Source organism: Microtus pennsylvanicus, chromosome 5 (genome assembly GCF_037038515.1).
Source record: "Microtus pennsylvanicus isolate mMicPen1 chromosome 5, mMicPen1.hap1, whole genome shotgun sequence".
Lineage (NCBI taxonomy): Eukaryota > Metazoa > Chordata > Mammalia > Rodentia > Cricetidae > Microtus > Microtus pennsylvanicus.
In genome coordinates, this window is record NC_134583.1 from 23,176,017 (window position 1) to 23,305,275 (window position 129,259).

At 43.5% G+C, this 129,259-nt stretch overlaps 1 protein-coding gene across 1 annotated transcript; it reads left to right on the plus strand.

The window, feature by feature from the left end:
• Positions 1–1,964: 1,964 nt before the first annotated feature.
• On the plus strand, positions 1,965–113,725 carry Sgk3 (serum/glucocorticoid regulated kinase family member 3). The gene is made up of 17 exons (XM_075971347.1): positions 1,965–2,054; positions 65,462–65,679; positions 70,984–71,067; positions 76,568–76,640; positions 77,180–77,255; positions 83,009–83,096; positions 86,766–86,815; positions 87,623–87,680; positions 91,929–92,012; positions 92,111–92,242; positions 94,344–94,456; positions 94,550–94,586; positions 97,911–97,997; positions 99,484–99,579; positions 101,958–102,113; positions 104,265–104,354; positions 111,987–113,725. The coding sequence occupies exons 2-17, from the start codon at positions 65,602–65,604 to the stop codon at positions 112,155–112,157; spliced, it is 1,473 nt and encodes a 490-aa protein (XP_075827462.1). The 5' UTR covers positions 1,965–2,054; positions 65,462–65,601; the 3' UTR covers positions 112,158–113,725.
• Positions 113,726–129,259: the final 15,534 nt, after the last annotated feature.

The window sequence follows — 129,259 nt, forward strand, 5'->3', positions numbered from 1 at the left end:
GACAGCTAGCCACCCCTGCCAGTGGGGAGCTCCAAGACCAGCCAAAGAAGAAAAACTGGGGAAGACAGCTTCTGCTGACCTCCAGCCTGAACACATGCGCGCGCGCGCGCGCAGCGCGCGCGCGCGCGCACGCACACACACACACACACACACACACACACACACACACACACACACACACCGGACACAAAGGTGAACTTCAAGTGAAAAATCTTGTTTGTGAATATACTTATCTCTTCTAGTTTTTACAACAAACAAGCTTTTAGATTGCAGCTTTCAGATTACAAAGACCCATACCTAACTTCCTGTTAATCAAATGTAATTCTTCCTCTTTCTTGTCTTAAAAATGTTGGTGGAGGCCGGGTGGTGTTGGTACACACCTTTAATCCCAGCACTCGGGACCAAGGCCGGCAGATCTCTGTGAGCTCGAGGCCAGCCTGGTCTACAAGAGCTAGTTCCTGGACAGGCTCCAAAGCTACAATGAAACCCTGTCTCGAAAAACAAAACAAAAAAACAAAACAAAATGTTGGTGGGAGTGCTCTTGCTCCCCCCCACACACACCTCAGGGAGTGTGCATGTGTGTGGGGAGTGCTCTTGCTCCCCCCACACACACACACACATACACCTCAGGGAGTGTGCATGTGTGTATTAGTTCTGTATAGCGGGGAGACAAATCTATTCTGGAACTATTAAAACGGTTTCCATATGTTTTTTTGGTAACATCAAAATATGGTGATAGGTGTTTATCTTCTGGGTGAGAATGATGTCATTCCCCATGGGGTTTATTGACACAAAACTTCCTTTTGTCCAAGAAAAGTTCTCAGTGTCGTGAATATGGCTTTAATTAACTGATACACTGATCTCTTGTTGGTCTTGCCAGAGGGAAGGTCTGGGCTTAGTTGTGTGGACTGCTTTGTGGAACACATAAATGACCAGGGGCGATCTGCTGTGCTCAGTGTACTGTATTTGCTTGTCCGTTTCCGAATGCCACTGAGAATCACTATTCAGAACATTCTGTGGGACTAGTACGTTTCAGAGTATAAAGGAATTTGGATTTACAACCCATCTTAAGAAGGAAAAGGCCATATTGTACCGTGGACAGAACGAACAATTATTCTTACCTTTACTCATGGGACTAAATCTTTGAGAGTTATTTTGAAATATAAGAAATTTCCCTTTGAATTTGGGGAAGCCACTCATTGATCTCTGTTCCTCTACTTACTTGTTCACAGATTTGCGGCAAGTTTATAGAAATCATATGATTCAAAGTATAGATCAATGCTGTAAAATTGGAAGCACCATCGTTGGGGTCTGCTTTCATGTGGCATCCCTAAATTACAACGGTGGTGTGGGAGGGCACTCTAGTTCAAAATCTTAACTCCACAGCCACTGAATCGTGTAATTCTTAGTTCCCCATTCACGGACTAGGTTTTAAAATGCAGCTTCTGTCGTTAAATGGATAAGCACCAGCAGCCGAATGTATTGGCCAATTTAAAAATAATCCATAGCTCTAAAACGGTGCAGAGAAAGTCAAGCTCTAGGCCAATTTGTGAGCGTTCTCGCCCATCTATAAACACAGGTCAAAAATCTGCTGACGTGGGAAAAGTGAGAAAACTGCCCAAATAACGCTAAAGGAAGCACAATGGCTCTCCACGTCGTTCGGATGCCTCTTTGGCTTCTGCAAGCGTCCGGCTGGTAGCGAGCCGCGGCCCCCAACCCTCGCGCGCTCGCTCGTCCGCTCGCCCTCCCGGGGTGGGCCGAGGTCAGTTTCGTCGCAGCCCTCGCGCACCCGTCCGCTGAGCGCCGGAGCTCGGTGTCTCCTCCTGAACTTTGCACCCCGCGTGACGAGCGCGGCCAGGCGAGCCGCTGCGCCACCCGCGCGGGTCCCGGTCGTCCCCTCGCGCCGCCCGCCCCGCCGCCCCGCGCTCCGCGGGAGGAGCCGCCGTGACGCGGCAGGGAGGAAACGCCGGCGCCCGGCCCGCGCCGCCGGGAAGGAGGAACAGCCAGCGCGCTGGGCTCCGCGCCCGGCCGCCCGGACGCCGCGCAGCCGCCGGGTAGGTGCGGGGCGGGTGCGCGGGGCCGCGCGGCGGGGTCGGGGCCGGGAGTCCGCCGCGGCCGGGCGCGCGGTCTTTGTGTCCCCCGGAGCGAGTTGAGCGGCCGCGGCGTTGAGCTTGAGCGCGTGGGTGGACGCGGGCAACCCGCGCGGCCCCCGAGCTGGGTAGCGGGCGGGGAAGACTGGAGAGCCCACCTGAATGGGGACGTGGGTTACCTGCGCCGACCCGCGTGGGGTGGCTGGGGCCCGGAGGTCGTCGTCGGGGTTAAGTGGCCGTCCTGATCGATCGACAGGACTAGAACGCATCGCCACTCTTGCAAGTTCTCAGTTCTCAGATTGGAACCCTTCGTTGGGGGTAAGGGGGGGGGGGGTGACTCTGTTTTCTACCGGTCTGCTTCTGGTTCTCACGGTTTAAGTACTGGCACGTGCCACCTAAAAGCGCCCTGAGGTTTTCTGTTCTCATCGTCGTTGTTGGTGATGGTTCTTTGCACCAAATGCCGAACATTTGCAGGAAGAGACTATGCCGGGTGCACTTGGGATTCAAGAATAAATGCTGAACACTCAAGTCTCAGCACCTTTTGTCAGGGTGGAAAACTAAACTAAACAAAACCCCGAACCGCCTGTTAGGTATTTTGATTCTTCCCTCCTCACTAAGTTGAGTGTTTACCCAACGGGCCTGGAGAGTGCCTGCTTTATTTACCAAACACAGCTCTTACTATGAACTGGGCTGTTTCCTAAGTGCTTTATAAATATTACCTCAAATTCTTAACTCAAAATATTCAATTATCGAGGTTGTAGCCATGAAGAGGTCGTGCATGCATTAGTTCCCCGAATGTCAAAGAAAGAACTGGAAACGTTAGAGAAGTTTCAGACATATTTTCGGAATATGGGTGTGCCCTCTGCCCCCTAGGCTGCCACTCCTATGAGACAGGTTTTACCCCTCATTCCTGTGGGAAGCTAGCTTGGAGCAATGAGACCTGTTGCTAGCAGGTCTCAGGCCAGATCCCACGGAGCTTCAGAAAGGTGGTCGTGGTCATTCGCTGTCCTCTGACCAATGCTCACAACTCTGGCGTCAGAAGTTCCCTTTCTTGAAACCGCCACTGTGCTGAGCTTGGTTTTGTTTTTAAAAAGGAGCTTTGTTTCAGATCTGTTTGACAATTCATATGACCTTGGCTCAGATGGGCGCATCAGATTAAACCTGAAATGAACTGTGAATGTTTTTGTTTGTACACATTAGCATAAACAGTGTTTGGTAATCTTCGGCAGTGCATTGTGAGTAGAGATGAGTTGGTGGATGTGGCCTTTAATGTTAATAAAGAGGATTCTCACACACACACACACACACACACACCCCACCGCCAGAATTAGTAATCATTTGAAATGAGTATTTTGGGCCTGGTACCGAGATAGCAAGGGCTTAGGTTGGCGAATGAGCAAGGCTGACATAGGGTTTTGGTTTTTTTTTTGTCACTGTGGTGTTAGAGACATAAAATCTTTGTATTGCACTCCCTGTTTCTTGGTTCTTTTCCTTGTAATTTTTCACTTCCTGGGAGGTAACTAAGTGAACTGATAAGGCTGATGTAACAACAGGCCTGTGAAGTGTTGAAACATGGAGACCTCCCCCTCTGGTATGGTAGGTGCCCCGGGCTTTGTCGGTGCTTGTGAATTACCTAACAACTGTTTGCTTTAGGGTTCCTTAGACATCCCCACAGGTCTTCAGAGAGACCTTGTGAGGTCAGGAGCCCTGTTTTAGAAACTCCCTTTTGTACAAGTAAAGACGCTGGAGGCAGGAAATTGTTGATTTGCTTTCAGCACTGTTTGCAGAGCTGATGGGAGGCTGAGCTCAGGCGGTGGAGGTGTAAGAGACGGACAGAACCTGGCACGTGCAGGCCTGTAATAAATACCTGTGGAATGAGTGACTTCAGATCGCTTGCTCTCCCAAAATACCGCTGTAATTGATTTGTGCTGAAGAAATTTCCAGGCCTCACCCAGTGCCTCTCTTACTTCAAACAGTGTCTGACCCAATGACTTTTCTGTAGAAGGGACAAAGATGCCTCTCAGACTCAGGATTTACCATTTCTGGTTTTTGAAAAAGAAATTAGCATAGTGATTAATTTTTTTCTTCTGTCAGTTACCCTACCTTTTTTTTTCCGGCTTTGATGGAGTTTAGGTTGGCCAGATGGGGTTAGTACTTATGCTGACGGCTTCCTTACTCCTGTCTCTAAGCTGCTCGGATGTTTGATTGAGTTCAAATACAGTGATAAAAGGCATCTCTCTCTCGTTTTCCTCCCAAAATGGATGACATGTAGAGTGTTTTTTAAAAATCTAATTATTTTAGTGTCTTCTAAAAAAGCAAAACAAACAAAAAAAAAACCCCAAAATCTTCATTTATTTATATCCCTTAAGCATGGCCCTCTGCATCCTCAAGTATGTGGTCCAGATGGAAAATATGGCCGTTACCTGGTAGAGGACCTAAGAAGGGCTATCGGATGAGGTGATCCCACTGGGACGTTAGGTAGAGAGAAAACCTTAATGGAGCCGAGATGAATCAGTCGCCTGTCAACCCTCTGTGTGGGGGTGAAGTGCAGTGCTTCTCAAACCTGCCTTGTTGTAGAAGCCACCATTACTTTTTTCAGGCTTCACGTGTTCTCTCTTTTAAAACTTCATGTAAATTACGGACCAAACTGCTGATTCATGAAAGTCGAGTTATGTAACGTGTTATTCCTGACAGAAGCGGCTCCCACATTCTTTCAAGTGAAGCAGTCTCTGCCTTTCTGTACCTGTTCCTTTCCTGATAGTGGAAGCTGGGTCTTGACTGACTGTCCCCAGCCATTTCCTGGAGAAAAGTGATAAACCTAAGAACTGCAGAGCAGCCCCATCGTTTAGTTGACAGCGGCAGACTTTGACTTAACACCGGCTTTCACCTCATTGCTCTTGCTGAGAACATGTAGTATCGTATGTCGAAAAGGCCCCCCCAAGGGGCTACCTGTGTGAGGCCACGGCTGAGGGCTTCGGAGAGAATTAGGGCAGTGTATAGCAACCCTCGCCATTGTTCGGTTTCTCCAGTTCATCCGTTTCCCAAGGGCCTTGTAGATGTGCCCAAGTTTACCTCTGTGGAGCCACAATTCTAGTTAAAACCAAACTGTATACAGCTCAGTTGGTAGAGTGAGTGCCTGGTATGGGGGAGGCCCTGGATAGGATCTCCTTTGGCATCAATCAAACAAACAAAGCCAACAATAAAAGCCTAGCAGGGCATGATGTACCATCCCTGTAAAGACAGGGGCATTTGAATCCCCAGTTTGAGGGCAGGCTGGAATACACAGCTAGACCCTGTCTCAGAACCAAACAAAATAAACCCCATGCTGCTTTCTTGTGGGGTTTATGGGAGAGTTTAAGAGGCCACAATATGAAGGCGGTTGTTGCACAGCGAGGGACTGATCTTTTGTAAGGTTGGAGGTAGGCATATGAGTGAAAGAGGAAATGTTGATGAGATTCCATGCGAGATTCCTGTGTAATACAGTGACATCTTACAGCAGGTAGGTAATTCTTCCTCTCTTGCATGTTCTCTCTCCCTCCCTCCCTCCCTCCCTCCCTCCCTCCCTCCCTCTCCCTCTCCCTCTCTCCCTCTCCCTCTCCCCCCCCTCTCGGTTTTTTAGAAACAGGATATTTCTCTGTGAAACAGCCCTGCTGTCCTGGAACTCACTCTGTAAACCAGGCTAGCCTTGAACTCACAGTGCTAGTATTAAAGGCACGAGCCACCACTGCCTGGCTAGGTAGTTCTTTCTTTAGGCCACAAAGTGAGGGGCTTTGCAGATAATTTAAAAAGTAGAAAAATGATTTAATGGCTTGAAACATAATAGGAAGGGTGATTCTGGGTGGAATAAGGGCCTGGATTTTGTCCCTTTGCAAGGGTTTCCTTTTCGAGATGTCGTTATTTGCACTGTGAGTTTGCTCTGTGATTTTAACAAAAGAGCTCTGCTTACATAGCATGAACTAGTCAGTATGAGTCAGGGTAACTCTCCACATATGCATATGTATTGCATGTATGTTTGTATGTGTGTGGGTATATGTATGTATGTGTATACATGTCGTTCCAAGCATGTGTACGTGCGCACGAGGCTAGATGTCAACCTCAGGTGTTATTCCTCCAGAGATGTCATCTTGTTTTTGAGACAAGGTCTCTCACTGTGAACTTGCCATCAGGTGGGTCAGCTGGCCAGTGAGCCTCGTGGAATCCACCTGTCCCTAGGGCTGAAACTACAAATGCACGTCACCATTCCCTGCTTTTAACGTGGATTCTGGTCATCAAACTCAGGTTCTCAGGCTTGCATGGCAAGTACTCTACCAATGGAGCTATCTCCGAGCCGCCGCCCCCCTCCAGTTTTCTGGTATATTTGCCAAGTGAGTTGATAACAAGCGTTCTGTTCTCTAATTAAAATGTATTTTATAACACTCATCTATAAAACATGGGATTCTGGGGTTGGAGAGATTGGCAGGTAAGAGGACTTGCTTTACGGTCCTGAGGCTGAATCCACCCACGTACAAATGTGGATCAGTGCTGATCTCTGTAACTCCAGCTTTGGGGAGTGGAGACAGATCCAGAGACTGGATCAGCTAGCTTAGCCAAAAAGGATGGCTTCCAAGTCAGTCAGGGACTGGCTCAAGCAATAAGGCAGAAGTGATAGAGTAAAAGAGCCTGGCTCTGGCCTCTACGTGAACGTGCACAGGCACAAACTCTCACAGACTCACACACGCGCAGCACACACACACACTTGCATTCACCATTGGGACTGGTTTGGCCAATCTCTAGACTCTGGGATGTTACTTCCCCCAGTTCAGTGGCATGCTGTTAGGACTGGAGTAGTTTGCTTGTTTGAATTGAAAATGGGAAAGACACTTATTGCTGTCATTATTTGCTTTTTACTTTTTAATTGTTTCTGAACTGGAAGGTCTCACTATGTTGCTCAGTGGGGCCCCCAACTCCCGGCCACAAGTGATAATCCTGCCTAGGCCTCTTGAGTAGCTGAGGCTTCAGGCACATGCCACCATGTCTGCCGTTATTCTGGTTTTTAAATAAAAATAGATTAAAGTTAGGCCAGTTCATGCTTGTGATCCCAGTGTTTGGAAGTCAGAAGAAGCCGGGGAATTTTGAGAGTTCCAAGCTAGCTTGGGCTATTCGGGCATCTAAAACAGAGGCTGGTTAATTTTAAATTTCTGAGTTTCCAGTTCACCATTCACACGTGTAATGCAGCACGGGTGCATGAATAGTACACTCATATATGAGATATTAGATAAATGGCCAGCTTGGGGACCTTGGGAGATGCATATAAGCATGTGCCATTGGGTGTGGCCATTAGGCAGTCTTGTATATGCAACCGTATTTGGAGATTTTATAGTTATAGCATCCCTCTCATGTTTAGAGCACACTGTGTTACAGCTAACACCCAGGTCTTCTCACTTTTATGGTCTTTTCATTCCTCTTCCACGATGCTGCCTGAGCCTTGGGTGTTGAAGTTACATTGTAGATGTACCAACTGGGCCTGCGCTTCCCATGCTGCCTGAGCCTTGGGTGTTGAAGTTACATTGTAGATGTACCAACTGGGCCTGCGCTTTCCGTGCTCAACTGTTCTCTGACCTGTGTAGTAACCTCCATAGCTCCCATGGTGAAGGGTGAGAGGGCCTTTACCTGTGTAATAACCTCCATAGCTCCCATGGTGAAGGGTGAGAGGGCCTTTACCTGTGTAATAACCTCCATAGCTCCCATGGTGAAGGGTGAGAGGGCCTTTACCTGTATAATAACCTCCATAGCTCCCATGGTGAAGGGTGAGAGGGCCTTTACCTGTGTAGTAACCTCCATAGCTCCCATGGTGAAGGGTGAGAGGGCCTTTACCTGTGGTGTAAGTATTTAGACAACCTACCGTGATCTCTGCCACCGCAGGTGGGTGGCGACGTTTCCGGTATTTGGCACGAATTCTCATCTATCGAGTGATCCATAAACCCAGTTAGCCTGCTGCTGGTTACCTTCAATATAAGCTACTACTGCACCACTGGGGATCTCTAGCTCAGCAGGTCGTCAGCAGGTCATTGGCGTAGTTTGTAGGATGCTCAGCCGGATCAGATGGCTTTTCTCCCTTGGCAGCTTTCATTGCGCCTTCTGATACTAAGAGCTAGTCCTCGGCAAGGTGGCTGCCAGCTTGCTTCCTCCAAGTCCTGTGTCTGAGGTTTGTGGTGTCTTCCATAACTGAGACTTACCTTTCAGTTCTGGGAAACAACCAAGGATAATGGCAACAGCCTATTTGGTTTCAGAGTCTCTTGGATTTCCCTCCCCGCCACCACCAGTTTGAAGGGAAGTTTCCTCTCGTGGCACTGGAGTTGGATTCTTGTTGTTTGTTTGTTTGTTTGAATTGTGTGTATATGTGTGGTGTGCGCACAGCAGTCCTGGTGCCTTCGGAGGCTAGAAGCATCAGTTTCCTCGGAGCTGGAGTTACTCACAGCTGTGGGCCATCGGGGTGAGCGCTCAGTCAAAGCAGGTTCTTTGCAAGAGCTATGCACATGGTCTCAAGCACTAAGCCATCTCTTCTGTGCGGGCACTAGAGTGTTTGTTAGATAATAGATAGCTCTTTGGGGAAGGGGAATTGTCAGCTGGTGTTGTGTAACTCCATTTAAACTACGCGCACGCATGCACGCACAAACACACACATGCACGCACGCACGAACACCCAGTCAGGCCGTTGCCTTTTCCCCCTCCAGAGCACCTGTGTCCTACTAACCCCTCTCCAGAGCTACTTCTCTTTTTGACCCCATGTTCTCTTTCTGCTTGGCCTCTAAAAGAGAAAGAAGAGAAACGCAGCATTTTTCTCCCTGGCTCCGAGTCGCTTCTTTCTGTACAACGTTTTCCAGTTTCATCCACTTACCTGCCTATTTCGCTTGATATTTTACAGTTGAACAGAACTCCATTGTGCGAATGCACTACATTTTCATTATCCATTCACTGCTTGGAAGATGTGGAGGTCGTTCCCGTTTCCTAGCTGTTGTGAATGGAGCAGGAAGGAACATGGCTCAGCAAGTGTCGCTAGAGTAGGATATAGAGTCCCTTAAGAGAGTTTTTTAGGGGCAGTCGGTGGGGCAGAACATAGTGGGGAGTTTGATTTCCTTTGATATTTATCTTCTCCCCACCCCTGCTTCTTTATTCCATACCAGATTCTCTGAGCCTCCTCTTTTCAATCCTTTTTCCATATCCAAACTCTCAGAGGATTGAGAACTCACCATATGGTGAGAATGACTGATCACCGTGCAAACATCAGGTCTTCACCGAAGGCTGTGTTCTTTAGAACAGGTCTGTTTTTTAAAAGCAGACCCTCAGCTCAGTGGTAGAGCGCTTGCTTTGCCTAGCATGGGCGAGGTCCTGGGTCATCCTTAGTGCCGTACCCTCGTACAGATCCCAAGTTTACTGGTTCTCCCAGATCTATAGGGCTGGCTGTCACAGGGAAGCCTAGGCACAAAGCACTGAAGAGAGAAGGGTGACAGTGGTGGGGTGGGGGTGGAGAGTGGGGAAATAGGAGAGCTGATGAGGGGGTGGGGCACAACCTCTCAGCCACTGTCTCCCCTTATCTCATAACTTGTTATAACTTCAATTATGACTTCCAAAAATATACATAAACATCCTAAATCCTAGAAGCCGCAAATGATTTTTTTTAAAAAAAAAAAAATAGGGTCTTTGCAGACATAATCAAGTCAAAGAGTGAGGTCATACTGGAGTTGAGTGAGCCCTCATCCAATATAACAGGGGTCCTTCTAAGAGGAAAGGCTCAGAGGAGATGACGTGAAGACCCATGGGAGCCTGCCATGTGCTAGCCGAGCAAGAGAGTGAGTGGTGTGCGCACAGCCAAACTGATACATCTGTGTTGGTTTCCCAAGACAGCGTTTCTCTGTCCTGGAACTCTGTAGACCATGCTGGCCTCGAACTCACAGAGATCCATCTGCCTCTGCTTCCTGAATGGCCTAGGCTTTTATTTTATATGCATGCACATACATGTTTTCTGAGCTGTTTTTGCTTTGTTTTGACTGGCAGTCTAACTCTGTAGCTCAGGCTGTTCTGAAAACCCCTATAAAACCAAGACTAGTCTTGAATTCAGGATAATCCCCCTGCCTCAGACGCTTGAGTTCTGGGATTACAGGTGTGAGCCGCCATTTCAGGCATTCAGTGCCATTTTAAAAACATTTAAACAGGCTTGCCTTGCGGGTTAGAGTCGTGCTTATGTAGCCAGTGAGCGTCAGAGATTCCGTACACCTTTGAATCAGTTATTCACTGTGTTTCTTGGCCAGCTGCCATACCCCAAACTGGCTAACATTCCTGGAAATTTATACTACTGCTAATAAAGAGAATGAGTGGGAATGTGTGGACGGATTGACAAATCCACCCACAGCAACAGAAAACGCGTGTTCTCTTGTGGGTCATAGGTGTGTGTTGTCAGCACATCTCAAGCACGTGATAATTAAGGAAGAAATGATGGCGTACTTATAGATAATTTACTGTAATCACCAAGAGAAGCAGAAACGATGCATCTGAGCCAAGGAAAAGGTGGTTGCTCAGAGGTTGTTAGCAACGACAGCAGCTGAACTTGAGCTGTTAAAATGCTCTAAGCATAAGTGCATTGAGGTAATTGGTCCGTCCACGCTGCCGTCTGTCAGTAGTGGAATAAGTTACCTTGGTGCTTCTTATTGTTGAAGGAGCTGCGGGCAGGCCTGCTTTTCATCCCACCCGGCTCCCACTTGGCTAGCTTATGCCCCGTAATAACAACACACAAACTGTATTCATATAAACACTGCTTGGCCCATTTCCATTAATGTGTGTAGCACCACGAGGTGCGCTTACCAGGAAGATTCTAGCCTACGTCCATCCTGAGTCGGAGCTTCATCGTGTCTGCCCCAGAGAGGAGGAATGGCGTCTGTCTGAGGTGTTTTACCTCACTTCCTCTTCCTCCCAGCATTCTGTTCTGTTTTCTCCACCCACCTATGTTCTAACCTATCAGGCCAAGCAGTTTCTTTATTAATTAACCAATGACCTTCCTCCATCATCTTATGATCCTATTTTATTCTAGGCCATCTTGGGGCAGGGGATGGTAGCACCTAGTAAAAGCTCATGCACACACCTTTCTCTTTGCATTCTGGCAGCCCCAGTTTTTCCAGAGGCATCTGTGTTGATGTCTCTTCCCTTCCTTTTCATTCTGTCAGTTTGTGTACAGTGATCCATACCTGCCCCTCCACTCCTGCATCTTCCTCTTTGCTCAGGGTCCTCTCTCTGTCTCTGTCTCTCCCTCTCTCTCTCTCTCGTTCCTTTCTCCTCTTCCTAGCCTTTGCATCAAACAGATCTCTCCATCCTCCCTTTTTCCATTCGCTCTTCACTTTAATCTTGAGCAAAGAAGATGCTAATTACAGCGGGACGTTTAAGAGAGGGCCTTTAATAAGGAAAAGGAAAGCTTTTGGTTCGCAGGGAAAGGCAGACATTATGAAGAATGAGTGGTTTCAACTTCGAAGGCCTAGAGATACCTAGTAATTCCTTTCAAAGTATCCACAGAAGTTTCCTACCTCCTCACCACTAAATAAGCTGTTTCTCCTTAAGCACTGACATGAACGAAGACATTTGAAGCTATTTATAAATTTTTCTTTTAATCGTGTTATTGCGATTTTTTTTCCTGTAAAAAATGTTGGGCATATAGATGTCAGGTCAGATAGAGTGTTTGGTTTGGAAAGGTAACTCCACGATATGATACAGTTCCCTTTAGACAATACATCCAAAGTTTAAGTTTTTGGGGAGTCAGAGTCTTACTATGTCTGTCTGTCTGTCCCTCTGTTGATCCACTCATCTATCCATCACCATCTATCCATTCATCGATCCACCTACCCGTCCGTCTGTCCATCCATCCATCCATCCGTCCGTCTTTCCATCCATCCATGCATCTTATTTTTATAGATCTAGAAGTCATTATTTTTTTTTAATAAAGCACCACCTTTATGATCTTGTTTCAAAGGACTAATAGTGTTTGCCAGCACCTTGCCTTCAGTGTCACTGGGAGCAGTATGCTGGACAGAAGTGATGTTAAAGTGGAAACCTTTGTTTTGGCTCCTGGTTCAGAGATTTTTGGACCATCATAGCCGAGAAGGTGTGGAAGGAGCATATGTCGGACCTCTTCAGATACTGGCTGGCCAGGAAGCCGAGAGTGCAGCTAGAGCAGGGGGACAATATAACCTCCAAAGGCATACCCGTCGTGAGCTGCTTCCTCCAGCCAGGCCCTATGTCTTCCAGATGCCACAGACCTCAAGTGGAGGAACTAAGCCTCACGGAAGACACGAGACTTGGGAGTGAGGGACATTTCCTATTCAGACCGGGGCTTTGTTTCTCTGTAGTGTTGTCAAGTGCTGCGACTACAGTTCATCGTGAAGCCTTCCGTTCCGATGCTGCAAATGAGGTCAAATGCGGAGGTAGTGTTAGGGCATTGAAGAAGCATTTAGTTGACATCTGCACTGTTCTGACTGTGTGCTTACTTGTTCCCTAATATAGCTATTAAATACACCAGCATAATTAGTAAAAAAAAAATGTTTTTATCTTTTCCCGTGATATCTGATGTTATTGTCACGTATATGGTTTACCTACTTAAGATTATGTAAGTGTGGTGCCATGGGAAAATGAAAGTCCTTTTATGCTTATTATTTGCATAATTCTTCTTCCCCTTTGCATGGCCTACACTAGGCCACGTGTTTTCTGTCATCAGGATCTTTGTAATTTGATTCCCTATGGTTCTGTATTCCACCTTTCAGAGAGCAAAGAGAAAGGAATTGGTGTTTCTGGGGGCAGAGCAAGATGATTTTATCAGAAAGCCACAATAGAGTTGGAAAGATGAGTCGGTGCTGAAGAGAGCCGGCTGCTGCTGCAGAGGATGTGGGTTTGTTTCCTAGCACCCACATGGTAGCCACAACCATCTGTAACTACAGTTCCAGGGGATCCCTCTTCCAGCCTCTATTAGACACCAGGCATGCAAATGCCTGCACAGACACACATGCAGGCAAAGCAGCCATGCACAACAACTTAAGGTCACAAAACAAAGCAGGGGAAAGATAAATAACCCAATTTTCCAAATGAACAAAGATTTTGAATAGATACTTCTTCAAAGAAAATTTATAACTAGCCAAAGCAGAGCATGAAAAAATGCACAGTTTTGAGTTATTAGGGCCCTGAAAATCAAAACCACAATGCCACTTCCCGTCCACTAAGATAAGAACTTTCGTTAACAAGTGTTTGAGGGTATGTGAAGAAATCCAAACACTTGCGGCCTGCAAGACAGTTTGGCGGGTGAACGGTTTGCCACATGAGCCTGGCATTCTGAGTTCCATCCCTAGATAAAGGACGACAGAGAGGAATGACCCCACGAAATCATTCTCTAACTTTCACCTGCACACCGTGCGGACTGTAGTGTGTGCGTGTGTGCACATGCATACACACACAATAGTAATAATAATAATAATGAAAAATTTAAAAAGAATGCTGAGACATTATACACGGACAAGAAAACCATAAAGTCAAACAGTCTGGAAAACGGTTTGTGAGTTCCTCAAAACAAGTTAAACAAGAGGTGCATATGGTCCAGTCTGCTCTTAGGTGTACATTGGAGGAAAATGAACACATATGGGCACACAGCACTGACTCATAAATATTCACAGCAACATTATTCCTAACAGCCAAAACATGGCAGTCACCCAGGTGCTCCTCAGGAATGACACACTAAGCAAAGCACAGTCAGTGTATCTACACAGCAAAACATTTTTCAGCAGTAAAAATTAGCACCGCATGCTTCAACATGGATGAACCCTGAAAACATTGTGCTGAGTGAAGAAAGCCAGTAACAGAACACTACATATTCTATGGTTTAATTCTTATAACATACTCAGAGCGGGCAAACCTATGGGTGTGGAGAGGAAGAGCTAAGAACAGCGGGTCCAGGTTTCTTCCTGGGGAATGACAGTTCTGGAACTCGGGAGAGATGATGACTGTACAACTTTCCAAATAAGCCACTGGCTGAGGGCTTCTTCCTGTTGTTTTATTTCGGGTTGGGTTAGCACAGGTCCCTTCTGACTTGCTATGTAGCAGGAACTAACAGATTCTCCTTCCTCAGCTACCTGGTTGCTGTGGTTACTGACACAACCAGCCGCAGGGGGCTCTCTGAACTGTGGGTTGAAAGGGAAAGTGAATGGCCTGTGAACTGTATCTAAAGGCAGCCGCTTTCACAGCATGGGTACAGTACAGACCCCCATCCTCTCTACTTACTCTAACGTCTTTCCAAGTTTCTGCAACTCTGCATTTTCTCAGCATCTCCTTCCTCTTTGCTACTGATTGTGTGCCTTCATAACAGGCTATCTGAATTGAGCCTGTCGTAAAGAATAGAATTGTAACCATTTCTGGAGGCTAAAGTTCAAGTTCAGGTGCCTGTGTCTGACCTGAAAGGCCCCCTTGCTATGTCACCGTGCAGCAGAGAGGGACGAGGATGAGGAGGGTCCGACTCTGTATCTGGACTGCACAGTTAAAGCATCAGTCTACTTCCATACACCATTTTAAAACCGCATTGATCTGATCTGAGAGGACGGGCTCCTTTCAGTCAGCACCTCTCTCTCTAGAAGACCCCATCCCAACACCGATACCTTACGGATTAATTTCCTATCGACAGCTTGGGGAGACATAGTCAGGTCACAGCAGCCACCCTCCTGACCCATAAATGCAAACACATCTTATTAGATAGAGCTATTATGTTAAAGTACAAGAGAGTTTAGGCCTAAAATGTTTACCATTTTTCCTTGTTTGAGTCTCATCTCATATCTGCCAAGCTAATGACCACCCAAAAGGCAAAGTGAGGATTACTATAAGTGATGCTGGTACCCGAGTAGCTTCATAACACAGTGGTGTCTGTTGCTCTTTTCAAGTTTAATGGACACTGGTTACTAACACTCTGTTAGTCTGGCAAAGAGCATTCAAATTTTGGTGGTTCAAGGTTTCAAACAACCAGTTTTTAAATGTAGACTTTTAAGTCCTTTTCTGTTAGACAGGAATTATATTTAATGCATTTTCAGTCAGGGTTCTTGAAGTCTGGCACCAGTTTCTAAACTAAAACGTTAAGAATCTTCCAGAATAATAAAGTAAAAATACAGAGCCCGTTTCCAGACCCACGTAGCTGCCTCATCAGGAGAAGTTATCTGGGTTGTCTGTAGGTTAGTTTTGCCTGTGCTTGCTGAAGGCAAGCCATTGATAGGCACAGGGGAACAAGGAAAGGTGGGGAGACTTGCAGGGATGCTGATATGGGCATCAGCCTTTGAGGCCTTGCTGTGCCCAATGTGTCCATCTATAAATGAGACTATTTGTCCAACCATAGTTGTATCTAGACTCTTCTTTGTGTAGAGTCTTTCTGATTCCCAGCTCAGTCTCTTTCCTTGCTCTATGTTAGTTTTGCTAGTTTGCTAGTTTGTTCTATTTGATTGGTGTGTTTCCGAGTTCTCTGAGTGGTTGGGGTGCAGTTGCTCGTGGCCTCCTCTTTAAGCTCCTTTCAGTCTTCTGAGACTGGCAGTGACATTCCCTTTTCCTGGGTACCCTGATCTTAGTGGGATAGCTCTTCTCCCTCTTTCTTCTCAGTGTAGCTAGAAGACACCACCCACCCACCCACTCCTACCCATCCCTAACCCCACCCTAGCATACTGGACCAACTTTGTTTGTTTGGGTTTTGGAGACAGGGTTTCTCTGTACAGCTCTACAGCTCCGACTGCCCTGAAACTCACTCTGTAAAACAGGTTGTCCTCGAACTCAGAGATCTGCCTGCATCTGCCTTTGCCTTCCGAGTGCTGGGTTAAAGGCATGTGCCACTTCCCAGCTCAGGTCCAACTTTTAACGCTATTGTTTGTGATGTTTTTGCCTTTCTTTCACTGATCTGTGCTCTCATAGCTCATTACTTCCTTCCATTTGTTTACTTTTGATTGAGTTTACTCTTTTTTTTTAATTTCCTTTTTCTTTTCCTTGAGATGGAGGTCTTAGACTGGTCTTGAACTCCTGGGCTCAAATGAACCTCTTGCTTTGGTCTCCTGAGTAGCAGGGACTGTCGGTGACTGATAAGATTCCTGACTCTTTTTTAAGATTTGTTTTTATTCTGTGTGTTTGCACCCATGCCTGTGTGTGCACCACATATGAGCACGGTTCCCGCAGAGGATGTGGGAGTCCCTGAACTGGAGTTACAGATGGTGCTGAGCCGCCATATGGGTGCTGGGCACCGAAGCCAAGTCCTCTGCAAAAGCAGGAAATGCTCTTAACTGCTGAGCCAGCCCTCCATCACCCTTTTTAGTTTCTGAAGCTGCAAAATTAGGCTACTGATTTGAAATCTTATTTTAATATGGGAATTTAGAGCTACATGATTTTCCCTGAATATGTTATTAACTCATTTCCAAAACATAGGATCTTGAACCTAACTGATGTTAGTAAATAGTTAAATTTTCTTTCTCGGTTCATGGTGACATCTATGAGAATTCTATGAAATAGATATCTCCGAATATTCAGTGGTAGCAAAGCTTGTGTGAGATCTGACTGTTAGAGACAACTTATCAGCATTGAGTACAGTAAATTCCTTTCCTCAGTCAAAACTGTCTGGACATTTCAATGTTATGGATAATGCACTTATTAAAAAATTAATTTGACTTTTCCTTGTATGACATAAAACATAGTCTTTATTTTAAAAATTAGCTAGTGTTGGCATTATAAAAAATTAAATATCCACATTTTTGCATGATCTTTCAGTTAATAAGTTCTATCGTATAACAAGACTCATTTAGAAGGCCATTTGGCCTGATGGAGGATGTAGGGTCACGATATAGAGAGGAAAGTCTAGAAGGCGTGTGTGGAATCAATAGCTGGAAACATCATGTTGTTACCTTGGATGAAATAACATTTTAGAAGAAAGTATAGGTACCAAACAGCATCTAGAGAAGAGTCAACCAGGGTTGTGTTGTGGGGGAAAGAACACAGAACATGAAGAAGGAGATAGCTGTGGGAATCTTTATAGGTCTTGGCAAAGAGGCTGTTACTCAAAAATGCAGTCCCAAGCAATCTAAATCTGTTTCCATCTCTGGAAGGAAAATGTCTGAGAGAGAAGCCGGCTGTAGACACACATCCTCTGCACTCGCGTGGTTACTACAGTAACTGAATTACATCTTTCCGTTTAGATCCTATGGCAGTGCCCTTGGCAACGGTGGATGTCTAACAGCGCGGATGCGATTATAGCTTAGGAACTGACCTATGAAAAAAATGATGGCCGTGGAAAAGCTTGGCATAGTGAAGGGTGTGGAGATGGTTCCTATGCACGAAAGCAGACCTGTCTCCTGCTGCACACCGTTTACAGCCTCGCCTGAGGGCTTCAGACAGCCTGCGCCCTAGTATTCCATCTGCCACTGACTTGTTTGACTGTAAATAGCTCAAAAGTTTTCCCCTCTAAAATTCTATGGTTCTATTAAATTCTTACGAAAAAGAACTTGAAAGATAATTCTTCCAATAAAGATGGAAGTTTTTGTTGTTGCCTTCAACTTTTTCAGTTTTAACTGGGCTGTGCTGCATGAATAAGATTCTTGATAGCATTATCTAAAGCCAGGCAGTGATTTATTTGAAAACAAAGGGTTTCTTTGCAGTGTCATTTAGCTTGGCATGGTTATGAATCCAAGAATTATTCTACACGAACCAGAGAACAGTAATGTAGTTGTACTTAAATCCAGAGTTCCACACAGCCATTCACCAGAAATGAACTGAGGGGAATGGTCACTTCCAAATTTGCAAAGTTCTAAGATGCACTGGTGGAACTCGCAGAAGGAATCACAGTAAACAAGAGTTTAAAAGTGTGGTTCAGATCGTACAAAGCCGACAGAGAAACTGCTGCTTTTGCTGTATTTGTTTGGGGTGGGGGAGTGTGTGTGGTATGAAAAATCCAAGGTTGACATAAATTTTAGAATTTTTACCATTTGAAATGTGTGTTATGACCAAAGAATGGATCAACATGTTTGCTAGTCTTTGCTTTTCAGTGGATGACTTCAAATGACATAAGATGGAATCTCATATAGGTAGCATGTTTTACTGAAAAATCACTGAAGTTGTCGGAACAAAACCTTTATTTTCTATGGAAAGAATTCACTTTTAAGTCAGGCGTGGTGGCACATGCATGTAATCCTAGCACTTGGGAGTCCGAGGCAGGAGGATTGCCAGTTTGGAGGGCAGGCTGAGCTTCTTAGTGAGTATGAGCTGCATAGAAAGATCCCATCTGAAAGAGAGAACAAGGCACACTGAACATGTCAGAAGTGTCCTGGGCAGAATGGAGGAGCAGCCGTCAAGTGTGCTGGGTCACAGTCCTGTGTGTGTTATTTAAACAGTCCAGGCTTTTCATTCTGTCATTGTCTGGGCAGATGTTGTCTTCCTCAGACTAGGCACGAGCATTACTGCTGCATTATCACCTTGTCCCCTCCTTTCCTTCTTAAAGTTTTGAAGCAGGGTCACATGTAGCCCAGGCTGGCCTCAACCTCGCTGTGTAGCTGAATGTGACTTTGAACTCCTGACTCTTCCTCCTCCACTTGGGAAGTACTGGGACTGAGGTGCAGCCCCATGTGCAGCTTTAAAGGGAGAGAAATACAGAAAACAGTTTGTAATGCATGAGTCACTAGCTTTATTGCACAAGCACGCGCAGATGTGAAGAACTTACCGGCACACTGCTCTCTTAAAAGGCCGGCTTTTTAATCCTTAATGAAAAAGATGGTATATATTGTTTCCAAGGAAATTGGTTCCAAGACTTGCTTTGCTGTTGTTTTATGGTTTATTTTTTGTTTCATGTGTGCGTGTGTCTGCATGTGAAGAGGGTGTTGGTAACTGGAGTGGCAGGTGGTTGTGAGTCCTCTGATGTGGATGCTGGGAACCAAACTCAGGTTCTTTGAATGAACATTGAGCACCCTTAACGATGGAACCATTTCTCCAGCCCCAGTCCCAAGACTTCTACAGAACCCTGAAGAACGCAAGTCTCGTATATAAAATGGCATGATATTTGCATGGAATCTACAAGCATCTTTCTGTATTTACTTATTTATGACTGAACAGGTCTCATGTATTGTAGACTAGGATCATCTTGAATTTATGGTTCTTATATCTTTACCTTCCAAGTGTTGGGATTTCATGCATACAGTCTTACCTCTCTTAAGGAAATGCCAGGGATTGAACCAAGGGTCTTGTGTGTGCTAGACAAGCGCCCTACAAATTGAGATATATCCGCGGCCTCTAGATTGTTCATTTATAATATCTAATGCATTCACATATGAAATAGTTGTGATCTTATGTTACTTGGGACTCAATGACAAGTATGTAAAGTCTGTGCATGCTCAGTGCAAGCGTTGATTTAGACATCTAAAGAACATCTGCTGAAGAACATCTGCAAGTGTGATATTAAATGATCAAAGCAAGAGGCTACAACAGGGCATGTTCACGCATCGCCTCATTTGGACGGATTCAGCATTCCATTCGGAAGCTCGGGAAAATCAGATAGTGTTTTGGAAGTTCCTCAGGAGTGTGGGGGATTATGCATACGTGCTGGAGGTGAAACCTTGGCTCATGTGATAGGTGTGTGCTTTTCTACTGAGCTACATCTCAGCTCTCTAGTTTCAACTTTGGTATTTTTGTCTATAACCAAAGGATGAATCTTTGGGGGCTTGTGATGTCTCAGTGGGTAAAGGTACTTGCCACCAAGCCAGATACCGTGAGTTCCGTCCCTGAAGCCCACACTGTGAAAGGAAAGAACCAATTCTTAGAGGTTGCGCTCTGCTCTCCACATTCGCTCTCTGTCATGAGTGTGTTCCTACACACATATGCACACATACGCATATGCACACCCCAAAGAAATACAATATAATGCATTTTTAAAAAGAGGAGTGAGTCTTTGGACTGTGACACTTAAGAAATCCTTTATCCAAACATTGGTGTAATCTTATGCAAACCCAAAGTGTATTCTCTTTAAAATGTATCTATCGCTCATGAGATGACACAGGTCGGGAGAGTCTCATCGGCAGGAGGTGCTACACGTAAGCACGGCAGGCTGGCTCATGGTCCACTATCTGTCTCTAGCACCTTTGAGAGATTATGGTTAGCAATAATTAAGAATGGACGTTTACACTTGCCGAGAGTTTAGTTAAGTGATGGCTCACCCTTCTCTCATTAAGTTTATTCACCTATAGAATGGGCACAGTAATGTGTCATGGTATACAGGGTTCCTGAGTGTAAGGGTGATACTATTGGAAAGCGCTTGTCGTGATGCTGTGACATGATAAGTGTTCAGCAAATGTCAATAATATTCTGGAGTTTTCTTTACGTGTATTTACGTGTATTGTGGGTGCCATTTTATATGCAGTTGAAAGCCTTGAGTATTGTTCCTCAGGAACCAGCCATTTTGTGTGTCTGTGTGGGAGATGTATCTTCTGTGTGCCTGCGTGTATGACTGCATATATGTGTGCAAGTCCACGTAGAAGGCAGAGATCAGCCTTGGGCACCGTCCAGGAGGAGCTATCCTTTTCCGTGTTTTGAGGCAAGGTCTCTCACTAGGTCTCCATGATTGGGTGAGGCTGGGTGTCCGGCCAGCCCCAGAGGCCCTGCTTGTTTGCTCCCAATGCTGGAATTGCAAGCATTTGCCACTTTGACCGGTTTTTATGTAAGTAAATAAAAAAAATTTATTACTCGTTGTATTTATTTAGGAAATGTCTTGGAATTCACCGAGTAGGCCGTGCTGGGATCTACCTGTATCCTCAATGCTAGGATTTTAAGTTTTTTAAATTAGGTAAACATCTTACTGAAAATTATCCTCCAACCGCCCCCCCCCAGTGTGTGTGTGTGTGTGTGTGTGTGTGTGTGTGTGTGTGTGTTACTGAAGATCAGACTCAGGGCTTTGCTCATCTTCAGCAACCACTGTACCACTGAGCAACTCCTCAAACTCCTAATATTATTTTTGTAGAGGAGAGTTAACACACGATCTTGCTTATCTGCTTGGCTGGTCTGGTGCTCAGTGTGCACCCAGGCTGGCCTTGAATTTGCAGCAATCCTTCTCCTCCAGTCTTCTGGGTGCTGGGATCACCATCCCCAGCTTCCTAATAATGCCCTTTTGTTCTCTTTGCGATACGGTCTCCTGTCACAGAGCCTGGCCGGTATCCACCAGGTGGCCAAGCATCTCTTTGAGTTCATCCTCTTGTCTCTGGCTCTCAGGACTTGGGATTACAGGCACAGGCCGTCACACCAGGCTACCTAATAATATTCACTGTTCGCTGTATTTCCTGACCTAACTTCTATTAGTTGTTTCAAATGAAGCCATATCACAACCTTTTCTTTTATTATGTCCTGTTAAACTATGGGATAGAATTTGGATTACAGGAAAGGACAGTGGTTTCTTTGAGATGAGTTCCAACCTAGACATAAAGCTGGCAAGACCACGCCCCCTAATGTCAGGTATCCAGGTGTCTGTTGCTGTCTCTTTGGACTGGATTACCTGTGAGCGGGTGACTGAAACTACTCCATGGCTTTACCTGTATCTTGTGCTGATAACTCCCAGATCTGTGCCGTGTACCATGGCTGGTGTTCTTCATCCTTCAGAATGATGCGCCATCTGCCTGCTACTAGACAATTAGTTTCAGATGGTGCAGCCTCTCAGGCCACTTACAGTAAGCATGCATACGACAAGAAACAGTCTGGGAAGACAGCTCAGTTGGCACAGTGTGTGTCCAGCAAGCACAAAACCCTCAGTTTGGTCCCAGATTTGGGGATTGAGGGGCAAGAGATTCACAAGTTCAAGGTTATCCTACATAGCAAGTTTGCTACTACCTGGATAGCCTGGGACTCTGTCTCAAATTAAAACAAAACAAAAAACGAACAAGCAATAACAGGGCCACATTAAACAGGAAGTCTTCAGTATGGGAAGGAGATTTTTGCCAACTACAGAGCGGAGGATTAATTGCCAGGATCTATAAAGAAAATCAGAAATGAAATGCCTAAACCCCAAGCCATCCAGTGTATGAAAGGGCTACTGGATTGAAAGCCCTCAAAAGAAAAATACAAATGACCAATAATATTTGAAAAGCGTGCAGCATCCTTAGCCATAGGAAAATAAAGAGTAAAACTCCTTTTGAGGTCCCATCTTCCTCTGACCAGAATGGCTGCCGTCAAGAGAAAAAACGCAAACGTTGTGTAGGACGTGGGGAAAGAAGAGCCCTGCTCACTGCTGGGGAGAACGGAAACTGAGGGAACCACTGTGGACACTGATGTGGACATTCCTCAGAAAGCTAAAAGTAAAACGTCACACTCTCCAGTGTAACACGCCAGGATTCCATCTGTGCTCCCTCTACTTTGATCCCTTGAAACCCTGGTCTGTCTCCTGCATCTTGGAGTGGCTCCCGGGAAAGAGACTCCTCTACATCCGACTTCAATAGCTCTCTATTAGTTCTTTGTATTGATTTCGGTAACCTACAGTGAGGTTGTGACTGCTGTCATTCCTACATATAAACCCCCAATATCTTCACTATCAAACGTAAGGTTCTTAGCCTAGCATGTCGGGTTCACTGTGATTCTCTCGTTCTGCATATCTGCTAGTCCTAGGCTCATATTCTTAGCGCAACCCATAGTAGTCACTTGTGCATACTCTATGCTAGTGAATGGTTTACTGGTCTGTACAGGCAACAAGAGCCACCTTCCTCAGGACACCTTCCCTAACGGCTTTTCCTCCTTTCGCTGCCTCCTAGAACTGAGACACTTGTCCCTCTCTGATACCTCCACCATAACCACTGGGTATTTCTAGCCTTCTGCACTGGAGCCTTCTGATGTGTTTGCAGTTTTGCACCCCTCCAGAAACACATTCAACTGACTTATCTTGAGAAGTCATGGTTGTCATTGAAATCGTTTATTCAGAGGCACTAGCACAGTGAGAGGATTAAGGAACGATTTGGTTCTGAGACTAGTTAGTTCAGCCCCTTATAATGGATCCGTTCCTGTCTGAGGCATCACATGTTTCCTTTACATGTGTGAATGCTGACACATATGTAACATGCCAGCTCCCAAGGCTTTTTGTTCCTTTAGTTATGAGTCAAGCCAAAATCAATGGGTTTTATTATTGTTGCTGCCTTTATTTTTGTTTGTTTGAGTTGGGCTTTTCTTTTCCACGCAGGGTACTGAGTCTAGGGCTTCATGCATGTCGATCAAACATTCTCCCTCTGAGCTATATCTCCAGTCTCTGAAGTTCTTTGATTATAATAGCACAACACATAGAACATAATAAACCCTCAAAAATACTTCTTAATAAATACAATGCTTCACCCATGCAAAGTGAGCATTTGTGGTTGGTTATCCATATTGGTGTGGTCATCTGTTCACACCTTAAAATGCATGCTAAAAAAAAAGGAGAAAATTTTCCATTCTACCCTGCATTCCAGCGGAGACTAATCTTCTTAAAGCTCTATATTAACTGCATGCCTACCTTTCTTAACTCACAATAGCTCTTTATTTCTTCGAGTTGAAACTCATCACTGTATTTCACCTATTTAAGCTTTTCTGATGAGCCCTTCTACAGAGTCCGTCTGTACTGTTAGATCAGTTTACACCATAGGTAGAGTAAGCAGAGAATATAGATTGGGTCTTGTTTAGAACAGACTTTGACTTTTCAAATATAGGCTAAAGGATCAGGATGTAACCTCTAACTCTGCATTTTGGTGCAGTGAGTGTCAGCTTTCTGTCTGTGTGTGCGCGCGTGCATGCCTGCGTACGCGTGTTCAAACGTGTGTGCACACACTTACACGAGGAGGCCCTGTTTACATTGGGTATCTTCCTGATCGAGCTCCACCTTCTACATTGAGACAGGGTCTCTTGCTCTATCTGGGCCCAGCAGCTGAGCCCAGACCTCACTGTTTCTTCTAGCAGATTGTGCAGCAAGGGCCTTACCCCTGAGCCATCGCTCTAGCCTGATTTTGATCTAATTTTGAGGGCAGAGAAACAGGTGTAATTCAGGGTTAAAAGTATTTGGAAGTGCCCAAGGAGCCCCCAGCAAGAGCATGTATCCTGAACTGTGGGACCAGGGGTGTTTCTCAAGTTCTCTGACATTATTTGCTGTCATTTGTCAGGAAGTAAAATGCGGATCGAAGAACCAGCACGTACAACAGTCTAACGTGGAGGAAGCCTGGGCCCCTAGAAAAGTGAAAGAAGTCTCTCTTTTATTTTTTAAAATGTGTTATAAATTACAAGCCTGTGCTTATGGAGTCCAAAGGTGTTGGCTCCTCTGGAGCTGGGCTATCGGCAGGCGTGAGCAGAGCCAGGTGGGTGCTGGGAATCAGACTTGGGTTCTCAATAGCAGTACAAGCTCATGGCTGTGAAACTACCTGTCCAGCCTGGGTGCCAGTACACAGAAGTGTCTCGGTTACTGTAATTGGTAGCAAAGGGTGTTTCCTCTCCAAGGGCTACACCTTACTTTCACATTGCCCAAATCAACTCATCCTTTTACTTCATGGAATGTTCTGGTAACAAAATCCAAAAGAAGAAAATGAACTTGGGTTGGTTCACCAGGCATTCATTTACTCCTAGCTATATGATATGTTTGACATTTAAAATTTAAATGTATATAATTTATATGCACATAAAATCCACGAGTAAGTGATCATGAGTTGATGTCTGACGTTTGCTGGCAGCCTGCACCGTACTCTCCCTGGGCCTTGTTTCTGATAGAGTGGACTCTTGGTGTATTTGTCTGTCTCCTTCCCCGTCATCTCCCATCCTTGCTCCTGTAAGAACTGGGCCTCTGTGTGCTACCGTTAGCATCGTCCCTTTTGTCTTTCTATTTTTGAGCCTTTACCGTACCCCATTCACCTGCATCGCCCTTCCCCCTGCTCCCTGCCTGTTGAATATGGTTGTTTATTGGAAGCCACATACATGCTTTCTCTGATGTCTCCTGTTGTCTTCATGTGCATTTAACTCTTCCCATTCTCTGCACTAGTGCGTTTTCTTCTTGATAAACTATGACACTCTTTTGCAGTGGTTTTAAAAATACAGATCGCAATCCATTACTGAGTCATGAAATCAGTTTGGGAGTTCTGAGCAGTGTTTCAAAAGGCCTGAATTAAATAGACCAAAGTAGAAAAATATCAAAATTTGCTGTGTACAAAAAATATAATCTTCTTTCATGGTAATTTTATCATAGGGCTATTTCACTGTATAAACTGTGATTCCTTGTGTTACTGTGGGTTTTATCAAAACAACTGAGAAAGAACTGTGGGCTGGGGACCAATGTTACCCAGATCTTCAGACACTGTTTAGGGACAGAGACTCTTCACTGAGCCTGACCACTGCATTCATTCTAACTAAGTGTTGGCTGTCTTTGAACGTGTATAGAAGTCTTTCTAAACACAGTTCTAGATGTGCCCTACCACCCTTCACATAGTCAGGCCGAGAACCGTGAAGTCTTTCCGTTCTGTTTCTCCCTAGGGAAGCTTTCTCTGGGAATATTCATCTTGCAGCTCCTCCTGTTGTCATCCTGGAAATTCTCAGCTTCTTACCCATGCTCCTTTGGCTCATCCTGTTATTCTGGGTCAGACACAGAGCCTGATCGCTTCCTCTGAAAGTATGTATGCCTGGGAAGTAAATTGTTCTGTATGTTCATACGGGAGGTGAAGCCCAGGCTCCATTGATGCTGAGCCAGCGCTCTTCTGCTGAGGTTTACCCGTGGCTTTTTAGCCCTAGCTTATCTGCGCATGCCTGTCCCCATCTCCTCTCTTTACACTGAGTGATAGTCTGTCTAGTTAGAGAATTCTAGTTGGAAATTATTTCCCTCAGATGTCAAAATCATTGATGCATCGTTTTCTGCCCCCCATGGTTGCTGCTTCAGAGATCCTACCATTTTTATGTCTCAGCGTTTACACGGGACAGTTTCTTCCTCTGTGGAAACTTTTTCGATCCCTTTGTACTTTCTATTCTATACTTTTACACTGAAATTTTTCTCTCTTATGATGAAGAGCGTCTCTTTGCTATTATGCTAGAATTCATGTTGTTCTTTTCTTGGAAATTTTTGACAATTTTATGCTTGCCATTTGATTAATTTACTAGAGAAATCGCTTTCTTTCCATAGTCCATGCTAGAAGTTTTGAATTGATTCTGTAATTTTTCTTTACTGTGTTTTCCCCCTGTTGTTCATCTCTTGGTATTTTTTGTTCTGTTTCCCGCAAGACTTCCTCACCTCCACCATATTTTCTGTTTTTTTTTCTTCAATTCCATTATTATTTTCTAAGACTTGTTTTCCTCGGAACTTCTTTATTATTTCATTTGTAAAAGTTTCCTGTTCTTGATTCAGGAATGTATCTTTTAGTTCTATTAAGGACACTTCCCGAGTTTGTGTGTCATCCCTGTCAGGACCGTGCTAATCCTCTTCGTAGGCAAACTTCAGGGCATGCGCTACTGAAGGAAGCCCAGCTCTTTTGGTTTTTAGGAAAGAAACTTTGGAGAACTGAGAAGATAACTCAGTAGTCAAGTGCTTGCTGCTCACGGGGACCTGGGTTCAGACCCCAAGCTCCCAGGTGAAAGGAACTTGTGGTACAGCCTCTGATCCTAGTGCCAGGGAAGGGAACAAGCAAACGCTGGGGCTCGAGGCCAGCAGCCTCGCCTACTCCTTGAGTCCCAGGTCCCAGTGGTAGACCAGGTCTTAGAAAACAAGGTGGTGGCTCCTGAGAAACACCAGAGGTGCGCGCGCACACACACACACACACACACACACACACCCTCTCCCTAGTGCACTTGCACACATAAAATCAAAAAGACTTTGAGTGTCTTCTAGCATTGTTTCTGCAGGGAGGAGACTGGCAAAGGTTGAGCCAGCTGGGGAAACTGCAGTTGTTTGAGTCAGTAAGATTAAGAGGCCTCGTGGTAACTGGAAGTTGATTCGCTGTAGAGGCGTATTGAAGTACAAATGTCCTGAAAAGCCCACGGTGGTAGAGACGTAAGGAGATGGGTGATATGGATCATTTGGGAATTGATTAGGGGAAAACTCATTTGTTCTTGTGCACAGGTAAATGGATTGCTTTTCCATGACACTAACGAACTCAGGAATGTAATCGCAGTTATTTTAAGGTATACCTAAGCTTGTTTACATGCATAGAACTGTATTTTGTGAATGAGGATTTTAAGATAAAAAATAAATTGTTGATTTTACTTTTAGTGTATCTGTTTGAGTGCATGCATGTGCACCACGGGCATTCCTGGCGCCCACAAAGGTTATGGATGGTTGTTAGCCGTGGTTACTAGGAATGGAACCCAAGTCCTCTGAAGACCAGCAAGTGCTCTGTTGCCAAGCCTCCTGCAGCCCCGGATTGTCTCCTATTTTTATTTGTAGTTTGTGTTTCATGTGTTGCTAGTGCTTTTTGGTTCTTCGGCTGGTTTTTCTCAGGGGCCCAGATGATCTGAATGAGAGTCTAAAAGAACGCACTGAAACCTCAGGAAAGGTTTTGTGTTCTGGACGGTACCTCGTCTTTGTCAATTTCATGCTATTGTAACAGAATAATGGAGACTTGTTGATACATAAAGTACAGAGATTATTGGCCGCAGTTCTGGAGTCTCGGGTCTGAGAGTAAGGCACCAGCTGCTTTACTGTCTGCCGAGTGCTGGGTCTCTGCTTCCAGGATGGTGCCTGAACGCTGCAGCCTCTGGGGACAGGGACAGTTTTCTAGCAGGTTAAGCTGTGTACTGAGACTGAGTTTCACGTGTAGCCTTGGCTGTCCTGGAAAACTAGCTGTAGACCAGGCTGGCATCAAACTCACTGGCATCTGCCTGCCTCTGCCACCCTGGTGAAGAAATGAAAGAAAGGCATGTGATACCATGCCCAGCCTTTGATTGACTGATTGATTATGAGACAGGCTCTTTCTGCATAGCCCAGGCTGGTCTGCAGTTTATGATTTCCTGCCTCCATCTCCCAAGTTCTAGAGTTTTAAGGTGTATACCACCAGCATGGCCAACAGTTTTCTTTTTTTCTAGTGCTGTGAGCTGCCATGTGGGTGCTGGGAACAGAACCTGGTTCTATGGAAAGCAGCCAATGAGCTATCTCTCCAGCCTATGACTTTTTGGGGAGTTCATTTCTGGTCATCCCAGATAGATAGGGCAATGACAGACCAAAATCCTCCTGCCCATGTCCAAGTTGGCAAGTCAGTGAGTTCATCCGTGTTCGTCACAGAAGCCCAGACAACCTCAGTGCTGCATCCTGCTGACGAGGCTCTGCTCCCCAGCAGCCGTTTATGCCATAGATGTCCACGGGAGCAGAGAGACCTCTCTGGCTTCCCTCTTCCTTTTTCCTGGAAATGTCATCAGGGCCAGTGTCAAGAAGGTCCTTGAGTGTGACCACAGCTGCTCTGACCCTGGAAGGTCACTCAGCATTGTCCCCTGTCTGGAGAGAAGTTCTGAGAGGAGGAAAGAGTGGCACCATCTTTGTGGTGACATTTCAAAGAAGTCCTCCTTAAACTTCCAGTGGACAAGTCTCTAGTAGAGGGCTCAAAAACAAACAAACCAGCCAGAGGGAAGGTGGGAACACGAGACCAGCATGGATGTGTTCATGAAGACGAAGTCTTTGTAGGGTGCTCGTTGGTATGCCTTAGGGCACAGAAAGAGTCGCACAAAGATGGAAGTTCCAGAAAAGCCAAGGTTTTTTTTTTTCCTTAATCCCTGTTATTTTAGATTTTGACAGGCCAGTGCTGGTGGGTCTCCCACGGCTAAGTCACACACAGGGAGCTATGATATCGGGTAGGGCTCTGTTTGAAGCGCACTGAACGTGGCACTGTGTGCTTTGAGTTCTCTTGAAATTAAGGTGTGATGCCTGTTTTAAAAATAGACTGTTTTCCTAACCCCGTGTATTTGCTTTTCTTTTTGAGCATATGACCATAGCTTTCCATTTCAATAATTTCTATAAAACTTCGCACAGAGGAATTACTTACAAGTAAAAGACTCTGTGTAAACAGCTTCAGTCTTCTGAGTGCACAGTAGAGCCAGAGAAAGGCCGGGCTGGACTCGGGGGAAAGCAGAGCGGCAAGACAGTGTGTTACGGAAGAACGGCACGGTGTGTGGCTGCTTTTGTGTTCTTCTCGTCTATTTTAATGTAAAGCTGAAGCATTCCTTCATGTTTTAACATGTTAGCCACCTAGAAACTTACTTTTAACGTTTATATTTTTTTACTAAAAGTGAATATAGGACAGTCATGATGGCATCTTGTAATCCCAATGTTAGAGAGACTGGGGCAGGATGGGGAGTTCTAGGCCAGTCTAGACTGCATAGGAAGACCCTGTCTCAACAAGAGACAAAGCCAGTGGGAAGTAAGCTTGTAGCGTATCACACAACACACAGACAGGAGACAGGACACAAGTCTCCATGTTGGTCACACAGCACACAAGAGACAGGACACGAGCCTCTGTGTTGGTCACAAAGCACACAGACAGGAGACAAGACACAAGCCTCTGTGTTGGTCAGGTCTGGGCTCCATTCCTGAACTGGGTTTACTTACTAACGACATGAGTTTGAACAAGTTACCTAGCCTTTCTTTTTTTACATCTGACAGAGTGCACGAGGATTTCCTCAGAGAACCTGGGGAAGGCATGACTGCCGCGGGCCTCAGCACTAGTTACGGCTCTCCGTTACATGTGAAATGTCAAACACAGTGCTGTTTTCTTCTGATGTGTTATATTCTGCTGTGTCAAAGCTACCTGTAAAGTCAGGCATGGCGGCTCACACCTGTAATTCCCGCACCTGGGAGACTAAGGCAGGACAGTTGTGAGTTCAAGGCCAGCCAGAGGAAACAGTGGGACTTTGTCTCAGAGAACAATTAAAACAAACAAACACTACCATTAAAAAAGTTACATGATCTAAAACATTATGAGCCTTAGAAAATTAATTTGGAAATAGTTTTGGTAAATCTGAAAACTGCTACCACTAATGGCTGTACTGAGGGATTTCTAAAGAACCGATCCTTGTCTGTTCTGAATTAACAACCTACAAAAACAACAGTGCGTTGCTGGAGGGAAATTCCAAGTTGCTGAAATAATTTGTCTGCTAAGGTACTCGGACTTTGGTGTCACTGAGGGGATTTTATGAATGTGTCAAGCTTTGATGGATTCTTCCTGCTTATGGTAATGGATTGTCGATATATGTGCCTGCTCACACTGGGCAGTGCATTCCCCTGCCGTTACTGCAACAGTGTCTGATCCAGCGGCTTGCTTCCTGCTCACCCTCTGGCAGGAGAGGGACCAAGACCAGCGCAGTGGCACTCGGACTTGCCTTCCCCTCCATCAACACTGACGCTGAGATCGATACGCTCTGACACCAGAAGGAGCGTGCTCATCAATTTTAATTTTGAAATTGCCTGTGTACTGTTGTCATCAGCTTGTCTGGGTTGCTTTGACAAAGACAGCAGACTCATCAATTTGAAACTTGTCATGTCCGTGTTGGCCATCAGGGACTTCTGATTCTCAGTTAAATTATTTCTCGAGCAACTCTGTAGACATCCTAATTGTCCATACAGAAGAAGATGATGGAGATATGAAAGGCGTAAGATACGGGTTCATTCTCTGTTATTCAGAAAGCAATTCTTTTGTACACTTTGGCAGAACACCCTTTGGTTACCAGGTGGCAAAACAGACAAAAGTTGATTTGTTTCATGACTGAACTCTTAGGAGTTTCTTGCATTTGGAACACTGGTATTCTAAACTATAATGGTAAATATTATGTAATTCTATTGCTATATGGATCTTTTTTATTTTTTAAAGTGTGTGTGTGTGTTTGTATGAGAGACAGACAGACAGACAGACAGAGACAGACAGACAGAGAGACAGACAGAGAGAGAGAGAGAGAGAGAGAGAGAGAGAGAGAGAGAGAGAGAGAATGCCATGAGTGTGGGTGCCCAAGAAGCCAGACGAGGATGTTGGATCCCTTGGAAACAGAATTACAGGCTTTCAGCAACCTGCCTTGGGTGCTGGGAACTCCTTTGCTCTGGAAGAGGACTAGGTGCTCTTAAACCTGGAGTCACCTCTCCTGCTTCTTCTGTTGAGACATGTTTATTCCCCACTGACAGATACTTTTCAAGAGAAAAGGCTTAATATATAGTGGGCTTAGATTTGTGTTGCTTAAAATGCATTTTGGTTTTTGTTTTGTTTTTAGATAGAGTTCTTACTATGTGGCCCTGATTGTCCTGAAACACACTTTGTAGGTCAGGCTAGCCATGAACTCACAGACACTCCTGTGTGTTGGGGCAAAAGGGGTATACCACCACACCCAGTTGTTTGGAATTTTTTTCAAGTTCACTTTTAAAAACTCTTATAAATAAAACCACAATGAACATTCACAGTACATGCATACAGTACAAAGAATAATAAGATTCTCATCTACCCACAGTCTGAGATACAGAACTGGTCATGTACCTTTGACCAGTTAATTAAGGTTTCAGTTCAAGCAACTGGCCTAGGCGTCTCATTGTTATGTTTTTCAAGGGATAAGTGTCAGAAACCAGTAGCTTTTGCTAGTCAAAACCCAGTGAGGATGCAACTGTACGTAAAGAAAAGAATAGCAGGTTGGTAAACGTGTCACATCCATGTGCACACTTGTGTACGTGAGCACACACACACGTTGTTAACCTTGCAATTGCTGCTGATTTCTGACACTTTCGTTTTTATACACGAAGATGTTTTGCAAGTAAACCTTGGGTCCATTTCCAATATAACCCCATCCTTTCTGAAAACACTAGTTTATTATACTGGTTTGAATAATGGCTGTGCACGCTATTTCTTCCTTCTTCTGCATCATTTGCCTTCGCCCCTATCTGGGCACACATCCATCTGTCTCTGTGATAACCATACAGTAAGAGATAGGATCCATTCTGACTCTGGAAGAGCTTAGAGTTTGGTGCTGTGTAACCACACAGTTCTCACATAGCTTCCTTTGTTATGTGCTTTTCATATTCAGTCTTAACACAAGAACTGAGGAAACGCTCTGCCATATAAAAACAACACCATTCCTTTACTTTAAAATGCTAAATAGGGGGCTGGAGAGATGGCTCAGAGGTTAAGCATTGCCTGCTCTTCCCAAGGTCCTGAGTTCAATTCCCAGCAACCACATGGTGGCTCACAACTATCTGTAATGAGGTCTGGTGCCCTCTTTATATTCTGTGTGTATGGCCTGCAGGCATACACACAGACAGAATATTGCATACTAAATAAATAAATAAAATGCTAAATAAATTGAAGTACTTTATTTACATGTTGAGTTTAGAGGTTGTTTCTATACATATATTTTCAGAGTTTAAAAGAAAAAGAAAATTTCTTGTTCTGATTTCATGAAGAAAAGAACCTCTTATTGCCTTCAATCCTTTTTTGTTCATGGTCTGGTTTTTGAGACAGGGTCTCACTGTATAGCCCTGCCTGTCCTGGAACTCTCAATGTAGAACAGGCTGTCCTTAAACTCACAGACATGCACCTGCCTCTGCTTCCTTTCTGTGTGCTATTAAAAACACGCTACCACCATACCTGGTTCCTAAATAATTAAAGAAATTTATAATGAGTTATCTTTCCTGAAACTTTTTATTCAGAAATTATTTAGCAGTCATTGATCCCATCATGTGATTACCTTAATGACATCATAAGTCTGTTATGACATTTAGAATTATGCCAGTAATTTATGAGATGATGCACTGAATTTATTTACATGCATATGCTTAATAAAGAGGATATTTGTTTGTTGGCTTCAGACAGGATTTTGTAATCCAGGCTGTCAGCACCTAACTCTGCCTCCCGTGGGTGGCATCTCAGTTGTGCACCGCCAATCCCAGGCCAAATGTGGCTATTTTAAACACTGCTTTACTTTACTCAAAAACATGTATACCACGAGTAATCTTTGGTTATCAAATGTCAGTTATTGTGAGGTTCTAGGAGTACCAAGTGTATAGTAGATTTGGCCATAAGGAGAATACTATGCAGGGTACCAGCAGGGTAGACACTGATGACATCGTCAAAGAGTAAGTAATGGAGATGGGAGAGAAGTCCGCTGGGATGGACTCTCTTCACTGACTAAATCTTGCTGAGGAGACAGTATAGTGACCACCCACCTAAGACTATAGGAAGTTTTCTGGGACTCAGGTCTTTGGATGTTAGAAGCTATTCAGTCCTGAACAAGCCAAGGTAGTTCGGCACGTGTATATGAGACCAGTCTCTGAGGACGTAAGGGAAATAGATAGGCAAAGGTTATCACAGGGCAATGTAGGTGCCCTATTTGCTTTTGATGCTGTGACAAATTACTCTTGGCCAAAATGCAGCTGGGGAGGAAAGAGTTTCTTTTCTCTTATACTTCTGGTCACAATCTATCATTGAGGGAAGAAAGAACCAGAAGTCGAATCAGGCAGCAGAAGCCATGGAGGAATAGTGCCTTGCTCTCTGGTTTTCTTTAGAGCCCAGGCCCACGCGTTTAGGGATGGTGCCGCCCACAGTGGTCTGGGTCCTTCCGCATCCATGATCACAGGTCGGTGTGATTAAGGCAAGTCTTTCATTCGGGTTCCCTCTTCCTGGGTGACTATAAAGTGTTGAGTTGACGTAGGGGAGAAGTAACTTAAGGACCACTGGAGCCTCTGTGTGAAAGGTGGTCGGGGAGAAGGCTTTGGGAGAAGGAGAGGCTTGAAATCAAGCTGTGGACTTGGGGGTGGGCAAGCAGTTCAGGCAGAAATGGGGTAGGGGAGCTGAACTTTTTCAGAAAGCAGAGAGGAAGTAGCTAAGGGGGCCTGCTAAAGCCAGGTGCCGACACCGCAGCTCTGTGGGTCTCTTGCTGGGGGGGGTAGTGGAAGGGGTGTGGGGAGCTGGAGAAGCATGGGGAAATCAGTTTTGGAGGTGATCAAATGATCTCATTAGGTGAAAAAGATCTGAAAACCACGAGGCGATCAACATACAGTGACACTTGCTGGACGCTTCCTTTGGCTTCGTTGCTAGTTATATTATAGATGTAGAATTTAATTATCACAACCATCACAAATATAGGTACCATTATTCTATTCTATTCCCATAAACCTGAAGCACAAATCAGTTTAAACTCACCCAAGAACATGTAGTTCCTGAGAGAGATGAAAGCCGGAATTCCATGGATCCTAGAATCTGTAGCCCCCTTTCTCTTTCCGTCTGTGTTTAATACATTTCCGTGTGACCTTATGTTGTTCTCAGTGTCACCGTTTATAGCATTATTATCCCTAAATGAAAGGACTTTAGCCATGAAGGACTTTATTCAAGCTCACACGGGCAGTCAAGATTATGGTTAGGCAGATGCAAGGCGAGAGAGAACTGGAGAGACAGGGCTTTCCTCCAGAGGCAGCTGTCTCAGCTTGGTGGGAGGGGGAAGAAAGGGGGAGGGAGGGACAAGAGGGCACATAGTTTTCCTCTCTATCTCAAAACAAACATTCTAGCCCTCCATTTGTATTTTGAACACAAATCCACGTTGCCCTCACTTCTGAGGTCCTAGCAAGTCCCAAGGTTATTTACTTCTTTTTATAGCACTGGGAATTGAACTTAGGACCTCACTGTGCTAGGTTTGAGTGCCTGACTACTGAGCTATGTCCTCGGGCCATTTTCCACTTAGAGAAACAGAATGCTCCACACATTTTTGTGTGTCTTTGCACAGGGGCCTGCAAATGCTCTCTCTGGAGTCCCTTTCTAGTATACATGCTGCCGAAGCAAGTGTTGCTTCCACTTTTCCAGACAGCATTTCACTGAATTTTAGCCCAGGCAGGTCTGAACTTTCAGTCCTTCTGACATAGTCAAGATGGCCCAGACAGGAATGTGCTTGCCACCAAAATGAGAGGCCAATCCCAGAGACTCCTCTGGCCTCCGCACAAGTGCACATAACACACAAACAAATCAATGTAATACAAATAGTAATATTTTCTAGAAACCAAAAGTGCTTAAGTTAAAAACATGCTGGGCTGGAGAGATGGCTCAGTGGTTAAGAGCATTGACTGCTCTTCCGGAGGTCCTGAGTTCAATTCCCAACAACCATATGGTGGCTCACAACCACTGGTAATAAGAACTGGTGCCAACTTCTGTCTGCAGCGACACATGCAGGCAGGCCACTGTATACATAATAAATAAATAAATCTTAAATAAAAGTTAAAAACTTGCCGGGCAGTGGTGGCACATGCCTTTAATCCCAGCACTTGGGAGGCAGAGGCAGGCAGATCTCTGTGAGTTCCAGATCAGCCTGGTCTACAGAGCTAGTTCCAGGACAGGCTCCAAAGCCACAGAGAAACCCTGTCTCTAAAAACCAAAAAAAAAAAAAAAAAAAAAAAAGTTAAAAAACATGCTCAGTTGTCTGTTCCAGAATTTTGATATCGTATTACAGAGACACTTGCTCATCCGTGTTCTCTGCTGCTCTGTTCATAACGGGCAGAGTTGGAAACAGCTGAGATGTGTCAGCTGGGGACTGGATGATGAAAACGAGGTACTATGGGATGTGCAGGTAAATGGATGGAACTAGAAGTAGTCATCCTCAGTGAGACCACCCAGATCCACAGACACAAACATTGCCTGGGTTCTCTTTTGTGTGGAAGTTAGCCTTTAGAGATGTGTGTTAGAACAGCCACAGAGATTAAATAGCTAGTTAGAGCCCAGGGAGAGAGGGGCTCCTCCAAGGAAGGAGAAGTAGAATAATGTTATGGGGAAGTTGAAGGGGAAACAATAGAGGGTTAAGTAGGGAAGGGACGGGAGGACAGGGTAGGGGCAGAATATGCCAGGACAACTAACACCCAAGGCCATTTGAAAAAACATCTTTTTTTGTCTTATTGGTCTTTTGCTTCATTATTTAAATTTCCATTTTTGTGGGTCTTTTTTTAGTGTGTGTGTGTGTTGCTAATGTGCTTTTTTTGTTTCAGAGAGAGAAAGAATGAAAGAACATAAAATTGGGGAAAAGCTGAGAGGAATTGAGGGAGGGAAGAACATGATCAAAATATATTGTCTGAAAAAAATCATTTCATTAAAATTGTTGGGATAAGAAATCTACAAAAAGAAAAAAGGTCTCATTGCTTGTTTAATATAAACTATATTTTATGGAAAAACAACTGTTACAAAACTAAAAGAACTTAGTGGCTAGTGTTAACATTACAATCCTTTTAATATCTGTTTGTTAGTTACTTCTGAATCCTGCTGGATTGTGTATTTACAGTACTACAGTGTGTTGTTTTGACTGGGGGAATAAAAGGTGATCATGCCTCCGAAGATGTAGAAATGGGAAAGCAGAGATATTTTAAAGGCCTTTAATAAAACTGTTTTCCCAAGGCTTGGTAAGTGAGAGGCTTTTATTGTGGTTGTTATTGTTTAAATATTTTTTAAGATTTATTTTTATGTGTATGTGTGAGTGCTGGAGGAGGCCAGAAGAGGACGTTAGATCCCCTGGGCATGTGGTTACAGCTGGGCACCAAACTTAGATCCTCTGGAAAAGCAGCAAGTGCCCTTAACCACGGAGCCATCTCTTCAGCCCCGTTTTTTGACTTTTTTTGAGATGGAATTTTGTTATGTGGCTCCAACTTACTATATAGATAAGCTAGTTTTGAACTTCCTGCTTCTATTTCCAAATGCTAGGATTACAGATGCCTACCTAATTTAAATGGTATTTTCTTAAAATTAGAAACAACAGCCAGGCAGTGGTGGTGCATGCCTTTAATCCCAGCACTCAGGAGGCAGAGGCAGGTGGATCTCTGAGTTTGAGGCCAGCCTGGTCTACAGAATGAGTCCCACAACAACCAAATCTACACACAAAAAAAACCTGTTTAAAAACAAAACAAAAAAACAAACAGAAAAAGCAGCAATATAAATCATTAGTCTGTGTGAATACTCTCTTACTCAGTCACAGTAGATCACTGGCCACTGTGTGAATTTTGTAGTAGGACCATTAGCAGGTGAAGCCAACCTGGGTGACTGAAGACAACTGACACTTCTCCTCTCACAGTGACTTTGCCATATTCTGCTTTAGTTGTGCTGTTGCTGTGAAGAGACACCATGGCCAAGGCAGCTTAGGAAAGACTGCTTCACTGGGAGCCTCCTTACAGTTTTAGAGTTAGTCCATGAATCTCCTGGTGGGAAGTACGGCAGGCACGCGGGCAGGCATGTTGCTGTGGCTTCATCCTGATCCACAGGCAGGAGGTAGGAAGAGAGTGAACCCATCCCCAGTGACATGCCTCTGTTGACTGAGGTTTCTGTCCTGCCTGGTTCCCGCAGTAGTTAAGTCCCAAAGAAATACACAGAGGTCTACATTAATTATAAAACTGATTAGCCTAGTGTCTCAGGCTTCTTATTAACTCTTATAACTTATACCAGTCCATAATTCTTGTCTGTGTTAGCCATGTGGCTTGGTACCTTTTTTGGCAAGGCAGTCACATCTTGCTTCCTCTGCATCTGGGTCACGACTGCAGACTGAAATTTCCCTCTTCCCAGAATTCTCATTTCCCCGCCTCTACTACTTGCCTGGTTGCCCAGCCTATACTTCCCGCCTGTCCACTGGTCAATCAGCATTTTATTAAAAACAATACAAGTGACAGGATAAAAGACCATTGTCCCACAGCACACCTTCTCCGACAACACCACACCTCCTAATTCTTCCCAAACATAGTGGCCCCATTTCCACTAACTGGGGACCACACATTCAAGCATGAGACTCGGAGGCCTTTCTCATTCAAGTCAGCAACATGTGTGCACAGATCTTGAGGTTCAATCTTGAGGTCACTTGCAGAGCTCAGAGGTTGACATTGAGATACTGTTTCCTCAATTGCTCCCTCTGCCCTCTCCATTTTTTGAGAAAGGGTCTCTTGGTGAATCTGGAGCTCACTGCTACAGCTAGGCTGCCTGCCAGCCAGCCAGCTTCTTCAGTCTTCCCCAGCTCTGGTGTTATGGCTGCCATGTGACTGTGACATGGGTTCTGAGGACCTGGACTCATGCTTGCACAGAGAGCATTTTACTCCGGGTCCATCTCCTTGTCCCTGTCCTCTTACACTTCCGCAGGCTGAGGAAGTCTGAACTCAAGGTACAAGCTAGCTCTCTCCAACAACTGGGGGATGGTCCATTCACTTTTTCCAGTGTCTGGTGTTTGTCGGTCTCTGTATTCACAAGGCCTTTCCTCTGTGTTCCTCTGCTTCTCCTTTGCTATCCCTTGTAAGGACACTTGTCACTAGACTTAGAGCTCACTTAGATAATCTGGGGCAGTCTTATCTGCAGATCCCTTTGAGGGCCACCATTCCAACCTATTAACTCATTTGTATTTTGAGTGGATTTTGATGCCTGTGTGGTATTATAATTCCATACATTAGTCGTTTGAAAAGTATTAGCTCATTGAATTATGCAGATCTTTCTAATGCTTATATATTTCACTGAATAATATTTTAAAATCCAGTGAGTTACTATCACTGAGTGTATCAATAAACATCTCTTGGTGGGGTTTGGGGAGCAGATAGGACTGTGGTGGCAGAAACAGATTTTCAAAAACACCATGTTTTGCACGAAGGCGTGAGGGTTATCTGTCATTGCTAACACATTATTTTCCTTGATGTGACAGCCTTTATCTGTTCATTGTCCAGAAACTATTTGCTAAATACTAGTCAGCAGATGCCATCAGCTGCCAGTCATCCTTCCAGGGACATGCAGGGTTTTATGCTGGGGTAGTTAGTTCACCTCACCCACAGTCCTGTGAGGGTTTTTAGCAGAAGTATTTTATGTGTATGCCCTATTTTGTCATACAGAATATTAAGATCAAGTTAAAAAAATTAATAATTAACATTGCTTTGTCAGCAAATTTCTGTTCCTCCCTCCCTCCCTCCCTCCCTCCCTCCCTCCCTCCCTCCCTCCCTCCCTCCCTCCCTTTCTTCCTTTTTAAAGATGGTAGTACTAAGGATTGAAATCAGGGCCTCATATTCATCAGGTAGGCACTTAGCCCCTGAGCTTTAGGACTAATACTTACCTTTAAAAAAGTTTGTTTCATTTTTAATGGCGTGTGTGTGTGTGTGTGTGTGTGTCTGTGTGTGTCTATGTGTGTCCGAGTTCGAGAGCCCACTCTGACTTGCTTGCTTGCTTGTGAGTATGTGCACGTGAGTTCATGTGTCCCTGGAGGCCACATGAAAGTATCAGCTCCCCTAGAGCTGGATGTGAAGGTCGTGGCAAGTCACCTGACCTGAGGATCTGAGTGCTGGGAACTGAACTGGGACGGTAGTGCTCTGAACTACAGTGCTCTCCTATCTTATCGTTCCTCTGGGCACAATGTTTTATACAAAATACTTTTGACTGCAGGAAACTTCAAACATACAGAAGGTAGTCTGAAGTATGTAATTGATCTCTGTAAACTTACTGCAGTTTTAACAGTGATCTAAATATAGCTGCTTCTGCTAAGTATCCTTCCCACTCCCTGCTCCTTACACACTTCATTTTGAAACTAATCTGGACATTAGTGTTGTTTTTCACCCATACTTAAACATCATCTCTATATTCTACACTCTTAAAGAAATAGCACCACATGTAGAAAATCTTTTTTTTTTTCAAGATAGGGTTTCTCTGTAGCTTTGGAGCCTGTCCTGGAACTAGCTCTTATAGACCAGGCTAGCCTCAAACTCACAGAGATCTGTGTGCCTCTGCTTCCCAAGTGCTGCGATTAAAGGCGTGTTCCACCACCACCTGGCCCCAAAATAATTTATTCTCAATGTCACTGGATAGATATCCAGTCATGTTCAAGTTTCTCAAACTGCCTCATATTTTATGAGTGTTTTTAGTTTGATCAGTAGCCAAATAAAACCAGATAATACAAACAACCACTCTTTTTTTTAAAGTCTTTGACTCAATTCACTGCCTTTCTGTTCTCCTTACAGTTTGCATAATGAACAAGGTCATTCGACCGAATTTCCCGACATTTCTGCTCATATCCCTATGTCATTTACCTTTGCTTGTGACCCTGTTTCCTATAAAACGGAAGACAAATCTAGAGATGTAATGAGATTTAGGTTCAAATATTTTGGAAAGAGTATTTATACTGATGCTTTATCCAATTAGAAAGCAAACCATTGGTGATTACTATGTACACACAATAATTTATATACTAATTGAATGGAAAGGGTTTTATTTTTGTCCTTTTTGGGTGCCTGTGATTGGGCCCAGGGCCTCGCATATGCTAAGTAATGCTTTACAATTGAGTCCTACCCAACCTGTCTCTCTCCTTCATTCACTAATTCTATTAGTTCCCAGTATATCTTCTATATATTAAAACAGTAAATTTATATGTTTATTTTAGTTTTGCACCTATCTGTATTTTATCTATGTGTGATTGCATCTGTTGTGTGTCATATGTGTGCAGGAGAAGCCAGAAGAGGGCGCTAGATCTCCTAGAACTGGAGTTCCAGGTGGTCGTGAGCCCTTGGACGAGGGTGCTGGGACTGAACTCAGATCCCTCTCTCTCTCCAGCTCCTGTAAGTACCTGAAGCAGAAAATTACTTGCTGCCAAGCCTAACAACCTGAGTTGGATCCCTAGGGCACACATGACAGAAGGAGAGAACCAAATCTTCAAAGCTGTCCTCTGATCACCACATGTATGTCACTCTTGGAACCATGTACACACAGATACACATGAAATAAACATAATGTAAAGAATATACAATTATAATAGATGAGGCTTGAACTCTGCCTCTGTATACCCTTCCTCCTCAATGTAGAAAGGCCAGCATTTTGATAAACCTTCTTGTCATTTGGTGTGGGAGGTCCTTCAGTATATGTGTTGCTTTTATTGATTAATGACTAAAGAAGCTGTTTTGGTCTGTGATAGGGCAGAGTAGAGCTAGGTAGGGAAGCTAAACTGAATGCTGGGAGAAAGAAGGCAGAGTCAGGGAGAAGCCTTGTAGCCATCGCCAGAGACAGATGTGCTGGGATCTTGCTGGTAAGCCACAGCCACGTGGCGATATACAGATTAATAAATATGGGTTAGTTTAGGATATAAGAATGAGCTAGAAATACACTTAAGCTACTGGCCAAACAGTATTGCAAATAATATGGTTTCTGTGTGATTATTTTGACTCCGGGAAGCCTGGAATGAACAAGCAGCCTCTGCCTACAGTCATTTTATGATTTCTTTATTTAATAACCTTTGTTTTCTATTCTAGACATAATAGAGGGTAGGTCCAAATGTTGTTGGATACTGCTTGTCTGTAGGAGGAGGCTGCTTGTTCTTTCTGCTGCCCAGACCATGAACTAATCACTCAGAAACTATATTATTTAAATTAACACTTGGCCAATCACTTGAGCATATTGCTAGCTAGCTCTTATATCATTTCTATTAATCTGTGTGCTGGAACTAGCTCTTATAGCTCTTATAGACCAGGCTAGCCTCAAACTCACAGAGATCCGTGTGCCTCTGCTTCCCAAGTGCTGCGATTAAAGGCGTGCGCCACCACCACCTGGCCCGTGACTGTGGCTTACCAGCAATGTTCCAGCTGGCAGCTTGCGTCTTTCCCCTCTGGCGGCTCCATGGCGACTCACTGACTCCATGTCTTTCTCCCAGCATTCAGTTTAGTTTCCCCTGCCTAGCTCTATTCTGCCATATCACAGGCCAAAGCAACTTCTTTATTCTTTAACTAATAAAAGCAACACATAGAAGGACTTCCCACACTAATATATGATGATACCAGCACTTGGGAGGCTGACGTAAGAGTATCAAGAGTTCAAGTCCAGCCTGGAACAGATACTCAGGCCCTGTCTCAAAACACATTGTAAAACAGGAGTTATGGTTAAAAACAGTTGGCCCTTCTTTCCTTTTGTCTTCCCTTTATGCAAATGGCTCTGGGTGTTGTATCATCTTCTGTTATATCATTGTATCATTAAATTATATCTTCCTGTGATTCAAATTTGGGAGGAATAGAGAAACATTACAGGGGAAGAAAGTTTGGATTGCTATTTTTAAAATTAGGTAAGATGTACAATCTTGGAAATTAAATTCACATAAATGAATGTTAGTTCTGAGCCCAAGAGCTCAACTAGAAAACAAATAAATTTTATGTATTCATGCCATAGTCTTTTGAATTATAAAAAATATGTGGAAAATAATTTTTCTTGTTGGCATTCAGATGCTAACTAATAAACATTGGGTGGCTGTGCCTGTAGTCTGTCTCCATTAATAAAGTCTAAGAATACAGCATTTTAAAAGGAAGATGAATTAAAATCTACTGGCCATATCATATGAGTCATTTTAGACAAATTTAAACCCAAGGGGTCTGCCCTAAATTCCCATGTCATATAAAATTACCCAGCATATCATGAATACGGCACATTTCTGCGTATGAGATTAATAGAACAGAACTGATTTGTGTGGGCGAGAGCACAGATTCAGCTGAATGTCAAATTTAAAGATTTGTGTTTCCTCCCAAGAGCATATCTAGTTTATCAAACTTTATTTTCCCTGAATCACTAGTAAATGGAGCTGGAATATAATTGTAGTATCTCAGTTCTGTTCATAGAATTCAGGCTCTTTACTGTAACAGTAAAATTTACGTAAATCAGCATACATTTAAAGGAGTGTACATGTATTGTTTATCTAGAAATTTCTGGAATAATAGGAAGTCACATCGAGAAAATTATATTTTCAGACTTCTTTCTTTACAACGTTTTCTGGGTCTTTTCACTGAGCTACTATTACAAACAGATTAAAAGGTTAGGATCTGGAACCAGCGCCTGGATTTGGATCCCAGCGCCTGGATTTGGATCCCAGCCACAATAGATGACCTTTGGACAAGGAACTTGATTTTCTGGGCTCCTTTGCCCGTAGAATGGGACTGGTCATTGAACTTGGCTCACACGGTTATTGCGAGGATCAAATGCATCAACATCTACAGAGTGCTTGGCCGGCCTGCACAGAAGTCCTATATGAAGGTTTGCCATCATTTGTAGGCAGAGACCCACAATAATCTCACAGAAACTGTATTAATTAAAACATCGCTGCTTGGCCAATCACTTAGGCGCATTGCCAGCTAACTCTTAGATCTTAAATTAACCCATTTCTATTAATCTGTGTATCACCACCAGGTTGTGGCCTGCTGACAAGGTTCTGGCAGGCTCCTGTGGATGTCTTTGGTGGCTACATGGCTTCTCCCTGACTCTGCCTTCTTTCCTCCTCTGTCTCCTTGAAATTCCCGCCTTACTCTATTCTGCCCTGCCCTAGGCCAAAGCAGCTTTATTCATTAACCAATAAAATCAACACATGTACAGAAGGACTTCCCACCCCAATTATTATGATGACAGTTATTCAGCAATTACTGCTAAGGATACAAATAGTTACACTATCATGTAGAAATATTTAATATCTATTTCATCAGGAAATTGTGATGTGGCTTAAGCATGCTGGAGTCAGATGTTTTCCCAGGAAAACACATTCAAATGAGTGCGAAGATTGATATAGAAAAGTCATTTTATATTAATCTATATTCTCCAACAAGTATCTAGTTCCATGCTGTGCTATGCCCTGAGGGAATGGTGGGATGAAGCCCATACAGCTGTTGATGGCAGCTGTCTAAGAGATGGCAAATCATCGCAGATCACTAAGGGGGAAGGCAAGAAATGTAGTTAAAATATTGATAGGAGTAAGGAAACTCCCTGAAGGTGCTTGTACTTGAATTATAGCTTGAAAACTGAGCAAGCTGCTCATCCACAGAGAAATGAGAACTGTATTGTGCATAATGGAAAGCTATGTTTTCTTGGAGACTGCTGTTCATGCAAGAGTTAACCGCATGGTAAAAATAAAGAAGACAGAGGAGACTGGTGTGAGAGATTCCTTTCTCAGCCCTCAGTGGGATGCTGTTAAGGTCTTTGTTTCTTTCCTTTTTTGGTGATGAAGTCTTACAGTGTTGCCCATGCTATGATCCCTGGGGTCATGGAATCCTCTCACCTTTTAACATCCCATATGGCTGGATGATAGGTACACAACCTTGCCCTCGGCTAACGTGTGTGTAATTTTTTTAAAAACAATTTTTAGATTATTTTATTTCATGTATATAAGTGTTTTGTCTGCATGTGTGTCTGTGCACCGTGTGTGTGTGTGTGTGTGTGTGTGTGTGTGTGTGTGTGTGTGTGTGAGCGCGCACGTGTGCGCTACCTATGGAGGTCAGAAGGAGGCATTATATACCCTGGAACCAGAGTTACAGATGGTTGTAAGCCACCATGTGGGCATTGGAAATCAAATCTGTGTCCTCTGCAGTTACAAGTACTCTTAACTGCTGAGCTATATCCCACCCCTTCTGTCTGTCTGTCTGTCTGTCTGTCTATCTATCTATCTATCTATCATCTATCTATCTATCTATCATCTATCTATCATCTATCTATCTATCTATCTATCATCTATTTATCTATCTATCTCTACCTGTCTTCCACCTAATCTCTCTCTCTCTCTCTCTCTCTCTCTCTCTCTCTCTCTCTCTCTCTCTCTCTCTCCCTCTCCATCATTTTGAGACAAGTTCTCATTCTAGGGCCAAGGCAGAACTAGACTGTATGATCTTTCTGCATCAACCTCCTGAGTGCCAGGATTACAGCTGTGTGTTCCACACCTGGCAAGTTTTGCCCCCACACATACTTTTTTTTTTTATTTATTATGTATACAATATTCTGTCTGCGTGTATGCCTGCAGGCCAGAAGAGGGCACTAAGCCTCATTACAGATGGTTGTGAGCCACCATGTGGTTGCTGGGAATTGAACTCAGGACCTTTGGAGAGCAGGCAATGCTCTTAACCACTGAGCCATCTCTCCAGCCCCCACACATACTTTTTTAAAGCAAGGCAAAATTTATATAACATAAAATTAACCATTCTAGTATAATTCAATGACATTTATTGTGTTCCTATATGTTATAGTGTCACTATTTTCAAAACATTTTCTGTATGTGGGTTATTTCTTTGGACTGCCAGCTCTCAAACAAATGACAGAGACATATTGTTAATTATGAAAGCTCAGCCTATAAATTAGGCTGTCCCACCAGCTCTCATAACTTAAACTGACCAATTTCTATTCATCTGATGTTGCCAGGCGACTCACTTGTGGCTTTTATTTTTCTTCCTGCATGTCTGTTCCTTCTGAGTCTGCTGGCGACTCCTTTCTCCTTCCCAGTGTCCTCTGTGCCTGGAAATCCAGCCTAGATATTGCCCGTTCAGCTTTCCATTAAACCAATCAGAGTGACACATCTTCACAGTGTACAAAGGATTATTCCACAACATTCCCTCCTTTTCGTCTAAATATAAAGGAAAAGTTTTAACACAGTCAACATAATAAGGACAGTTTTCAGGTAAAAAAATTACATGTACAATATCCAGTCTGTTTGTATTAGATGAATTCAGAGAAAGTACTGTATTACTACCTATCCTATTTTGGCAAGTCAAATGTTTTGTACCTACTTTACTTTTTATCATAGCTTGTATTAACAACCCAAAAATATCTTTTTAGACCTTAAAATATTTTCGTAGGGAGCTGGAGAAATGGCTCAGAGGTTAAGAGCACTGGCTGCTCTTCCAGAGATTCTGAGTTCGATTCCCAGCAACCACATGATGGCTCACAACCATGTGTAATGAGATCTGGTGCCCTCTTCTGGCCTGCAGACAGAATACTATATACATAATAAATAAATCTTTAAAGAATATTTTCTTAGATAAACAACTTAAGCTCTTATGTCTCGACTTTCTACGCTTTACATCTTTTTATGAGTTATGAGTTTTATTAGTTTTTTTAATTTGATAACAAGGAAAACGGTAACTATAACTATCTCATCTTCATCTTCAGCAGAGACCTGAGAAGGATAAAACATTACAGAGTAAACAGGAAGTGCAGAGCAAACAACTTCCAAAGCTCTTTCGGAGATTGGATAACCTTGCCTAATATTCCTGCCAGTTTTGTGATTTCATTTTTCTTTAGAGCTGAGTAATATTTGATTTTACATATGTACCAAATTTTCCTTAATCCATTCTTCTGCTGATGGATAACTGGGTGGGTTCCATCCCTTGCTATAGTAAACAGTAGCAATAAACCTAGAGGAGCAAATACCTCTGTGGTAGAGTATGGGATTCTCTGTGCATATGGTAGCGACAAAAGAGCTGGGTCATAGGACAGTTACATTTTTAAGTGTTTGAACATCCTTCAAAACTTATAGATATGTGTTTCCAAAAGTTTGGGGCTCATTTTCTTTGTCTGAAGGGATTTCTTTCAACTTTTCTGTGTGAGTCTGTTGGCTAGGAATTCTTTCAGCTTTTATGTGTCTGTATTCATGGAATTTGTAAGATTTGAGTTGGGCTGTCACCAGATGTGGGGAATGTCAGCCACCGTTGCTGCAGATGACCCCTTCCCTTTGTCATCTTTTTGCCAAGGGTCTAATCAGAGGTATCCAGGCTGCTTATTAATGGTACCCAACTCTTTAATTACTTTTTCTTACATTTTAATTCCTTTTCATCCATGTGGTTTATTTTAGGAAGTGTCTCCTGTGTAAGTATGTGCTAATCCAAGTCACTGCTATTTTGTACTGTTTGAATTCTAAAAGTTAGATTCAGAAATTTGTTCCTTATTTCTACTGAAAATTTTTATCTCTATTACCCTTATAAACTGGCTTAATGTCTTATTCCATTATTTATAACATCTGTGCCAGTGTGGCTCTGTCTCAGTGACTGGCTTTCCTCATCATCGTGGGTTATAGTTTTGTTTCTTTTGCCTTAAAATACTAGATGCCAGATACTCAGTATTGGCCATTGAATGTCAGATATTGTAAATTTTGTTTTATTGGGTGCTAGCTATTTCTATCTCTGTATAATTATGCTTGAATTTTTACTGGGATATGGAGTTAAACGATGGAAAGCAGCTTATTCCTTCAGACCATAGTACGATTTTTAAATTTTTTCTTGAAATAATTTATGTGCACTGGTGTGAAAGTGTCAGATCAGGAACTGGAGCCACAGACAGTTGTGAGCTCTGCCATGTGGGTGCTGGGAATTGAGCCTGGATCCTCTGGAAGAACAGCCAGTGCTCCTAACTAACCCCTTATGCATCTCTACAATCCCTATGATTTGTTTTTTAAAAATGAGAACGACGCAGCATGTAGATGAGGGCTAACTCCACCCTAGAACTAAGACAAGATTGTTGTGAGTGCTCTGCCCCACTGAGTTGGGAGGTTTCTAGTTGCACTGATTAGAACAGCCACTGCTCCTGGCTGTCTGGGTGACCAGTATGTCTGTGATACTTTCGGTTGATGTGTTCAGTCCAGGCCCCCAGTCTCCCCACACGCATGTCACCAGTACTGGGAAGTTCTCCAGGACCTCTGGGGTTCTCTATGCTCACTGGCTCTTATGTTTTGTCATGTGAGCTCCATACATTCTCCCTAATTTGTGTTTCTATTTCCTCAACTCAAGGAGTGTGCTGGAACGTCCCTGCTGGCCTGTGAGGTCTCAGAGCACAGTCAAGTTGGAATAAACCCTGCTTGTTTTTCTTCTCTGAAGGATTGTGTGCCTTCATTGCCTGATAATAGCATCTTGGAAGCTATTAGTTTATATATATTATCTGGTCCTTTTCTTGTTGGTGCATGCAGTAGGGGCAACCTGCTAGCCTGTATACTCATGCTCAGGACAGGTGACTGCTGTTGGGTTTGCCTGTTTAATAAATACTTCCTCTTTTTTAATAATTCATTTATTCTATGTACATTAGTATTTTGCCCACATGTATCTCTGTGTGAAGGTGTCAGATCTTGGAGTTATAGACAGTTGTTAGCTGTCATGTGGGTGCTAGGAATTGAACCCAGGTCCTCTGGAAGAGCAGTCAGCTCTTAACCAATGAGCCATCTCTCCAGCCCCAATAAATAAATATGTCTTAAATCTCCAGAACATTCTAACAGTTTGCTATTAATAGTGATTATATATTATTTGGGCCAGGCTCCAGGGGCTAGAGGATTTGTTATAAAGTGCACGTGGCAATTTCAGAGCACAGGGACCACTGGTAGGTTGCAAACAAACCAGTTTTCAGTCTTGCTTGGTAGTTGGTTCCACTTCTGTTGTCACCAGGGTAAGAGTGCAGTTAAGGAAATAACACTGACAGCCATAATAGCCCACAGTGCTCCCTAAAGGGGAACCAGGAACTGAAGGCTCATCCTGGGAATGGTGAAAACCTTCCTGGTCCAACCCTGAGACGTGTTATGTTATTTTGATCTTAGCCTTGAGAATTTCGTTTGAAATTGAAAGGGGAAGCCGTCACTATCTTACTTGCATGAGGCAATAAAGAGAATCAGAAGTTGAGTTACAGCAAGGGAAAACGAGTTTAAAGAATGTTGGCAATAATCCTAGGCTGACCCATGCTTTTTAAGCAGTTGTGATGGGTATGCCACTTGTTTGAGTCATGGAGAGAAAGAGTGGAAAAAGTATTTTTCTTTTCCCTTTCCTTTTACCAGGTGGCGCAAACCTTTAATCCCAGCACTTGGTAAGCAGAGACAGGCGGCTCTCTGTGAGTTGTAGGCCAGACTGGTCTTACAGAGTGAGTCTCAGGACAGCCAGGGGTATGTACAGAGACCCTGTCTCAAAACAAACAAATAAAAGAAAACCCAAACTATCTTCCTTTTTTGAGCTCTGGCCTTTGAAACCAAGGCCTTGCATATTATCACTATTATCACTGATTATATATATATATATATATATATATATATATATATATATATATATATATATCTCAGGAGCTAAGGATATATGATATATAATAAGAATTTATATTATATCCTTAGCTCCTGCTTTAGGTATGTTAATTGGCTCTTAATATATATATATCCTTAGCTCCTGCTCTTTATTTTTTATCATCTCCATGGATCTCAAGGATTTAGTCTTCAAAACAAGTCTGATTTGATAACTTCTTATTTTCCCTATTTTATATGAATCAAGCACATAATACTGCCACTTTTAATTTTAGTGTGATATGACTTAGTGTTTCAGTATCATGCTATTTTAATAATGAAAACTTTATTATTTTAATAAAGAAACTTGTTGCTGGTAACTTGAAAAGCCAAACTGTAGCTGAATACCGAATTTTACTTAGGCTTCTTGAGATACTGAGAATCAAAATTTCTACCTGCATTTTTGGGGGTCTGGGGCCATTTATTAAGTAACCTACACTTTAGTTTTGGAGATAAACGTTGAGTAAGAGAGAACCATAGAAGGCAGCGCGGAGAAGAGTGCTGAGCACTGTAGCTGTTATCATCCTAGGTCTGCGAGCTGTGTAACTGTGTCAGGACCAAGAAGAGGATCATGTGGGCTAAGAGGCAGAGGTAGCACAAGCTACATGTTGTGGGTATCGTCAAGGAGCCAGTCATCAGCGACTGATAGATATACAAGAGGAAAGCTGGGGATTTGCCAGAAAGTAGATTAGGGTCAGAGTGAAGATCTTGAGTTCTCTGAATTTGGACTTCTTACAAAAATGGCAGTGAAAATGGGGGAAGGTCACAAAAGAGACCCCAGACAAGGAAAGTTGGGGATCTTAGGACCCCTGTGAAGAAGACAGGACAACGATTTGATCTTGGACAAGAGTATCACCGTTACTGTCACACACAGGAAATTCGGGAAAGAGCCTGAATGGAGTGAGTGATGCCGTACACAGATCCCAGAAGCTGTTTGCTTTTGTTCTGATTTTAAGCCTCGATTATTTTATGGACACTGATTGGCCATTCCGTCTATTCCTTCTTGTACAGTTGGGTCTAGTAGGAGGAACTCTGGAAGGGCATTTAAATCTAGGAGGCAACCTTCATTTTACTGACATGCAAATTGGGGGTTTTTTGTGACTTCCTTGTAGGCCACTGGCCTCTTGGCATTCATTTCTGAAGTCCTTACGGTAGAGGTTTTTGTGTGCCAGTTTCTACTTTTTTGGTACAGTGAGCCCCATTTTCCCCTGCTTTTATTCAGCTGCTAAATCAATCAAATGAGTTGATTCGTGTCATTTTCAAACTTAGATAGATGCTTTCGTAGTTAAGACAATTCAAGGACTCTTGCTTTCTTTTACTCCATAGACCTAATCACAAACCAAGAAGTAACACATCATGAACATTCATTTTGTCAAGAAAGGAAAAGAAAATTAGGGGAGGGAGCATTTGGGCTGTAGTTCAGTGGCAGGATGCTTGTTTTGCCTGCATGAGCCCCTAGGTTCAGTCCCCAGTACTGTTAAATAAATGCAACTTACAGATCTTAATTGGCTTTTACTTTGCTAACTTAGACTTGAGCCACCCTGACTCCATAAAAGAGCCCAGCAGAACGGACAGCTTTTATAGCCAGAACAGGGCTGAAAAGGGGGAATCCTAGAAAAGGGGATTAGTTATTTGTGAAGTTGCTTTCCCAATATGGTGGAGACAGGGAAAGCAAAGATAGAAAAGTAACTCATGGGTTAAGAGCAGATTACTTAAGGTTAATTTTTGTAACAATTAAAGGGTTTTTAAACGATGGATTATTGGCCAATTCAGAAAATTTCTGCATTTTTTTGTTTTCCAGTCTGAGAAGGTGCAATAATTTTAGTGCCGTGGGACTTCAGAGAGTACATTTTGATTTTTAGGCCAAACTGTTGGTGCCTAGTACAGGAGCGGAGTCTGAGACAGGTCTCTGGCAGGTCTCATTTAACTATGCCAGACTTGGCTTCGGTGCGACAGGTCTGCCCTCTTAAATGTGCCCGAGAGAGGGGGAACAGTTATAATTTAAGATGGGGGTGGTGAGTCTTACCTTTGGTCAGTACCCATAATTCCTTCCTTCCTTCCTCACTCCTTTCCTTTACCCCAATCCCCTTGCTTTCCAGGATCTCAAGTAGCCCAGAGTGCCCTTGAACTGGCTAGTAGCAGAGGGTGACCTCGACTATGATCCCTTTGCCTCCACCTCCGTCCGTCCGTCCATCCATCCACCCACCCACCCACCCATCCGTCCACCCACCCACCCACCCGTCCGTCCACTCACCCGTCCATCCATCCATCCATCCATCCATCCATCCATCCATCCACCCGTCCGTCCGTCCTTCCATCCACCCATCCATCCACCCGTCTGTACGTCCACTCACCCAACCGTCCGTCTGTCCATCCGTCATTCCATCCATCCACCCACCCACCCGTCCGTCCACTCACCCGTCCACCCATCCATCCATCCACCCGTCCGTCCGTCCTTCCATCCACCCATCCATGCACCCGTCTGTCCGTCCACTCACTCAACCGTCCGTCTGTCCATCCGTCATTCCATCCATCCACCCACCCACCCGTCCGTCCACCCACCCACCCGTCCGTCTACCCACCCACCCACCCGTCCGTCCACTCACCCGTCCACCCATCCATCCATCCACCCGTCCGCCCGTCCTTCCATCCACCCATCCATCCACCCGTCTGTCCGTCCACTCACCCAACCGTCCGTCTGTCCATCCGTCATTCCATCCATCCACCCATCCATGCACCCATCGGTCCACAGGGGCACATGTAGTCTAGTTTGGCCTAGAACTAACTGTGTAGCCAAGCCCGCCTCAGCCTCTTAAGTGCTGGTTGCGAACTGAGTGCGACATCGTGCCCCCCTTATAATTTTTAAAAGGAAGTAAGAGGGCCCGAGATGGAGGTTAGTAACGGAATTATTCTTTGCTCCTCTGAATACACTTCCCAATGCAAAAACTCTTTGCACGTGGAACACTGAATTCGCCTGTGACTCCTACCTTGACTGGGTAACCCGAGTGAGCCTTGTGGTTCCTCTGAGATCTCACCTTAGCTGGACCCTGAAGACAGTTTAGCCTTTTCCACCCCACCCCTCTTCACTTTAAGCCTGTAGGACTTTTCTTCTCTTCCCTTTCTGCTTCATTGCCCAGGTTCAACCCCCACTCGGTGGTGGGGGGAGGGGAGGAAGCGTCAGGCTTTATTTACTCGGGACCTCTCGGGTTGCGGTCTGCGGAAACCTTTGTCAGGCGCCAGGTGACTGGCGGGGGCGGGACGCGGATGTGGGCGGGGCGCCCGGCGCCCCGGGGACGAGTGCCGAGGCCGGCCGGGCTGGCGTGGCTGGCTGTGTCGCTTCCAGCTCGCCACGCGCACGCACGGGCTGGGTTCCCTAGGTAAGCGCGGTGGGAGCCGGGTGGGCCGGGTCCCGCAGGTGTGTCCCCGCTGCCCCCTCCTCCCCAGGGACTGACGTGCGGGAGTGGGGCGGGGCGGGCCCAGTGGGCGGGCCCTCGCGGGACAGGACGCAGACTGCTCACCGGTGCTGCGGGAGAGCTGCGGCTCTGGCCACCGCACTTCCTCCGGAGGGAGGAGGCTCGAGTGGTTCCACACGCGCGCCCTTCCCAAGCCCCCAGAAACCTTAGGTAGTGTACAGTTTTTATGGTCCTTAAAATACACGGCTGGTGCTTGGTCCAGGACTTTGATTAGGGGCTGCCCGCGGGAACGGAAAGCTGCGATTAGTGGGGGGCTCTTAGAGGACGCCAGGGTTCCGGTAGGGAGCAGGACGCGGAGATTGGCGCGCAGGCTTCTAAGTTGGAATACCTGAGCTCCGGTGTACTTATTAACCAACAAAACTTGAGCGGTTTGCTCAGCTTCTGTGCGCCGTGGTTTTCAGGTATGTAAAATGATGTGCTGGAGCTTGGAATCTTTCGGAATTGTTGTGAAGATTGGGTTAATACTAGTGCCTGGCAACGAGCGCTGGTTATTTTCGCTCTTTGCATTCTGATGAGCATAAACCTCTAAGGTTGTCATTTCTGGGAATCGACGCCTCTCCTCAGAGCTGTTGTCTGATTGTTTGGGAGATCCCTTTGAGGCAGTGTTTATGAACTGAGGAGAATTTAAGGTTCTTTTCTCAAGTACGAAAGGTAGTCTGTTCTTCACTTTCTTTCAAATCAGTTCCTCACTAAACCTTACAAACACTTCTCTTTTTCTTCTGTGTGGTGCTTGGGATGGAACCTCCCCCCACCCCCAGCATATGATTGCCGGTGAACTAAATTACACTTCTGTACTCATAAACCTTAGTTTTGAGGACTATTCTAAAGGGAGGATGGAAGAAGATAGATAACTTTTAGGGTGAGTGTAACCTCCTCTTGAAAGTCGAGGTAGATTTGTTGGAAAGCATTTCTCATGACTTGATTCAAAACTTGTGCTGTTTGGGGCAAATGCCTACTTTGTACCATACTACTGCAAGAGTGCATAAACCAGAGCACCCAAAATAGGTAAGCAGGCGTCATCCGAACAATAGTTTGGCAGGGAGAAACAGGATCGAAAGAGATGTGGAAGCCGGATGTGGTTACAAGTGCGGGCTTGTAACCTTTGCCCTCCGCAGCCAGAGACAGGAGGATAGCTGAAAGTTCCAGGCAAGCCTGGGCTTCATAGTTCAAGGCTAGACCTTGTCTCAAAAGAAAAGAAAAAGAAAAAAAGACCCAGAACCAGTAAATGGCAGAGCTTAGATCTCAGCTCTGCTGATCAACAAGTTATGAAACCAAAGGAAGATGTTACCGTTTTTATTTTAGACAGTTTTATGGTGCTGTGGGTTTCTTCTCTCAGCAGTGTCTTGCTTGGTAGCTTAACTGCATGATTCATAGTCATTCTTCAGCAGCTTTGATTTAAATCACAAGTCTGGAAGTTGCTGCATCAATTATTGCTTTGAGAGCAAGATGATTGTCTTAAACTTTGCACAAACATGTTCTAACAGGGCTTTGCTTTTGTTTTTTCAAAAGGCAGCCGGTTTCTCTGTGTGCAGAAGGTAAAACCAACATAAATGAACTGACTTCGTTGTCAGCTTGTTATCACTGTGTTTGTTACTGGTGAAGTTTCCTGGATTGGGTAGGGTCCAGTCAGGAAGGGACACACGGAATGCTAGCCCTGAAATAGGAATGCAGAGCTTATGTGGCAATGTAGCTGCTCACTTCAACAGCCTCTCATAGGAAAATCATTCTGAGTTACTGGTGCATTAGTTGCTGACTCCCGGCTCCTTGCACAGCTCGCTTCCTTACCTCCAGGTATTTGTTCAGATGTTTTCTTCTTATTTAGAATTGCACGCCACCCCGCACTTCCCAGAACATATACTTACCGGTTTATGTAATTACTCCTCTGCTGTCTGCCTGGAGAGGTTCCAAGTGGCTAAGGGTGCTTCCACGTGCGTTCCCTGCTGTATCCCGAGTGCCTGGAAACGGTACTTGGCACGAGAAGATACTGGCTGTGCAGATTTGAGCAGATACTTCCAGCACAACTAATAATCACATCAGCTAATGTACCGACACTTTGCTTTGCCGGCCCCTCCTCGTCGCCCTGGAATAAAACTTTGAGGCCATGTTTAATTCCCTCATACCTTGCACTAGACAGGCAAACAGCTAAGTTTCTCGCCGTTTTTTTTTCCCATACAAGCCACTCCCTTTGTTGCTAAGCCCTCTTCCTTCTGTCCCCTCTGATACACCTACAGCCCTGTAGTTCTCCTTTCCGAAGCTTTCACTTCTGCAGAGTGAGAAGCCAAGTGGGCATTCATCTTCCTCCCGCTTGGTGATCTCAAATATACATTTTCAGCCTCTGTCCTACAGATAGATAAAAACAGTGATTCCCAACGTAGGCTTTGAAATATGAAGTAAGATTCCAGTGGCAGGACTTTGTAAAATCCCAAGATGAGTATTGATTGCTTCGTGATGGTTGTTTTTGTTAATGACTTGGTTGCTTTCCTCAGTTCAGAAAAACTGGCCTGGTTGTGCTGCAGGTCTTGACTGCCCTTTCTGGGTAGAGTGCCCCGCCCCCATCCAGCTCACCCCACAGCACCCCCCCCCCCCCCCCCCCCGATACTGGATGGGTTTAGTTGGAGTTGGGTTACTCTTTCTCAGAGCTCTGGTGGTAGTTTCCCCAGAAATTGATCAATCTTCTTTGACTTATGATTCTTTTGGTGTTTTTCTTTTAATCTGTTGCTGCATCTAAACAGGACATGAACTATGCACGCAGAATTTCCATGTTTTCTTTTTCCATTTTTTCAGTTACCTTTAAAGGAAACGTGAGGCCCGCGTCTCTGCTTTTTAAGTAAGTGTGAACTCAAGTTCTAATAGAGCTCCAGACCATTAAAGGTGGAGTCTCGCCGCTTGTTTCGAGAGTATGGTCTTGGAGGGCGGGGGAATTGAGTAGGATGTTAAAACAGAGATGGAAACACTGAGTGTAGGTTTCTAAGGGAGTGGGTGTCGGTAGAACAGGGTACTTTGATGCATAACAGGCAGGCCGATACTTTTAAAAATATTTAATGTTAACCTCACTCAGGAAGTTGTCCGGACAAGGCAGACTGCACAGGGCACTGTCTGCAGCTTTGGATTTCTTGTGGAGTATTATTCCTAAAGTGTATTTTGTTTTTATATCTCTGGGCACACACAGTCCCATTTCTCTGCTTTGTTTTCTGAGCTGGGTGGAATGGAACATTCTCTTCTTCTGTTTGGCTCTTACTTCACAAACTGTAATTTCTCTGTGTGTCTGTGTGTCTCCTCCCCACCCAAGTAGTCGAGGGTGGCCTTGAAGTCTCAGCCCTCCTGCCCCAGCCTCTTTGAAAGCTGGGATTACAGGCACACTGTGCCTGGCTTTGTTGTTTTTAAACTTAAAATGTGTTCATGCCTCTTTCTTAGTTTGTTTTCCTGTATGCGTGGAGAAGGTACATCCCAGAGTTTTTACGTCCTTGGAGGAATGTGGTCGCTATGAGTTGGTTGTCGATGCTTATAGTTTTTACTTGATATCAGCATTTGGTTTAACAAAGTCCACACGATTGTACAGTAAAAAACTATCTGTGAGCCGGGTGGTGGCGGCACACGCCTTTAATCCCTGCGCTCAGCCGCAGAGGCAGGCAGAGCTCTGAGTTCAAGGCCAGCCTGGGCTACAAGAGCTAGTCCCTGGACAGGCTCTAAAACTAAGCACTCTAAAACCCTGTCTCAAAAAACAAACAAACAAACAAAAAATGTGTCTGTGCACATATTCTAATTGCATCGTTTTTATTTTATTTGTGGTACTTTCAAAAATAAACTTGATTCTTGAATTTATTTGAGACCAGCATGAATAAGACCCTGGCTTTTTTCTTTTTTTTAACTTCAGATATTTTTACAATTCAGTTTTTTTCTCTTTTTCTGTTGCATCCCAAACTGAGCTGGATTTTTTGGGGATATGCCTTAGCCTAAATTCGTTCTTGAGTTTGAATACGTAGGCAAACATAGGCATGAATTTATTTCGCCATTCCTGAATGAAGCATGCAGTTACTAATGCAGAAAACAGTTACCAGGGAAACTACATGTAAAGGTCTTAGTTTTAGACATTTTACATTTAGACATTTAGTTTCAGTTAAAATTTTATGTATTGCTTTTGCTAGTGGTATAGTCAGTAGGTCAGGACTTGAGTCGTGTGGTATAGTTTCATTAAGTACTATGATTTAAATATGTAATTGGTTATAGTTAGTGTGCTTTGACGAATATCTTCAAATGTGATTGCCAGTAAAGCTTACTTTCAGGAGAAATTTTGAAAGCAAGTACTTGTTTTGGAGAAATTTTTCCTTTATTCTACTATTCTAATCCCTAAGCGTCTGTGTTTCTCCAACCCCCCTTGTTTCTGAGATGCCTGTACTAAGGGTGTTATGACCAGCAGAGTTGTGTCGCAGACTAACAAGACTTTGCTGTACACACACACAGGAAGCACCACGCTGGTAAATCTGTGTTTGAGGAAGCATTTTATTAAGACAACACAGCCTGGAGGTGTGTGTAGTGGAGGGAGAACTGGAGTAAGAGCAGAGTGCTGACTCAGAAGGCTGACTAAGCACTTAGGAGGTGCTGGTTGCTAGAAGATCTTGCCAGCCCTCTCAGCCAGAACTTCTGAGCCTATCTCAGATTTAGCCCTGAGCTGTTGTGGGAGGAGCCGGGTGGGGGCAGGTTAGAACGGAAGCTGAGATAGCAGGTTGAAGTCTCAAGGAGGTTGTTGAATTTGTGTGTGTGTGTGTGTCCTGCTGTCTGCAATCTTCCTGTCCACACAGTCACAGACCAGCTTTCCTTCAGGCCCGTGATTGCTGTCCCACAGGTGTGCCTTGAAGTTCAGTGTGTGTTCCCGTGGGCCTGCAGAGCACCTGAATAGGAAGGCTTGGAAGAACAGTGCAGCCCAATGTAACTGGGACCCCAAGACACAGTGACCTTGGGAGAGTGAGAGGTACAGGCCCCAGCCCTGCCGTCACTGTTACAGTTCCCCTGGGTTCTGGATCAAGTGCAGGCCGCGCACTATGGGAAACTTTAGAGCCTTCCTTCTCCTGCAGTTCTGAGGCTACCGAGGAATACAAAGGGCCCTCAGTGGCCGCTGTGCCGCCTCACTCCTTCCCCTCCGACCTGTTCGTAATAAAATGGGTCAGGGAGTAGGCAGACTCCTGTGGCTTCCGCTGGAAACTTCTCAAACTGGTAGATGCATACTTTCCATCGTCTTAGTTCCAGCTGTATCACTTTTCATTATCAAAAATCAGGATGAATAAAGGTGCCTCTAAGAAAAATATAACAAATTCAGGGAAAACTGGGACAGCTCAGAGTGCAGAACAGGGAAAAACCGAAGAGGGGTGGAGCGGGCATGAGAGGAAGGATGTGCAAGCAAGGAAAACCGGGAGGGCTGTGACTGATTCATCCTGTGAGGCCGGGAAACAGGGAAGGTTACTATGCATCTTTCATCAGGATCCTGTTTGGTTTTAAAATCTGGACAACCTATTTTACAGATGTGACAAAGACTGGCTTTGTTTCTGTGGAAACATTTCAGATGTGTTTGGAGCCGGAGGCCTCCTCAGGGGCGGAAGTAAATAAGCACAGATTTATGTTTCTAGAGTAAATTTTTCAAGTCTCTCACTCTTCCTGAGTCGTTTTAGCTTCCTAGTCAAAATAAGAGGTAGGGATGCAGATTTCCCATTTGCCCGTAACCATTATACATCCATACCCCCAGCCCCATCATCACCACTGGCTGGTCGGCAGGCTCATCATAATCACCAGAGTGGGTAGCTCCCATTGGCGTTTCTCTGTTGGTGTGCACTGTACGAATATGGACGTGGGATAATGTTGGATTCCCTTGTTTAGTATTATACAGATTCTACTTTATAAATCCTGCACTCCGGTTCTTTCTCTGCTACCCTGCTGCTCCTGTAGCCACTGGCCTTTCTATTGTCCTTAGCTCTGCCTTGACTCGGATTTCAGTTAGATGAGCTCTCAGAGTGGAGCCTTTTAGTCTGTCTCTCTGTGGTGTGTGTTTAAAGTGCCCCTCCCTGTCCAGTGTGACTTCAAAGCTCATTTCTTTTTAGCGCTAAAAAATGTTCCGTTGTCTGTACGTATCACAGTTTATTAATCTAGCATCTTTTGTTCTCTCCCTCTTGTTGACAGCTGCCACCTGTTCCATCCAGAACTCTCTGTCCCCAAGGTGTTAGCTTGTGGCTTCCATCTTGACCCTTTTCTACTCTTTTCAGCTCCTGGGCGGCCATATCCCAAGAGCCTCTACTGATGTCCTTTCTCTTGGCCATGGAGCCAACTGTAGCCTGCCCGGAAGGCATAGGTGCTGGACTGTGGAAGCAACTTGGGTAGGAACCAGTTTTTATTATAGGAATAAAGTTATCTGTGCTTGGCCAGCTTGACTGTGCCACCTGTTTGGGCACTTTCAGCTTCCTGGACTTTCTGAGAAAAGCTGCCGGTTTGTCTTTTACATGAATTCCAGGCATCGTGTGGTCTCAGTGCTGCCAGCCAGGGAACAGGGTAAGGCTTTCATTGTTAGTATTAAATATTTACTTTGTGTGTATATGGTGTCTGTGCACATGTGTGTGCAGCGCCTGTGGCCAGAAGTGGATTCAGATCTGGAACTGTGGTTTGGGCAGTAATGAGTGGCCCAGGATGGGTGCTGGAAACAACTCAGGTCCTGTACGAGAGCACCAAGTACTCTAAACCATGTATTGGTTCTGTTAAGACTCCGGCAGAGTGTCTTCTGAAGTGGCTCAGCTCTCCTGCATCCCCACCAGCAGACAATGGGAGACCTGTTGGTCCTCTCACAGCATTTGGTGGTCATGGTTTCTGGATACTGGCCATTCTAATAACTGTGTATCTTTTCCCTACCTCTTCTCTCTTCTCCTCCCTCTCCTCCCCTCCCCTGTAATGGGCCCGAATGCAGGGCCTGTGTGTACTAGGCAAGCATCCTATCCCAGCTGTATCCCTAAAATTCTTGTTTTAATTTGCATCTTTCTGATGATACATTCTTAAGAGCATCCTTCCAGGTGCTTATTTGCCATCTGTACATTTTGTTTTAAATTATCTTTGTCTGTGTGTGCACTGGGGGAGCAGTTGTGTGCCACATTGTGTATGTGGAGGTCAGAGTACAGTTAGTAGGAGTATGACCATGTGGGTCCCAGAATAGGACTAAAGTGTTATAATTTTAAAAACACCATGAAGAGAAGTCACACCACACAACAGGACTCACATGGGAGGTTTATAGGAAGAGGAGAGGGGGGGGGCAGAGACAGGTTCCTGGAGACAAGAGTTACAGGGTAGGGGAGAAAAACAGAGAAAGGAACAGACAGACACAGAGAGCAAAAGAAAGATGGGAGGTGGGCAAGGCCCACCTTTTAAGAGGGTACACATAGTGAATGTGCACAGGAGGTGCTCTTAGTGGCTGCAGCTGAGGACGCATCCTGTCAGGACCCTGAGGGCAAGCCAGTACAGAATACTAACACCAAGGTCATGAAACTTGGCAGCAAGTCTTGTTGGTCGAGGTGCATCATCTGTAATGAGATTGTATGTTAAGGTCTTTGACCCATTTTTAAATTGTGTTTTTTAAAAGTCCTTTTTAGGCACCTCTTAAATAGCTTTTACGGGTATTTTCTTTCAGTCTGTGGCTTGCCATCTTAATGTCTTCATTTTCACTGGATCCTGGTGTGCTGTAGCTGTAAGCCGTCACCGTCTCAGAGCCCATCGAGGTTAGCTTCTGGGACCTTCTGAGTTTTGCATTATATACCCATGGGTTTCCTTTGGTATCCTCCTGGGTCTTTTAGCTCCTACCTTTGAGTACCATTGTTCCAGTGTTAATCCGTTGCCTTAACAAGACTCTAGGTCTCTGTGGATCTGCTTTGTTGTTTTAGAACGGATGCTGAAGATTCGTGAGTGTGTCTGCCTCCTGATATGGTATAGTTTACTAGGCAGTATTGAACCAGTCATTTAAGATCGCTGAAGAAATAGGCTTTAGAAACTGCTTTAAAAGGCGGTGGGGGTGGGTTTTCCCCAACCCAAACTAGCTTCAGTGACCTTGACCTTCTGATCTTCCTACCTCAGCCACTTGAGGGCTGGAATTACAGGAATGTGCCACCTGCCCTGTTTTCGTGGTGTGGGAATTGAACCCAGGGCTTCATAGATGCTAGGCAAGCAGTCTGCCAGCCAAGCTACATTCCCTAAATCTATGCTCTCTAGAGGTAAAAGTAGGAGAACCTTTGATCTTTATACTTAAAAGAGTTTTGGCTTACCTCAAACAAAAACAGAGAGGTCCAGTTGTTAGCATATAATAGACTAGGAAATGAGGACTGTAGCGAAAAAAGCTTTAAAAGCATAAATGAATGTCCATATATTTAAGCAGTATTAGGATGAACAAAATTTTAACCTAGAATTTGAGCATTTTTCTACTGTAGTTTCACACATATGTACATAATCTTAAATAAAAATTTTAAAATAAATAAATATCCTTTACTGAAAGCATCAAATTGGGAGGAGGTGGCACAGATCTTTAATACCAGCACTCGGGAGGTAGAGGCAGGTGGGATCTTGTGAGTTTGAGGCCGGCCTGGTCTACAGAAGGAGTTCTAGGACAACCAGGGCTACACAGAGAGATCCTATATAGAGCCTTGTCTCCCACCCACCTGTTTCCAAATGCCTGGCATCCTCTTCCCAAATTACCACACAGAGGCTTACATTAATTATAAATGTTTGGCCAATTGCTCAGGTTTATTACTAACTAGCTCTTACATGTAAATTAACCCATTTCTGTTCATCTATGTATTGCTACATGTCTATGACTTTACGGGTCCTCTGGCATCTTGCTTCTTGAACATCTGATTCACATCTCCCTGACTCTGCCCTTCTTCATCCAAGTTCACAGTTTGACTATTCTGCCTGATCTGGTCCTGCCTTGCCATAGGCCAAGCAGCTTTTATTATTGACCAAAGGGAGTAATACATATTCACAGCATACAGAAGATCATCCCACAGCAAACCCCTGTCTTGAAAATCCAAAAAAAGAGGGAGAGAATTAAATTCATAGTGAAATTAATGTTACTTTTTCCTAATTTTACTTCTGACTACTTCCAGGTAAGTTCATGAAAGACAGGCGTGGCAGCATGCTCTTGTGGGCCTCACTACATAGGAGGCTGAGGTAGTAGGATCACGAGAGCCCAGGAATTCAAGGCTTGCCTGGGCAACATAGTAAAGCCCTGCCTCAAAAAAAAAAAAGAACAAAAACCAACAAGTCTTCTCCATTGGTTCCTGTAGGACTCTGTAGGGTGTATGTGCACATCGTGGAGACAGTGTGATTGATGGATGCAGCCTCCCACATCAGAGCATCTGGGTTTGAATCCTAAGGGTTACCAGTGGAATCTGCTTATCCCTGCACACATCCTTGGGCCATCCAGACTTGCCCAGAATCAGTTTGTCTTTGCTATACCAAGTGGAATGCTGCTCTTCATACATAGTGGCTTAATTTGGTAGCTCAAATCGTGTCCCATTCCTGTTCCTGTTGTCAGTCTCTTGGATGTCCACAGAGAAATGTCTGATGTTTTCCCAGGCTGTCTACCAAGCCCAAACCTAAGATCCTAAGGGCCAATAGTTTTTCTCTTCTCTTGATGCTTGTCTGAGACACCTTAAGCCACTCTTGCCTGCTGTGTCATTTCTAGCTCTGTTGAGTGTGACGAGGGCTCGGGGGCTAGGGCAGCTTTCATCATTATAGTACCTCATAGAACAGATATCGCCAAAAACTGGCAGCCCTTCCGGGTTTCTGAGGAAGTGGAAAAAAACAGTACATCCAGACACGGAGTTTGGGTTTTGCTCTTGTGTCCTTCCCTCACTGGAGATAGGACATCCTGCCTCAGAGCAGTGGCACTCTAGGGAATCATCTTCACAGTGGATCCCAGAGCTTCTGGGCCTATGCAGATATCCAGAGTGTTTGCTGTGCCTTGTTCACTTAAGATAATGTCGTCAATGCGGTGGATTAGTGTGGTGGCCCATGGAGTATGCGTGATTATGGTCCCTCTTCTTCTAGAGCGTATTATGACAACGCTGCAAATGTTGCTCTCTGGTATGACCGTGAATGACAGGTACTGCTGTGTCTGGGGATTACGCTAACAGTCATCATCCCAAAGTACCTCCTCTGGGCTTGCATCCGGAATTAGTAGTGCTACCTGGTTAGATCTGAGCGACCCATAGCCATGCTCCAAGATTTGTTTTGGTTCTGGCCCAGGTGCTCAGGCAGTTTAAGTGGGGTCATGATAGGATTAACACTTCTGATGCATCAGCTCTTTGATAGTGATACTGACTTCCGAGCTCACAAGGGATGGTGGGCGGAGTGCTTTTCTCACTTTCTTAGTAAGAATAGAGTGGTCAGTCCTAAGGCCTGTAAGCCAGGAACGAAAGCTGCTGACAAACTCTGGATTCCTGTCAGAGGTTTCTCCAAGGCTCTTTCTCTTGTAGTAGCTTTTTGACAAGGCAAGGATGTATTATCGATGATATGGTTAGTGACTCTTATATATGTTTCTAATAAAATTCTAGGATGAGGGAAATAGACCCAAGATAAATCTATGGTTGCATTGGGCCCACCAAGATTCTAGGCCAGTGCCTCTTACACTGTCTTTAGGAGCCCCACTCTGACTGGTAAAGCACATTTTGGGTCCCCAGATCTTAGTGTCAGTTCAGAGATGGTGTTCAGTAACTTTTAGAAGAGTTTTGTATTACCCTTTCTACAGGCTACAGTAGCTATAGATCCTGAGGTGATAACAGATCACTCTTGGGAAAAGCCTTGAAGGAAGATCAGCAGTCTATCTATGGCTATGTGGCCTTTTTTGTTTTATTATTTAAATTTTTTAATGTACATTGAGGTTTTGCCTACATGTATGTCTATGTGAAGATGCCAGATCCCCTGGAACTGGAAGTAACTGTGAGCTGCTGTGTAGGTGCTGGGACTCGAACCAGGGTCCTTTGGAAGAGCAGTCACTGCTCTTAACCACTAAGCCCTGCTTGTGGTCTTTTAATGGGTCATGATAATCTTACATTGAATCCAATGTGTTCTCTGTTTGTCTTAAAACTTCTCCGTGAGCTCAATTGGGTTATGTGATAATCAAGAACAGTGAGAACATGTGTAGCTCAAATTTTAGTTGGTCTTAATAATCAAAACCCAGAGTCAGGTATAGGGGTTAATTCTGAAGATCAGTGAAGCAGAGAGGCCAGCCACTAGAGAGTTCTTTTACTTCTATCCATGTTCAGACCGAAGGGGTGATCCTCACACTGCGTCTGTCTCCACCAAACCTCAGGCTGCCCTGAACTGTCTTCCTCCGCCGTATAGCCCTCTCTCCACCCAGCCATATCACTCCTGTCTCCACCTCCTTAGGAGTCGTTTTATTGCTATTTTTTTTTTTGACCGGTACTATTTGGTTTTACCCAAGTCTCTGAGCTATCTGGTCTCTGGTTCTTGGTCACCCAAGCAGTGTTGAGTATGGGCTTCATCTCATGGACTGGACCTTAAGTCAGATCAGACAGTGGTTGGTTACTTCCACACACAAATTTTGTGCCGCCATTGCCATGGCATTTCTTGCAGGCAGGAAGCTTGTAGATCAAAGGTTTTGTGGCTGGCTTGGTGTTTACATTTCTCTCTTGGTAGCCTGCAGAGTATTTTACCGTACTGCAGACACTAGAACTGGGGTGAATGTTCTGTGTAGGCACCAGCGTGGCCTCTCCACATACGGTCAGTTGTGTGGTTGTTGTCTTCAACAGTGGTCCTTGTCGTCAGTTTATGAAGAGCAACCATTGTCTTGGCAACAGCCCGAGGTGTTTGGGGATTTCCATGTGACCCCACTGGCCAACAACTCAGTTGAATATAATCTAGTACCAGTACTAGAAGCTTTCATTGGTGACAAGAAATGACCAGCTGGGACTCCATTTTCCTCATTATTTGGAGACTATTTATTAGGAGCGCCTTCATATATTTTAAGAAGTTTCCACAGTGCTAGGTTTCCATACCACTCCTCAAATGCCCCTCAGTACTAGCTGCCCCTCCCAGCATTCCCTTTCTGGGTCCTGTCTCAACCTGATCCTCCAGTTCCCATCTGCCCAACCCCACTCTCACTCCATCCATAAAATCTATTCCATGTCCCCCTCTCAGAGAGATTCATGTGCCCCTCCCATCCCTTTCTTTATACCTCACCTCTCTAGGTCTACAGATTGTAGATTGGTAATCATTTATTTAATGACTAATATCCACGTATAAGCGAATACATACCATATTTATCTTTTCAGCTGTGGGTTACCTCATGCAGGATGATTTTTTTTCTAATTCCATCCATTTGCATGAAAATTTCATGATGTCGTTTTTACAACTGAGTGACACTCCATTGTGTGAATGTACCACATTTTCTTTATCCGTTCTTCTGTTGAAGGACATCTAGGCTGTTCACAGCTTCTGGCTATTCACGAATAGAGCAGCAGTAAACATAATAGAGCAGTGTAGGATGAAGCGGTCTTTGGGTATAGGCTCGGGAGTGGGATAGCTGGATCTTGAGGTAAACTGATTCCCGTCTTTCTAAGGAACCACACTATTGATTTCCATAGGGACTCTGCAAGTTTGCACTCCCACGAGTGGTGGAGGAGTGTTCCCCATGCTCCACATCCTCACCAGCATGAGCTGTCACTGTGTCTTTGATCTTAGCTAATCTAACAAGTGTATGATGGAATCCTGGAGTCATTTTGATTTGCATTTCCCTGATGGCTAAGGATGTTGAACATTTCTTTAAGTTTGAAGTTGCTTGGTTCGAGTTGCACCAAGATATTTTATATTATTTGAGACTGTTGTGAAGAGTGTTGTTTCCCTGATTTCTCATAGTCTACCATTTGTATATAGAAGAACTACTGATTTCTTTTAGTTAATCTTGTATCCTGCCACATTACTGAAGGTGTTTATCAGTTATGAGCCCCTGATATTTGCGCCGTGGACTCTGGTCCTCCAAAGAGCCAAGCTGGTGTTAAGAACCGCCAATTCTCTTGACTGCTGAGCTATTTTTTCAGCCTCATAATGTTATTTTTAGTTTACTAATTGTGGTTTTTCCTGTTGTTTAAGGTTCCATGATGGAGTTTGAACATTACCTCAAGAGGTTTCATATTTTGGATTAGTTAATCGTCTTTACCCTCTGCTGGGGACTTTGAAACTTCGGATTCAGTTTCTGTGTCCTTCAAGACATTACATGCAGAGATTGTACCATGGACTGCAAGGAGAGCTGCCCGAGTGTGAGCATCCCCAGCTCTGATGAACACAGAGAGAAAAAGAAGAGGTTCACGGTAAGTGCATAGCAGGAAGCTTAAGAGAGTCAGTACAGCAAATGTTTCCACCTCTGCCTGTGTTCTTCCTAACTAGGAATCTGCCTCCCTTCCTCCATGTGTCCAGGTTCTGCTTCTGTTGAATGAGCTGTCCTCACAGAGCCCTCTTTGGCTGTTGTAAGGAGGCTGCTTGTTTGTCCCGGCCGCCCAGAACCGAAACAATCACACAGAAACTGTATTATTTAAATCACTGCATGGCCCATTAGCTCTAGCTTCTTATTGGCTAGCTGTTCACATCTTAATATAACCCATTTCTATTAATATATGTGTGGCCATGAGGCTGTGGCTTACCAGGTAAAGTTCCAGCATCTGTGTCCAGCAGGGCTCCATGGCTTCTCTTTACTCCACCCTTCCTCCCAGCATTCACTTTAGTTTTCCCCACCTAGCTCTTTCTGCCCTGCTCTGCTATAGGCTCAAAGTAGTCCTTTATTAACCAATGGTATTCACAACATACAGAGGGGAATCCCACATCATTTGGCTCCTGTAACAGTGATTGTCTTTTTTAGTGCAGATTTTTGCCTATTTGCCAGTCCCTTTGGGGAATTTTATGAGGTTTGCACGCTCTCTCGTCAGATGTTTGTATACAGACGCTGTTTGTACACTGTTAGTTTGTACACACTGTTGAGTGCTGTAGACTCCTGAAGGCCTTGAGCCCATGGTAAAGACTACTGTCTTGAAATTTCCATGGTGTCTCATGGTATTTTATTACTTTCTGCCACATTTTAAAATGTTTCCTTTTTCCTCTTTTCTCACCTTAAAGGTAAAAGCCTTCCTGATTTTGTTTTTTGTGCCACAGTATTTGCTGGAGGGAGGGCTTTATAAGCAATAGGCACAATGAGTTTGTGCTAGTAGCGTTATCAGTGACTGTTACTGGGACATAAGCTCTTTAAAACCTTGTGTGTGTGTGTGTGTGTGTGTGTGTGTGTGTCTGTGTGTCTGTGTCTGTTTGTGTGTGTTCCTGTAGCATATGTGCACATATGGTCCCATAGAGGATCCTAATCCTAACCATAAAGGAGTCAGATATTCTCAGGTGTCCTCCTCCCTCTCTCTGTACCTATCCCTTTGAGGCAGAGTCTCTCCTTGAACCTGGGTCTCTTGTTTTCTTAGTTACTAAATCTCTGCCTTTCCTCAGAGATTGAATTACAGATGTGTGCAGAACACAGCCTGTTACATAGTTCTAGGATACAAACTCAGTTGCACATGCAGTTTTTTAAAAATAGTTTTCATTTTCTTTATGCATGTATGTATAATATATATACATAGATAGATTAGATAGATAGATAGATAGATAGATAGATAGATAGATAGATAGATAGATAGATAGATAGATGCCTGCATGTATGTCTGTGTACTGACTGTTTAGTGCCCTCAGAGGCCAGAAAAAGGATCCCCTAGAATTGGAGTTTACAGATGGTTATGAGCTGTCATGTGGGTGCAAGGAGCCAAGTCTGGGTCCTCTAGAATGCCCCCATGCTGAGCCATCTCTCCAGCCCTACAACAGGTCACCATGACCTGAACCACCCCTCCAGCTGAGAGCAGATGTATCCTATTAGTATAGCGAGACACACTATCATGTTTAGTCCCAGTGCTCCAGACAGGATCGTTAGAGCTTTCCTGCCCTTCTGTCTCTGATCTGGTCTTTGCTGAAAGTCCCAGGCTGCTGTGCAATATGAAGATGTTTGCTGGACTTCAGCTCTGTTCTCTACTTACTTCCACCCAGGTGAGAATGCCCAGGCTGTCTTACTCTGTCATCCTGCTTGAGCACGCAGCCATACCGCGGTCTGCATTTTGGTTTGATAGGAGGAAAGGTGTCCATTTTCAGAGTATTCGTGGAGTAAATGTCTCTGTGGCTTCCTTCTTGTCATCCCTGCACATCTGTAATGTTCCAGCTGTTAGTTGCATTCTAGAGAATAGCTGTGGCTGACGTGATACAACCTGGACTTCTAACCGGTGTTTTAGCTGCCCTCTGCCATTGCGGGGTGATGAGAATATCTTCTATTGGTGATGACTAGGGTCTCACGGGGACCTTGGCTAACGCAGTGCTTTTGCTCTCAGTATTGCTCATCAGACCCCTTTTGGGGCCACCCCCTCATCTGTAAATCTGTAACAAGTAGGTCACTGGATCCTTGCCATTGAGCCCTGTGACAAGTGACTTTCAGCTCAAATCCATGTTCACATGGGAGTTGAGAAGAACTGAAATCCTAAGCTAACTACTCCAGCCTTATTAACTTGCAGAAGTAACCTCAAATGGTAGCTCGTTCTCAAGGTCCTAGATGTGGTCACTGGCTTTATTCTGCCCTCCTAAACAAACACACCTCCTGCGTTGATACAGAGAGGTTGGAGTGTGTATCTGACTGTTTGTCTCCCCTTAGCCTCTAGGTTGCAAAGTGTGTTTATCTGTGAGTATGTGTGAGAATGTGTGTTTTAACAACAGTATCTTAAATAGTACATGCTTATTAATACGTTTATATAAGCGTATTTTTAGCAATGCCACCTTAAAGGTCAGCAAGGACTTCTCTCTATCTTGGATTAAATGTGGTGTGTATGCGATATATTCCTTCCTTTTCTCCTTGTTCTTACCGTTGGGCCATTTTGTCCTTCCGGAACTTTGCCTCCCATCAAGTTTGGCAGATGTTCCTACTGCGTGGACGGTGGATTAAGTTAGGTGTCCTTTGCTCTTTTCAGGGAGAGAGGTTTCCACACAGTCTGTGAAAGTCAGGAAGCCTCTGCCAGGGCCTGGTATGTCTGTGCTGTGCCCTGGTTTCAGAGTTCCTGTGAAAGTCAGCTTGTTCATTTACTTCCGTCAGACGCCCAAGTGTTTCCCCATTGGAGGCTTTGTGTGTATGTAACCACTTAAAATACAAAATAGCACCTCCACACTCCACGCTGCTCTCGTTGCTGTCCTACTTACCTTACCTAATATGTAAGTAGCCGTTATCAGCACTCACTTAATATATTTTGTCGTATTCTGAATGCCTTGCCTGCTGAAATGCAAGGTCATTTGAGGAAGGACTTCCTTCGATATTGTTTCATGAGATCTTAAAATTGAGTTAGTGTAGGTTTAATGAGAATTACCTGGCTGGAGAGATGGCTTAGAGGTTACGAGTACTGGTGGCTCTTCCATAGGACCTGGGTTCAACTCCCACTGGTGGCTCACAAGCATCTCCAACTCCAGTTCTGGAAGATCCAGTACCCTTTTATGGTACACAGATATATATGCAGGCACTCTTACACGTAAAATAAAAAATTTTAAGAATCTTGGAAAAAAATTTTTTTGATCTGAAAATTTCTTTTGGTTTTGCCCATTCATTTTATTGTTGTTGTTAAAACTTATTTAATGGCGTGTGTGTGTGTGTGTGTGTGTGTGTGTGTGTGTGTGTGGTTTACTCCAGAGACTGTCCTGAACCCAGACTTGGCTGTGGTCTTGGCTGTAGTTGGGTATCCAAGGGAGACAGCCCTCCTCCCTCTTCTGTATCTTCACCAGGAAATCAGTATGAGGGTCTTAAGATGCCCCTGTCACATAGACCAGGGTCTGTTCTCTGTGTTAGGGCTGCTTCCATATCTCCTAATTAGGAGACTCGACGGCCTGGTGCTTGGCCGAGTCTCCTCTTTATTGCTGACACAAACTCAGTAGTTTTGCATAGTTTTACCTGTAAAGGGATGTCCATGATTATTTTCTGAAAATAACAAAATTTTCCTAACATCTGAAGTGTGTTTACACCATGAACTAACAGTTGACTCTAAACCAGCTCTCTGACTACTCAATAGTTGCAGCTCCAGGGCCTGAGCCATGTTGTGCTTCATCTGAGTAACACATGCCTTGCCGGGCGACTGGTACCAGGGGTTTTGCCTTGCCTCCTGTCATCCTTCATTGCTTCTCTCATAGAAAGATACAGCTTTAATATGGATTTATAGCCAAGGGCCCTGTTAATATGGCCACTTATATGGTATATCACAGAATGACAGAACTATGTCTTCCTCAGAGTATTATTTAGTATGGACGTGTAGATGCAAATTACCTACCTTTTGTGGAATGGATGATTTGTACGCATCTGTGTGGTTGTCTGGGATGAACCTGCTTTTCTCTGACACTGAGAGACTGTGGACACAGGTGTAGGAAATCACCTGAAGCAAGACAAGTCTAGTTATCACTATAAAAATTGGGTTTATAACCCAAGTCCTTCACCAGAAACTCTGTCTTCATATACTTTAGTTATTGTTATCTTCTTGTTAGAAATGGTAGCATCTTTGGATTCTCCAACTCTTTCCTCACAATTCATTGTAGAATGTGAACTTGTGTCTTTGGACTGAACTGTGAAAGTAAATTCTGTACCTGTTGCTGATTTAATGCCAGGTCTGATATATAGTGGGAGGAAATGATACGGATTGTAGTCAAAGTTGTACAGTGTTTTGATTAAGTAAATCAACTTTTTGACTGACATTTTCTCACATCTAGTAGGGGTTATAATTCTGCTTGCTTCATAGGATTGTTGCTCATGATTAAACGAGGCTGTATATGAAGGCATTAGACACGTTTGTACAATGGCGTTAGGAAAATGTAAGGATACGATTTTTATTTGAAAAATAGTCAAAGATGGCCTGGAGGAAAAGAATTAGTAGTAAGTGTTTATGATGGGTCAGGGGTTGCTTTTGAAAACACTTAACATTTCAAGGCCTAGTAAGCTGGTAAGTATGAAAATGGAATCGGTTAGGTCTGTAGTTCTTTATTCTTAGGAAAGAGAATATGAGGCAAGAGTGGCAGAGCGTTAGAATTCAGGTAGCTCTGATAGGGAGCACATTCATATATCAATGGTTATTGTGAAAATAACAGAACTTTCGTGACAGGTCAGTGCTGTGTTTTACTGGAGCTACATAGTCAAGTGCTCCTTTCTTGCCTTATTTGTAATGAGGTCTTCAGGATGGAACACCTTTCAGATTGTAGTTTGCATTATTGTGTGTGTGTGTGTGTGTGTGTGTGTGTGTGTGTGTGGTTAAAGCTTGTTACAAAGGAGGCGTTACATAACATGTAAAATGTGAATGCTAAATTATCCAAGAGTAAAGAGGAGCTAACATTGCTAGGACAACAGCAGAGAAATTGATAAGATGAAACATGTGCTTCACTTGGCATGCTTTTTATTCTTGGATAATCATGCGAACAGAAGCCAGTTTCGCAAATATGAAGACAATTTTATGTATTTAAACAGCCAATGGTTTATTTGCAGTTAAAATTTGTTAAATTGCATCACTTTCTTTTTCTTTCCACAGGTTTATAAAGTTCTAGTGTCAGTGGGCAGAAGCGAGTGGTTTGTCTTCAGGAGATATGCAGAGTTTGACAAACTTTACAATACTGTAAGAGACCACATTATTTATTCTTTCTTTGATTTCTTTTTGGTTTGTTTGTTTGTTTTTTGAGACAGAATTTCTCTGTATAACAACTCTGGCTATCCCGGAACTTGCTTTGTAGACCAGGTTGACCTCGGACTCAGAGATCCCCCTGCCTCTGCCTCCCAAATGCTGGCATTAAATGCAGGCGCCATCACCTCCTGAGTAACTACATTTCTGTTTAAAGCTAAACACCTGAGAAAAATCCCATGCACTGAGAAATGTATTTGAATGAGCAAATCAAGACAACTTTCCAGTCAAAAAAGGGAAAGGGATTCTTCAAAAGCATCTTAATTTATTGTCTTTATGTGAAATGTGGGAAGACAGACAGTTCTACATGAGTAGGGAGAGACGGAGGTGAGGAGCTCAAGGGCATTTCAGGGTCCCATGACGCCAGGCGCCAGTACTTGTGCCAAGTAATATGGTATCTATCGAGGCAGTTGCGTTCAGATCTTCAACTCTAAGCCTGAGATCTCAAAGGATCGGCCCACACTCCTCTTCTGTGTCCTTCTTAGAAGTCGTCAGTTCTGGGTTTCAAGTACTAAATGAAATGAGTGTTGCCTTTCCAGCAGTCCACTGGAGTTTGAAGTCTAAGTAACTGAAGCCATTTTTACCCATAATCCAGCTATTAAATAGTTCACAGTCTGGCACCTGTAGTCACACGTGGTTTATAGCGAATGCAGTGAGACACCAAGGCATCAGAGCAGACTCTGCTGGTGCTGACTCTGGTGGAAGATGCTGTCTCAGAAGTCTTAAGATGCTCGAGCCATGTCTCTTGAGTCCGTCACTGCAGAAGCCTGGGTTAGAACAGCTCTGAGTCCCAAGCTTTGGTTCAGTTATGGAAGACAAACAAGTAAAAAAACAGTTGTGCCTTCAGCTCCATGTGTAAGTTCTTAGCTCTCTCATGCCATAAAAGGTACTGGTCTCCCAGTGTATATAATGAGTAGATTGCTAGGCATCTCTAGAAAATTCTCTTTATACTTGGAAAGGTAATTTTTCATTTCTTAATCCTATCTTCTGATCTTAATATGTAAATCTTGGGGCTAGGAAGATAACCCTTTCCCTTGCTGCTCCTGCAAAAGGGTCACAAACACCTGGAACTCCAGTGCCAGGGTTTTCATTGTTCTCTCTGGCCTCCAAGGGCACTGCACACACATTACATGCACACGTGTGCAGACACAAGTATAATTCGAGAAAATATGTAAATCTCTAGGGTTTCATTTGTTAGATTTTTCAAAAATATGTTAAGGAAGTTAAGGTGGTCTCAGCTACAAAACAAACTGTTTCCCAAGTGGATTGAGAAGAATCACAGTGTCTCTCGGTTTTTTCTGAGTCTCACTTTATTTAGCATGTCACTGTATATGTCCTAAACAATACTCAAATGATACACTAATTGAAATGAACTTAAAAAAAACTGTTCTACTCCTGCATTGCTGGTGGGAGTGTAAGCTGCTACAGCCCCTTTGGATATCAGTATGGTGATTCCTCAGAAAATTAGGAAACAACCTTCCTCAAGACCCAGCAATACCACTTTTGGGTATATATCCAAAGGATGCTCAATTGTGCCACAAGGACATGTGCTCAACTATGTTCATAGCAGCGTGTCCCGTCTGTTTATGTGACCAGCTAATAAGTCTGCTAAGTGTCTTCCAGTTTATGTGTTTCTTATGGGGGATACCATTTGTTTTTCCCTCTTTTGGTCTGGGATTTGCTGCCTATAGCATGCAATGATTAATACATTCTTTTATTCTTTGTGTTTCCTATTAATTGCCAGTTAGATTTGTACTTGGTATGCTTGTGGATTTCCTATTGCAAGCTTACAACTTGACTGCCCTTTGTTTAATTTATTTCTATATACAGTAAGTGCTCAGAATAGATAACAAATGGTTCCTCAATAAACGTCAATTTTCCCTCAAACGAATTTGATAAACAAATGTATTAGATACTAATAAGGAGCAAGCTAGAGTTGAGAATATTGAAACCAAAATTAATTCTCGTTCTCTGTAAAGTATTAATAATCTGTTGCTGTAGACCAAAGAGAGCACATTTCTTCAGAGAAAAGGTGAGTAGCACCTGCAGAGCCTGGGTACCATTTTCCAATCTCAGTGCTTAACGAATATGATCTTCTTTAACTGCCCAACAAAATCTGGAAGGTGCTCGGTTAGCCTATCCCCATTTTACAAATGGGAAACAAGTCCCAACACAGACCTCTCCAAGGTCACATACTGAACAGTTACTGAACAGTTTCATGGGACAAAATAGGATGGTTAGTCAGTCTGTGGTGTTTTATTCATATATTTTAGTATTTTATATCATGGCATCATACTTAAAATATGTCTTATAAATTTTCCTATTGTTGTTGAGGGAGCTGCAGGCTGCGTTCCTGCCGCCCCAGCTCCCGGATGCCTGGCTAGCTTATGCCCCGAAATAACAACACACAAACTGTATTCTTTTAAACACTGCCTGGCCCATTATATCTAGCCTCTTCTAGGCTAATTCTCACGTATTAATTTAGCCCGTTTCTAATAATCTGTGTAGCACCCCTAGTTGCACTTACCGGGAAAGATTCAGCGTGTCTGACCTGGCAGCTTGCTTTATCACATCTGGCTCTGAGAGGAGCTGCATGGTTTCTGAGCTCACTTCCTCTTCCTCCCAGCATTCTGTTCTGTTTACTCCGCCTATCTAAATTCTGCCCTATCAGATGGGCCAAGGCAGTTTCTTTATTAGCCAATGACCTTCCTCCATCATTTCCCCTTTTTCTGTTTAAACAAAAAGGAAAGGCTTTAACTTTAACATAGCAAAATTATATATAACAAAACAGTTATCAAGCAAGAATTACAGTTACAATATTTACATCTACTTTATCTTTTATCATAACTAAGGAAAACTATAACTATCTATACATTCTTTAACTCCATCAAAGACTCCAGAAGGATATAATATAACCTAAGCAAACAAGAAATAAGCAACTTCCAAACTCTAGAAATGACAGAGACATCTCGCTGCCTGGACAGTCACCCAAAGTTCCTCTGTACCGTTGGGGCATCCATTTTTGGCCGACAAGCCCATAGTATCCAGAGACATTTTCATGAAGCAGGAAATTTCAAAGGCAGTTCACTCACTATCTGCTGTGTGTCCTCCAGAATGTCTCGCAGACTCTTTCATGAATCAGAAACCCCGAAAGATCATCTCACCTTTAGGCAAGTTCAGCAGTCCTCTCTCTGAGGGTTCTCTGTGTTCAGTTTATACAATAGTCCAGGCAAGAGTAGTTTCTTGCCCAAATGGCTAACCAACTCCATAAGGAGCCTCTTCGATGCCCGTCTTCCTCTTGAAGTAGATTGGTGCTACCAGGAGCAGACATGGCTCATTGTCATGAAAAGCCCTAAGTTATTAAAACATTTAAAATGCCATATTCTATAATCTTTGAAAAATATGAAGAATGCCTATCTAAAATATATCTATGCACATCTAGAAAATCTAACGTGACTACAAGCTTGACTATTATTAATGATTATCCATTAACAACCTATATACATTACATTTTTACATGAACTACACAATCACAATACCTTAATCAATATCAAAAATACATATACATATAATAAAATTGGCCTTAAAATCCATACCAATGCAAATTATTCATATCTATATCATATCTCCCTTTAAATATAAAAGAACATTTATAAACAATATTTGGGAATATGGGCACAGTTATTTCTCTCCAAACTGCTTCCTGCTGAATGGGGGCGCTGTTATTTAGGTCTTTTATGGTATAACCTGTGTGCTAGGTTCATCTCAGTTGGCAGTTGAGTGAAGTAATTTTTTGAGGGTGTTCACAGCAACCCTTCAGGAGGGCATGGTCCATCACACCACATTGGGATAGAAGCAATCCACAATGTCTCATCCTCTGAAAACAAAAGAAGAAACTCCTTTCCAAAGCATCACGTCCTTAGATCCAAATTTTAAAGTCAAGGTATTTTCAAAATATCTATTTTGGATTAGTTCAGTGGCATTTATAAACAAATATCTTTTAGCAGTTGTTGCTCCTTCCTCAACATTCAAACAATTCAAAGAGAGCATAATAGCATACAGTATCAAAATTCTCTGTGTATTTTCCATCTTTGTGCAGCTTTATTTTAACTCTATTTTGTTTATTTTTACTTTTATTTTTTGAGACAGGTTCTCTGTACATCTTTGTCCTGGAACAACTCTGTAGACCAGTCTGTCCTTGAACTCTCAGCAATCCCTCTGTCTCTGCCTCCCAGGCATTGGGATTAAAGGCATGTGCTACCACACCTTGAAGTCACAGAGGTCAATCTACCTCTGCCTCCCAAGTGTTGGGATTAAAGGTGTGTACTACCACACCCAACTACTCTCTTTCTTCCTTTTTTTTTACTTTAAGAACTTTAACTTTTAGCCTGCATATATTTTTAACACACTGTAAATCATTTAGAAGTTTTCTTTGTTTTTGACGCTCTTTACTGTATTTCTCTCTGTTTTTCTGACCACATGAGTCTTTAATTTACGGAGCAATATGGGTAAGATTAAAGCCGTGGCTTTGGCAGCTAGATCCAGCCCATTCCTTAGCTTTCCAGCCTCATGGCGGAAGTACCGGTTGTAGCCATGTTTATTGCCACAAGTCTATGGTGTTTCAAGGACCCTGCCAGCAAGGAAACTGCAGCATTCTGCTCACAGACCACATTCAGTCAGACTACCTGCTTGAGTCTAAGTCAGAGTTTGCCCTGGCAGGACGGCCCAGAAAACCGGCATTTTAAAACAGCACAACTTTTTTCCTGCATGAGTTCAGCTTTTCATCAACACCGTTTAAGTGTTTCGTGGCTGGACCTCTTAAGAGCTGCAGGGTTTTGCAGCTAAAGCTGAGTCAGGAAACCTCTATTAGATGAGAGTGCTTACTACTTGCCTCTAGCAGGCAGAGCAGACCCGAGAAATTGCTGCTACCAAGAAAACATGCTTTACTCTTTCCCAAGCTTTCTCAGGCTTTCAGTGGATTCAGTTGTCCACATGTCTGGGCGCCATTCTGTTGTAGGAGCTGCGGGGCTGCATTCCGCCACCCAGCTCCCGCCACCGGCTAGCTTTACCCGAAATAACAACACACAAACTGTATTCTTTTAAACACTGCTTGGCCCATTAGTTTCAGCCTCTTCTCGGCTAACTCTCGTACCTGGACTAATAATGTGGGTAGCACCCCAAGGTGCACTTACCGGGAAGATTCTAGCCTACGTCCACCCTGGGTCAGAGCTTCATCGATTGCGTCTGCCCGGGAGAGGGGAGCATGGCCTCTGAGCTCACTTCCTCTTCCTTCCAGCATTCTGTTCTGTTTACTCCACCCACCTATGTTCTAAGCTATGAGGCCAAGCAGTTTGTTTATTACTTAACCAATGAAATCAACAGATTGATATATGACACTCCCACATCAAGCTCACAGAATGCTGTTTTTAAATTTTAGTTGAAGAAACAGTTTCCTGCCATGGCTCTGAAGATTCCTGCCAAGAGAATATTTGGTGATAATTTTGACCCAGGTAAGCAAAAGCTCCGTGGTCTAACTGCTGAGCTCTGGTTGAAGTTTTAAGACATAGGCCATGTGTTCACTGAAGAATATAATCGTTCAGAACTTTCTGCTTTTTGGAGACAGAATCTTGCTATGTAGCCCAGGCTGGCCTCCAGCTAGTGATCCTCCTACCTCAGCCTCAGGCACGCACTGTTACACCTGCTTTGCCCATGAGTCTATGATGTACAGTCTGCGTCACTGCTAAGAAGGTGTGTGTACGGTGTGTTAAGGGTAGATAGCAAACGCCTCTCTGACAAAAGACAACTTTTAGTGTCAAGACTCCTCACTCCTAGAAACATGAGTGCTGTGGGCATTATCTCTGCTCTCTGGCCTCTGACAGTGAAACTTCGTAAAACCCTCGTCCAGTTCAGATTACATGTGCGGATCTTAAGTCTGTAAGCGTTTACTCCACAGATTACCGCTTTGTGCCTGTGTGTTCTCCCATAAACGTTTCGTGATAATCTCGTAGGCTGACGGAAATGTGACTGCTGGTCTGTGTGTCTCTTCCAGATTTTATTAAACAAAGAAGAGCGGGACTGAATGAGTTTATTCAGAACTTGGTCAGGTATCCAGAGCTTTACAACCAGTAAGTACTTTCCCTTTCGTCTAAAGCAGCAGTGGAACCATCTGTGGGCAGTTTATACTTTGTGTGCAGTGTTACTGTGCTCCTGATGCTCTCGTCCGCTTTCCCTGCGTCCCACCCTTTGCCTTCCCTTCGCACGTGTGTGCTGTCCTAGCAGGCTTTCTCTTGCCGGGATAGGGCACTGGGACCTAAAACAACTTAAGGAGGAAAGGTTCTTCAGCTCACAACTCTCGGGTCACCCTCCATCACTGAGGGAAGGCAGGGCAGGAACTGAAGCAGAGGCCCGGGAGGAGCACGACCTACTGGCTTGCTCAGCCTGCTTTCCCATATGCCCAGGAACACCTGGCCAGGAAGCTCCACCCCAGTGAGGTGGGCCCACCCACATTAGTTATTAATGAAGAAAATACATAGCAGACTTTCCTACAGGCAGACATTTGAGAAGGAACTTTCTTGATTGAGAATCCTCTTCACAGATGAATCTGGCTTGTTTCAAGTTGACAAAAATACCAATCAAGGAGTGGGAATTTTATGGATTACTGTTTAAATAAGTTTGTATTATGTAGTTAAAACCTCTTGCCAATTGTTTAATATTATATTTGTTTCCATCGCTTAGAAAAGGACCCCAGTGTCGGCTACGTTGCGAAGATTAAGCTAAATAAGTGTTAACTGTGTGTTCCAGCAGCATGGGCAGTTCCACTCCCATCCTCCCCACCCTCTGGATCTTACCTTTCTGCTCCCGCTTCTGAGACTGTCTATGAGCCTTGCCTGAGCCCTGCAGGAGGCAGGGTGGTAATACTACATCTGTCCCATTGGGGCTGAGCACTTATTCTCTTTCCTTGGATCACTTGTGACAACAGATGTTTTATATACACATGCACTTTATAAGTAACGGTCTTTCATTCAGGATAGAAGAAACTTCTAGAACCCCATGAACAAATAACAAAGAGGTTTCTTTAAAAAAAATTTATTTATTTATTATGTATACAATATTCTGTCTGTGTGTATGCCTGCAGGCCAGAAGAGGGCACCAGACCTCATTACAGATGGTTGTGAGCCACCATGTGGTTGCTGGGAATTGAACTCAGGACCTTTGGAAGAGCAGGCAATGCTCTTACCCTCTGAGCCATTTCTCCAGCCCCAACAAAGAGGTTTTAAGTTTAATTTTTAGCTGACATTTTCTTTTCAAAAAATGAGACACTTCGTATTTTCTAGGGCCTATCTTTTGTTAAAAAACAAATTACCTACTTTTTATTTTAATATCAAATTATCTTAAAATACAGCATATGAGTCAGATGTTAGATAACAAGCGTATCATGAGCATTTACTGCGTGCTTATTGTTGCCTTAGGGAAAACACACTTTAAAATGGCTTCATTATTCCTGGTGACATGCATGTGATCCCTGTACTTGCAAGACAAAGGCATGAGGATAAGAAGTTCAAGATGAATTTGAGCTGTATTTGACCCTGTCACAACTTCTCCTTGGCCCCAAATAGCTTTGTTCTGACAGTGAAAAGTATTTTTAAAAAGAACTTCATGAAAATGTGATTTTAAAACTATTTAACTGGGATCCAGTCTGTTCATGAAAAACGTGGCTTTAAAATTATTTAACTGGGATCCAGTCTGTTTCTCTAGCCTTTGGAGGAAAAAGAGTTTTTAAAAACAAAACGAACAAAAAAATATTGGCTTAATAATGGATCCCAAAGCAAAACAATGACATGTTTGACTAAAGCCTAAACTTGTGAGTAAAACTGAAAACCAAAATACACAAAAATTTGCCTTGATAAAGAATGATGGATAAACGCACTTACCTGAGAGCAAGCCAATGTGAACACTGTACACTGAAGTAAAAAGGAAACTGGGGGTGTAGAGATGGCTCCGTAGTTAAAGCACTGGCTGTCCTTGCGTCTGCACAGTGGCTTGCAACCATCTGTAACTCCAATCTTAGGTGATGTGACGCCCTCTTCTGCATGCGTGTGGTGCGTAGACAAACATGCATAACTGAGCTGGGCACCTTATTTGTATTAATATTATTTGTACTGTGCACAGGCCAGGCATCACTGGTCACTTGGTCCAGGCACCTCTAAAGCCACTCACACACCTCATGTCAATTTCCTTTCTTTTTTCCCCACGATGTAACCACAATTCTGTTTTTAAAAACATAGATTAGTGTGCCCTGACGTTAAACTTTTTTTGCTTTGTTTTCCAAGACAGGGTTCCTCTCTGTAACAGCCTGACTATCCTAGAACTCACTTTGTAGACCATGCCGACCTTAAGCTCACAGAGATCCTCTTGTCTCTGCCTCCCAAGTGCTGGGATTAAAGGTGTGCACCATAATGCCTGGCCCCAAACTAAATGGTTTTGATTTCAAAATATTGGGGCTAGTTAGATGGCTTAGTGGGTGAAGCCACTTGTCATGCAAGCCAGGCCGCCTGAGTTCCATCCCCAGAACCCACATAAATGTAGAAGGCCTCTGACTTCCACATGTTGAGCCATGGCACATTCTGTCTCCTCCTCCATATGTACAAATAAGGAATTTTAAAAATACTTCAATCTGCCTTACAAGTCAAAATGCAGCCATGGTGCTAAGCTTCCTTTGGAGCGCTGTCTGCAATGCATGAGAGTTGTGGAGTGAAAAGTTGGAAGCAATGGAGTAACTCTTGGTGCATCTGTGTGACAAGGAACATGTATTTGGTATATCAGTGTGGCAAAAGCATGCATTTGGTACATGTGTATAACAAGGAACATGCATCTGGTGCATCTGTGTGACAAGGAGCATGTATTTGGTTCATCTGTGTGGTAAGAGCATGCATTTGGTGTATCTGTGTGACGAGCATGCATTTGGTACATCTTTGTGACAAGGAACATGCATTTGTGGCAAGAGCATGGTTTTGGTGACTGTAACAAGAGCATACATTTGTTGTATCTGTGTGACAGAAGCATGCATTTGGTGCATCTGTGTGACAAGAGCATGCTTTTGATGACTATAACAGGAGCATGGATTTGGTGTATCTGTGTAACAAGAGCGTGCATCTGTGTGGCAAGAGTATGCATTTGGTGTATCTGTGTAACAACAACATGCATCTGTGTGACAGCGTGCATTTGGTGCATCTGTGTGACAAGTGCATGCATTTGGTGCATCTGTGTTACAAGAACATGCATTTGGTATATCTGCTTTACAAGAGCATGCACTTGGTGCATCTGTGTTACAAGAGCATGCATTTGATGTATCTGCGTTACAAGAGCATGCATTTGATGCATCTGTGTGACAAGAGCATGCATTTGGTGTATCTGCATTACAAGAGCATGCATTTGATGTATCTGTGCTACAAGAGCATGCATTTGGTGCATCTGTGTGACAAGAGCATGCATTTGATGTATCTGTGTTACAAGAGCATGCTTTTGGTGTATCTGCATTACAAGAGCATGCATTTGGTGTATCTGTGCTACAAGAGCATGCATTTGGTGCATCTGTGTGACAAGAGCATGCTTTTGGTGTATCTGCATTACAAGAGCATGCATTTGATGTATCTGTGCTACAAGAGCATGCATTTGGTGCATCTGTGTGACAAGAGCATGCATTTGGTGTATCTGCATTACAAGAGCATGCATTTGGTGCATCTGTGTGACAAGAGCATGCATTTGGTATATCTGTGTTACAAAAGCATACATTGGGCGCATCCATGTGACAAGGAGCATACATCTGTCAAATCTGATTGTTGCAGCCTTTAACACACAGAGAAATGCTTATGAAGTAATTTGAAGTAGGAAACACAAGATAAAAATGTAAGTACAGCACAACCAAAATTGTGCAGAAAAATCAAGCTAATATAAAATATAAAATTGGAGATCCCTTTTCCCACGTTGACATTTTTCTAGATTCTCAAAAGTACAGAATTCAGTGGTTTTCAGAATATGCGCAGTGCTGAACACCTGCCATCCGGGTCTCCCTCTGCCACTGGAAAGTCCAATCTAGCATTTCCATTGTCTCAGCAAGGAAAACACTTGATAGCCGTTCCTCTCCTTTCTGTCTAAAGAGCTGTCCGTTCTAGGCATTTCTTTTGAGTGGACCATACAATATGTGTCTTCTTTTTCTTCCTTTGTTTATTCAGTATAATGTTTTGAGATTTATCTCTATTGTAACAGGTATAAATATTTTATTTCTTATTGCTGAATCCTGTTCAGATACATGGCTTAACCACATTGTGTTTACCCACTTATTAGTTGATGGACATTTTGTGGCATTTCTCCTTTTGTAATATTACAAATAATGCTACTGTGAATATTCATGTATGAAGTCTGAAGAAATACATATTCTTAGATTTTGTGCATGTAAACCTAAGAGTGGATCATTAAGATATGATGTTTAACAGTTGTAAATTGCTTCTTTTTTAAAAGTATTTTCTATTTTCGTGATTTTCTACAACAAATATTAATTGTATTGAGTTGTTAAGACCATTCCTGGAGCCGGGAGGTGGTGGCTCACACCTTTAACCCCAACACTCTGGAGGCAGAGGCGGGCAGATCTTTGTGAGTTTGAGGTCAGCCTGTGTTGAAATAACCAGACTAGCTAAGGATAAAACAATTATATTTTATTTATTATAAGGGGAAAACTCACGAAACAGGAAACGAGAACTCCAAGCACAGCAATGTCCCGCGGGGGGGGGGGGGGGGGGAGGCAGACACGGAGGTGCACACCTTTTTTTACCCTGGGTCCCAGAGAAGCCACGCCTTAACTAAGACCCACCTCTTAAAGATTATTGGTCAACAAGGCTTTTCCCATTAAGCCTGGTCTAGAAAGTGAGTTTCAGGATGTCCAGGACTACACAGAGGAAACCCTGTCTTGAAAAAAACAAAACAAAAAACAAACAAACAAATTCATGGAAATGAAAATCCCTATAGATGTATGAACATCAGGATAGCAATTTGACCGTTTATTGGGGTTTTCATTGTCCATGAATGGTCTGCTTTAATTTTAGTGTTCCCCCACACACACACAGCATCAGCTTGAGTCTTTGTACCTGTTTCATTTTACTGTGGAGATCTACTCTAATGTAGCCCTGAATCTTGGGAAAGTCTGCCTCTCATCTGTGGGTGTTAGTGAATACACAGGGGAGCCAGCCATCTCTGCTCACCATTGTGCCGGAGCACCGCAGGCCACACTCCACGCAGAGTGTTTAGTTCTTCTCATTGCTGGCTGCCAGCTGGTGTTCCCCGTTGGCAGTTACCATAGTTGGCTTACTCTTCCTGGTGGCAGGTGGCCCTTTGCCTCCGTTTGATTATGAGAGAGGTAAGGTTGTCTGTGCATGGGGTGTCGTGTTCCCCACTCCTACGCCGTGGCTGTTTAGAAAGGAAATGTCTGGGTCCAGGAAAAACGTATTCGCAGTTTCTCCAAGTATTGCCAAATTTCTTTTCAGGAAGGTTGCTTCATCCTCCAGCTCACCAGCGGCACACGAGCTTGGCCCTTCCCACTCCGGGTGACATTCCACTGCCCTGATTTTGCTAGTTAATGAATGTGAAGTGCGTCTCAGTAACAGTTTCTATTTGGATTTCCTCTTCTGTGAAGCATCTGCTTGAGGCTTCGCCCGCTCCCCTCTTGGGAGCAGAACTTCTTGACTCCTGTTATAATAATGAATAATCCGTTTTGTAGTTTTCTTGTTATAGTTGCTAATATGGTGGTTTCTATTTCCGTTTCCTTTTGGAAGGGAGATGTGCCGCACACATGCTGTTGAAGTAATAAGGTAATCTTTGTTTTCAGCCCAGATGTCAGAGCCTTCCTTCAGATGGACAGCCCCAGACACCAGTCAGATCCATCGGAGGATGAGGATGAAAGAAGTGCTCCGAAGGTAGCCACCGCAGAGACGCGGGCTTGTGCGAGACCAGCGTTGTGTGTGTGCTCGGCTTCCTACACTGTGGAACGCCTAGAAACAGTGTTGCACTATTTACTGAGTATTCCCCTCTTTTATCTTTTCGTGTAGTATTGTATGATTCACGTGTGTGGACATGTGTATAGAAGTGCGTGTGTGTGTGTGTGTGTGTGTGTGTGTGTGTGTGTGTGTGTAGGCCAAGGTTGATATTAGGAATCTTCTGTGGTACTTTTAGCATTTTACTCAGTGAAGCAGGGTCTGCAGTCAGATCTCACCAACATGGCTAGTCTTGCTGGCAGCTTGCTCTGGGGATCCCGTCTCCACCTTTGAGGCTAGAATTATAGGTGAGCCACCATGCCCACCTGATATGTATGTGGGTTCTGGGGCTCCAGACTCCAGTCCTCTTGCTTTCTCTAACTACTGAGCCATCTTCCCAGCCCCCGTCACTATCTCTTACAAGATACATAACAAATCATATTTTTATAGTAAAAAGCATAATGCAGGTTGTTCTTAATATTGAAATTAAATAGAACAAACTTCTTTGGGAAACTATTATTAATATTCTCGTTTGAGTGCTGTGAAGAAAGAAAATTACAAAATATAAATCAGGGATCTGTATGTAATGTAAGTAGAAGTACAAACACTACATGATCTTGGAAAGCAGTTAAGCAATGTACGTCAAATATAAAAACTACTCACTTAGGAATTGATATAGATGGGCTAATCTGTCACAGAGAAAAATACATGCTTTTTTCAGCATGATCATGCTTGTTCTAATATGTATTTTTAAAGTAAATTTGGCTTACTAGTATATGAAATCAATATATAAATGTTTATGCATATTCACATTGAAATATAGAATCTTTATAAAAGATACACAAAAGTGAAATGAAATGTATAAATATTAGCATACCTGTTGGCAAGGGTGTGGATAAAAATCACCTGTCTCCTACTTTCCGTGTTTTCCCATTCTAGGCTGTGCTCTTAATTAAAGACAAGATATTCAAATAGTTCCTTAAGGAGTAACGTTCATGTAAACATGACTTTCCAGACTTAGTCTGCTACTTATATAAAAGTGTGTTGATTTAGATTATTGAAGAATGTGTTTGTCAAGAAATTTCTAATTGCATTTATTTATTTGAGTGTGTATTCATGGGCATGCATGTGTGGGCATGGGTTTGGAGGTCAAAGGACAACCTGTGGGAGTTGGTTTTCTCCTTCCACCAGATGGGTCCCCAGGGAATTAAACTTGTTACAAGGAGATCAGGCCCTTTGTTCCAGCTGCCCAGCTAGCTTACACCCGAAATAACCACACAGAAACTGTATGAATTAAAACACTGCCTGGCCCATTAGCTCTGACTTCTTATTGGCTAATTCTTACATATAATTTAATCCATTTCTATTAATCTGTGTATCCCCATGTGACTGTGGCTTACTGGAGATTCTAACCGGTATCTGTCTCAGGCAGAAGATCATGGCATTTCTCTCTGCCCTTCTTCCCAGCATTCAGTTCTCTCTTCTCCACCTACCTAAGTTCTGCCTTATCAGGCCCAAAGCAGTTTTTTTATTCATTAACCAATGAAAGCAACACATGAACAGAAGAGCCTCCTACACCACAAACTCAGTTCCTCAGGCTTGGTGGCAGTGCCTTCACCTGCTCTGCTTAGCTACCTCACCAGCCTGATTACTAAGAACTTTTAAATCACCAAATGAAGTTCATAGCTAGAGGAGTTCGTGTAGCTATCTAGAACTAAAACCCTTAATTTTATTCTTAGGAACAGTGCTTTAACCATTGAGCCATCTCTCTAGTGCCCCTCACCCCCTTCATATAACGCAAAAAAATATAAGTCAAGGGAAATCAATTAACGGAATCTCAATTAGTTGTCAGTAAATCTTACCTTACCATCGGTGCAGTGATGGATATCACCTATTAGCATGATAGGTACAGTGAAACATTGTCTAATTTACATTTGACCATTTCAGGGACATGCTCCTCTAGGAAAATCATTACCAAGTAGTAAATATTAGCTGTGTATTAATATAATTTGGGGATAAATTGTCCATGTTGTTTAACCCACACTTTGTCTTTTTGCATCTATGTAAGAAAAATCCTTCTAAAGGAAGAATGTCAGTGAAAAGAACATAGGCTAAAAGAATCAGTATGTGAATTTATTTTGTAGTTATATTTTAGGATTCTGCAAAACACTATGATTTAATCTGTAAAACACTGTATCATTTAATCCTGCATTTAATCTCATGTTAAATTAAACCAGAGCAAACCTCATTTCACGAACCAGCATATTTACAGATTGATCAGCCTTGAGTTGCACTACTGTGATTCGTGTATTCCTCTGGGGTTTGAAAATTCATTGCGTAGAAGTTTTTCATATCGACATATTAGATAGCAAATGAATTAGGGTTGTAACTTTAAGGTTAGCTTTACTGTTTTTAAATAACAAACCTGCTTCAGAACGTTTGAAGGGTGAGAGGGTTTGCCATTTATTTCTATAAAGTATTATGTTTCCTGGAGATTATAAATCTGAACTTGATTTCAATAAAAATATGATAAGTTTACATGGAATATTATTGTAAAGATCTGTGTACTAAACACACATACAAGTCATTTGACTTCCTGAATGTATAAAGAACTTGCAGGTGGATGTATGGGAAGCAGGCTTCATTTGCACTGACTTTTGTGACAGCGTCCACTGTGGGATGGGCTTGAGACGCAGAGGGAGAATGCACGCCCAGAGGACCTGCCCTGATCCCTTGTACCTCCAGAGAAAACAGGTGCCCCATGACAGGATCACTAAATCCAGCTTGTGGAATTTTGAGTTGAGTTTTGAGCTCTTGCTGAACTAGGATCTTTTGACGTTAAATTGTTTTATGGCATACCAGGCAAATAAGGATTTGCTGCTAAGTTGATCCTGGTTTTTAATTTACTAGGTCTAAAATTTTGGAACTTCTGTACCTGGGAATCCGATAAAGTCCTGTTGTGTTTACTTTAGAGATAATTTTATCAGGGGCTGAGAGAGAAATCAGCCTGCCAGAGGGTGAACCTGAGTTTGGATCCCTGGCGTCCAGAGGAGAACTGAGTTATGGAGGTGTAGCTCCTGCACCTGGGTGGAGACCCATCCTGGGCCAGCTATTCTGACAGAAATGCCGAGCCCCAGGCTCAGAGATAGACTGTCTTTAAAAAAGGTGTTTAGAAACAAAGGAGGGTACAGTCAGTCTCCTGCCTCCACACCGTACTGAGACTATCTACTATTCACAGCCATCCCTACCATCATTCTGGCTGTAAATGCTTCTTTAATAAATCTGCAAACAATTAGCCATCATCACCGGTATTTAAATGTGGGAGTGATTCCTCACACGAAAGTGAGTTCAGTGCTTGTCTCTCCTAAGCAACTGTGGTGACTTCCTCGGTTTTCTACCCAGATTAAGTGTTGTTTCTGGATTATCTTTTTCCTTGCAACTGCTCTTGAAAGTCACCATGATAAAACAGCTACTTATATTGAGAATATTTCAAGAACTTTAGATTCCTTTAACATGTATTGTCTGTTGTACAGTTATGTACTTTCATGTCAAAGCTTCCATTGACTGATATGTTAGACACTAATGAGAACACTGTTTTCCCTCTCTAAATAGACACACTCTACCTCACAGAACATCAACCTGGGACCAACTGGAAATCCTCAGTAGGTTTAACTTATTTCAACTTTTAAGAAGTGCTGTTTTGAGGATGTGCATTTGTGTGAAGTTAGAGCATTTTAACGGAGCCTGTGGAGTGTGTCTGTGTGACAGTGAATATAATGCTGCCGTTTGTTTCAGAGCTCTAGGGAGCCCACTAAAGGCTGTTTACTGTGCGTGTTTGCTTGTGTGCGTGCACACAGTCATGGAACGTGTATGGGAATCAAAAGACTGCTTGTAGGAGTTGATTTTCTCCTTCTACCGTGTGGGCTCTGGGGTAGAATCCAGGTTGTCGGGCTTGGTGGCATGGAGAATCAGGGACTTACATGGGAAACACTGGAGACTTCTCTCTACCAGAAAGCTTTCTTGGCCTCTTTACTAGGTGCTGGCAACTAGTACCTTGATTTTCAGAATTACCCAGTACCTAATACTACTCGAACTGACGTAGTTAAGTTTCTTCACCACTAGCAGTGGTTAGGTTTGGGAGGAATACAACTGTCTTAGAAAGAAGCTCCTTTGGGAGAGACAGCTGTATCTATATATTATAATGCATGTAAAAGTTTGCCTCCTTTTTTCTCTTAGAATAATATTGAAGTACCTCTTAGGTGTTTAAAGGGTCTTATCTAGTTTAGTTGGGAAGGAGCTCCTATTGCTCTTAACAAAGGTGATGTACTAGTATAAAAGCTCGAAAAATCTTGCCCTTGGATTTTGTCCCCCAAATTAATCTGTTAACTTAATGAGATACAGGAAATATTTAAATGTTTATATCTTAATTTCTAGAAGACTCATGTTTTTCCATTGTTAATTTCTTTCAGTGCTAAACCAAGTGACTTTGATTTTTTAAAAGTTATTGGAAAGGGCAGCTTTGGCAAGGTAAGGGTTTTGTTTCTTCATGTTCCCATTCTGTGATTAAGCACTTTAATGAGTTTCTGATTTGCATGTTGAGTCATGGGGTTTTTTTGTTTGCAAGATATGGAGTTAATATTAATATCTTTTTTCTGCCAAGCCTTGACAGAATTCTTAAGGAGACAAGGTGTGTGCTGAAGTTCTAAGTTGAAGTGTGTTTGTCCAGCATATATTATTGAGAACTTAGTGTGTGTCAGGGTTCTATTGAGAAAACTGACTTAGTGTGGCTGACAGCCTTTTGGGGTGAGTAGTTTATCAATAAATACACTCACGTCAGTGTAAATGACAATGGGGCGGTATTGAAATGAAGAGGGCGCATTGACAGGACCGCAAGTGGCTGCGTTGTCAAGAAACTTTCTGAAAACATCCTTTGTTAATAGAGGCTAGAAGGACGATGTGAGCATCTCCTCGAATCATATAGGAAACCCTGTGTGAGACCCTGCTTAGTCTGAGCGCATCAGACCCATCACAGAACTGGACAGCCATGCTGAGAAGGGCCACGTTGCCAGGAAAAGGGTCATAGGTGAATTTATCTGAATCACCAAATATATTCTCTTTTTGCAATTTAAAAATCTGTAGTAAACATGAAGATGTAGTTGTTTAATTATATTTTCTTATCGTTGTAGCTGTTAGGATCGTCCGGTTTTCTGAGTTTCTTTGAGAGCAGAAACTGACCGCACTCTGTGTTTGTTTGTTCATCTAATGCATAGTGATCACGTGTTATATTCTGGGCTGTGCCCAGTGAGAAGTGGGTGAAAACTCTCAGTAATTATAGTTTATCAGAATATTATAGATGATCTGCCATTAAAAACACAAATGTTGCCGGGCAGTGGTGGCGCACGCCTGTAATCCCAGCACTTGGGAGGCAGAGACAGGCGGATCTCTGTGAGTTCAAGGCCAGCCTGGTCTACCAAGAGAGTTCCAGGACGGGCTCCAAAGCTACAGAGGAACCCTGTCTCGAAAAACCAAAAAAAAAAAAAAAAAAAAACCACAAATGTTGACAAACATCAAGGAGTTAGCGCCAGTCAACCTGTACAAGTCAACCCCCGCCCCTCCCTCTCTCTCTCTCTCTCTCTCTCTCTCTCTCTCTCTCTCTCTCTCTCTCTCTCTCCCTCTCTCTCTCTCTCACTTACACTCTCCCCCTAAAAACAACAAACCATTAGCTGGATATGCTGGTGCATGCTTATAATCCCAAATAATTATTAGGGAGGCTGAGGTGGAGCGTTGTGAGTTCAAAGCCAGCCTGGACAGCATAGCATGATGTCATCTCTGAAACAGCAAAATAAAAATACTGGGATTTTTGTTGTTGTTTTGGAACTCTGCTGATGTCTAGAATCCACAGAATTGGTTCTTGTGTATAAAATGAAATGTCAGATAACTATTAATCTTTTTCCATGTGGGTATATAGCCGATATTACAGTTTAATGAAACCCTGGACCCAACAACACAGTGATCTGCAAGACCTCCTCCAGCATCTGCCTTGCATTCCTATATGAATAAGTCTGGTTTTAGATGCTATGATTTGAGTTCTGTCTCCAGACCTGTTTTCTGTTCACCGGTCTGCTTGTCCATCCTGGCACCTGTGCTGCGCTGTCCTGACACTGTGACACTGTAGCCTGATGGCCAGCACAAGGCCATTTCTTCTTCAGGATGACATTCTTAGCCTTTCCCATGTCTGCATACATTTTAACATCATGTCTACTACTCCAAAACATACATGGAATTTAATTTGGATTACATTAAATCTGAGATGAATTTGGGGGGAGAATTAATGTCTTTATGATGGTGTTATATCTATGGACATGGTATAACCTTTTCAATAAATAGACATTTAAAATCTTTTGGACATTTTATAATGTCCTAAATACAGTTTTATACCTTATTTATTTAAATTTGTTCTTTGGTGGTTCTTTTTGAACTGTTGAGAACTTGTTAGTCATTGATGCTGAGTGTATTTAGGACCTGCGACACACTGAACAGGAACACATACGCACCAGGAAAGGCATATACATGCATGCTCTAGACATCATTATTTATAAGTGGTTTATCAAGAGTATATGCATTATAATAGAATGCTCTGTGTGATAGCATAGAGCATGAAATCAAGACTATATATTATAGTATAAATATTATATAGAGTGAAAGAAATGAAAAAAAATTTTATCTGTATAATTTTAATTGCATAATTTTTAAAAGTGGAACTTACTAGTTATTGCAGGTTAGGACAGTATGTTCTAACTTTGAGGAGCTGGGTGGAGTCATGACTGTGATGGGGCAAGAGGGGCTTCCGGAGATTCGACTTGTTTTATTTGACCTATGTAGTGTATGTACGTCTGATCACTTTATAAAATCTTAGCAAGATTTGTGTATTAATACATATAAGCTGTGTTTGATAATAACTTCAGATTCTGTAAAGCAATATAAACACATACATTTCAGTAAATAAAAGTCTAACACACAAAAAAGGAAGCAAAGCAAGCAGGGCCCTGGCCTGTTTGAAAAAACAGAGTGTGAGAGTCAGCTGAACTTGGATGTGGCCCTCTAGAGGGTCTGTCCGCTCTTTCCAGGGTGTGGCATCTGTTCTCCTTCCATCTGTTGTCACATTTGACAGCATACTAAAGGAAGAAAACGTTGTTGGGAGATCAGAGTCTTCTGCGTGCTGGAGTCTTTGATGTATGCTCTAAGAATGCATTTGAGATGAGCCAGTGTATCTGAGAAAGAAGGGTCAGGCAGGTGGGAGTTACCAGAAAAAGGGAAAAAATAGAGAAAGGAAGAATGTTTCTCTGCCCAGTGCGGTAGAGAATGTAAAAAATGAGGAATAGCAGTTGGGCAGAGGACATTTCATTTCAAGGTGTTTTGACTCCATCTCTATGAATTCCAAACATTTTAAAAATCAGTCGACTTCTTTTGGAGAGAACTTTGGGTAGCACGCTTCTCACGCACCTCGTGTAATACGGTACACTTGTCACGACAGAGCGCTGTTGGTGCTAGTATTAACACACGTGCATTGTTTATTCCGACTTTGTAGCTTTTACCTTCTCTTTTCCACTTAGGCTTCATGTCTGCTTGGCTTCTTCTTGGCTGTCAGTTTCTAGACTTGCCTTGCTTTTGATGACCTTGACCGTTTTGAGGTCTGGTGATCTTGTGTGCTGTGGGAAGCCCCTCTGTCATGCTGCTCTGATGTTTTCTCATGTTTAGACTGAGATTGTATGTTTGGGTCAGAAGACAATGGAAGTTCTAGAAGTGTGACTACTAGCTCATGTGCTAAGACATCTCAGAATGCCTTGGGACATGTCATTTATTAATTATACAACTTGATTTATAGTGGTCTCAAATACCTTACAGTTATGGTCATGTATCACTTAACGGAAACGTATCTGAATAGATACATCCTAAGCGTTTTTATCATTTGGAGGACGCCACAAAGTGTGCTCACACTAACTTAGGTATTACAGCCTACTGCAGATCTAGGTCATGCAATGTATACCCTTGTCTGCATGTCAGTCATTGACCAAAACACTGTCACGTGTGTAGCATGACCTTGACTATGTCTCCCTTTTCTGATACAATACCCTCTGTTTTCTAATGTATACCCACAAGCCAGACCATTATCAAAACACAGTGGTCCATATTATCTCTGACTTCTTGTGGATTCAGAGCCTGCAAGAGAAGCCTTCATAAAGTAGCTGTGCGTTTTGTTCACTGAAAAAAATTAACCCCCCCCCCCGCCCCCAGTAGCCATGAAGTTCATAGCTCCAGTATTTTCTCTTTGTGTATTCACCTGTGCATATCAGGGTGTGTGCATAGTCATCAGAAAGCAAATTGTTGGAGTTCCTTCTTTCTGACCTCAGGGGTCCCAGGAATCAAAGTTGTCATCAGGCCCCGCTTCAGTGTTCTCTAAGCAAACTCTTCAGGGCTCAAGGCTGACACGAACAGAAAGTCCTTGAGTGGTGTATATTTGGTTGACTAGTAAAAAAATCTCAATTCCAATTTATTATGTAACAAATAAATTATTTCAAATAATCAAAACCCTTTTTGTCTTATTAAAATGTCTAAAACAAAGTAGAATTACCAAAGTAAATTCAGCACTGTTCAGTCTTCAAAACAAAACATAGGCTCCTGCGGACTTCCTTTTTCGAAACTGTATGAACCAGTGTGTGTTGACAGGAATACCTGTAAAGACTTCACCTCTTCAACTGTTTGCAAATCTAACAGGTTCTCCTTGCAAAACGGAAACTGGATGGGAAATTTTATGCTGTCAAGGTGTTACAGAAAAAAATAGTTCTCAACAGGAAAGAGGTAAAATCAAGTAGCTCTTGTTTCTCCTGAGCCTGTTTTCTTTCTCCGCAGTTGTTTTCTGGTATATAATACAAATCGGTATTTTGCTTTCTTTCCAGCAAAAACATATTATGGCTGAACGCAATGTGCTCTTGAAGAATGTAAAACATCCATTTCTGGTTGGATTGCACTATTCTTTCCAAACAACTGAAAAGCTTTATTTTGTTCTGGATTTTGTTAATGGAGGGGAGGTGAGTTTTATAATTAGCTGTCTCATACAGACAATGGCTAGAGAAAAAACATAGCTTGAAATCTGAAAGGTTCTTATGTAACCTTTGAGCTGACAGCGCTTATCAACAGCTGTTTGTAGCATGGAAACAGCGTTCTACAGACCACATGCCGTGCGGGACACAGAGACTACAGGCACCGTGTGTGGGTGCATCATCAAAGCTGGAGCTCAGGAATGCAAACTGCGATGTTAGCATAAGACACGATGTGTAATCTAGATAAGGGCTGCTTCAACCGCTGCCTCTAAATGGTAGCTCAACACGTTACTTTCTAAAGGGATCAAACAGTTAATCAGTGAGGTGACCTCCGCATAGTGAAGCCAGCGTGGGAACGGCTTCATGTTGTGTTGTTTCAATGTGTTAAAGATTCTGGCAAGATCTCTCTCAGAGAAGATATTATTGTTGTTCGAAACAGGGTTTCCCTGTGTAGTCCTGGCTGTCCTGGAACTCACTTGTAGATCATATTGGCCTGGAACTGAGAGAGATCCCCACTGGTCTTTGCCTCCCAAGTACTGGGATCAAAGGCATTTGCCACCACTGCCCAGCGAGAAATGATTTTTTTTTTTTAAAGAAAAGGATCATTGCCGGGCGGTGGTGGCGCACGCCTTTAATCCCAGCACTCGGGAGGCAGAGGCAGGCGGATCTCTGTGAGTTCGAGACCAGCCTGGTCTACAGAGCTAGTTCCAGGACAGGCTCCAAAACCACAGAGAAACCCTGTCTCGAAAAAAAAAAGAAGAAAAAAGAAAAGGATCATTTTAATCACAGAGACCTCTTGTAAAACCTCCTATCTTTACAAAGAAATCATCTATCCTTCCATCTCAGCAAAGAGAAAAAAAATGTTCCTTGTCACTGTGCTTCAGTTAACTATAGAATAAAGGTAACATAAAAAGAAATATAAAATTAGGCTCAATCAATAGAAAAGTGAAATTCAGAGAAGGTAACTTGGTCTGTTTTACTGCCTCCCTGTGTCTGAAATGTTGACGGGAGCCTCCTAAGCAGATGAGGGACCACGTTCCTCCTTTATCTGTGCTTGCTTCATGGTGATTTAGGATTTGCTTTGGGCCCTTTTTGCACAGTGGGCGTTGTTACCTGAGCAGTGCAGATAGAAGGAGGCAGGCTTGTCATCTCCAAGAGGAGCTTCGCTGGGATAACTGGAGGTGGGGGGAGAAGTGCCGTAGAAGAGACTGGTGGGTGGTAAGTGAGGCTGGTAGTGGGTAGACGCAGACTGTGGTTTGCTGTTGTTGGTTTTTCTTCTTTTAGGGCACTGTCTTGTTTTTGCTGTTTTGAGACAAGGCCCTGCTGTGTATATAGTTCTTTCCAACTTGTCTGTGGAGCCGTGCTGGCCTTAAACTTGTGGCAGTCTCTCTGCCTCAGCCTCCTGAGTGCTGGGCTTATAGGCTTGTGCCACCAGACCTGGCTCTGTTTGTTTGGGTCTCTCTAGGTAACCTAGGCGGTAGGCCTCCAACTCAGCCCCCCGCCCTACGATAGGCCTGTACCACTGTGACCAACTCTTCTGCTGTCCTTGCCATCTTTGCCTCCTGATACTCATCCCTAACAATCTTGACATGAGATATGGAGTCTTTGTGTACTACTCAATCTCTTCATTAGAACCAAGTGAAATATCAGAAAATAAGTTATGGGATGCTGGGCAGATCAGCCTTTCTGAACTCGTTTCCTCATTGATTCCCTGCCTCAAGACTATGGGGAAGATTAAATAGTACATGTATATGAAGACCTCGGCATAGAGCTTTTGATTTGCGTCCGGAGGCCCAGAATGCTAATTACACGGCCACATCAAAGTTGTAGGTTTTCCTTAGTAATCTTTTCTGAAGTGGTTGTCAGGAATGGTGCAGACTGTGCCCTTGAGATCTGAGAGGAGGCAGCAAGGACTGTCAGAGATGTGCTCTGAAGACAGGCAGTGCAGTAGCTGCATGAGAGGTGAGGGGCAGGAGATGAGAGATCGTGCAGGGCAGCAATCAGATGGCTCCCCTCGCTCAGACCGTCAGAAGCAGTGTTTCGTGTACTGCCGTGTGACTGATGCTGATGGCTTCCCTCGCTCTTGCAGCTCTTTTTTCACTTACAAAGAGAACGGTCTTTTCCTGAACACAGAGCGCGGTTCTACGCTGCTGAAATCGCCAGTGCCTTGGGTTACCTGCACTCCATCAAAATAGTGTACAGGTGAGTCATGTGTTCCAGTCACATGGAGAATACCTCTCAAATGCTTCATTTCACACAGTGTTCAGACTTTTCTTTTCTTTTTCTTTGATGTAGAGACTTAAAGCCAGAAAATATTCTTTTGGATTCTGTGGTGAGTGTTGTCTTCTTAAACATCTTGTAGGGTTCCATTGTTGTGGTTCTGCAGAGTAGGAAGAATGTCTTAGAGGTTCCCCACTGTATGACTGAGTTTCTGTAATGTTCCTGAAGTGACACTAGGCTTTGGGGAGGAGACCTGCTCCGGTTTTTAAGGGGACAAGGTTGAAAGAAGAGAGCCCACAAAGATAAAGGACTGGCATGGAGGGCCCCTTGTGATGGGGTAGTTCTGTGTCCTGACTGTGGTGAGAGCTGCTGCAGCACACACACATTGCATAGCACCACACACATGCACACAGACACACACACATGCATGCGCACACACAGGATGTGCATCTTCAAAATAACGACACCAAGTAAGGTCAGTATTGTAATTAGCAGTTTTCTTTTTTTTTTCTTTTCTTTTTTTCTTTTTTTTTTTTTTGAATTTTTTCGAGACAGGGTTTCTCCGTAGCTTTTTTGGTTCCTGTTCTGGAACTAGCTCTTGTAGACCAGGCTGGCCTCGAACTCAGAGATCCGCCTGCCTCTGCCTCCCGAGTGCTGGATTAAAGGCGTGCGCCACCACCTCCCGGCTTTTTTGTTGTTGTTGTTGAATTAATTAGCAGTTTTCTACAAATGATAGTTTCTTGCTTGACATGAAACAAAATGTCAGCATTGGTGTATGCTGGATGAGGTTACACTCTACTGGTTTTGCAATTTTGTTTGTTTTTGTAGTTATTTTAAAATAAAAAAAGGTTTCAACATTATGAGTTCAGGTCCAGGGATGTAACTCGGTGGATAGAGTGATTGCTTAGCATGCCGGAAATCCTGGATTCACCTTACTGGGGGGGAGGAATGGGCACAGTTGCACATGCCTGTAATTCCAGCCTTGAGAGGTGGAGGCAGAAGGGTCAGTAGGTAGTTCACGATGTCCTCCACTAGATAATAAACTTAGGGCAGCCTGGGCTATGAGACTCTGGCTCCAGAACTAAAAAGAATGGGCTAGCAGGGTTACACAGTGGGTGAAGGACACTTGCCACAACCCGCGCTCAGTGTCTGGGACCCGCGGTGGAAAGAGAGCCCGCCCTCGAAAGTTGTCCCCGACCTGCACATCACGTGCCTCTCTTTCCCTTTCTCTCTCACTTGTGTGTGTACACATGCACACACACAGACACATACACGCACTTCTCTCTCTTGTGCATGCACACGTGCACACACACAGACACATACGCACTTCTCTCTCTTGTGCGTGCACACGTGCACACACACAGACACATACACACTTCTCTCTTGTGCATGCACACGTGCACACACACAGACACATACACACTTCTCTCTTGTGCGTGCACACGTGCACACATACAGACACATACACGCACTTCTCTCTCTTGTGCATGCACACGTGCACACATACAGACACATACACGCACTTCTCTCTCTTGTGTGTGCACACGTGCACACATACAGACACATACACGCACTTCTCTCTCTTGTGCGTGCACACGTGCACACATACAGACACATACACGCACTTCTCTCTCTTGTGCGTGCACACGTGCACACATACAGACACATACACGCACTTCTCTCTCTTGTGCGTGCACACGTGCACACATACAGACACATACACGCACTTCTCTCTCACTTGTGTGTGTACACATGCACACATACAGACACATACACACTTCTCTCTTGTGCATGCACACGTGCACACATACAGACACATACACACTTCTCTCTCTTGTGCGTGCACACGTGCACACACACAGACACATACACACTTCTCTCTCTTGTGCGTGCACACGTGCACACACACAGACACATACACACTTCTCTCTCTTGTGCATGCACACGTGCACACATACAGACACATACACGCACTTCTCTCTCTTGTGCATGCACACGTGCACACACACAGACACATACACACACTTCTCTCTCTTGTGCATGCACACGTGCACACACACAGACACATACACACTTCTCTCTTGTGCATGCACACGTGCACACATACAGACACATACACACTTCTCTCTCTTGTGCGTGCACACGTGCACACATACAGACACATACACACTTCTCTCTTGTGCGTGCACATGTGCACACACACAGACACATACACACTTCTCTCTCTTGTGCGTGCACACGTGCACACATACAGACACATACACACTTCTCTCTTGTGCATGCACACGTGCACACACACAGACACATACACACTTCTCTCTCTTGTGTGTGCACACGTGCACACACACAGACACATACACACTTCTCTCTTGTGCGTGCACACGTGCACACACACAGACACATACACACTTCTCTCTCTTGTGCGTGCACACGTGCACACACACAGACACATACACACTTCTCTCTCTTGTGCGTGCACACGTGCACACACACAGACACATACACACTTCTCTCTCTTGTGCGTGCACACGTGCACACACACAGACACATACACACTTCTCTCTTGTGCGTGCACACGTGCACACACACAGACACATACACACTTCTCTCTTGTGCATGCACACGTGCACACACACAGACACATACACACTTCTCTCTCTTGTGCATGCACACGTGCACACACAGACACATACACACTTCTCTCTCTCTTGTGCGTGCACACGTGCACACATAAAGACACATACACACTTCTCTCTCTTGTGCGTGCACACGTGCACACACACAGACACATACACACTTCTCTCTCTTGTGCGTGCACACGTGCACACACAGACACATACACACTTCTCTCTCTCTTGTGCGTGCACACGTGCACACATAAAGACACATACACACTTCTCTCTCTTGTGCGTGCACACGTGCACACACACAGACACATACACACTTCTCTCTCTTGTGCGTGCACACGTGCACACACACAGACACATACACACTTCTCTCTCTTGTGCGTGCACACGTGCACACACACAGACACATACACACTTCTCTCTCTTGTGCGTGCACATGTGCACACACACAGACACATACACACACTTCTTTCTCTGTCTTATACACACTCACTTCTCTTTTTCTTTCTTGTGCTCTTTCACACATACATGCATAATTAATAAAGAAATGTTTGTTTTTTTTAAGTTAAGGAGCTAGAAGGATAGCTTATTGGAAAGAGCACCTGATAGACTTACAGAGGACTCAGGTGTGGTTCCTGGGACCCACGTCGAGTGGCTCACAGCCATCTGCATCTCTAGTTACAGAAGATCTGATGCCTTCTAGTAGACCCAGGCACACATGCCTACACATAAAATACAAAGTTGTCGTATTTAAAGCTTGCTAACTCACGTCTATGCGTTGCCTCATCTCACTGCCCTGTGTTTGTCAGGGACATGTTGTCTTAACAGATTTCGGGCTTTGCAAAGAAGGAATTGCTATTTCTGATACCACCACCACCTTTTGTGGGACACCAGAGGTAAAAACTATGTCTGATTGTTGATGTAATTTATAAGATATAAATGTCACATATTCAGAAGAGGTGAAATACACTTCCTAGAGCCTCCAGCTTCCTGGAGATGTGAAGCGAACAGTGGGAATCTTCCATTATGGATCTGAAATGCCCCAAGACCCTTTTGAATGATCTGACAGACATAACATGCTTATTTTTTAGTATTAAAAATATTTCTTGAAAGTCATTAAACATTTAATTATATTTCTAATCTTTCTAGAAAGAATTTCAATCAGTAAAAATGTCCTAAAATTCATTGTGGGGGTAGTTGCATGGCACTGTGACCATGCTGACTTCATTGAGCTGGACACTTTAGAGAGTGTTGGACAGTGTGTCCAACTGTCTTATCACAGCTTCGTTGTATATGAACTGTGTCAGGGCTGGAGACACGGCTCAGCAGTTACGAGTACTTGCTGCTCTTGTGCAGGCTTGGGGTTCACACCCAGTACACACGGTGTGGTTCACAACTATCCATAACTTCAGTTCCAGAGGATCACACACCCTCTTCTGGCGTCCAAGGACACTGCATGCATGTGGTGTACATACATATATGCGGGCAAAATATACACACATAAAAATTAATTAAATCTAAAAATAGTTTTTAAATGATCTTAGCAGATACGGAAAACATTTTATAACTGCAGTTATAAATATTATAATTGGTCTCAGTTCATTTTTAATAGGTGGTTGGAATATTCTGTAAAAAGTCATTTCCTTAACAAGAAAATAAATCAGTAGATATGAAAGAAACTCACAAATGAGTATTTACCAGGGTGTATCTCATTCTCATGTTTTCAGGGGAGAATGCATATTTTTTTCAATCCTTACAGTTTGATTTAAATCTTTCTGTATACATGTATGAAAATGTTATAACCTTCATTAATATAACTAATGTTTGTGAATTTCTTTACAAATTAAAATAACTTAAGCTTTCTAAATTGGCTTGAAAATTGATTACTGTAATTCCTAATAATAATGGTCACTATGAGCTCAAAAATTCAAGGCCAACTTTAGTAATTCATCTGTAAGAGCAGATGAATTCTTTAAGTGGAAACATTTTAAATAATAATTAGATGGGTTTTGGGGGTTGTTTGTTTTGTTTTGTTTGAGACAGGGTCTTATTTAGCCCAGGCTCCTCCTCCAAGTCCTGATCCTCACGTCTTCCTTCTTAGATCTAGAATAGCAGGCATGTACTGCCATGCCTGTCTCGCTTCTGAGATAACAAGCCTAAGGGAAGACCGTCTTCCAACACACACTCAGCATTTTGGTCTTCTTTTCTCTGTGGCCCTAATCTCTGGATAAAGTGCCGTGTTCTTGTATTTGGAAGTGTTCTGGTTGATGTCACTGTGACAGAATGAGAATGTAAATCTCATTGAAAATCTAGATACTATGTTTTTAGTATGAGCACCCAGAATTTGTTGACTTTGTCTTCCGCTCTCATCTTTTTCTGTAGTACCTTGCTCCTGAGGTGATCAGAAAACAGCCCTATGACAACACTGTGGATTGGTGGTGCCTGGGTGCTGTTCTCTACGAGATGCTGTATGGGCTGGTAGGTATTTCCACTGCAGTATTGATAATACAGTAATCAATAATCTCAGGTGCGTAGATGAGATGGTACCAACAAAGCAGTATTGGCCTTGTCAGATGAGTTCAAAACCATATTAGGAATATGCCTATGCAGAAAAACTTTATTACTTTCGGGGGGAGGGATTTCAAGTCTTGGTTTCTCAGTGTAACAGCCCTGGCTGTTCTGGAACTTACTTTGTAGAGGAGCCTGGCCTTGAACTCACAGAAATCTGCTCACCTCTGTCTCCCACGCGCTGGGATGATGAAAGGTGTGCGCTACCAGGCCCAGCACCTATCTACCGTTTCCGTGCTACTTTAGTTGTTTTCCTTCCTCTGGCAGTTTTAGAACTGCCACAGTCTTGACGTGGAATTTCCTTGTTTTCTTTGTTTGTTTACACTAAGCATCACCTGCCTAATTTCAAAATGATGGGAATAAAGTTTTCAATAATAGCATATTATTATTGTTTTAAAAGATAGTAGTACCTTGGGGTTTGACCTTCCATTCTGTCTTTATGGGATTGAATTTCTGCATGCATTTTCATCTTGTATATCACTGGGTATCACCCATTTCCCTTCTCCGAAAACATGGCTTAAAATATTCACTGAAACAAAATTATGTTTACTGTGCAATTGAATTCCACAGTTTTCAGTAAGACACTTAAGACTCTCCAGAGCCTTAAATGGATGTTTTATTACTACACTTGGAGATCACTCCAACTAGAGCAACCTGTTCAGGCTTCTTAGTTCATATATCTTCATATTTATGCCAGTATACTAATTTTTCGGGGGGGGGCAGAGCTCACAGTACTGGGGTTACAGGCATTCCTGGCATTTTATGTAGGTACTGAAGATCTGAACTCAGGTTCTCGTGTTTGACATCAAGCACTTTACTGACTAAGCGATCTCCCTAGCCCCTAAATTTTGTTTTTCTTTGGCCCCTTTGAAGTTATTGGGGTTGCTTTCTAGGTACTTTCTATGGCCGTCTAAGTATACAGCAGCCCCATGCAGTGACCTCTGAGGTAGCAGCCAGTGCCGGCGCTAAGTGCACCATCATCAGTTAGGGAAGGGAGAAGAGAGAGAGGAGAGAGAGACTCACTCCTACAAAAATGGAGCTCAGTGAAGTTGAGCATATTCTAGATTCCACAGAAGAATAGACACAGGCAGCTGTCCTTCCCTTGACTGTGGATGCCTTGTTAAAAGTTGCTTTTTAAGTAATGCTGGTGACAGTGGATTTCAGATAACCACTTAATACCTTAACTTTATTTAGGCACTAATTGTCATCTAGATATGTCAGAATCCTTTGTATTTCTTTGAAGGACTTAGAAGTATAAAATAAGGTTATACTTTAAAAGGTAAAATTTTTGTCTTTCTTACAAAAAAAAAAAAAGAAAACTGACAAGGCTGTAAAACTCCCTTAACTTTAAATATTATTTTTATTTCAAAACTTTTAGCTAGTTAATTAGCTGTAAGGCGTTCCCCCAATACTGTAATCATCACACGTACTTACCAAGGAACAGCATCTTCAGGTCTCTATCTATTTCTTTGGTGACTTTATTCTCAAATCTTAAATCATTTGGCATTTGATCTGTCTGGAATGCCTGTTTCCATTGACTCTGTCATCGTACCTCTGTGTCTTAGTCACTGTTTCGTTGCTGTGGAGACACCGTGACCAAGGCAACTCTTCTACCTGGGACTTGCTGACGGTTTCAGAGGCTTAGTCCGTTGTCATGGTGAGGAAAATGGCACTGGAGCAGTAGCTGAGAGCTGCATCCTAGTCCACTGGCCAGGAGACGCTGGATCTGGCATGGGCCTTTGAAACCTCAAAGCCCACCCCTAGTGACATGCTTCCTCCAACAAAGCCACACCTCCTGATCCTTCTAATCCTTCACAGAGAGCTCCACTCTGTGATGACTAAGCAAATGTATGAACCTACGGGGTGATTCTTACTCAAACCACTGTGTTCTGATATGGTCAGTCATTGCTTTCTGTGAAACATGGTATTACAGGCATGGGATTTAAAACAGTCTACACACAGCTACTGGAAGGCCTGACCCTATTTCATCCCGCAAGCATGTGTTAAGCTAGACAGTGCACCAAGCTTTAGAATCTCTGCCACAGACTATCTACCGTATTCCCCAGGAGGGCCATGAGTTTCTGCAACTGTCAAACCCAACTGCTCTCTAAAGAGCAAACCCAAGTACAACACCTTGGTCCTGGCTGGCCTGGAATCCACAGAGGTCCACCTGCCTCTGACGTCGAGGACTCGATTACAGGAGTAGGCCACCTCGGTGAGCAGTCCAGCGTGTTTTCAACCATCTGCACACAAGTCACTAACCTCTGTTGCTTTGGGTTTTTCCCCAGCCCCCTTTTTATTGCCGAGACGTTGCTGAAATGTATGATAATATTCTTCATAAGCCCCTGAATTTGAGGCCAGGAGTGAGCCTCACAGCGTGGTCCATTCTGGAAGAACTCCTAGAAAAAAACAGGCAGAATCGACTTGGTGCCAAAGAAGACTTCGTATGTATCCTATTTCTGAGTACCGATTGTTAAACTTATTTAAAATTTGGAGATAAATCCTTATTTTATTTGGTGTTAATGAAATAGTTGTTATTACAGAGTTGAAGGGGAGGGGCATTCTTGCCTCCAGTTTCTAGTTGTGTTTCTGTGCTTTAATTTAGTTCTGTCTTCATTTGATCTTAGTGACTATTGCTGGATACCCGGTGTCCAGTTTTTGCATTCTGTTGCTTCTTGGTTTTCATTTGTGACAGTTTCTTCTCCATCTTCCTTTATGAAGTGTCCTTTAGTATGTTTTTTAACAACTTTGATATTTTTGTCAGTTTAATTTTTTTTTTTAGAAGAAAGTTTTACTACTTAGCTCAGAATCTAATGCCCCTGCCTCAGGCTCCAGAGTGCTAGGATTGGAAATGCATGCCATGCCCAGAAGTTTTATTTTTTTGTATCTTGTTGTTACTGTTTGTTTTGTTTTAAGACAAAGTCTGTATTGTGCAGGCTAACCTCAAACTTGCAGCAGTCCACCTGCCTCAGCCTCCCAAGTGCTGAGATTATAGAAATATGCCACCACACCCAACATGAGAAATTTAAAATTTTGTTGCTACATAATACAGACATTTCCCTGAACTTACAATGCAAACTATCCAACTCATAAGCTTTTGTGGGGTTTAAGGCTATGTAAATGTTTAAAGCATTTTCTCTTTGTGTTTTAGTTGTGAGCCTAGCCTTTAATGGCTGAGCCATCTCTCCAGCCCAGAAAACATTCTCTTTATTAATAACATTTTAAGGCGCTGGAGCAGTAACTCAGTCCTTAAGAGGGTTGGTTGCAGTACATGTAGGCCAAACACCCATACATAAAAAATAATAAAATAATAAATTTTTAAGAATTGCTTTTGAGACAGGGCCTCACTATATGTGTACGACCTTTGCAGGACTTGAACTCACTAAGATCCACTTGCTTCTACCTCCCCAGTACTGGTATTAAATGCATATGTCACCATTCAAGCCCAGCTTTAAAAGGATTTTGTTTTGTTTTGTGTTTTGTTTCTCGAGACAGGGTTTCGCTGTAGCTTTGGAGCCTGTCCTGGAACTAGCTCTTGTAGACCAGGCTGGCCTCGAACTCACAGAGCTCCACCTGCCTCTGCTTCCTGAGTGATGGGATTAAAGTTACATACCACCACTGCCCAGCTAAAAGGATTTTTTTAAAAGTACCACTTTTCTGTATAAATAACTTTAAATTTCTTTTCTTTCTTCCTTTCTTTTTTTTTTTTTTTGAGAATTTGCTGACACCCCCATGAGATAATTATGAAATCTGCCCATTGTTTCAGATCAGGGAACTCAATTTGCTCATGTTATCAATATTATGTTAACATGTCACAAACTGGTAAGAAACATGAACTTGTCAACTCCTTTTCCAGAAATTTGTGGAGGCTGTTTTCAGCCTTCAACTTGAACTATGTGGACAGTAGACGCTTCTGCTGCTACCCTCGCCCCCTATTTCCTGCTGGCCGTTCAGTGGCTGGCTCTGTCATTGTCTCCCTCAGTCTTGTTCATGTTCATAACTGCTCCATCCCTTCACTGAGTTCATTGTCAGAAATGGCAACACTAGATGAGTCTGGCTGTTGCATCCTGGGCTTCTGAATAGTGTTGAAGAAAAAGTTTCAGGTTGGGATTCTAACAGTGCAGGTGTGCAGTGTTGCGGTCACAGGTTGGGGTTTGAGCAGTGCAGGTGTGCAGTGTTGCGGTCACAGGTTGGGGTTTGAGCAGTGCAGGTGTGCAGTGTTGCGGTCACAGGTTGGGGTTTGAGCAGTGCAGGTGTGCAGTGTTGCGGTCACAGGTTGGGGTTTGAGCAGTGCAGGTGTGCAGTGTTGCGGTCACAGGTTGGGGTTTGAGCAGTGCAGGTGTGCAGTGTTGCGGTCACAGGTTGGGGTTTGAGCAGTGCAGGTGTGCAGTGTTGCGGTCACAGGTTGGGGTTTGAGCAGTGCAGCTGTGCAGTGTTGCGGTCACAGGTTGGGGTTTGAGCAGTGCAGCTGTGCAGTGCAGTGTTGCTGGTCGCGGGTTGGGGTTCGAGCAGTGCGGGTGTGCAGTGTGGCACACTAACAGTAGTTTTAGTAATGACAACATGTAAGTACTAAAACTACTGTTTTAATTTTCTAGCTTGAAATCCAGAATCATCCTTTTTTTGAATCACTCAGCTGGACTGACCTTGTACAGAAAAAAATCCCACCGCCGTTTAACCCTAATGTGGTAAGTCCATAGTTTTCTAAAATAGTGAAAATTACAACTGTGATTTTGGAGATGGACCCTCAAAGCTGACCAGAGTCAAAAGGGGTTGGTCCCTAAGTATTTTTGCAATCTGTCACTGAGAGGGTCCTAGCTCAGGGGTAGAGGACTTGCTAGTGTTCCACCAAAGGGAAAAAAAGAAAAGAAAATGACAACTTGATGGTGATCAATAAGATCCCGGTTAGATAAAGTTTCTTCCTACATAGTAATCATGAAATGCTTCTTTGCAAACATCAAAAGGGTGATCTTAATAAAGAGATGTACACTAAGGAGCCATTATCTTTTCTATCCATACTACAACATTCAAGTAATGATAATAATGTTTTTCCAGGGACAGATAAATATGTGTGTGTGGTCTATGTACATATTTGTGTGAATGTATATATATGCTTGCATGTGAACCGTGCACCAAGGTCAAAGCATCCTCCACAGTCTTGTGCACCATAGCTTTTGAGGCAGGTTCTCTCACTGAACCCGAGAGCACTCATTTCAGCTGGGCTGGCTTGCCAGTGAGCTGCAAGGATCCACCTTCTCTGCCTCCCTCCTCCCTGGTGCTGGAATCACACGTGTGTAACACTGATCTGCCTGGGACATGGGTCCTGGAGATTTGAACTCTGGTCCTCATGCTTGCTTGCCAAATACTTTTATCAGTTCAGCTGTATCCTTAGCCCCGGGCAAAATCATTTAATGAGAATATAGATTGTCATGTCTTTTCTAGAAAATAGTAAGAGTGTTATTAAAATATCATGTTCATTTTAGCTAAACTAGTGAAAGTAGTTCACCTAAAGATACATTTTTAAACAAAAGGCCGATCAGAGATGTGTTTGATAGAAGTAACAGCATGTCAAATTTTAGCAACTAATATATAGTAATAAAGAAATTGTCAGTAATAATGTTAGTAACCTCTGGTAGCTTTCTTTGTAGAAATACATATTTTGTATTTGGTCATCGTATATAACCTGCTCCTCAGATGACTTGTGAACTTACTACTATCAATGTTCTCGTTAATGTATCTGTTTATAAGTGAGTAAATGGACAGACAGTCACAGCTGAAAAGTGACAGTGTCAATATTCAAGTCTGGGTGGGATTCCAAAGTCATTGTTGTGTGTTTGCGTGGGGGTGGGATTCCAAAGTCATTGTTGTTGTTGTTGTTGTTGTTGTGTGTTTGAGTGGGGGTGGAATTCCAAAATCGTTGTTGTGTGTTTGCGTGGGGGTGGAATTCCAAAGTCATTGTTGTTGTGTGTTTGTGTGGGGTGGAATTCCAAAGTCATTGTTGTTGTGTGTTTGCGTGGGGTGGAATTCCAAAGTCATTGTTGTTGTTGTTGTTGTGTGTTTGAGTGGGGGTGGGATTCCAAAATCGTTGTTGTGTATTTGCGTGGGGGTGGAATTCCAAAGTCATTGTTGTTGTGTGTTTGTGTGGGGTGGAATTCCAAAGTCATTGTTGTTGTTGTTGTGTGTTTGCGTGGGGTGGAATTCCAAAGTCATTGTTGTTGTTGTTGTGTGTTTGTGTAGGCGTGGGTTTCCAAAGTCGTCGTTGTTGTGTGTTTTTGTGGGGGTGGGATTCCAAAGTCATTGTTGTGTGTTTTTGTGGGGGTGGGATTCCAAAGTCATTGTTGTGTGTTTGCATGGGGGTGGGATTCCAAAGTCGTCGTTGTTGTGTGTTTGCATGGGGGTAGGATTCCAAAGTCGTTGTTATTGTGTGTTTGCATGGGGATGGGATTTCAAAGTCATTGTTGTTGTGTGTTTGCATGGGGGTAGGATTCCAAAGTCGTCGTTGTTGTGTGTTTTTGTGGGGGTGGGATTCCAAAGTCGTTGTTGTTGTGTGTTTGCGTGGGGGTGGGATTCCAAAGTCGTTGTTGTGTGTTGGCATGGGTGTGCATGCACGTGAGTGCACATCCCTGTGAAGGCCAGAGGAAATCCTTGGTGTCATTCCTTGGGCATCATCAGTTTTATTTTGTGTTTTGAGACAAAGACCCACTGGCCTGAAATGAGGCTGACTGAGCAGCTGACCAGGGTTTGGCTGCTGCACCTCCCCAGTGCTGGATGACACAGTGTGACGCAGGTTCTCCTGTCTACAGAGCAAGCGCTTCAGCCAGTGAGCCGTTCCCTGCCCTAATCTCCTCATTTGATGTTGCTGTGAAACATAGAGGAATGAGGGCATTACTTCAAAAAGTCTCTGTACTTTGGCTTGGCTAAAATTCAGATTCTGTGCATAATAGCTGTGATACTTCACATCTGCCGACACAACAGTATTTTTATTCTGACTTACTTTCTGTAATTCAGAATTGATGCTTTCAAAAATGACTATTCTGGTAAGGATAATTTTTGTCCTGATGTTTACTTTGGGGTTAGAGAGGCTCAATCCCCCATTCTAACTTCACTGAAGAGGAAACAGGCGTGTAAGAAGAAGGTAATCTTATAAGGAATTGTAGCTGACTACTCTCATAATCAGAATGTGATGACGGTTTTTGGTGTGTTTATGCCTGTCTGTTTTGGGTACATTGATTTGCTGGAGACTGGTGGTGTTAAGCAGGGGCTTTACCATTGAGATAAATCTCCAGCTCTGAGATAAATCTCCAGCTCTGAGATTATTTTTTAAATAAATTAATTCTGTTTTATGTGCATTGGTGTGAGAGTGTCAGATTCTCTGTAACTTGAGTTACAGACAGTTGTAAGCTGCCATGTGGTAGCTGGGAATTGAACCTGGATTCTCTGGAAGAGCAGCCAGTGCTCTTAACCTTTGAGCCATCTTCACTCCTCTGAAATTATTAATTTTTTGTTTATTTTTTATTTATGTGTGTGTGCACACATACATGTGTGTCTGAGTGTGCAGATGAGTAGCACATGCATCCCTGGTGCCTGATAAGGCTAGAAGAGAGCATTAGGTCCTGGAACTGAAGGTTAAGGCCATTGTGAACCATCTGAAGTAGATGCTGGGGACCAAACCTGGGTCCTCTGCAATCCTAATATACCCACTTTTCAATTTTCTTGAGATTTTATTTATTTTTCTTTTATGGGTAAGTATATGAGTGCCTGAATGTATGTGTGTGCATACATTTCGTGTGCATACAGGTCTCATGGGGGCCAAAAGAGGGTGTCAGATCTCTTGGAACTGGAGTTACAGATTGTTGTAAGCCACCATATAAGTGCTGGGACTTGAACCTGGTTCCTCTGGAAGAACAGCCAGTGCTATTTTTTATTATAAGTTTTTTAAATAGGATATACTTTGATCATGCTTTCTTCCCATATCCTCCACGCCTTTCTACCCACCCAACCTTATGTTCGCCCTCCCTTTAAAAAAACAACACACAGTCAGCTGGGTTTAATGGTGCACACTTTTAATATAAGCATTCAAGAGTCAGAGGCAAATGGATATCTGAGTTCAAAGCCAGCCTGGTCTACAGAAGGAGTGCCAGAGCCACCCAGAGAAACCTGTCTCAAAAAATAAAAAATAAACCACAAAAACAAAACAAAAAAGCAAAGTACATGCATGTGCGCATGCATGTACACACAAATGGGACGAATGAAAATCAAAATGAAACCAAAGACCAGTAGGACCAAAAAAGAAAAAATGCCAAAAGCAAAACGAAACAGAAAGTCTGCCAAATAGTCTTGTTTCAGGAAGACAGTGTTTCCTTGTAGACACCCTTCACCTCTGACTCTTACAGTCTTTCTACCTCCTTGTCTACACAGATCCCTGAGCCTTCAGGGAGGGCTTTGATGAAGACATCTCATTTAGGACTGGGTGCTCCAAAGTCCCTCACTCTTTGCACACTGTCCAGTTGTGGGTTTCTTTGTCAGTGCCCATTGCTGGGCTTGTGCCCTTTTTTAAATTGTGTTATTTCATTTGTTGCTATCTAGTTTCTTGAGTTCTTTATATTTTTGATATTAGTCCTCTGTCAGATGTGGGGTTGTTGAAAATCTTTTCCCATCTGTAGGCTGCTGTTTTGTCCTATTGACGTTGTCCTTTGCCTTACAGGAGCTTTCTAGTCTCATGAGGTCCCACTGCTAATTTTCAATCTTAGTGTCAGGGCTACTGGTGTTCTATTCAGGAAGTGGTCTGCTGTGCCAATGAGTTCAGGCTAATCCCCATTTTCTCTTCTAATAGGTTCCATGTATCTTGTTTAATGTTAAGGTCGTTGATCCACTTGAACTTGGGTTTTGTACAGGGTAATAGATATGGGTCTATTTGCATTTTTCTACATGCTGACATCCAATTAGACCAGCACCATTTGTTGAAGACAAACATAAAAAGAACTTTTCAGCACCTCACGAAACATTATCCAAAATTGACCACATGTTTGGTTACAGCGCAAGTCTCAGCAGGCACCTCCTCCTTTCCCTGCAGTCTTTTGGGTTGGTTTGGTTTTGGAGACAGAGTTTCTTTGTGTAGACATTGCTATCCTGCAACTCACTCTGTGGACCAGGATGGCCTCGAACTCAGATTCACTTGCTTCTGCCTCAAAGGGGTGTGTCACCACCACTTGGCTTCTACCCTTATTCTTTAGATTGGGGGAAATCATCCTCTATGATTTTGTTAAAAATATATTTTGTGTCTTTGACATAAATTTCTTCTCCCTCTATCCATATTTATTTGTAAATTGATCTTTTTGTAGTGTCCCATATTTCCTGCATGTTTTCTGCCTGTAATTTTTTTTTTGAGGTTTAACATTTTCTTTGACAGGGGCTGGAGAGATGCTCAGTGGTTAAGAGCATTGCCTGCTCTTCCAAAGGGCCTGAGTTCAATTCCCAGCAACCACATGGTGGCTCACAACCATCCGTAATAGGGTCTGGTGCCCTCTTCTGGCCTGCAGGCATACACACAGGCATACACACAGACAGAACACTGTATACATAATAAATAAATAAATAAAATATTTAAAAAAAACATTTTCTTTGACAAAGCTAATCCTTTCTTCTACCTTCTCTTCAACCCCTGATATTCTTTCTTCCATGTTTTGTATTATGTTTGTGTTGTGTAACAAGGCTTCTCCTGGGGAAGTACAACAACACATCTACTTACCCCAGACAGGGAGCCCATGACAGAGCAAACTACAGATGCCACCAAAGTCCACCTTGGTGAGGCAATAAGTTTTATTGGGGTTACTTACAGGAGCATAAATGACTCAAAGATAGCGACATCACTAAAGCTCACCCCAGCATAGGCAACATCTCACAAAATCTGGGAACCCTGGAGCACACTGCACTGCACAGCCTGCAGGCTACTCAACAGGTTAAAGAGCATGCCTTCCGGAGGCTCAGTTGATCTAAACCTGTATAAGGCAGCTGGCTGGTTTCTGATGCTTCTGGGCCACTCGTTTGGTCTCAGCATCTTCTCTGCAGCTTGACTTCTTTATTCTGAGAGAGGGGAGGCATACTGAATTTGGTCAGTTTCAGGGACTTCCTGAAGCTATTTTGAGTTGTTCACCTTCCTGCTTAAGGAGTTTCCCTGTAGGATGGTATGCTTCAGTCTTGGAAGAAACCATTACACAACACTTGATGGAGCTTACCTCTGAGGATTTTGTTTCACATCCTAAATATTTCATTTACAGATTTATTTCAATTTGCGTTTTCTTTAGTTAAATTTTTATTTCGTGTCTGGAGTTGTTTTCATTATTTCATTGAACTGTTTGCATTTTTACAGACTTTTAAAAAAATATTTATTTATTTATTTATTAGGTATACAGTATTCTGCCTCCATGTATGCCTGCAGGCCAGAAGAGGGCACCAGACCCCATTACAGATGGTTGTGAGCCACCATGTGGTTGCTGGGAATTGAACTCAGGACCTTTGGAAGAACAGGCAATCCTCTTAACCTCTGAGCTATCTCTCCAGCCCCCATTTTTACAGACTTTATTAAGGGATTTATTCATATCTTAAACTCTTTAAGGTTCTTATATTCATAATTGCTATTTTGGCTTGTACAAGTCCTTGACTTGTACTTCCACCATATGCATTTTCCAGGGCCTGCTGCTTTTTGGTGGAGACACATTGTCTTTGCTGTTTATGTTTGTGTTTTTGTGCTGGGATCTAAGCATCCACGTTACAGTGTCTGAGGTGCTTCTTGGTGTCCCTATCTGCTCTTGGCTCTGTTGGGTCAGAGATCTGTTCTTTTGGTATTGTTGCCCTCGCTGGATACTGAGCAAAAGCCCTGAGTCTCCGTCAGAGAGTCCTGTGGCTAGTCAGGGAGTGACAGAAAGGAATGGCCTTGGAGGAAAAGCTTTGAGGGTTGGTGAGAAAAAGCTAAACTGGGTCTGCTTTGTAAGATGAAGCCCTCAGGGAAGAGGGACTCCTGCTGCAGAAAGAACTGAGAGTAAATCTGGAAAGAGTGTTGTAAGAGTGCGGGAAAGATTGACCCTAAGTGGTGCCGGTGTTTTCCTGACCCAAAGGAACGGAGATGACTTTGAAGAGAAGACTGACAGCTGGAGAGAAGGGGCTAAGCTGGGTCTGCCCACAGCCAGTACTCTTAGCCACTGAGCCATCTCTTCGGTTCCTTTTCTATTCCTTTTCATTCCAAAGTCCATAACCCTAGAGAACTTTGTAGTCTGAGGGAGATTTTCTTACATGGGAGAATTTAGCATTCCAAGTTCATTCCCTTTTGGCTGGTTGAGTAGTAGATTTACAGGGCCAACTGATATCCAGAGTTTATTTTCTCTGCTCTGAGTCCCTATCTTTGTAATTCAGTTGGACTTCTTGACCTGGGCGTGAAGGATTTCCCTTCCCTGTAGAGCAGAAATAGCCTGGAGGCTTTTACAAGCCCAGCACCTGAGTTTGCAGCTCAGTTCCTCTCTGTAACCGAAGTTAAAGGGAAGGTTCAGTGACTTCGCAGCACAGGAGAAACACTGCCTTGGAGCTAAGCCTTTACCTTGCTCATCTTACTTTCCCATCAGCCCATCCCTCAGGTCTTGACAGCTAAGGGTGGCCTCACCAAGAGCTTGATGACCATCTCTGTAGCACAACAGAGTCACCTTTCACTTTTCTTAAAACAGCCTCACTTCCCCATTAGAAAGCATTGCCCATCTAAACTTGATAAGCTGAACAGGCAAGCTCAGAGCAAAATACTGCCCTGGAGGTGATGTCTAGAGAGAAAGGGGGAGCTTCGCGCTCGCGCGCACGCATGTGTGTGTGTGTGTGTACACATGTGTGTACAATAGGCAACGCTGCTATACTGGCCTTTCTTACCCTTATCACTACTCTCCCTACTTAAGAGTAAAATTTTTAACTTTTTTTGTTTGTTTTTGTCATTTTGTTTTTAATTTGATTTTTGTTTTTTGAGACAGGGTTTCTCTGTAGCTTTGGAGCCTATTCTGGAATTGGCTCTTGTAGACCAGGCTGGCCTCTAACTCACAGAGATCCGCCTGCCCTGCCTCCCAAGTGCTGGGATTAAAGACACATGCCACCACCCAACTTTTCACTTCTTAAAATAGACAAATCTCACCTTAATTATAAAAGTGGGGCAGGGATAGCAGAATAATAAAGTAGGGGAAATCAAAGCTTGTCAGGGAAAATATGCAAAGTCATAAAGACATTTCAATGAACTGAGTTAATAAAAGAAAAGCTAAAGTGAATGATTTCTGTGCTTTTTGGTGTTTTAGGCCGGACCAGACGATATCAGGAACTTCGACACAGTCTTCACGGAAGAGGCGGTCCCCTATTCTGTGTGCGTGTCTTCTGACTACTCCATAGTGAATGCCAGTGTTCTGGAGGCAGACGATGCATTTGTTGGTTTTTCTTACGCCCCTCCTTCAGAAGACTTGTTTTTGTGAACAGTCTGAAGTTCAGAAACCATTGGGCAAATAGAGCCTGTGGAGGAGACGGAAACGCCGATTTGTGTGAATATACTCAACTATGTATAACAGTGCCTCATTTTTACATGTAATGTTGAAAACTATGAAATACATATTTTCTGCTGTAAGCAAGAAATAGGGCATTTCAAAGAGCTGAGTTTTGAACTGATTTGTATTCTTGTTTATTAAGCTTATTTTTAAAACTTTAAAGCTATTATTATTCTTAGCATTAACCTATTTTTAAAGATGACTTTTTGCTATTGACTGTTTTTTCCCTGTTAAGTTTACACTAACACATCCAAGATAGACTGTTGTTAATAGTCTGTTACAGCGAAGATAAGATGCATTAATATCTTTATACTTCTATGACTTTTATCATAGCAGAACTATGCAAATGGTACATGGGAGTTTAAGATGACGTCACTGTTTAGAATTTGCTTCTTGGTGAGAGTCGGATGCAAAGGCAGGTTGATGGCTACTTACGTGCAGCCCCTGGAAGGCAGAATGAAATGAGATCTTTGCTTTTGAAACGCTCCGTTCTCACCCATGCATCACGGCTCCTCTCGAGGAGAAGAAAGGATTTGATGGGTCGAGTTTTCGGAATCCCCAAGGAGATGAGAAGTATAAAAATGCTGCCAGATGTTTTTAGTGGTGCCAAAAATAAATGTCTGTCATATATTTATATTATGTTTTCTATTTATGTTCCTTTTGACTCTTTGAAGGTTTAGTACACTGTTGAGTAGGTCTAAACCTTGGTGTCTGTTTTTGCAAATAGCTATTTCAAAACTGCCTTCCTAATCGATCAAGTTTTTAAAATGACAGGAAAAAAAAGTAGGTTTCTATAATGTTTACCTAATTATGAATTAAAAAATAAAATAGCAAACCTGGGTCAGTGTAAATGTATGTCACCTGCTGCGCTGTAACGAAAGGTAACAGTGGTTTAGCAGATACATGTTCAGTACATATTCGTTTGGTAGTCACAGGGGTCACATACACACGGCCTCATGAAGGCTAACAAGAGTATTCTCTACGTCTAAAGTGCACACCTGCCTCTAGTATCCTCATGCATCTTAGAAAGAGTACAGAAAGCTGACCTGAAATCACATGTAAAATAGTGTGTGCATCTGTAATGTTGGGTACAGAGAAACTATTTAAAAGGGGGTGCTTAGCTTGGGATCCCAGTTCTCAGAGGACAGTTTTTTCAGGCCCTTTAGAGAACAGTATCCTGAGCTCAGCTGCACTAAGAACTAACTTCCTTTGCACGTGTTTTCTCGACAAAGATCACAGAAGAGTTTCTCACCAGTACCTGCTGGCTTAGATGTGGTCAGCAGAACTGGGACAGGCAGCACTTGGCTTTAGCAGGTGGTGTTTCTAGCAGGACACTGGACCCTCCTTACAGATGAAATGTTCCGTCTACACTGTACATATTTGATTGGGGGCACTTCTGTAAGACTTTACACAGTTTTTTGTTGATTATAAATCAAGACAAAAATTGTACATGTATGTTTTTTTACTTATATCTCTCAATTAAATTGCCAAAAATTAAAGTGCAGTATTGTATTTTTAAGAACAAATTTTAGATTTTTAATGTTTCCTGGATCACAAGAAGTACAGATCTATGTAGTATAATAAAATTATCAGAAAGATTAATGATCAACATCTAATTTCTGTTGTTATTTGAAATTAAAATGAATTAAGTGAATTGTTTTATTTTTTCAATATTTCTAATTATTTTTTATTTATTTTCCTTTTATGTACATTGGTGTTTTGCCATGGGTGTCAGGTACCCTGGAACTGGAGGTACAGACAGTTATGAGCTGCCATGTGGGTGCTGGGAAATGAACCCAGGTCCTTTGGAAGAGTAGTCAGTGCTCTTGACCACTGAGTCATCTGTGTAGCTCCAAAGTGGTTTGTGTGTGTGTGTGTGGAGAGAGAGAAAAGCTATAAGTCTTAGTTAAATTATTTAGGTAGACATGAATTACTGGCTTATTTTTATATTGACATATATGGGTCAGAAAACAACGTTCCAAGTTTCTTTTCTCCCATCCTGTGAGTCTTTTCTTAAATATCTGCCTTTTGAACAGTGGCTGTGTTATGCTAACTACAGAAACAATCTCAAAGGTCTAAATAAGGACTAGCTACAGTCGGAAGTTAGCCCAGCTTGCCTGTTTGTTTCTAGGGATGTCTTTCAGTGTAACCCAGCCTGGCCCCAAACTCAAGATCCTCTCTGCTTGGCCTCTATCTACGATTGTGACTTGTTACTTGGAGCATCTTGAAGTAAGAATTTGTTCTTTTAGGCACTGGCCTCTAAAGGTAACTTTTTCTTCCTTGTTTTGTTGCAGATCATTCTCCTGAGAGCAGTAAAGGTTTGTTGCTAGGTGGAGGCCTCTTCCTAGTTGGGGGTCTCCCTGCTGGAGCCTGGTGAGGTAGGAGAGGCTTAGTTTACTTCTGGGGCAATCGCCTTTACTTCCCCAAAGTCCCTCCTTCTGTATTTTCCTAGGGAATTTGTTGTACCCATGAGTTTTGAGAACACAGTAATATGAAACCAAATCATGAGTTTCTGGGGTCTGAGTGTCTTGAAACAAGTCACATTGTGTCAAAGGAATTAACAGGCAAAAGAGCGGTAACACCTGGGATATGTATAAGAATACTGGGCGGGGCTAGAGGGCAGAATCCAAAGTTAAGAGCACTTGCTGTTCCTGCAGAGGTCCTCCTAGGTTGGTTCCCAGTACTACCTGGTGACTCTAAATAGCTTGGCTCCAGTTCTAGGGACTCCGACCCCCTCTGGCCTCCTCGGGCACCAGGCATGCACATGGTGCACATCCTCACATGTACACACAAAATACAAATCTTCCAGATTTTAAAAAGTATATAGGTTCGGGAGCTGGAGAGATGGCTCAGTGGTTAAGAGCATTGCCTGTTCTTCCAAAGGTCCTGAGTTCAATTCCTGCAACCACGTGGTGGCTCACAACCATCTGTGATGAAGTCTGGTGCCCTCTTCTGGCCTGCAGACATACACACAGAATATTGTATACATAATAAATAAATAAACAAACAAACAAATAAATAAATATTTTTTAAAGTATATGGGTTCTTTCCTACTTTTCATATTTATTAAAATGATATTAAATGTTCTTCACTTCGCTGATAGAATTCCAGCTGGAGGTTTATCTCATTTACGTCGCATGTTTCTAATCAAGCAACTATAATTGTTCGTTTGCTGTCTTTCAGACACATTCCTTAGTGGGTAACAGATTGTATGCAGATAACTTTTCAGGGTGGGCAGGGTAGCTCAGCGGGGAAGGACACTTGCCACCAAGGCTGATGACCTGATTTCCGTCAATGAAACGCACAGAGTGGGAGAGAACCACAGTTGTCCGCTGACCACCAGGTGCACCGCATACACAGATGTAAATTTTGAAAACGTTTTTCGATTCTATAATGTTCGCTTTTATACAAGCAAATGAACTAAGAAAGGAAAATGCTGCACTATCTTCAAATACAGTTTCTGAAAATTTGACCAAATTGCGACAGTAGAGAATAATTTTAATCAACACTCCACCAAAAAAGCAAAGATACTGAGAGTCGTTCTACAGCAGTGAAGTGCTCAAAGAATCCTACAGTCAAAAAGGTAACCACCTTTCACATGTGGTTGGTTACAGGATGAATGTTAAGGCAGTAAGGTAAGCCGCTCTTTAGCCCTGCCCACCAGAACCACACTTATTTGGCGATTTCATTGTTTCTCACACCCACTGTACTCTGAGCAATTAATAAAGAGAGGTATTCAGTATTTCTACATTAGTTTTGGTTAAATATTTGTGGGAACGTCTACAAAGAGTTGTCAATATTTAAATGTTTTTGTTTTAATAGTTAACCTGTGGAATGCAGAAGGTGGAAATACAGTACCACAGACCACACAAATGGCCAATTGGAATCACTGTTGGTATTTTTCAGTTCTTTTTAGATAGTAAATACAGCCTTGCTGTTAGGTTTTTCTGTGATCCAGTGGTAGCAATGAGTCACTCAAAAATCCCAGCTTATGGGCCAGCGAGTTAGTTCAGCAATAATAATGCTAGCCACCAAGCCTGATGAGCTGAGTTTGAGACCCAGGACCTACATGATGAAAGAGAATTGACACCTCCAAGTTATCCTGTGACATCCACGTGTGCTCTGACATGAATACACATACACAGTAAATGTCATAATTTTTAGTTACAGCATATGATCTGTAGGTATTGATTAGTGGTAGAATGCTTGCCTAGTATCCCCAAGGTCCTGGGTTCGGTTCCCAACATATATGTATACATATATGCACACGTTAGTTTACTGTGTTAATGATCTGTTGATGTTGATCACTAATACTTGTTATCTATTAACTTTAAAGACTTTTTAAAATGTTTATGTAGGGGGCTGGAGAGATGGCTCAGTGGTTAAGAGCATTGCCTGACAAAGGTCCTGAGTTCAATTCCCAGCAACCACATGGTGGCTCACAACCATCTGTAATGAGGTCTGGTGCCCTGGTCTGGCCTGCAGGCATACACACAGACAGACTATTGTATATATAAATATATAAATAATGATAATATATAAATAATATAAATAAATAAATATTAAAAAATAAATAAAATGTTTATGTATATATACACCACATGTATGCAGGTGTTATCAGAGACCAGAAGAGGGGTCAGATCTCCTGAGACTGGAGGTACAGGCACTTGTGAAGGATCTGACATGGGGTGCTGAACTCTGGTTTTCTGGAAGAGCAACAAGTGCCCTCAACTACTGAACCATCTCTCTAGCCCTGATTGTTAATCTTAACTGAGAACATTAGCTCAAATACAAAAGAAAAAGAATCTGAGGTACCTTCTGATGAATGGGCCAGTAGCTGGATGATTTCACCAGTTACCTGGATTTTTTTTTTTTTTTTTGGTTTTTCGAGACAGGGTTTCTTTGTGGCTTTGGAGCCTGTCCTGGAACTAGCTCTGTAGACCAGGCTGGCCTCGAACTCACAGAGATCCGCCTGCCTCTGCCTCCCGAGTGCTGGGATTAAAGGCGTGCGCCACCAGCGCCCGGCCAGTTACCTGGATTTTTTTTTTACCTGGATTTTTTTAAATTTATATTGATTCCTTCAGAATTTCATACATGCGTAGAATGTATTTTGACCTTATCCATACCCAACTCTGACATCCTCCCTCCCCCAAACTTGCCCACAACACACATGTTCCTCTCCCAATTTAACGTCTTTTCTTAACCCACCAAGTCCAGTTGATAGAACTAATACATAATGTCTGCTTTTTGGTGCAGTTGATTGGTCTTTTGATCGAGACTGTTAATTAGTTACTTCTAATCCCTGACATGTTGATTTCGTGGTGTTTGGTGTTTTTCCTCTTCTCTCACTTAAGTATTATTCTAACATGGGTTGTCTTTCCTGGGACTGCCGAGGTGGATTCATATTTCCCTTTGGTCAGAAAGATTTTGTGATTTATTTTCTGCTGAGCTGGCTTAATGGACATTCAGTTCCTTTAGCCTATTTTTATCATGGGAATTTTTTTGGTTTTTCTTCAATTATGAGAAACAGCATTGCTAAATATATATGTATCAGTTACTTTTCTGTTTCTGTAATACAGCATCATGACCAAAGACTACTTTGCAGAAAAATTTATGTTGGCTTAACATTTCAGAGGGAGGGTCAGTCATGGTGGGGGAGGCAGGGAAGTTGGAACAGGAAGCTGGCTGGGCACATTTTCAGCTGCACACAGGAAGTAGAGAGGGAAGTGGATGTGGCACAAACCCTCAAAGCTCACACCCAATCATGTACTTCCTCCAGCAGGGCTGCATATCCTCAACATTCCACAACCTCACCAGAGAAGTCCATATGGAGACCAGGTATTCAAATACATGAACCTGTGGGGGCCACCACAGTACAGTAGTCTGGCTGACAGTTGTCATTCAGAACTTGAAATGCATCTGCCCTCCTGGTTTTTAAAGTTTACTTGAATAATCTGCTATTCTTCTGATGTGCTTACCTATATATGTTATAGGCTTAGCGTTTCTCTCTTGGTACATTTTATATGTTAGTTCTTTTCATTCAGTGTTTTAATATGAGGAGAGGAGGTTTCATTTATTGTTTTGGTGTCCTGAGTCCCTCCTGTAGCTGAACTGGCATTTTCCTAATACTGGGCTGTTTTGATTTTTTGAAATTTTTTTTTTGTACTTTTAGACTGAGGTGGTTCTTTTATACCTATAACCATAGATTTGGTATTTCCAAATGTCATATATATCTTGAAATCCCCACTGGTAACCTTTTTACTATTTTATCTTTGTCTTTGTTGGATTGTCCTTGTTCTTCCCTCTTGTCTTCAAGCTCGAATATTCCCTTGAGCTGTCCATTCTATTGCAGAGACTTTCCACATAACTTTTTATTTCAATTGCTGTTTTTTAAATTTCCAACAGTTCAGATAAGTTCTTCTTTGTTTAATTCGTCTTTCATATTACCCACTGCCTTTCTTACTCCATTCGGATATGTGTGTCTTTGAACATATTTATAATTGTTGGAGATGTTTCTGTCCCACCAGATCCCACAGCCATTTAGTCCCAAATAAACACACAGAGGTCTACATTAATTATAAACTGATTGGTCTATTAGCTCAGGCTTCCTCTTAACACTTATAATTTATATTAGCCCATAATTCTTGTCTATGTTAGCCACATGGCTTGGTACCTTTTTGGCGAGGCAGTCACATCTTACTTCCTCTGAAGCTGGGTCACAACTGCAGACTATTTCCTCTTCCCAGAATTCTCCTGTTCTCATTGCCTCGCCTCTACTTCCTGCCTGGTCACCACACCTATACTTCCTGCCTGGCTACTGATCAATCGGCATTTTATTAAGAATAATACAAGTGACAGGATAAAAGATCATGTCTCACAGCATATAATTGTATTTGCTTTCTCTGGGATTTCATCTAACTCGGTCTCACTAGATGTCGCAAGCTTTATGTACATGTGTGCAAGACTAAGTGACTATATGTGCCTCGCATAGTGCAGTGGCCTGCAGAGGCTAGATAAGGGTTGGGATTCATCATGAATGCTACAAACCAAGCCTGTGTTCTCTGCAAGAGCAATAAACACTCTTAACTGCTGAGCCTTGTCCCCAGGTTGATGATCAGGTAGAAATGAAATATGGTAGAATTGAGTTCAAAAAATAATTCCTTAATCTTGGTGCTCAAAGTACGTGATATAAGCTCTGTATTATTCCCTGAGTAGGATATTGACTGGGAGAGCAGTCACGACCGCTGTTTATTTCCACTGTGCAATGCCATGCTGACTGTAGGAACCTGGAGGATAAACAACAAGGATGGTATGGAGTAGACTCAGACGTTAGTTAATAAGAGTGAAAGAGAAATGGGATCTGTAAGGACAAAGATTAAATGTTTAATTTGAAGAAGAAAAAGTCCAGATAGGTAAATTAGCTGGGGAGGGAAAAGGGATACTGTTAAGGTCCACAAATTTTAGACATTGTTAAATCTGTGGAAAGTCATGATTAAGTAAAAAAGGGAATGGGTAAAGAGGAGAGAAAGAAGAAAAGACATAGATACAAGAGGGGGAGCTTATGTGGCTGAAGACTGTAGTAAGGAGCACCTTAAAGTACACTGGGTGGAGAAGCAGTAATCCTAGAGCAGCTGAGTGGTACACAACAGAAGAGGCATGGTGATACTTCTGGGCAAAACTGGAGTGATTGACAACAAAAGAGCCACTGTGATACGACTGTGCAAAAGTGGAAATCAAAATATAGAAGATACAAAAACGTATTTATGGAATGAATTGGTTACGCTGTTATGTCAGGTTGAAAAGTTCTCATATCCCTCTGGCTCTACCAGATCCACATGATGCAGGGGGTTGGGAATGACAAGTGGAAGTCATTGGCCTCTGCAGCCTGTGTCCCTGGGGTGCTGGCATGTGGGGAAGGAGACTTGGAAGTCTATCCCTGGTAGTTCCCTCAAAGCTCCACCATGGCCTCTGTTGGTCCTGTAGGTCCATCACCTAGATTCTTTTCTCTCCTCCCACCTTCATCTTCTGATTAATTCATTTTGTGATCTGAGATGCCTGTAACATTCTGAGAAGTTGCATTCAGATATGAGAATACCTAATCCAAGAAGGGAAACGATGTTTAATTTCCCTACTTCAGAAGCTTACATCAGACTTCATTCCTTACAGCACACATCTACCCCACATTCAAAACTGGCCGTGAGAGTATGGGCACGGTCATTGTCAGTGTGTGCTCAGTGAGTAGAGACGTGGTGTTGTCAGTGTGTGCTCAGTGAGTAGAGACGTGGTGTTGTCAGTGTGTGCTCAGTGAGTACAGACGTGGTGTTGTCAGTGTGTGCTCAGTGAATACAGACGTGGTGTTGTCAGTGTGTGCTCAGTGAATACAGACGTGGTGTTGTCAGTGTGTGCTCAGTGAGTAGAGACGTGGTGTTGCCAGTGTGTGCTCAGTGAGTAGAGACGTGGTGTTGTCAGTGTGTGCTCAGTGAGTAGAGACGTGGTGTTGTCAGTGTGTGCTCAGTGAGTAGAGACGTGGTGTTGTCAGTGTGTGCTCAGTGAGTAGAGACGTGGTGTTGTCAGCGTGTGCTCAGTGAATACAGACGTGGTGTTGTCAGCGTGTGCTCAGTGAGTAGAGACGTGGTGTTGCCAGTGTGTGCTCAGTGAGTAGAGACGTGGTGTTGTCAGTGTGTGCTCAGTGAGTAGAGACGTGGTGTTGTCAGTGTGTGCTCAGTGAATACAGACGTGGTGTTGTCAGTGTGTGCTCAGTGAATACAGACGTGGTGTTGTCAGTGTGTGCTCAGTGAGTAGAGACGTGGTGTTGTCAGTGTGTGCTCAGTGAATACAGACGTGGTGTTGTCAGTGTGTGCTCAGTGAGTAGAGACGTGGTGTTGTCAGTGTGTGCTCAGTGAATACAGACGTGGTGTTGTCAGTGTGTGCTCAGTGAATACAGACGTGGTGTTGTCAGTGTGTGCTCAGTGAGTAGAGACGTGGTGTTGTCAGTGTGTGCTCAGTGAATACAGACGTGGTGTTGTCAGTGTGTGCTCAGTGAATACAGACGTGGTGTTGTCAGTGTGTGCTCAGTGAGTAGAGACGTGGTGTTGTCAGTGTGTGCTCAGTGAGTAGAGACGTGGTGTTGTCAGTGTGTGCTCAGTGAGTAGAGACGTGGTGTTGTCAGTGTGTGCTCAGTGAATACAGACGTGGTGTTGTCAGTGTGTGCTCAGTGAATACAGACGTGGTGTTGTCAGTGTGTGCTCAGTGAGTAGAGACGTGGTGTTGTCAGTGTGTGCTCAGTGAGTAGAGACGTGGTGTTGTCAGTGTGTGCTCAGTGAGTAGAGACGTGGTGTTGTCAGTGTGTGCTCAGTGAGTAGAGACGTGGTGTTGTCAGTGTGTGCTCAGTGAATACAGACGTGGTGTTGTCAGTGTGTGCTCAGTGAATACAGACGTGGTGTTGTCAGTGTGTGCTCAGTGAGTAGAGACGTGGTGTTGTCAGTGTGTGCTCAGTGAATACAGACGTGGTGTTGTCAGTGTGTGCTCAGTGAGTAGAGACGTGGTGTTGTCAGTGTGTGCTCAGTGAATACAGACGTGGTGTTGTCAGTGTGTGCTCAGTGAGTAGAGACGTGGTGTTGTCAGTGTGTGCTCAGTGAATACAGACGTGGTGTTGTCAGTGTGTGCTCAGTGAATACAGACGTGGTGTTGTCAGTGTGTGCTCAGTGAATACAGACGTGGTGTTGTCAGTGTGTGTTCAGTGAGTAGAGACGTGGTGTTCTCAGTGTGTGCTCAGTGAATACAGATGTGGTGTTGTCAGTGTGTGCTCAGTGAGTACAGACGTGGTGTTGTCAGTGTGTGCTCAGTGAATACAGACGTGGTGTTGTCAGCGTGTGCTCAGTGAGTAGAGACGTGGTGTTGTCAGTGTGTGCTCAGTGAGTAGAGACGTGGTGTTGTCAGTGTGTGCTCAGTGAGTAGAGACGTGGTGTTGTCAGTGTGTGTTCAGTGAATACAGACGTGGTGTTGTCAGTGTGTGCTCAGTGAATACAGACGTGGTGTTGTCAGTGTGTGCTCAGTGAATACAGACGTGGTGTTGTCAGTGTGTGCCCAGTGAGTAGAGACGTGGTGTTGTCAGTGTGTGTTCAGTGAATACAGACGTGGTGTTGTCAGTGTGTGCTCAGTGAATACAGACGTGGTGTTGTCAGTGTGTGCTCAGTGAATACAGACGTGGTGTTGTCAGTGTGTGCTCAGTGAATACAGACGTGGTGTTGTCAGTGTGTGCTCAGTGAATACAGACGTGGTGTTGTCAGTGTGTGCTCAGTGAATACAGACGTGGTGTTGTCAGTGTGTGCTCAGTGAATACAGACGTGGTGTTGTCAGTGTGTGCTCAGTGAGTAGAGACGTGGTGTTGTCAGTGTGTGCTCAGTGAATACAGACGTGGTGTTGTCAGTGTGTGCTCAGTGAATACAGACGTGGTGTTGTCAGTGTGTGCTCAGTGAGTAGAGACGTGGTGTTGTCAGTGTGTGCTCAGTGAATACAGACGTGGTGTTGTCAGTGTGTGCTCAGTGAGTAGAGACGTGGTGTTGTCAGTGTGTGCTCAGTGAATAGAGACGTGGTGTTGTCAGTGTGTGCTCAGTGAGTAGAGACGTGGTGTTGTCAGTGTGTGCTCAGTGAGTACAGACGTGGTGTTGTCAGTGTGTGCTCAGTGAGTAGAGACGTGGTGTTGTCAGTGTGTGCTCAGTGAATACAGACGTGGTGTTGTCAGTGTGTGCTCAGTGAGTAGAGACGTGGTGTTGTCAGTGTGTGCTCAGTGAATACAGACGTGGTGTTGTCAGTGTGTGCTCAGTGAATACAGACGTGGTGTTGTCAGTGTGTGCTCAGTGAGTAGAGACGTGGTGTTGTCAGTGTGTGCTCAGTGAATACAGACGTGGTGTTGTCAGTGTGTGCTCAGTGAATACAGACGTGGTGTTGTCAGTGTGTGCTCAGTGAGTAGAGACGTGGTGTTGTCAGTGTGTGCTCAGTGAATACAGACGTGGTGTTGTCAGTGTGTGCTCAGTGAGTAGAGACGTGGTGTTGTCAGTGTGTGCTCAGTGAGTAGAGACGTGGTGTTGTCAGTGTGTGCTCAGTGAGTAGAGACGTGGTGTTGTCAGTGTGTGCTCAGTGAGTAGAGACGTGGTGTTGTCAGTGTGTGCTCAGTGAATACAGACGTGGTGTTGTCAGTGTGTGCTCAGTGAGTAGAGACGTGGTGTTGTCAGTGTGTGCTCAGTGAATACAGACGTGGTGTTGTCAGTGTGTGCTCAGTGAATACAGACGTGGTGTTGTCAGTGTGTGCTCAGTGAATACAGACGTGGTGTTGTCAGTGTGTGCTCAGTGAGTAGAGACGTGGTGTTGTCAGTGTGTGCTCAGTGAATACAGACGTGGTGTTGTCAGTGTGTGCTCAGTGAGTACAGACGTGGTGTTGTCAGTGTGTGCTCAGTGAGTAGAGACGTGGTGTTGTCAGTGTGTGCTCAGTGAGTACAGACGTGGTGTTGTCAGTGTGTGCTCAGTGAGTAGAGACGTGGTGTTGTCAGTGTGTGCTCAGTGAGTACAGACGTGGTGTTGTCAGTGTGTGCTCAGTGAGTAGAGACGTGGTGTTGTCAGTGTGTGCTCAGTGAGTACAGACGTGGTGTTGTCAGTGTGTGCTCAGTGAATACAGACGTGGTGTTGTCAGTGTGTGCTCAGTGAATACAGACGTGGTAGTTGCCAGTGTGTATTCTTGGGTGTGTGTGTGTGCTCAGTGAGTAGAGACGTGGTGTTGTCAGTGTGTGCTCAGTGAATACAGACGTGGTAGTTGCCAGTGTGTATTCTTGGGTGTGTGTGTGTGTTCAGTGAGTAGAGACATGGTGTTGTCAGTGTGTGTTGGGTGGTGACTAGAAGAATCCCAGGCTGTGTTAGTTTTGTTATTGCTGTGACACAATAGTAAACAAAAGCAGTTTAAGAATGAGTTTGCAAGTGTTGGAGGGTGTTCACCTTTCCTAGCACTCAAGAGGCAAAAGCAAACAAATCTCTGTTGAGTTCAAGGCAAGCCTGGTCTACAGAGTGAATTCAAGGACAACCAGGGATACCCAGAGAAACTCTGTCTCAAAAAAACAAACAAAAATTAAAAACCTAGTGAGCTTGTTTTTGCTCAGTGTGTGGGAACAATCTGCCCTGGTGAAGCAGACATACATGGTACAGCTGTGGTGGGAAGCAGGTGGTTCCACTGGGTCTTCAGTCCACAAAGAGAGATGTGGTGCTATCTCCCATGCTTTTCCCTTTCGTCAGTCCACAAGGCATTGCCACCCATACTCAGGGTGGCTCTTCTCCAGTTCTCATAGATCCACCCGGACTCATGTTTCCCTGATGACTCCAAATCCCATCAATTTAACAATCCAGATTAGTCAGTACACATAAGAACACAAAATGATGTAAAAATATTATTTGCCCTTTTTGCTGTGTTGTTCTTCATACTGGTGATTTGAAACAGTTGTGGATAAGATCTCTGCATCATCCATGTGAACCAGCAGCAATAGTCTTATACCACCAGTATTATGATCGTTGTGACTTCCATTGCTTTGCTTTTTACTTATATTAAAAAAGGAAAACTGGTCAGGTGGTGGTGGTGCACGCCCTTTATCCCAGCGCCCCTGGAGGCAGAGGCAGGCAGATCTCTGTGAGTTCGAGGCCAGCCTGGTCTATAAGAGCTACTTCCAGGACAGACCCCAAAGCTACAGAGAAACCCTATCTCAAAAAACAACAAAGGAAGGAAGTTGTCCCCAAAATTTGGAATCAGTGTGTCTAAATAGGTGTCTGTATTGTCATGTTCACAACCATCAAGTTAGCAAAACAACCTGAGAGTCAACACAAAACAAAGTAAGTGTGCTGGTGAAAGACCTGGATAAATCCAGGTTCGTGTGTGTCGTCCCCCCCCCCCCCACCAGCAGGAAGAAAATAGCCAAAAATGCAAGCAGGAAGAGAAGGGTCAAAAATCTAGGATTAGCCAGTTGAGTGACTGTTTCAGGAACTAGCTGAAGATAAAGTTTGATTGTAATCTTGAGAATAAACTTGAGAAACAGGTAGTTTCCCCCTTGTGATTGTCATTGTAACGTGTTTTAAGAACTAGCTGATTATGACCTTGGGAGTGGTGCTGAGAGGCAGGGGGTTGCCCCCTTGTAATCTTCACTGGTATTTTCGGAATTTTCTGTGACTTACTCCCTGCCAATTCTGGATCCCTGGGCTGTGGTTTCTTCCCTTAAAAATCGGTTCCCCGGTGATCACTCGGGGTCGAACTCTCGCCCTGCGTGGGTTATGAGTCTCGGCCCCAGTGCACTGGTTCCCGTCTCATCTCATCATTAAAGCCTCGTGTGATTGCAGCAAGGACGGTCTCTCATGAGTTACTGGGGGGTCGTGTTCCCGAGACTTGAGTGAGAGTCTCCCCAGCACTGGGGGTCTTTCACTGGCACATGATGTATGTGGGACATACTGCTTAGTTTAATCTTAATAAAAGCCTCTCCACAGAGAACTCCAATCAAACCAGATTAGACCGAATTAAAATGCCCATGTTTAATAAATGCAGCCCTCTTGTGTGGACCAAGACAGCAAGGCAGGAAGAGGAGCCCAAAACAAACCTGAAACTACAAGTCCCCTTTTCTGGCTGTGGGAGTGGTCCTGACCCTCCCTGGGGGAGAGGTCAGCGCTTGGCAGGCTGGGGGAACAGGGCAACTCCCAGGCCAGGGGCTTCCAATCATCCAGACTTCTTGAATATAGGGGTGTTAGAGGGCTGGGGTGATGCCCCCAACTTAATATTACACATATGTTATTTAGATATTTATTTCCTCCTGAGTGAAACCTTTTCCCGGAAGAGGAAGGAGGTTTGCTATGCCAAGTAGTACACTCGAGCCATGACCATTTTTAGTGGTTTTGTTGTTTGGTAAAAACTTTTATTGACCTTTAATTCTCATTCTGTTTAGGAATGCACTATTAGCTGGATATAGTGAAATATATCTATATGCCTGCACTTGGAAGCTGAGGCAAAATTGTGAGTTCAAAGCTTGCCTATGCAAAAACGCCCAAGACAACAAAGGCTGTATGATTCCATTTTTGAGCTCTGGAGTAGCCAGTTTCAAGAAGCCAGAACAAGGTTCTTGACAGGCACTTGGGAAAAAGCTAAATGTGTACGGAGTTTGGGAAAGATGAAAAAAGTCCTGGAAATAGTGTCATAGTTTCGCGACAGTGTGAACTTAATACCAGTCAGCTTCCACTCAAGAATGGCTAAAATGGTGCATTCTGTTATTGTGTATTTTATCACAATTTTAGGGAGAAAAAAAAATCCCCTACCCAGTATCAGTCACTTTCTCTTCCGCTCCCTTTCCAAGTCTTAGGTAATCATAAATTCAAGTACATGTTTGCCTATCCTGGATCATACAACACGTGACATTTGTGTCTTTCAGCTTGCACAGTGACTCAAGAGCCATCCATATGGTGCGAGCACTTCTCTTTTTAATCTGAAGACTGTTGTGTTGTCGTGCGTTGCTATACCACGGCTGTTTGACACTAAAGCGTTCCGGTCAGGACAGTTAGGAGCAATAGCTTGAGCTTCCACGTGCAGGCGTTTCTGAGGACTCATGTTTTCCGTTCTCTTGGAATTGGCCCTGTGAGAGTCTACCTCAGTGTTTCCAAAGTTTACAATGCTATTTCGCATCCTCATCTGCAGAATTTGCTCTTTTGTTTTTTAACACAGATATCAAACGTCCTTGTATTATTAACTAACGCAGCAGCGCTGCACCGAAGTGGTGCGGGTGGGACTGGTTGCCCTGGTGACGGGGGGCGGAGGTCCCGGCAGACTCCGCCCCCGCCAACGGTCGGTGGGGGGGAGCGCGCGTGCGCAGGAGACCCGCTGCAGACCGCGCGGGTCCTGAGGCTCAGGTGGGTCACGTTCCAGAGGTGGCCGGAGTGGCCGGGCTCTCGGGACCGGGTCTCCTGAGGGGCTGCACGACCCGCGGTGTGTGAGCCTTGGTCTCCTCAGCCCTGACAGGAGGGAAGACTTGTTCCCGTCGCCCCGCTCTGTGTCCTTTCCTCCTCATAATTCCCTACTTGTAAATGCGTCCATTCCCAAGACACGAGTGTGAGTGTGAGTTGTTTGTGTTTTGTTTTTCTCTGGGTAGCACTGGCCGTCCTGGAACTCAGGTTGGCCTTGAACTCGGGGATTGACCGGCCTGACTGCCGGCGGAGGGCTGGGATAAAGGCGAGCGCCACCGTTCCCAGCAAGACTTCTCAGATGACAGTTGAGCTCTGTGCCCATCTTATGAAGCCCCTCAACGCCAGATCCAATTTCTCATCGCCCCGATTCCTACCTGGCTGACTGCTGCTTGAAAACTCGCTTGTTTTTTTTTTTTTTTTGTTTGTTTTTTTTTTTTTTTGAGACAGGGTTTCTCTGGAGCTTTGGAGCCTGTCCTGGCACTAGCTCTTGTGGACCAGGCTGGCCTCGAACTCACAGAGATCCGCCTGCCTCTGCCTCCCAAGTGCTGGGATTAAAGGTGTGCGCCACCACTGCCCTGCGAAAACTCTCTTATTTGGAGGTACTGGCCTTGGGCATTGCAACTGTTGATTTCAAATCAGGGTTTTGCTAAGCAACTCAGTTACCCAAGAGCTCCTACATAGCCTGAGGCTACCGAAACTAGCTTTTAACTGTCTGTCCAGCCTCCTGAATGTGCAGCCACGACCTGGCCTCGATTTAATAGTTTCCTCTCTCTTGTACAGGTTGGTCATGAGGTCCAGAACAGTCTTTAAAATTCTAGAACTCTCTGGGCAGTAGTGGTGGATGCCTTTATCCCAGCATTCACTCAGGAGGCAGAGGCAGGTGGATCTCTGTGAGTTCGAGGTTACCCTGGTCTACAGAGTGAGTTCCAGGACAGCCAGGGCTACACAGAGAAACACTGTCTCAAAAAACTAAACAAACAAACAAATAAAATTCTAGAATTCATCTCCTCCAACCCATTTTGTTCAATATATCCTGGACTAGTCCATCCATCTCTTAGAAATACAACACTAGTTGAAAATTGATTATTGCCTGTTTGCTGTTTCAAGGTAGTCTCCAAATAGACAACAGGAAGAAGCTAGTTTCCAAAATTTCAAAAGTATTCTGAACTTCAGGTACTAAGTGGGTGAATTCAATGACTCAAAATGGGATGTTCGCCAGTATCTTTTGAAAACTCTACCCATTTTAGTAATTCCTACTGAAAGCCAACTTTGTTTCTTTGTTTGTTTTGATGGTGCTAGGATTGAACCCAGCTTTGTGTGTGCTAGGCAAACTCTCCAGGATAGCAGTTTGTATTTAGGGTCTCAGAGAAACTCGCTTTATCCCTTCAAAGTAGAGTGCACAGCTTTTCTGTTAGCCCGCTATCATCAACCATGGCCCATACATGAGGATGGCCAGATTTTGTGAAGTATTTCCCTTACCGTGTTCTGTGGTCACTGGCATGGTTATACTTCTATTACAAGTTATCGCATGGTTGTTTGCATAGCTGCTGTACTTGCTGTAGGCTTAGAAAGGATAGGTCTGACATTGTGTATTCCTGGTGCCTGGGGAAAGTGGGTTAGCCAATAAATAGTAGGTATCAACAAGTTGATAATGATTTGATACATGGATAAGTCATTATTTCTTACTTCTCTAAGTTGGATTCTTTGGAGGCATGTGCCAATCTTAATGATATCATTCCTAATAAACCTCCTAAACGTCACAGGGACTGTTAGCATATCTTGTTTCTAACCAGTGTTTTCTGCTCAAGTTGTTTATAGCCCCCTCGGGTCCCAGGGATCAGACTCACTCCCCAGACTTGGCAGCAAGCTTCTTCACCCAATGGGTCACCCCAAAATGAATTTATGACACAATTTGTACCCCATTCATCCTTCAGCTGTGCTTACATGGGATGATCATCATCTAAAATTATTTGTTTCAATTTTCATTTTTTTGGAGTGCTTGAGCTAGAAAGACATTGGAGTATCCTGTTAAGTTTGTGGTCTTTTAACTTACCTCA

Bases quoted from the DNA above. Each gene is read 5' to 3' on its own strand.
- Sgk3 (XM_075971347.1), top strand. From the start codon at position 65,602: ATGGACTGCAAGGAGAGCTGCCCGAGTGTGAGCATCCCCAGCTCTGAT. The intron at 77,256-83,008 runs GTAAGTACTTTC...CTTTGTTTTCAG, and splicing joins TATCCAGAGCTTTACAACCA to CCCAGATGTCAGAGCCTTCC. The intron at 94,587-97,910 runs GTGAGTGTTGTC...TGTGTTTGTCAG, and splicing joins ATATTCTTTTGGATTCTGTG to GGACATGTTGTCTTAACAGA.